Genomic DNA, 137,190 nt, shown 5'->3' on the forward strand with positions numbered 1-137,190 from the left:
GTTTTATCTAACTACTTAAAATGTCACAAAAACTAGTTGCGGTCCCTACTGACCAGCCACCAAAAAATAATTATTAGACTAACTTACACTGGTCTAAAGTCTATGAAATTTTACATGCAAATACTAGACACAGAGTACGATAATCTCACAAAATTTTGGAATTTTTGGAGTTGATTTTCTATTTAAATTAAATCGTACAAAAACAGTACAGAAACAGATTTTGAGTAGATCACAAGTTTGAGAAAAACGAGTTAGGGGAATTGTTATCCACCACCAAATAATCATGCAAACATGTTATGTTTCATTCAAATTCCTTTTATTTCCAGATGAAGATGCTCAAGTTGGCTCAATGTTAGAACACAACCTATTACTCTTTCTTAAGTAGTATGTTAAGAGAAAGGCGTTTTCAACTTAACGTAGTCCCTAGCATGCAATATAGAATGGCGTGTTCATAGATTTAACAAGTAGAAATCATTAAGAATGAAAAGAGTTTGAGTCATCACAAGGCATGGTAAGTACTGACATTGTCTTACTTATCCTAGAAATTGGTTCACATGTTAATCGCAATTAACAAGTACTACTCTAGAACATATGTAGGTCTTCATTCAACAAGGGCAGGCATACATATATTCATAGCATTTGAATCCTAAATATGCTTACTAAGTATGCATCCATAGAAAACATAAAAAGAATTCATCACTGACATAAGTAGTAAACCAATTTTCATCCATTCATAAAAGCAATTCAACGAAATGTCATAACAAACTTGCAATCATATTCGGGGCTTCAAAACAGCCCCTAACTACTTAAAATTTAGTTACACATAATTCTCAAATTAAACCAAAAGTAAAATATGGGTTTAAGAAGATAAAACCAAGAAAAATAGAGTGAAGCCTCTTCTTCTTTCCTTCCTTGCTCTCTGCTTCTGTGCTTCTGCTCCCGCCAGTCTCTGCTTCTCTGTCCTCTGCTTCTGTGTTTTTTCTTTCTCCGCACACTTCCCTGCGCCTGCTTCACTGCCCTCCACTTCTGTGCTTCTGCTGCGCCTCTTCCTGCGCACTGCCTTCTGTCCGTGTCTCTCTGCGCTGTTTTTGCTCTCTCTCTATTTTCTGTTTTTATTCTTCTTTTTTTCGTTTCCTTCAGTGCGTGTCCTATCCTCTTGTCAGTCTCCCCACTCCCCACTTATTTCTTTTCTTTTATTTTCTTTTCAGCCAGCGCACTCCACTTCCTTCCCACTCTTCTCTGTCTGCCGTGTCTCTCCCACTGTCTATTTTTTTTCTTTTGTTTTTTCACTCCGTGCTCTCCCCCACTTAAGCCTTAAGATGTAGTGGTATTGTAGTGGTCTGTAACTTTGGATAAAGATAATTGAAATATTCTGGACCCATCTACACATAATAACGGACTGGATTAGGTTCAATTATACAAAACACAAAGTGTCATGTCTCTTTCTTTTTATTTTTCTTCACTTTGCTTGAAATTAATCTTAAAGCAAATTTAATTGCACACTAACACAAGGTAAGGTAAAATGCCACCATTTTAACACAAAAACATCACAAAGACTTTAGAAATGGATGGTATAAATGCATGAAATATATGAGTGATCAGTATTCCAACTTGTCCTTTGTTGTCAACTTGTTGCATATCAAGAGTACTGGTACTATGAGCAACAAAGCTTTTGGTGCATTGCTAAAATTGTTGAATGATGCCTTTCCTTTCTGTGAAAAGTTACCTACAAGCAACGATGGTGCAAAGAAAATTGTTGCAGAATTAGGTCTTCATTATGAAAAGATCGATGCATGCAAGAATGATTGCATTATTTATTATATGGAGCATGCAAATGCAACGCAATGTCCTACATGTAAGCTTTCGAGGTGGAGAACACAAGAAAATGGTAACAAAAAGAAAGGTAAAAAGGTTCCCTGGAAGATTCTGAGATATTTTCCACTCACGTCAAGGCTTCAGAGATTGTATATGTCATCAAAGACAGCTGCAGATATGAGATGGCATTCTAAAGATCGTGTGAAAGATGGTGTATTGAGACATCCAGCAGATTCTGAGCAGTGGAAATCTTTCGATCAAATTCATGAGTCATTTGGTATTGAACCTCGAAATGTACGACTTGGTTTGGCAACAGATGGATTTAACCCTTTTGGGAAGATGATTCTTCGCCATAGTACTTGGCCAGTTGTCCTATTCCCATACAATCTTCCTCCGTGGATGTGTATGAAGGAGCCTTATACTTTCATGTCCTTACTTATACCTGGACTAACAAGTCCAGGTAATGACATAGATGTAAATTTGAGGCCATTGATTGATGAGTTGCAAACACTATGGGAAAATGGTGTGGAAACGTATAATATATCTACAAGGCAAAATTTTCAAATGAAAGCTGCACTTATGTGGACTATCAATGATTATCCGGCATATGCTTACATGTCAGGTTGGAGCACTCAAGGAAAATTGGCATGCCCATATTGTGCCTCTAAGACTTCACATCGCAGGTTATCTGATGGGTCAAAAATGTGTTATATGGGTCATAGACGATTTTTACCGTCTAACCACTCATGGCGCAAGCAAAAATGTAAGTTCGACAATACAAGAGAGAAAACGGTTGCACCCAGTAGACCATCTGGTGATGATGTTATACAAGAACTGGATGAATTAAGAAAAATAACTCATGGCAAGCAGAACAAGCAGACAATAACTGGGTTTGGAAGGAGGCATAATTGGAAAAAACATTCTATATTTTTTCAATTACCTTATTGGAAAACACTTTTGGTGCGTCATAACTTAGATGTTATGCACATCGAGAAAAATGTATTTGAAAGTGTGATTGGCACAATGATGAGCATTGATGGTAAGACAAAGGATTCTTTAAATGCTCACCTTGATCTTCGTGAAATGGGTATAAGGGAAAGATATCATCCAAAAGTAAGAGAAGATGGTAAGCTTGATTTTCTCCCAGGTGACTATACATTGTCAGACGATGATAATAAAGTTTTATGTAAATGGTTATCTGAATTACAAGTTCCAGATGGATATTCTGGAAATTTATCTCGATGTGTGGCTACTGGAGAACGTAGTATTTCTGGTATGAAGACCCATGATTGTCACATTTTCTTGGAAAGATTACTTCCCTTTATAGCTCGAGAGTTATTGCCTAAAGACGTTTGTGAGCCCCTTATTCAGCTTTCTTATTTTTTCAAGGAATTGTGTGCTAAAGTGTTGAGAGAAGAAGATTTGAATGTTCTTGAAAATCAAATTGCTATTACATTATGCAAGATGGAACAAATATTCCCTCCTGCCTTCTTTGACATCATGATTCATCTAACTTGCCATTTAGCATGGGAGGCAAAAACGGTAGGTCCAGTGCAATATAAGTGGATGTATCCTGTAGAAAGGTATTGTCAATTTTCAAATATTATTATTACATAACATTTTATTTGATATTAAGTTATATTCTGTAATTTCAATTTTTACTATTTGGTTAGGTATTTGCATAAACTAAAAGGTTATGTTCGTAATAAGGCTCGTCCAGAAGGATCTATTGCGGAAGGCTACTTGGGAGATGAATGCATAACATTTTGCTCTCTTTATTTGCATTGAGTTGAAACTAAGTTTAATCAAAGGGATAGAAATGATGATGGAGGTCAATCGTTATCTAATACATCTCGATTACCTATTTTTTCAACACCAGGTAAATCTTTTGGGAAAGGTGTACTTGAATCCTATGCATATCAAACTCCTTGAGGCTGCCAAGTTTTATGTCCTACAAAATTGTGATGAATGTTTACCTTTTGTTCAGTAAGAAATCTCTCATTACCATACGAACTTTCAACATTCGATCTTTTACTACTTATTTTTAGTATTACAATATTTTAATATATTAATTTAACTAACTCCTTGTTATATGTGCAGAGAACATAAGAATATTCTAATGCATTCTGGTGTTAGAAATGTGGAGGAGTCACATAGGCTTCAATTTTCAAATTGGTTTCATAAGAGGGAATGTATACTATATTATGTGAAAACTGTTGATTATTAGATATATTGTTTCTACAATATTTTTCTTTCTATATATGCAGATCAAACAACTATACTATGGTAACAAAGTTGATAAGCAAATGCTTTCATTGGCTCTCGGTCCGGAAAGGCGAGTAAAATATTACCCTGGTTACTATATGAGTGGGTTTCGATTTCATACATTGCAACGTGATGAGAATAAAAAAAACACAAAATTGTGGAGTTATAGTTAAGGGGGAGAATCAGATTGATAGTGTGCCTTGGTATGGAGTATTAAAAGACGTGGTTGAGCTTCGTTACACAGAAGGCAATAGAGTTGTATTGTTCAATTGTGAGTGGTATGACATTGTGTGAAAAGGAACAAGTTATAAGATAGATCGTTACAGAATAATTAGTATTAATACAACTCGCAAGTTGAATACTAAAGAGCCATTTGTGCTGGCAAACCAAGCAACCCAAGCTTTTTATGTGAGAGAGATTAAAACTAAGGCTTGGAGTTACGTGGTGGAAACGAAGCCTAGAAATGTTTATGAGATGCCTAATGTGGATGATGATGATGAGCCATACCAAGAAGAAGAGGCGCATGGGGGTACTCAAGCCAACCAAAATGATGACGAAGATGATGAAATTGTGGGATAAGCTCTCATTGTGATTGTGTTTTTTTTTTATCTAAAAATTTAGTTGCGGAAGTGATGTGGTTATACTTTATTCAATGTCAATGACAAATGTTATGATTTAACAAAGGCATGCAAATTATTTATTTATCATAGAATACTATATTAAGTTATACACTTTTTAGCTCAATGGTTTTATTTTTAATTTAATGGTCCAATTTTCTCCATATGTATTCTAAGTTATATGATCTATTTATTGTAGAATTTAAATTAAGCATCAAACTTATTTCAAGAATATTCAAATGACACATGTGACCTTTAGTAAATAATTGATTCCAACAAAACCATATGCCTTAAAATTTATTCTGACAAAGAAAAAATCTTGTCGAAAAAATATGATTACTTTCGACAACAACTAATTATCCTCGAAAATATAAAAACATTACCGAGAGGACCTTTTTTTTCCTCAAAATTACAAAAACATTACCAAGAGGTCTTTTTTTCCCTCGAAAATACTAAATCAATTTCGTCAACATGAGTAAACCTTCGGAAATAACCATTCTATTTCCGTTAAGAACTTTACTTGTCGTTAATACAACTGGTGCCAATTCTTCCCGCCAAACAAAAGTGCAATTCCGACAAAACTTGAGACTAGTTCCGAGGATATCATGTGCGTTGGTAATACAAATTTGTTTCATGCCATGTTACCGACGACTCATATTTTATGGTCGCAAAATGTGCTTTTTACGACGGTTTTTTTTGGCCCTCGAAAAATCTTCGTCGGTAATAACTACTTTTTTTGTAGTTACCAAATCATAATCCTCGGAACTAATGCATATTTTCAAAAGTCCAGTTGGAACTAACGCTAATCTTTACAGAACTCCAACTGAAACTAACACCTCTTTTCAGAATCTCCAATGACCAAATCTCTTTTTTTGCTTTTAATTTTTTAATTTTTTATTCTTCCTCTGGTTTTTTTCCTCAAACTTAAAAACAAGCACTACTAAATTAAACACTTTGCACGACAAGGGAGTCTTTGTCGCGCAAAGCATTTTTAAGTCGCACAAAACCTATGGTGACGCACAATCGTCGCGCAGAGTTTGTTGCGCAAAGGTCGTGAAAAAAGACCTCGCGCGACGAAGAAGTGCACATTCGTAGCGCGAAAGGTATACGGACAAAGGCTTTTGTCGCATGATATAAAAGGGTACAAGTGTGCTTTGTGACGAGAATTTCTGGAGACGTCTAAAATTCGTCTCAAAAATGTTTCCCGACAAAACGTGTAAGACGAGCGTGGTTTTGCGCAACGACATGTTTGCGTCGTGCAAGTGCAATTTTTAATAAAAATAATAATAATAAATAGAATAAATGGAATATTATTATAAAAATATATTTCTGTTGTAGGCCTATTTGATTGAACGATCTAGGATTTAGAGAGAGAGATGGGTTTGACAATATTGAGAGAAAATAGGGTTTAGGGTTTAGGGTTTAGAGAGAAGAGAGATTGATTTAATTGTGAGGTCTATCTGATAATGTGTTGTAGGCCTATTTGATTGAACGATCTAGGGTTTAGAGAGAGAGAGGGGTTCAGCAATATTGAGAGAGAAGAGATATTGATTTAATTGTGAGGTCTGTTTGATTCACCCCACTGTGCCTTTATTTATAGTAGTAGGAAGGGTAAAACCTTTCCCTTTAGGATTACGACATTTAATAGGTAATCTAATCCTAATGGGAATATAAGATACATTCCCAGATTCCCTAAGATTTACACAATCACATTCCTATTCTAAATATGACTGCAACAATTTCATACAATTGACACACAAAAAAAACAAATTAATGAATAAAAAAATTATTTATAATATAAATAAAAATGTACATACAAATACAAAGTTTAAAAAGAAAGAGGGAACAAAAACCAGGAAAAAAAATAAGGAATAATCTATAGGCAAGTTGTTTGGAGGTGCTTGGTAATCTTGCTGCTATAAGAGGGTGGGGTTGGGGACGGGGTCGGAGGTCAACGGGCCTGATTGCTGTGTATGCACAGTGTGGAGGGGCTCTGATGGTGGTGGTGCAGAAAAATTGGGGAGACGGATCCCGGAGGAACTGAGGGCTTGTACAAGCAATGACATTTGAGACTTGTACGATGCGAGCTCACTCCTCAGGCCAGCGACTTCATGCATCAAAGCCGTAACCTGGCCCTTCTATTGCGAGGATGAAAATGCTCTACTCTCCCGCCACCTGGCATTTCCCATCCCTCGACAATATGTCCCTAGCCTCCGACCGAAAGTGTGGTCAAACTTCTCTAAAAGGATATGAAACCCCGCATCTTCAGAGGTATCCATAGACTCGATCGGCGTGTCCAGGGGAAGCTGGGAGGCGGACTCCTGAAGCAACGACTAACCCTTCTCCACCATAGTCGCTTGTGAAAAAAACATATATTATTAATAGAAAACAATTTGAAATAATTAGTATAAATCTTTAATGCATAAGAAATTACTTACATGAAGGGACTCGGTCAACTCATCTTATGTCGAACATAAATGTCAGCAAAGACATCAATCTCCAGGAATTTTGAACCTTCCTGAAATAGAAAAAGATAAGGAAAATGTTAGTACAAAAACAACAACAAAAATTATTAGCGAAATTTTAAAATTGGAAATAAAAGCTATAATATATACCTTCCACCACGCCTCCATCCTATATGAGAAAGGCCTTGAACCTGAATGGTAGAGAAGAGTCTTCTTCTCCCGATTTCCCTTGCTCACCTTCGCCTTCTTCTGTTATACACAAAATAAACGTATTAGTTGTAATATTTAAAGAACATAAAAAAATCATAATAAACATTGGTAAAAATTTTAAAAAGTAACATGAAAGAAGTCCTAATTAAAAACGCACCACATAGCCCAACTCCTGAAAATGACTGCAAAGCCAAACCCAACTATCTTGTCAGTCTTTAAGCTCATTCGAGCAACCTTCCTCGAGAGCAACCGGTGGATCACCAAACATCTCGAAATGATGGTGCAGGTCACTCTTCCACTGCTTGTAGCATTTGGAGTAGAGCCGATTAAGGTACGCCAACATGTCCTCATTGATGTCATCCAAATTGTAGTTTGTCAACAATGTAAAAAATATTATGAAAGTATTAGCAATAAAAGACATTAATAAATATAAATATATAAATTTTACATGAAAAGCATTAAAAAGGTAAAATTACTTACCTACAAATGATTGTGCACCGTGTTCTTCAACTTCTCCAGCATCGCCTTCCAAGACTTCCACCGCATAGGGCAAAAGGTCCGCACAACATGCCCAATGTCATGGGCCAATGCGTTATGCTACTCCACTGTTGGTGATGCCTGATGTCGCTCATCATATCCGGTTGTGATACGACCGTTGGTCACCCGGAGACCTTCGCCGTCTTCAATTACCGACAAGGTCCCCAGGTGTTTTTCTTGGCTGCAAAGAAATGAAAAATTAACGTTAACCCAAAACTAATAACAAATCATACTAAAATTTCGGCATATCCTCCCTATAATTAAAACATTTCCCAAAACCCTGAAAACAACATAAACAATATACGTATCCAACACAATGATCACAACAGTTTAATAATAGGTTCAGAACTATGACAACAATAAACAATATATATATATGATAACTTTTTAATCCTTAAATGACATAACTTAATAAACTGAACCTAAAATCACAAAACTAAGTTAACATGGGAATGAGGGAGTAAATTAGGATAGTATACCTGGCTGTGTACCCGAGGCATCGGTTGTGGATCCCGATGGCGACATCTGGTCTGGAGTGCAGGGGCACCAATGAGCACGTCAAGCGCTAACAGGTAGCACCATCGAAGAAGTCTAAGATGTCGGCACCTGTGGGACTGGAGGACCAACTGGGTCAACTGGATTCACCAGCCTATGGTCCATCTCTGCAAAAGTAGCGGCGATAGTAGTAGTTGTAGTCGTCGAATGAGGTGTAGAAGTCATCACCTTCCGGGTTCTAAGGAGCTATGACATCTACAAAATTGGAAATAAATTTGTTAGATTACAAAGATTTAAATTACCGTACACATGCATAATAATTTCTACTTGAGTTTAAAACGAAATTTAAAAACCCTAATTCTAAACCCAATTCAAGTTTGGCAAAAATAAAACTTTAAATTGATCTACTATACACAAACTAATCAATGTTAGATAGGATATAGACCTAGCAATTATAACTTATAAGAATAAACTAGCACAAAGGAGTAGTTGGAGGCAAAATCATAGCTCAACAGCTTATCATGAAGAGTGTGCAGTTTAATACTAATTTGAGTACTATAGAAAATGCTGAACTGATACTCTTCAATACAATAGAATGTATGCATGTCATATACAATCATAAAATTGTTACAATCATAAAACTGCAATGTCGAGTTGAAAAACAAGCAAAGTTGCACATCTTGAACATTTGAAGACAATCTTCAATGATGGGGAATCTTATGAAGAAATATACAAATTTATGGAACTTACATAGTTCCATATGTCAGAAAATAAAATGCATATATGCAGGTATCTATATTAGTCCCCAACCAATAGTATAATCGATTGCTCTAAGGCAGCAGCAGCTACTACACTTTTACTTTGTTAAAGAAGTATCAAGTCTGAACCATTTAAAATCACAATAGATTTGTTCACTTGCAAAGATAAAATCACAATCTTCTTGGTGATATTATATGTGGATTTGATATATATATATATATATATGAATTTCATCTCATATTTGTTCTACCATCTAATATTTATATATATATATGAATTTCATGTATGCTAATTTTGTGTGCGTGTTGTGTATCCATGTACTCCACGTACTTTGAGTGATGAAATAAACGTACTCATCACGTAAGGGTCTGAAAATTCAATCTTCCCGCATAAAATTAAAACACTTGCGTAACCAAAAATTGTTGTGTGTCGCGCAATTATGTTTTAAAATGGCTTTTTTATTTTTTTATTTTGATTACAATTTATTATAAAATACGAATAAAACAATTTATTTACAAAGTAATTCACATATAACATGGGAATCATTCATACCATTTTTCTTTCATCACTGTATATAATGCATTAACCATTTAATGTGTTTTACAAAAAAAGTTACAAATAAATTGCATTAATCTTCGTCTGAACTATAATAAATTTCACTTTCGTCGCTATCATCATTTTTAGTGTCCCATTCCTCATCATCAATAGGTACGTCACCATTGTCGTTTGTACGCACTGGACCATCGTATCGTGGAAGATTACCGAGGTCAATTGTGATCGATTGAATTGGTATTTCGATTGAAGATACTCTTCCTATCTGAAATGGTTCTTGGATAAGATTAGTATCTCGAAGTGTTTCCACACCAATTTCCATCAAAGATTCTAGACGTTGGTCAGCAACATTGTCAATGTCGTCGTCGGTAGGGTTTTGTTCTGGTATAGCATACAAGTTCCTAAGATCCATCTTTTGAACAACTTTCCAACCCCTCCCGGCTTTAGGGTCATCTAGATACACAATTTGTTTTGCCATATTTGCTAAGATGTGAAGGTCGTCATCGTACCAAGTTTTGGTAGTGTTCACTGATAGTAATCCATGATCTCTTTTCACACTTCCCTACCTATTTGGGTTTGTATCAAACCATCGACACTTAAGTAGGATCACTTGGCACCGGTCTTCGTAACACAATTATCGACACTTGTTAGTTTGCCATAGAATTCAATGTATGTACTTTCGCCTCCACTTGGGACATGAACACTGCTATTTTGTGTACACAACTTTTCATCTCGTGCACCCGCTAAGAACTTGACGTCGTTGACATGGCAACCCCGAGTACAATTCAACATGAATTGGTCATATAATTCTTCACTGTACACTGGGGAATTCGATGCTTTCAATTGATTCACCTAATATTACATAAACATTTAAATTTGTTAGTTTGAGAAAAATAATTGGTACTATATATATGCCCAATACAAAACACTTGAAACTTACATATTCAAGAAACCACTGCGGAAACCATTCACGGTGTTTCATGGCATACAAATGTGAAGGATGTGTCTGCTTCATCATATCTTCATGCTTGTTTATGTATGACAGTGTCTCATCACAATTGTTGAGTACGAACCAATGTGATACCCCCATGTCTCGTCACAATTGTCGAGCGATTTGGACAAAAACTAAAAGTTTCTCCTTTCTCACACCCCCATCATTATTGCGAGGAGGATGATTGAAAGGTGTCCCAACATCCTAAAATACATTCCACGAAATGTAAGCGCCTCATATGCCACCCAAGCTTGTATAATTGATCCTTCGGGCTTCGCTTTGTTTCATACACTTTCCTTCAAGTCTCCGAGAAGTCTGCCAAAATAAAACAATACGATACAAATTTTACTAATCGTAAGATATTGATTAATAAATATGACGATGAATATATATCTTTCTATTGGATACATCTATCGAAAGTTGTCTAGTCCAGCAAGCAATGCCTCATCCAGTAAGTGAACCATCATGTGGATTATACTTGTGAAGAAAGCTGGAGGAAATATCATCTCAAACTTGCATAGAACTTGCACAATGTCATGGCACAATTGATTAACGTCCGTCTTTCACAAAGTTCTTGACATCAATTGTAAAAAAACAAACTAGACAACAATATGATTGGTTTCACTGCATCGGCTGGCAAGAGATGTCGAATACCAACAGGAAATAGGCGTTCCAGAACCACATGGCTAATTTACCCCCGTCAACATTCACGCAACGCGCGATATTTGAAGCATACCCATCGAGAAACTTTACAGACGATAAAAACTTTAAAATTTATTCTTTGTCATTCGGTTTCACGAAAAAAAAATGTGAGACCCCTTCTGGCTTTATCAATGTCCCTATTCATCCATAAACCCCGTCGTATTCCCATTCGTTCCAAATCAAGAAGAGCTTTGATGGTGTCCTTCATCCTGCCCTCAATATCTAGAATTATGCCGACCAATGTGTCAAATACATTTTTCTTAACATGCATAACATCAAGGTTGTGTCTCCATTTTAGTTTCGATCAATAGGGGAGCTTAAAAAACATAGACTTGTGCGTCCAGTTCATATGTGTAGAAGGTCTGATCCTACTGACATTGGTTTCGAACGGAGCAAAATCCAACCAATTAAGCTGTTCCAAAATCTGATCACCAGACCATTCTCTAAGTCTAAGGCGATGCTCTTTTTCCTCGTCAAACTTTTTATCCTTCTCTCGCCACTCGTGGTCCTATGGTAGCCATCTTCGATGTGCCATCTTCGATGACCAAAGTTGCAAACTTTTCTAGTGTACCAACTAGATGTTACGTCTTCCTTGCATACAGGGCATGCCATATAACCCCTAGTGCCTCACTCGAAAACCATTGCATATGCAAGGAAATCGTTCACAGTCCACATCACTGCTGCCCACAAAGTGAACACTTTGCCAGTACACTTATCGTATATGCACACATCGTGTGTCCATAAATCTTTTAGCTCATCCACCAACAACCGTAAGTATACATCAAGACTGACCTACCAAGATCCTCAGTTATCAATAGAGTCATCATCATGTATTCTTTTTTCATATATTTCCATGGCGGCAAATTATACGAAAATACAAAAATCGGCCAAGTACTGTGGTGTTGGTTTAGAACCCTGAACGGATTGAATCCGTCAGTGGCAAGTCCCAATCTAACATTCCGAGGATTAACACCAAAATCAGGGAATGTTCGATTGAACTCTTTCCATGCTTCTCCATCTGCAGAATGCCTCAGGACATCGTCATCTACCCGCTTTTCCTTATGCCATCTCATGTTGGTGGCAATATGCGTTGACATACACAACCGCTGCAACCTAGGCTTCAAAAGTAAATAACGCATGACTTTTTGTGGGATCTTCGTCGATCTATTCTGAGATGTCATTTTGAACCTCGACTCATTGCATATAAGGCATTTATCTAATGCTTCATTCTCCTTATAGAATAATACACAATTGTTTTTGCAAGCATGAATTTTTTCATAACCCAATCCGAGACCATTCAACACCTTTTGAGCATTTCTATGGTCTTTCAGCAAACAATTGTCTTTTAGTAGCATTCTCTTGAAAAACCCCCAAAAAATAATCAAAACACTTGTTCGACATACGATACTTTATTTTCCCGTGCATTAGTTCCACAATAGCTGTGAGAACGGAAAATCCCTCACACCCCAAGTATAACTCTTCGTTGGCATTTTTTTAATAATTTGTCATATCTTTGAATTCTCCCCTATCCATTGGTGTAGGCACGTCATCTTCCACTTCATGATTGGTATTTGTCAACGCAAATGGAAAAACGTCATTTAAGATTTCCATGACTTGTTCATTAAGATCCATAGTAGGTTTAACATTGCTCATTGTTGTCACATTTGAAGACGAAGCATTGTGTAATTGTTCCCCGTGATGGTTCCAAATATTATAGGTCTTCACCATTCCACTCCTTACTAAATGAAATCGAACATTTTTAAAAGTTTCCCTTAACGTGTTGTTACACCTCCTACAAGGATACCAGATTCTAGTTGCACCCGTGTTGTGTGTACGTGCAAAGAATAAAATCCTCAATTACGTTCAAGTATTTGTTGGCGCATCTGTTCGGGTTATGCATCCACGTTCTGTCCATCATTCCTGCAACCACAATAACAGTGCAACAATCACAACAACTTCTACAGGATTTTCTCACCTAATGCCTCCGGTAAGGGCCCTATCCTATTCAGGAATGCAAAATTATGTCATGTAATTTACAACTACTTCGGATTAGATTTCGACGTGGAGAAATTTCGGCAACATCTCCGTACAATTCTTCAAGTGCATGACATAGATATGAAATACCTATGTGCCACCTGAAGAACGTACGGAGATGACACCAAAATTCCCATGATCGAAACCTAACCATAAACTACGCAGCATAACTTTGCATTCCCAAACTGTCCAAATAATGGGACAATTCAAGAATCAATTGGACCGCAGTCATGCTTTCGCATCCATGCGCGACATCCAACTACTCCTCAAACGGGAAACTAAGTTTTACTAAAAAAACAAGTACGAAGTTAATTACAATTAACTTCGTACATCACAACACATATTTGTACGTCACGTACAAATTTGTACATATACAATTCAACATTATACATAATTATAACATAAAAAATAATATAATTTAACAACTTAATATAAACAAATTTCACAACATAATTTCAATATACTTTAACTAATTCGTTTTTTTTTTAATAAGACGAAGAAAATACCTTCCAAATTGTTATCCACCGAGCGCTAGTCACACACAATATCCCTATACACAATGAATTTTACAGTTTTAGTATGAAGTGATATTGATCATTTTAAATGAAAATAAGAAAAAATAAAACCCTTACCAAACACAACGAAATACGTCGATCAACCTAGAGATTTAGATGGACGAAGTTTTAGAAGAAGAAATTGAGAGAAAATGGGACTGAAGGATCCCAAATTGAAGAAAAACGAAGGGAAAATTGCAGGGGATAAATCTGCATAAAACTGCAGTTTTCTCCCTTTGCAACTAACGTCACGTTATCAAGATTACTTTTGGAAGAACCACTTTGCACAACGAACGCATAATTCGTCGCGCAAGTTTCCTTCTAGCGACGAAACATTATGTTCGTCACGCAAGTATCTTTTTTTTTCCAAAATTCTATTTTTCGTTTTCTTTATAATTTAATAATGTAATCTATTTGCGTGACGAACACTATATTCGTCACGCAAGTTTTTTTTTTCCGTTTTCTTTCTTAATGTAAATTTGTTTTTACCCATTTCAAATTATCAAACCAAATTATATATTACCAAAATATTTATTAAAACTAATTTATTAACTAAAATATATATTATAACTAATGTCAACTTGTGCGCCCTCTGCAACCCGTTATACATCGAACTTCCACTCCCAGGACTTCTTCTTGAAAAGCTCGTCCACATACTTCCGCTGCTTCTCATCGGTTTCATCAACATCCCAAACAACCTGTAATGGCAATAAAATAAAATTAAATGTCGCAAAAATATTATTTTTAAATAAAACAATTACACATTCTTTAATATAAACTTATCGATAACTGCTGCACCATTAAGTTCTTCACGTCCACAGGCACCATTTTCCAAGAGTTGAACTCAATACAACACTTCTCCCGCACCAATCCCCCTATATCGCAAATAAGTTCGGCGTAAGCTTCAGCCGATTTTTGTCAGCAAACGAGGGCAAACGCTTACGTCGGTACCTCTATAATGTCACCACAGCTTTCTTCATTTTTTTTCCTACCACAAAATTTTTAAATGTAATAGCCTATTAAAACAATAATTTCAACCATTTCAAATGTAAAACAATTAACTCAACAATAATTTTTTTTTTACCTTTCCCTTCACGAGAGCCTTCTCCCTCCCAACCTTTTGTTGACTCTAAAGCCGAATCGGCCATCATTTGATATAAAACATTTGCAAAATAAGGTTCTGAAACTGTGTTTATATAAAACTCGACACACTTTGCGCAACGAATCCTTGGTTGTACAAGGTTGTTACAACTGCCCGCTATAAATGCAAGCATTTAATGTGTGATTGACAGTCTGACCGTGTTAAGAACCCTTTTCGTGATGAATAGTAGTAGTCGTCGCACTAAGTGGTCTTGCGTGACGAAACCCTTAGTCGCTGTCTTGTGTGACGATTACAGTTGTTTGTCACGCAAACTAATTAAAACCTTAAGTAATTACAAACAAATATTCAGTTATAATATTTATTCTACAAATAATTAAAACCTTAAATAAATTGAATTAATCCATTCAGTTATTTAAAAACTCAAACAAGAATTAAAGCCAAATTAAGTCCAAATACATAACTTATAAAAAAATACCCTAAATTTAAATAGTGTCCTCAAAAACAGAAATCTAAAACTACTATTTCGATGGTGCTCCATTCTGCCCGATGTCATAACGCCACCAATTATAACCTCCCTCCAACGCTGCCTTCATCAACTTCATCAACTCTTCGTTCGTATCATCATCAAGAGTATACTTACACTGTTACACATATATGAAAATAATTAATTCCAACATATAACAAAAAAATTTCACAAAATTAATTATTGATCCATCAACAGCATACTTACTAATAATTCATTTATCACCACCTTCTTGACATTGTCGGGCACATATTTCCAAGAAAGCCACTCAGCAGTAAGACAATTATTCCCCATGGCTACAGCAATCGCATGCGCGAACTCCACATGTTGTCTCAAATCATATGGGTTGGCGGGCATGCTCACATCCCAGTTTTTATCCTCCATCACATCACGAACATAATTGTGAAGAATAAGGATAGCAAAAGTGCATATTTATAGGAAGGTTAGGGACTTTGCGCAACGAATGCTTTGTCGCGCAAACATCTACACTAAATACAGTATTGATTCCTCTTATTCACATGCACTGAATTGTCGAGGAAAACTGACAATGACTTGCATGACGAATCCTTCGTCATGTAAAGATTCACCCTTCGTCGAGCATGTTTTTCACACCAAAAAATTACCCGCGGTTTTTCTTACTGACTTTGCGCGACAAGTGTATTGTTTTCATCGAGCAAAGTTTGTTTGCGCAACAAAGTTATGCGTCGCGCAAAGCTGACCTTTCTTGTGCGACTAATATCCTCTTCCATCGCACAAAACTATCTTACGCAACGATTTTTTCATTGTCGCACAAACATTTGTCACGCAAGTAGTTTTTTCTACTAGCGAAGTATATTGATGTAGCCATTTCCATCATAACTGCTTACATATTTTGTAGCAAACTTTTCTCTCCGTTGTATGTCTCTACAGGTTTTTGATCTACATGCAATTGGCTTGCGACGAGCCTTTTCAACACCAGTCTTCAGAGGGAACTTAACCTCAAGGTAAAAAGCATGCTGAAAAATGCTTGGATTCGAAAGTTATTTGAACACTTTATATAACTGGTATAGCTTCCAAATCATTTCATTAATTTATGATCTATATGAGAGACTGCTGCTACCTACGATAGAGATTTGCATTATCATTATCGCTAATTTCTTTATAATTGATAGACTCACAAATTTATTACAATGGGATTCGTAATTCTCCGCGTACACTTCAGGTTGGCAAACTGTCTACTGGTGACTCTAATGTCCCCACAGGATAAAGCATCAATGGTTGCAACGATGCTAGGTAATCTTTTAACTAAACCACGCCGTTGCTTTCTTTGTAGCATATTAGATCTTGGTATCCCTACTTTTTCATGCGAAGGTTAATGGACTGTCACCTATTTGCACATTTGAAATCTAATCTATTGTGTAAATAACTTGGTAAATTGGTATGGTGATATGGATAATCATGACAGTGCTCTTGTATTTGGTAGTCGTCGTTACGTTGGAACATTAAAGAAGGGAGGGACATTGAATTAAGAGACCAATCACAACACAAAACGTGTCAATATCATAATAAAACTCCTAGAGTCCCATATCAACCGCGAAAGGGAGCTAAAGACTCTCCTCAACTATAAAAGGAGACTGTTCTCCTACAATTAATTCATAATGCCATTATTGTACTTAAACTCGTCATTAGAACTCACTCATAATGATTGTGCTTTGTGAAGCCTAGTTTTAGTGTTTGGCTTCCCTTGTTAAATGTAATCAATTGTACCACACATGTTCTCATTAGATTTAGGGTTATATTGCAACTTTTGGGATCATGTTGCTGGAAATATAACTTCAAGAGCTTAACTTCTCTCATCAAAGACTTGTTCATTCATATGTATTTCATGTCATTATTTACAGTTCATTCTGTCTAGTGGTTCTCTGTCATCAAAACTTCTTGTTGCTATCACGCAAGCTGGGCACATACTTTAAGACAACCCACATGAGTCATCTGACTGCTTTTTCCCGAAGGTTTTTCAGCCTTAAATCTTTCCAAATTGCCTTTACACATGACACGTGGTTATTCTTGTCCCCCGTCTTGTCTAAAACAAAGCCCACTATAAAAATTTAATCTAGGGTTCTTTTCAACTTGGCTAGGAGATTTATATTTTTTTTGCTTATCCAAATCATTGCATATTAGGGTAGCATTGTTTTTGTGATTTTGATCTTTGTTAAAGGTATGGAGGTAATCATTTAACTAAACCACGCCGTTGCTTTCTTCGTAGCATATTAGATCTTGGTATCCCTACTTTTTCATGCGAAGGTTAATGGACTGTCACCTATTTGCATATTTGAAATCTGATCTATTATGTAAATAAGCTGGTAAATTGGTATGGTGATATGGATAATCATGACAGTGCTCTTCTATTTTGCAGTCGTCGTTACGTGGAACATTCTTTACCATAACTTTGAAGGAAACAAAAATTGGATTTCAGGGCTTCGCTGTTGCCAAGTAGCAGATATGTTGAAATTGGCATCAATATTTGTTAAAGCTGTGACTGACATAAAAAATGCTGAAAAACAACTGCAGAAGAGTCCTTGCAACGTGTGACAGCCCTTGAACAGGCGGTCACCCAAGTTATCGACTTTGTTATTGGAAAGTGCCTCTCTGATCTTTTGACGATTTCATCCAACTCCAAGCCTTTTAGTTGCTAAATTTTATGGGGTAAAAATGTCCAGATCATTACATTTCTGCAGAGGTTAATAAGTTTTTTATATATTATTGGTGCTGATATAATTACAATTTATCTCTTTCGATCTTTCGCTCATATCCTTAGTGAATGCTACCTACTCCGAAAGCAATTTGAAGGTTTAATCCTTGTTTAGCTAGATCATTTCTCAGCCAGTGTGACATGCCAAGTCCATGGATTCAATTTTGTGATTACGTAACAAAAAATGGGGATCTCTGGACCAAAAATGCTGAGAGAATAAGTACATATTTGATTGCTTCTAGACATATTTGTTTGTAAGGTCCCTGCGCTTCAATGAAAATCCCACTTTGCCCCCTAAACTTGCAACTGTGTGACGTTTACCCCTACGCTTTTAATCAATTCCGCATCAAATAAGCAAAATAATTTTTCTGACCAAATTGACGAAATAAGGTAAAATAAAGACACGAAACGGAAGCATATGGGGCAAAGTCTCATAATTACAAGTTCATGGAGCAAAGTGAGATTTTCATCAAAGCACGGGGCGTGTAAACTAAAAAGCCTTGATTTTAGTGAAAACACCGTACCAGTGCAATGCCCAAACTCCAAACCAAAGTATTACCTACCACCTTTAAACATAACCTACATGAACACCTTGCTTCTCAACTAAACCACTCTATTTATAACAATTGCACCCTGCATGATATCTTACCACCCCAATTGAAAATGTTAATCCCAAAGTTCTCTTTGATTTTAATATAATGTAAAAAATTGGAGAGGAGCTGTATATATAGGGGGCAGCCCCAGTTCCTGCTTTACTGGTAATTTCAGAAGTTATATATATCAGCATCTCTTTAGAGAGAGAGAGAGAGAGATCAGAGAACTAGAAAATGGGGAGTGAACATGTTGTTCAAGGAGGTTTCCCAATGAAGGCGAACGCCGGAAATGCCACGATTCTCGCACTCGGCAAGGCTTTCCCTCACCAGCTTGTCATGCAGGATTTTCTGGTTGATGGGTATTTCAAAGATACCAACAGTGATGATCCACAGCTTAAGCAGAAGCTGGCTCGACTCTGTAAGTCCGTCAAACTTCTCTCCTCTTTTTTTCAAATATCAACATTGACACTAATAGTAATGCAAACCCTACACAAAAGACCCCAATTTGGGGATCATAAGAAGTTACTACGCGTATAGACTCTGCATGTGAACCATGCGAAAAGAAATGTTCTCTTGCCAGACTTTTCACTTGTACCATTAACTAATCAGGTGATTTTTTGGTTTAAATTTGTAAGTCCGAGTAACAATCTGACAACATAACATACCAAATATCTTGTAGGAAAATATGACAGTGTTTTGTTTAAAAGGATAGTGATATCGTATTGTTTTAGTAACTCTTCAATGGCATTTCACAGGCAAAACAACAACAGTCAAAACTAGGTATGTGGTCATGTCAGAAGAGATTCTGGAAAAGTATCCAGAGCTTACAACTGAGGGCACACCAACTATAAAGCAAAGGCTACACATTTGCAATGAAGCTGTAACAAAGATGGCAATTGAAGCTTCACAAGCTTGCATCACGAAATGGGGGAGACCTACTTCAGATATAACCCACTTAGTCTATGTCTCGTCCAGTGAAGCTCGCCTCCCGGGTGGTGACCTTTACCTAGCGAAAGGGCTTGGACTCAGTCCCCAGACTAAAAGGGTCATGCTCTACTTCTCGGGCTGCTCGGGCGGTGTGGCTGGCGTTCGTGTTGCCAAAGACATTGCCGAGAACAATCCAGGAAGTAGAGTCCTGCTCGCTACTTCTGAAACCACTATCATTGGGTACAAACCACCAAGTGCAAACAGACCATATGATCTTGTTGGTGTTGCACTTTTTGGGGATGGTGCTGGAGCCATGATGATTGGCTCAGACCCCGAATTGGTCTCTGAAAACCCGCTGTTCGAACTTCACACAGCCTTACAAGAGTTCCTGCCTGGTACTGAGAAGACCATTGATGGAAGGGTCACAGAAGAAGGGATCAGCTTCAAGCTGGAAAGAGAGCTGCCTCAAATAATTGAAGATCACATTGAAGGATTCTGTGGGAGGCTGATGGGAGTTGTTGGATACGATAACAAGGAGTACAACAAGATGTTTTGGGCTGTCCATCCAGGAGGTCCGGCAATCTTGAACCGAATGGAGAAGCGTCTTGATTTGTCGCCAGAGAAGCTGAACGCGAGCAGACGAGCTCTGGCGGATTATGGCAACGCTAGCAGTAACACCATAGTGTATGTTCTGGAGTACATCATTGAAGAGAGCAAGAAGATGAAGAAGGAAGGGGAAGGAGATGGCGGATGGGGAATGATCCTGGCTTTTGGACCTGGAGTTACTTTTGAGGGAATTTTAGCAAGGAACCTTGCTGTCTAATTTTTTTTTATATATATACTGTCATTAAATGGATGGCCAATGTTACTTAGTAACTGCCTTTCCACTGCTGTTTCAGTTGATTAATCAAAGTCTTATGTTCTTAGTTGATTAATCAAAGTCTTGATTTGTCATCAAAGTCTTATGTTCTTAATCAAAGACTTACCACCTGAGGATATGATAGGAGCACAACGGGAATACAACCCCGTGCCAGGCCAAAATTTTATTTGTAACCTAAGCTATATCTCACTTTTTATTTCTCCCGTCACATGTCAAACGATGAGAGAGAGGTGTTATACCCTCTTTGCACGATCTAATCTCTCCCTATTGAAACTGATGGGTGGCCATCACTTTGTGTTAAAGTGTTATTCTTTAATTTTAGGGTTTATGTCTTCTAGGAGATTTCTTGTGAGTTGTATCTAGGGCTAGCCTTTTATTACTTAATTTTAGGGTTTATATCTTCTAGGAGATTTCTTGTGAGTTGTATCTAGGGGTAGCCTTTTTCTCTCTAGCTACTACTTTGTAGCTGTTTGCATTTGTTTATTGGGTAGGTTTTTCCTTCCTTGCTTCGTCTCCTTTTTATGAGACCTCTCCCTTGTAATTCTTTTTCATGAATACATACACACTTTGTTGAACTTAAATCTCAACATGGTATCAGAGCAGGAACCATATGGTCGTCCTGCCTCTGTTGTTCAATCCATTCTATTCAAAAAAAATTCTTTCTTTCTTGGTGTCTTCTGCTCTTCGTTCATTGTCATAGCAGAAGACCAGACTTTAAGCCGAGAGGCAGCAAGCTCGTCAAACACTTTATCTTCCAATGTGATTCATGGTGAAATCAATCCAAATCTGCGCCTGTGCTCAGTGTTATTAAACGAGTTTAATTACCTACCATGGTCTCACATCATCTTTCTTGCCCTAGGTGGAAGATCGAAGCTAGGGTATGCCAATGGAAGCATTAAAGCACCTAAACCATCCTTTACATCGTATGTTGCATGGCATGCAAACGATCAGCTTGTTATGTCCTGGATACTTAACTCTATTGAACCTAAGCTGTTTGAACTATTCAGTTACTCAGAATTCTCTCATGTTTTGTGGGAATCTATCAAAGAGATGTATGGCAGCCAAAACAATGCTGCTCGTATATTTCAACTCAAGAATGATCTCACTGGGCTAAGGCAAGGTGATCAATCCTTCGTGCAACACCTTGGGAGCATGAAGTCCATGTGGAACGAACTTGACATGTATCGTCCACATACAACAGATTTCGCTGCACTCCTCAAAAAAGCCGATGAAGACAAAGTGTTTCAACTTCTGGCAAGTCTTGGAGCAGAATATGAAGATCTTCGAAGTCACTTGCTGATGACTGCAGATTTGCCCTCGTTTAATAGTGTTTGTCAAGCTGTCCAACAGGAGGAAACTCGAAGAAAAGTCATGCACATTGAACCCCAAGTCCAACTTTGAGGCAAGGGTTTTCACCAGCAATCATAAACACACTGGTGAAAAAAAAATTACTAGAAAGAAGGCAGATTGGAAATGTACCTACTGCAACATGAAAGGGCACATAAGGGAAAAATGTTGGATCCTACATCCGAAGTTAAAGCTAAAGTTTGATAAGGAAGGAAGAATGATCAAAGAAGGCAAGGGAATTTTTCCAAAGCCTCTCCATTCAACTAGCTCGTTGACTGATGGTTTACCAAACTTCACTACAAATCCCATAGATTTGATAAATGAATTTGCAAGCTTTTTTCAAAGGAGATGAGGCACCACTGAGGAAGAGGAAGTGATCTCTAAGAATCTTACTGCCATGCTTGGAAAATTTGCAGGCTTCTTGAATGAGACCACAACCCAAGACAATGTTTCATGTATTATCTCTGCCCTCTCCACTGCTCTCAATGAAATTACGCATGATTGTTGGATCATAGACTCAGGTGCCACATATCATATAACAAATAAGTCCTCTTACTTAGATAAGTTTCAAAATATGCATGAGTCTTCACTTGTGTCTGTAGCAAATGGGAAAGGAGAACCTATTATGGGAAAAGGTAAACTTAAACTGTTAAGTGATGAGATTGAGTCAACAGCCTTGTATGTGCTTTCATTTCCCTTCCAGCTTTTGTCCATAGGAAAACTCACAAACACACTAAATTGCCTTGCCATATTCTCTCCTCACAATGTTTTATTTCAGGATCGAGTCACCCAGAAGAAGATTGGTGAAGGGTTTCTATTGAATGGACTCTACTATCTTTCAAAGAAGCTCAAGCCTGTTAAGCATCCTTTTGCTAACCTAAGTCTTCCTCAAGAGTACCAACTTTGGCACCTTCGATTGGCCCATCCCTCAGAACCTGTGATGAACAAACTATTTCCAAATTTTTGTAAAGCCACACATGAATGTGAAGTCTGTCAAATATCAAAAGCTACTAGGCTTCCTTTTGTTTCTTCCAAGTCTAGAACCAGTAAACTGTTTGAGGTTGTTCATTCAGATATTTGGGGTCCTTCCCGTGTAGAATCATTTAATGGATATAAATATTATGCCACCTTTATTGATGACTATTCTTGTTGCACTTGGATTTTACAGTCAAATAATGGCACTGAGTATACATCCAACAATATGTCTAATTATTTGAGCAATCATGGGATTTTACATCACACCAGCTATGTTGGTACACCACAACAGAATGGTGTAGCCGAGAGAAAAAATCGTGACTTATTAGAGAAATCCAAATCTCTTATGCTTCAAATGCATGTTCCTAGAAAGTTTTGGTCTCAGGCTCTCCTCACTGCAGCCTACATCATCAACAGGTTACCTACACGTGTATTGAATTCAAAATCACCTGATGAAGTAATGAAGGGAAGAACTATTGACATCTCACACCTGAGAACTTTTGGATGCACATGTTATGTCCATATTCAAGCTGCACATCGAGACAAGCTCGATCCTAGAGCTGTCAAGAGTGCCTTCATGGGATACTCGAGCACTCAAAAAGGATACAAATATTACAATCCTTTTAATGGAAAGATTGGTATCTCAAGGGATGTTTGATTTGATGAGAATGCTCCATTCTTTCACAAAAATAACAGTGAAGACCTCAGGGGGAGAACCTACTGGACATTTTTCCTCTGCCCACTCCAGCAAATCTACATGAATTCAATGTTTATCTCGACCACCACTCAGAACAACACGATGATGAGGAAACATCTCCTGATCAAGGAAGCTCAGGCACTACTCATCAACCTGTCTTGGCACCATGAAGAAACCCTACTCGTGACAGGCATCCTCCTCTAAGGCTACAAGAGTATGTTACGTACACGACAAGACATCCCATCTCCAAAGCCTTAACCTATCAAAAACTGTCACCATCCCATGCAGCCTTTCTACATCAGTTGTCCACTAGTGATGAACCAAGAAATTTTAATGAAGCTGCTCACATTCCAGTATGGCAGAAAGCTATGAGCTTCAAGCACTGAACAACAACCAAACATGGAGTGTGGTTGATCTTCCAAAAGGAAAAAGGGCAGTAGGGAGTAGGTGGATATACAAGACCAAGTTTCATTCAAATGGCAATATTGAAAGACATAAGGCTCGTTTAGTAGCCCGTGGCTTTACTCAAACTTATGGCATTGACTACAAGGAGACATTTGCTCATGTAGCCAAAATGAGTATTGTACAAGTGTTGTTATCTGTGGCAGTCAATCTCGATTTGTCCGTATTTCAAATGGATGTGAAGAATGCATTTCTTCATGGTGACCTCAAAGAGGACATGTACATGAAGCTTCCTCCCGGACATCCACAAGATCATGAAACTAACAAAGTTTGCAAGCTCCATAAGGCCATATATGTACTGAAGCAATCTCCCCGAGCATGGTACTCGAAGTTAAGTTCAGTCCTTGAAGCTACAGGATTCACAAGGAGCCACTAATTCCTCATTATTTGTTTGCACTGGTATAAGTAGCAAACTAGTTGTTCTTATATATGTTGATGATCTTATTATAACAGGTGATAACATAGAAGAAATCAATGCCCTCAAATCCTCTCTTCATTAACAATTTGCCATTAAGGATTTGGGAATCTTAAAGTACTCTCTTGGCATTGAAATGGCTACTTCCTCCAAGGGTTTGTTCTTAAATCAAAGGAGGTATGTTCTTGATCTATTGGATGAAGCTGGCATGTTGAATTGCAAGCCCGCTTCTACTCCTCTGGTGAGTAGACTTCAAGTAGATGCACCCAATGAACCATTACCAAACCCTAGGGTTTATCAACGTGTGGTAGGAAAACTAATCTACCTCACTATCACCAGACCTGATATTGCTTATTCTGTAAGTTTTGTCAGTCAATTTATGCACTCTCCCTCGATGATTCACTGGGAGAGTGTCAAAAGGATACTCAGATACTTGAAGGGATCCATTGGCAAAGGCTTACTCATGCAAAAACATGGTTCAAATCATATCATGGCATACACTGATGCTGACTGGGTGGGTAATGCCCTCGATCGCAAGTCTACCACTGGTTTCTGTACTTTTGTTGGTGGCAATCTTGTGACATGGAAAAGTAAAAAACAAACCGTGGTTGCAAGATCAAGTGTTGAGGCTGAATATAGAGCCATGGCAGCCACGGCTTGTGAATTAATTTGGTTAAAAATTCTCCTAACGGATCTTGGTTGCGTCAACAATGAACATATGTCCTTGTTTTGTGACAACCAAGCTGCCATGCATATAGCTTCAAATCCGGTATTCCACGAAGAACAAAGCACATTGAAGTTGATTGCCATTACATCTGAGCACAAGTCCAATCCAAAGTCATCAACACCGTGTACACTCGAAGTTATGATCAACTTGCTGACTTGTTTACAAAAGCTCTCGACTCTACACATTTCCAAAGATTGTTGAGCAAGCTTGGATCAATCAACCCCCTTGATCCAGCTTGAGGGGGAATATTGAAACTGATGGGTGGCCATCACTTTGTGTTAAAGTGTTATTCCTTAATTTTAGGATTTATGTCTTCTAGGAGATTTCTTGTGAGTTGTTGTATCTAGGGCTAGCCTTTTATTCCTTAATTTTAGGGTTTATGTCTTGTAGGAAATTTCTTGTGAGTTGTATCTAAGGCTAGCCTTTTTCTCTCTAGCTACTACTTTGTAGCTGTTTGCATTTGTTTAGTGGGTAGGTTTTTCCTTCCTTGCTTCGTCTCCTTTTTATGAGACCTCTCCCTTGTAATTCTTTTTCATGAATACATACACACTTTGTTGAACTTAAATCTCAACACTCCCCAACCTGGTAAGTTTTCCACACGAGGATGGATTTGGTGATGTCAATATAAATTCCGTTTTATGCAACAACTTTTCTTTGGTCCGTGATAGAAACAATGTTTATTGGGATGATATTTGCTGAATTAGCACAGGACTAAAGTAGGACCAGGACCAAGAAGAAAGACCAAAAAGCCGTAGAAACCCAAATACCCGACGACTCGGGCAATTGGCAGAAATGGGATACCGTACAAGATAGTTTGTTTGCAAGCATCTAGCATCGGCACATATTTGACCCTTGAATTTAATCCAACACATTAATTGAATCACCAAGGACTGATTGGATTAAATTCAACCACCGCCAAACACTGGTTTGATAGCGGTGGCAAACGTGGCAGTCGTTTGGTCATCAGAAAATCAAAAAATAAGTAGGCAGCAATGAGAATCCACTCAAGTAAACTTTTGGCAAAATGTTAGCACAGACTAGAAAAAACACGAACGCATTTCTGAAAATTCATGTCAAAAGTCTTTTGAAACTACTTGGGAAGAATATAATCAACGACTTAATGAACTGAGCGAGTCGGAACAGAACATAGCTGCACGAGATAAGATATTTGATGGGATTGCAGATGAAGATGGTCATGGATATTGTCGCACCTATGGTACTGCAGTGCGCCGACGAGGCTCGTCCTGCTCCAATTCATCCATGCTCGAAGAAATAATCAACCGAAAGGTGTACGAGAGAGGGCATATATTTAAAGACAAGATGGGGGAGCTAGTGATTAAGCAATTGGCACTACAAGATGAAATTGCTGTTTTGAAGTCAAATAGGAGTAATTCAACTCATCTACCCAGGTATAGTGATACGAGGAAGTATAAAAAAGGGGAACTTAAACAACCATTCACCAGCCACATTGCCTAGCTAGGTTAAAAGTCTTTGACGGCAGTGCGCTCGCGGACCAAAGCAGAACCAGAGCTAACTCATACAACTCCAGAAGGGAGACGCAGGACAAGCTGCCCTCCGAAAACACTGCCAAAACAAAAATGTCCACAGTAAGTAAAGGTTGAATGAAAGAATCTACACTTGGGAAAAGAAAAGGAAAGGGTACTTGGAAATAACATAATGGATTGAGGCCAACCTTTTAATGTAGTAGTAACAGAAGTCTGCTAATATGAAAGTCTGGACAATTTCTGAAATAAGAACCATGGAAGGCCATAACCCATAGCCCAAGGCTACAAGCAACTGCCCACGTGTATCTAATACCTGTTAGAGCAATAGATTAAGTTTTATTAGTGGTAGAATCCAACAAGCTCATACCCTTTAGCGAAAAAACAAATTATAAAGTATGATTCTTCTAAGACTTTGATCAATGCGCTCATACATTTCTATATAACTGGCACAAGTGTCCAAGCACAGACGGGTGAACTACAACTTTGAAAAGCAACTTATGACGCAACAAGGGTTTCACTCATCAATAAAAAAAAATTACGGTAGGAAAAGTTTGTTAGATATTTATTGTTAGTTTATAATCAATATGCTACTTTAAAATATGAGACTAAAGCCACCCAACAAGGTGCCTATATGGGAATTGATACAAAGAGCATCAGAAACAGCATTTAGGAATAAATTCAGAAACTCATCTAACATCATGCAAAATAATCATTTTCCAAAATGCCGCAAACAAAACAAACTAATACAAAGAAAACATGCATAAAGATCGAACCTGGAGAACCCAATGGGCACAGCTGAGGAACCTTGCGACGCCCAGTGCAAACACATAGTGTGCTGTGAATGGCTCAACAATCTGAAAGTAAAAATATAAAATGAATTAGGTCAGCAAGCAGTCAAAGCTGTAAAATCATAAACATTCAAGTTTTCCATTCTATGAAATCTGACCTTTGTGTTTTGCATGACCCGCAACTGAGGCAGTACGGAAACAGCTTCCAGATACACACAAAATGCCCAGGAAATCCTGTTCAACAAATGATGAGAAGTTGATGGATGAATAAACAGAGCTAGTAGAGCACATGGAACCACCTGCATCAAACCAGAAATTATATCACCATAAGAAAGAAGGCAACATAAAAAAGAAAGAAATAGTAAGCAACGTATTGCTTTTATTAAAGAATAAACTTCAAAATGCATCAACACAGAAAGAGGTAGTCAATCAATTTTTCCCTGTAAACATGTTCCTAAAATAGTCCAAGATGTAACAATACAAATTAACATGACTGCACACATAAGCGAATTTTTAATTACCTCTTTGATCAGAAACTCAACCGATAAAGAAAATTAATGCTTTTGCTTAATTTTATAATGTGAGAATTCGCCATCACATATAAGTATGTAACACTTCATAGAAATACAAAAGAAGATAACAATGATTGAGAGAGAAACTTACAACATAATATATTGCGAAGTTGTCCTTGTCCTCCATGTAACTAGACTTTAAGTTGAACCGGATCATATAAATGACCCAGAGGGTCGTCACCAGCGTAGCTAAATCTAGCAGGGTGTGTATATCATATTCCATAACTACACTACAGTATAATCTCACAGCTAAAAACATAGCTGTCAGTTCCTGCGATTTGAGTGATAGCCCTGCAAACAATTCCAATTCCAATATTTTCCAATCAGACTTTCACGAGTTTCATAGCCTAAAAGGAAAAGAAACATTGGTCTTGTTCCTAATTTCTAAACGGATAGAATTATGAAATTATGTTCTAACAATTATATCACCAATCCAATAAAGCCCAGAACTTTTTTATTTTGTTAAGTAACAAAATCAGATTTTCCCTCCATTGATAACAATTTTCTCACAAACCCAATTCAGGAAACTTTGCATGCGAAATTCCAGTCATCCTTATATCGGAAAATACCGGATTCCCCACAACAGAAAAGCAAGTACCAAAATCGAATCAACCCAAAAAAAACATCATTTGCATCAACAATCCCTAAAATCCCAAATTTTGCACCCATTCAAACAAAACAAAACAAAAAAACCCTAAAAAGCTCGAAACTTTACCAGCGCAAGTCTTCTCCTTCATGAGCTTGTAGATAAGAACGGAGATTCCAATCGAGTGCACAGCCTCAGCTGCAACAAAGAGGTTGTCGTGATCGTGGACGATGAATCGGAGCAGAACCAGCGCCGCCATGCCCGAAACAACGGCCAGAAAGGCCTGAACTTTGGACGGCTGGCGTCGCGCCCATGTCCATACGGTGTGGATCGGCCTCTTCGGAGCCCTCATGAGGTTTGGTTTTGCTTTGATTTTTCCTTTTTTTCCCCCTTTTGTGATTCTCTCGGCCCCTTGATTTCCCCGGAAAGTTTGATGTGGTAGAGAGAAAGTGAGGTAAAACTAATTATTGTGAGTAGTTGTGGTGCGGAAACAGGATCCCTCAGAATTTAGAGAGAGAAAGAGGGGAGAGGGAGAGATTTCCTTTCTTAATTGGACTGTTCGGTTCTGGTGATCTTTTCGGGTTTTCGGTACCCGTACCCGGGTAACACAATCTGATCCGGTATTTTATCAAAGATATACGAGCCATTTTATATGTCGTTTCTTTCAATGTGGCTCCTTGTCAGTGGATTGGATGTCAAGGCACCGTCTTCAGAAACAACTCTGACGCTCGGTTGCTTACCAGAAACCGTAACGTAATCAAACTATAGGGAGTAATTAATTAAATTATAAGTCCAAATTTTCACGGTAAGTGAGATATATTTGATTTGATAATCGTCAAAGGTGAATTTGAATTACATTATTAATATTTGAGTTCAAGATTTTTAACTCAAAAATGGTTTCTCAATTCACAACTTAAAAACCTGTTTTTTGTTTTGAAAAACATCGTATTTATTTTGTTCTTTTTATCATCTTATTTCTAATAGATTTGTATATTACATAACATTTGTATTTGAAAGTGATAAGATATCAACCAAGGCAAAATTAGTAATCCAATTTGTTAGTGTCCATGATCATCTGGTTTCAAAGATATCCAATTTTCACTTTGTTAAACAAAGTCATGAATTAAGATCTCTTAAAAGTCAGTTGACTGAATTAAAGTATTTAATCAGCTCAATGGTGGTAGAAGTAGCCTAGAGACGGACGCATGATTTGAAACCTCATCCGTAACGAAATTAAAAATTATGGTCTAAGTAAAATCCAATCCAATCCATAAATCTTAATTACTTAATTGGTTTCTTTTTAAAAATTTTGATAAGTTATGTCCTTTTTAAATCACTAAGTTGACAACAAGAATTACCAAATAAGCAACAAACATATGTGATTCACCAATCACAACATGCCACCTTGACATTGTGATGGTGTTCACCCGTTATATTCAATGCTGTACAAAATTTGGTGAACCAAATTCCTACTTCAATTTATGCTCAAAGACTTCCAAATGAAAACTCAAAAGCAGGCTGCAAATTGCTCGATAGTGCTTGTGCTAAAAGTGCTTATGTGGCTTAAGCATTTGTTTGGGAAAAGTCCTTGGCATCAAATCTCATCTCTTCAAGGAAGTAATGACAAAATATGGGAAGGAATTAGTTAATTAGAATAGAAGGTTTTGCACTAGGAAAAGACATATTACAAGCATACTACATACAAGTAGCTTATTTAAATAAGCAAGAAGCCACTACTTCATCAAGTTGTTGGTCCTCCATCTACTCCCCTAACCCCTGAACCAAACCCTTGTGCCGATTAGGTCATCCTTAGGTCATAGGTTGACCGCGGTTGAATTAGCAAGTCCACGAATTTGATCTCCTCATTGCTGGCTTCATCTGTTTGTCATCCTCGAGCGCTATCATCCCCAAATGAGATGGGTCTTCCAACATCATCTTCGCTACCAAGTACCCCGCAACTGACCAGGTCTGGAATTTACGGGCTTGCTTCCCAACATAACGACCAAGTTTCCCATCGTAGTACTCAGGCCAGTTGTCTTTCAGCAACCTGCTCTCGGCAAGTTCAATGGCGCGTCTAGCTATCTGGGGCCTCCCAGTCTTGATGGATGCAGCAGTGAGAAGCCATAAGAGCACTGTACCGAACACAATGGCATGTTACTTGGCAGGAAAATTAAGATGGCACCAAATATAACTTATCATTACCGCATCATTTAATTATGGGGGTGATAAGTATAGCAGGTGTGTCTGTATATAGAGTAATCACCCTTTAAGCACAGAAAACAACTACCCTTTTTATCTTAATCCATCGCTAATAACTCATAATCAAAGGAAGGGGGAAGGACGATGGGGAGGAGGGTAGGCGTTTTTCATTACCACTCTATTATTAAGACCTATTGGAGGGTTTTTGATAAAAAAATCAGCATTAACGCTATGACTTTGTGCAAGGGAGAGTATAGTGTGAAAGCATACCTGGCCAAGATCCCCCATTGTGGTAGCTCCATCTAGTATTTTTCGGGTCGCAGCCTGTTACAATCTTCCATTCATGATTTTCTATTGCTGGATAACAGACCTTTAGTGGCATTTCTCCTGCCAATTCCTCCCATCGTGATTCTATTAGATCCATTATTGCCATAGATTGTTCAGGGGTTGCCAAGGACGAAAGAATCGCTACACAATTACCCAAGCAAAACCAACGGAAATCCATTCTGGCAGGACTGACATTCCCTATAAAGTAACCACCACGAGTTGGCATAAAGTCAAAAACCCAGTCCGGAAGAGAATCTGGTATCACATTGAACTTGTTGACTGCTGTATGCGAATATTCTTCAGTTTTATAACGATATATGTCATTTAACTGCTTAAAGTCTAGCCAAAAGTAACTTCTCATGTGATAGCTCAAGGCATGAAGGCGTTTTGATATGCGCTCAATAAACTCCTTCCCCTCATCATCGTGCTTAAGAAGAAGCAAAGCACATCTTAAAGCCATGAAGAAGAGAGCCTGAATTTCGATGGGATACCCGTAAACACCCTTGAAACACATAACCAATACAGAAGTGAGTTGAAAGACTTGAAAAGATAGGCAACACATTATCTAAATCTAAATGGAAAAAAAATATGTGCCTCAGAACATAAACGGCAAACAACTCGTAGTGATAAATGATAAAGATCAAGAAAGATCAAGAAATACCCCTTTATACAAGAAATTGTAAACCAAATAGATTTTATTTATTAAATTTCTGTAGCAATTTCGTTGAGATTTATGCTCAAAATCTGATGGGCAGATAAATGATTCTCAAAGGCTAAGTGCACCAAGAATTGCTAGGGTATTAGTTGCGTGAATATGCGGGGGCTAGCATGAGCTGCATGGCAACTAAGTTACTTAGCTGACAACCCTTTACAAGACACCTAATAGACAATATAAAATGCTGCAGTCAGCTCATGAGCAAGAAAGCAATAACTGGTAGTTTTTTATTTGTTTTGGAAGGCAAGAGAACATAAACTCGGGTTAGAAAGAGAATTACTCATGAAAGGATGATTTGAATTTACTTTAAAGAATGTTATCAACTTTACTTACAAACTCCGAAACTATTAACTTATGCATTTGCTAATATTTCAAGGGCTTGACTTACCATTCATGATATCAGACATATATGGCATATTCTATATATACCAGATGATAAATACAGGACTCAACACGATTATGAAAAACATACCATTCTACGATCAATCATGCAGCATCCATCAGCACAAAGAAGGGTTGGAAATGTATCAAACCCCTCCGATAGGCATAAACTTAGAATAAGCCGCATACCCTTCTGGCATTCAGGCAGTTCAGCCAATGAAGAGTCTCCAGTGGATTTTGTGTATGCTCGAAGCAATATGATCCACCAAAATCCAGAATCAACAGGAGCAACTCTTCCTATCGCACTCTCACCAAAATCTGCTATTAAAGTCTCACTATTCCGGACAGGATCATGGAGTACTTTGAAACTAGCTGGCATTACTCCTTCTCCTAGATGAAACCTATCAATCTTTTTCTCCCACGACTGAAGACGAAGAGTCTTCAAGATAAAATTTTTAACTATTTCTGGTTCACCATTCATGAGAAAAGCCAATCCGCTGGGGACGAAGTCTCGAACAAACACCTTCACAGATCGATAAGAAGATCAAATAAGAACAAAATTTGTGCTCACCAACTTCATGTATTGGAAAGTCTGCCTAGAACTAGCCTGAGTTGAAGAAAAGCACAAAGGGATAGCTGAATCTATACCCTTTAGTTCAACAAAAATAAAAGTATGTCCTGCATAAAGCATCTCAAGGGCAACACATAGACAGCACACATCCACAGTTTGAAACATATTATTGAAACCGTAAAATCAGAATGTTAATATGGAGGTTTAGGATTCAGATTAACAAACGGAAATATGCTAATAATAAAGTTTTGGTTCCCTCTACTATTAGATTCATTACAGAGTCAATGTTCCAACCATTATGATGCAGTTAATGAATAATTGAATGTAGCTACTAATTTAACAAAAACCAATAATAGCCATATCTAATCGGAAGAACAAGGATTAAGGGTCTCTACCTGGTCATAGTTAAGATTTTCTTCTGTGGTATCTGAGGCAGCAATTGTCCCAACTGGCTGACCACGGAAAAACACCAATGAACGCCTCAAAGTAGCCCAAGCTTCACCAATCATTGGATGTGGCTCAAAGCCCATCTGGGACCTAGGGGTACCCATGAGTGACATTCTACTACACGGCGAAAATACGTACTCAGGAGGTTCAAAAAATCTGGAAGTGTTCTCAGCATTTCTCGATGAGGGATGTGGGGACACCGCAACAGATAGTTCACTGAGTGACCTCTCATCAAATGATCTTTTTCTCTCCATATTCAGAAGGCTTGGTTTGTCTAGTAACTTTGAAAAATCAATTTCATCAATTTCTGCCACAGTACATAGTGAATCAACATGTCTCATATCTCCATTGTGGGACAAATCCGCATTGGGCGCTGACATTTTGACACTTTAGCAGTGGACAGTAACCCAGTGGCTAGTTTTGTGCTCAACAGTCAACACCCTGCAATTCAACCACCAGAATTCAGCATTTATTGTATGCAAAATCGCAGTGATCAGCTACTTTCACCCCTCCCAGGTGTGATCTATGTTACACAGACATGACACGCGACAAGGCAACACGGCAAATCTCAAACAACAAGGACACCGACACGGCTAGGACACGGCAATTAAAATATAATAAATTTATGATACTTATATCACAAACAATTCCAGAATGTAATCAAAACATGCTTCCTGCGTATCCATAAAAAATAATTAACAAAACAAGAAAATGTTTTACATGCATACTCACTCAAGCAATTGGGCAATTATCAAATTCGCAGAGACGACGTACCTGTCTGCCTGATTGGTTGGTTGGATCAAGATACTCACTGATGATTTGAGGTTATCTGTTAGGGCAAATTTTAGGTATTACAAGTTTCTAAATTTACAAACTGCCCCAAAATGATCAACAAACCATGCAACAGGAAATTTCACACAACAGATTACAATCAGTAATACATTTCTTTACAACAATGCTAAAATATAATGTGGTAATCAAATATATCATTATCTTCTCAATCCATCAAATTTCAGCAACTGGGTCTCTACCAGAAAACTGGGTTTTCGATTTCTAAAAAAAAAAAACAAAATAAGAAGCAATAGTCAATTCATCAATCTGATCATTCACAAGAAAAATACTCAAAAATTCATTCGCCAGACAGAACATCAATCACCGAAAACCAAAATCCAAAAAATGATTCAAGATCCAATCAAGTCGAAATCAACAATGATCCAAACCCATATAAGCATGCATGCAATGCGGAAATCCTAATTAATTAATCAATTAGGTTTTCAAGAACAGAGAGAAGAACTAACCTCGATGGAGATTTGAAAGGCCGCCAGAGCTTTCAGTTTCAGATGCATAAAAAATGAAATGAAACGAAAGAAGAAAAGCTCGGTAGTGAGAGTATTCTTATAGAATTAGTTGGGTGCTGCTGCCATGAGGCGGTGGTGGGGGCCATGAAGCGGCGGTCGACCGGACGAGCCGGTGAAGGCTTTCGTGTAAATTGGTAGAGGTGACTGGCAGATGAGCTATTGGGGCTCGAGTTTTTGTCTACACATCTCTCCCTGAATGAAATGAAATGATAGACCTGTCTCTGCCCCTCTCTGTCTATATATATCTCTTGCTTTTGGTATACGGGGCCCTGCGATGTACGGAAATATTTGGTAACGTGGGTGAGTCTGATTGACTGCGATGGGTAACTCCGTTATGTCCGTCAAATTGGAGATTATTGAATAATGAGTAATACTAATAATGTTATCCCAGTGTGTTACGTGATGTTACGGTCACAGTTAAAAGGCTTAATCGGATAAATGGTCCTTATGGTGACAAGGTAATCGGAAGATAGCCCTCGTGGTAAAAAAATTAGGATTTAAACCCTCGTGGTGCTAGTCCGTTAGCAAATTTAGTCCGAAAGTAATTTTTCCGTTAAGTGTCTGTTAATTAAAGGGTAAACATGTAATTCAACTTGTGCACCTTCTTCTTCCTCCGCAATTGCATCCAATTTCAATGTCTCGACTTTCTGTCGACGATTACAACGAGATTTTCGAAGGCGTCTTCCTAAATCAAACCGTCACGAACCCATCTTCCTCATCTCTTTGCTCCACAGCAAATGCCATTTCCATGTCCGTCGCCAAAACATTCATGTTCATATGTTGCTCTGCGTGCAGCGGCCAAGCAATCATCGAAACCCCCGCAACCACTGCTTCCAGGACCAAGTTCCATCCGCAAAGCGTCACGAACCCACCAACCAATTCATTCTTCAACACCACCACCTGCGGTGCCCATGACTTCACTACCATCCCCCTGTCTTTGGTCCTCTCCAAGAACCCTTCTGGCAAAACACCCTCCAAAATCAAAGTCGTCTACTCCAAGGACCTGTTTTGTTAGAACACACCTCACAAATAGTGGTACAAATGGTTGGTATAGCATTTTAAAAAATAAATGGAGAGGGAGGGGTCACTTGCGCAGAGTCCCATGTCGGCAGAAGGGGAGAAAAACTAGGATTGGCACTGGCCTGCTCCTTCCCAACGCCCCCAAATCGAACCCACTCGTGTCGAAGAAGATCCATCGACATAGCCATCACCGGCCATGGCTGCGATCTTAGCTCGGAACCCACTCCAAGGACCTGCTTTGTTCGAAAATCTCGCTGTAATCGTCGACAGAAAGTCGAGACATTGAACTTGGATGCAGCTGCGGAGGAAGAAGAAGGTGCACAAGTTAAAGTACATGTTTACCCTTTAATTAACAGACATTTAACGGAAAAATTACTTTTAGACTAAATTTGCTAACGGACTAGTACCACGAGGGTTTAAATCCTAATTTTTTAACCACAAGGGCTATCTTCCGATTACCTTGTCACCACAAGGACCATTTATCCGATTAGGCCCAGTTAAAATTGTTTTGGGTATTTGTAACTAGTTATATGCTGATTATACGTGTGTAATTAAATTTGTCTATTATTTGTTATAAAATATTTAAATCACTTCTTAAAAATAAAACATTTGCGAGTGGAACTTCGAGGAAGGGCTTAAGGGGTGGTTATGAAGTGGAGATACGGATTAAAAAAATATATATATCCTTCATTTTTTATTTTTTAAATAGGATATGCTATGTTTACTTAGCTGTGAGGTTCATGTAAAAGATTAAAAATTTGAGTGGTATGTAATTACTAAATTGCCATGTCTTTTAATTTTGTTTAGCTTTAATAAGAGGGTTAGAATAGGGTTCCACTAATAAGTAGCTTAGATAAGTAATGATGAACTATGAATGTGCACTATGATTTGTGTCAAATTATGCATTAAATATCATCTATAGGATAATTATAATTTGTTGAAACTCATTAATGCCATGTTGTTGGCATTATATTATGATCGAAGCAAAAATTGTTGTCAAATGTGTAGATGAGAAATTGACATAAAAAACAAAAATGTGTAGATGAGAAGTGATGTTGGTATCATGATTTGGGTAGATTTTTTTTGGTACAACGATATATTTTACACTAAGAGATAAGAGAGTTCGATTCAATCACTCAATGAGCAATCTAATTTAATATCAAATTCGTAATCCACAAGATTTAAATCTAAAACCTCCCACTTACAAGTGAAGAGGAATATCACCCTATTGTAGAATTGAGTGACGATTTGCGTAAATTTTTGTATTTATATACATAAAAATATCAGTTATTTTCTGATCTAGTAATATTTTTATACATTTTTATCATATATTTCTTTAGAATTTTGTACATTCGAACGAGTTATATGCACTAAATCATATTATTTTCATTTCGAGCCATTTAATATCGGAACTACATGATACGTTTGGTGTGGGAGCTGCTTAATGGGCTTACGGAGAATTTAATTATTAGTCTTATGATTCATCATTTTTTTTTAATAAGGGATATGTCCATTAGGGTTAGTACACGCTAATTTGATATTGTTGTACTTAAAGAAAAAAAAAAAACTGTTTATATATTTACTATGAGAATAAACAGTCGTAAATAAATTTGTTAAGTGTTTAGTAAATATATTTTTTATAAAAGTACTTTTAACGAAAAATAGTGTATGAGTGTTTGGTAAACTTTTATATAAATTGCTATGGATTACATGTCTAAAAAAAATATGGTATTTAATGTAATATAATAATTGTCAAAGAGAATAATGTAAGGGCAATAATTGTAATTTTGTAAAATATGTGATGGTATACTGGCCCTTTGAAGATTCATTAGATGAGCATTGATTACCATGCTTTGAAAAAAAAAACATTTTTTTTAGAAGAATGGTAGACTCTGGTTCTGCTTTTATATGCTTTTCTACTATCATTGATAGCAGTTTTTTTTTTTTTTTTTTTTTATCAAACACATTTGATGTTCAAGATTTTTTTTAATAAGCTTTTTTTTTTTTCAAAGCACCACAACTCAAACCAGCCCTGCATATGTTAGTGGGTATTTTTTTAGTTAGCTAAGTCTTATAATGAACTAGATATAATAATTTGGTTTGAATTCACCTTTGGCGAGAATCGGATCTAAGACCTTTCACTTACAAGTGAAAAAAAAATATCACTAAACCCTAGTAACTTTTATCAGCCTTTTGAGGCTTAGTTGTCGTGAGTTTGTAGACATCGAAATTTCGGTAAATAAATGTTGACCGATAAATCAAAGTTTCAACGCTCATGTATTACATAAATTTTACACGTAGCATGCAACTCAACGAAAATTGAAATGAGTTGGAAAAGTCGTCAAATAGGACACGTGTCAACACCTGGCAGAAACAACTTATTTCATCTGGAATATTATATTCAAAACTAGGCCTTGGAAAATTCTATAAATAGAAGGCTAATTCATTCATTTAAGGGGGGACCAATTCATATTACACCTTGAAGCTCTGAAGCTCTGAAACTCCGAAGCTCTCAAGCATCCAGGTTCCCCGAAGAATCAAGAAAGCTCTCTTCGTTCTTCGTTCTTCGTCCATCGCTCTTTCAAGATCAAGCCCCGACGGCCCTTGAAGAAAGCACCATCATTCATCATCTGTTCATCCAAGATCAAGCCCCAACAGCCCTTTGGATCAACAATCATCCACCTTCAAGATCAAGCCCCGACGGCCCTTGAAGAAAGTGTTCTTCGTCCATCGTTCTTCCAAGATCAAGCCCCAACGGCCCTTTGGATCAACAAACGTCGACAAATCCACACATCCAACCGTTCTTCAAGATTAAGCCCAAAAGCCCTTGAAGATCTGTTCATCACTGTTTCTTCAAGATCAAGCCCAAAAGCCCTTGAAGATCCGCTCAAATCCACCTTCAAAGATCAAGCCCACGACCCTTTGAAGAAACTTCCAACTGTTCATCCAAGATCAAGCCTCGACGGCTCTTGGATCAACGAAACACCCACCAATCAACACCTTACGGAGATCGAATCAGATGATAAATTTGAGAGAGATTGTAACCCAAAAAAACCATCAAAATACAAATATTTGTTTGTGCACGTCGTTCTTGTCTCTTTCGTTTCAGGAATTTTCCGTGTTCACAAATTGGCACGCCCAGTGGGACAATCTCTACCTCTCATCTCTTTCTCCGTTCAAGAAATTCGAGCACACTTCCAAAATTAATGGCTTCAAGGAAGGCTCAAACTGTTCCCGCAACTGGCGCAAAGAACAAGAGTGCCCTCGTCGCAAGAGGTGTCACTTTAGGCATCACGACTCGAAGCATGGCAAGAGCTACTTCTGCCGCCTCTTTCACCTCTGCATCAACTCTGTCAAGGGAACAAAAGCACCCAAGGCACAAGCCTTTGATCACCTTAGCCTCACTAAAGGCACCAAGGGGGGAAAGCCCAAGGAAATACTCTGAATCCATGCTCTCCGATGCCGATTCAAGCGACAGTTCAGCCATGCAAGTCATGACCATTGGAGCAACTTCAATCGATGAGCAGCTGGCTCAAATGAATGAAGCAATCGCAAGGCTAACCCGAACTGTGGAAGAAAAAGACTTGCAAATTGCAGCACTAGTCAACCGACTGGAGGCGCAGGACGGCGATAAACCCGACCCAGAGGATGATCCACTAAAGGGAGGAGCTGGCGGAGACGAAGAACCCCCGGTGAAGAAAATCGATGGGAAGCCGGAGCCAGACCAAGCAGCGGCACTCATGGGATCTCTTTCTATCCAGCAGCTGCAGGAGATGATCACCAACACCATCAAGGCACAGTACGAAGGGAGCTCACATACCTCTTTGTTCTACTCGAAGCCCTATTCCAAGAAGATTGATGCCCTAAGGATGCCAAGGGGTTATCAACCACCAAAGTTCATGCAGTTTGATGGAAAAGGAAACCCAAAGCAGCACGTTGCACATTTCGTCGAAACTTGCAACAACGCAGGGACAGAGAGAGACTACCTCGCCAAGCAGTTTGTGCGCTCGCTGAAAGGAAATGCCTTTGAGTGGTACACGGACCTAGAGCCTGAGTCCATCAACAGCTGGGAGCAATTAGAGCGGGAATTCCTCAACCGCTTCTATAGCACCCGCCGCACTGTGAGCATGCTAGAGCTGACGAGCACGAAGCAATGGAAGGAAGAACCAGTCATGGACTACATCAACCGATGGCGTAATCTAAGCCTCGACTGTAAGGACAGACTCTCCGAGATTTCTTCAATCGAGATGTGTATTCAAGGCATGCAATGGGGTTTGCAATACATCCTTCAAGGCATTAAACCGCGGACCTTCGAGGAATTGGCTACTCGCGCCCATGACATGGAGTTGAGCATCGCCCATCATGGGAAGAAAGAACTGATCGCCGACTACAAGAACGACAAAGTTCTTGGGACAAAGGGGGAAAAGGCTGCATGGAAACCCACCAAGGAAGCGATGGCGGTCAACACAGCTCCCGTCAAAATATCCACACGAGGCAAGGCGATTCAAACCGAAGCTTTTCGTGATCAAGAGATGCGTAGACGCACTTTGAAGGAGCTTGAGGAGAAGACTTATCCATTCCCCGACTCTGATGTGGTTGCCATGCTAGATGACCTGTTGGACAAGAAGGTGATCAGTTTGCCTGAGTGCAGACGGCCGGAAGAGATGAATCGTACCGACAGTCCAAGATACTGTAAATTCCACCGCTTCATCAGTCATCCGACAGAAAAATGTTTCGTGCTGAAAGATCTCATCATGAAGCTGGCTCAGAAAGGAATCATCGAGCTAGATCTTGACGAAGTGGCGAAGTCAAACTATACCACCTTCACTTCTGGCTCTTCCGACTCAAAGTTTTCACCTCAACCGTTGGGGGCATCCTCCAAGACAAGCAAAATTGAAGGATGGACTCAAGTCACTCCTAAGAAATTGCACAAGAAGCATACGTCTCCTCCACAAGTCCGCCAATCGGAAAGGGGGCAAAGCAGCTCTTGTCAACCTTCAAAGCAACGTGAACGTGTTGAAGATGATGAAATTGCGACACAAAAATCGTCTGTTGCCATCACGATGCGCGACTTCTTGCCCGAAGACTTCTTCAATAACGCGGTCAAAGCTCCTTGCTATGAAAATTGTGAGGAACGCCTCTCCCGGATTGCTTGACAAAATTCACAAATTCTCCTCGCCCGCACGAGTCTAAACTGCATGGCACAAAGCTCATGGTCTGCACGAGCATAAAAGGCAACACCAACGCTCCTGGTCTGCACGAGCATAAAAGGCAACACCAACGCTCGTGGTCTGCACGAGCATAAAAGGCGACACCAACGCTCCTTGCCTGCACGAGCTAAAACTGCAACACGGCACCAACGCTCCTTGCCTGCACGAGTTAAAACTGCAAACGGCACAAAAATGAAAATACCAAGAAAAAAATGTATTTGAACTACGTTACGACTTGATCTCTTCTTTGGAGGGGTACGTAGGCAGCTCGAATATTCAAAATTTGAGTTCAGTCACACCAAAATAAGGAATAAAGATTTTATTAAAAGTTTTAATGCTATTACAATATTTGTTTGTCCAAAAAAAAAAATGAGATGTATGTTTTATGTATTTACAAAAAAAAAAAAGAAAAAAAAAAAAGAAAAAATAACATAAAAAAAAATAAAAAATTTGGGCCGCCCCAACCTTGTCCCCATCAAAGGGAATCACAGCCCATGCCTCCCTTCATTTCACAGGCCCATATTGACAACAAGCCCGTAAAAGGAACATCAGAAATGGAGCTGTGAGAAAGCATCATCAACCAAAACAACTTCATGTTGGGGCTGACAAAGCAACTGCATCAAAACGAAGGTAAACAATCAAAGCCGCGTGTACCCGCCGTTGTCCATCCACGTGGTGCTGAGCTTGATCGCGCCCGAGTCAAAAGGTCCGACCCAGGACCAGCTGCTCTCGCTCTATCTGTAGCTCCGGAGTACCACCCCACCTGGGCTGAGTTCCAAGATCCGATTGCCTACATTTTCAAGATCGAGAAGGAGGCTTCCCAGTTTGGAATCTGCAAAATCGTGCCGCCGGTGTCGCCTTCCGCGAAGAAGACCGCAATTGGGAACTTCAACCGGTCTCTGGCTGCTCGGGCGGGGGTTTCGGGTTCTTTGTGCCCGACATCTGAGCCCACATTCACTACCCGGCAGCAGCAGATCGGGTTCTGCCCTCGGAGGCCACTGCCGGAGCCCTCAGCCACGCGTTATACGACGCCGTTTGGGGACATCAATGTACGGTCTCCGTCGTTGACTCCACTATCTTCACCGGAGAAAGCTGCTGACGAATACCCATCTGCATCGGACCAAAATGGAGGGTCTCCGTCGATGTCCTCGTTATCTTCGTCGCCGGAGAAAGGATTAGAGAAGAACCCACATGCATCATCGAAAGTTTCGGTGGTTTCGGGTCAGAGTTCTCCTATTTCTTCACCGGAATTAAAATTCGGAAACAACACAGATGGGTTAACAAAAGTTACGGCCTTTCCGGATCGAAATGATCAGTCCCCTTCCCCATTATCACATTGTTCATCGTCACCGGAGAGAGAATCAGACGGTTCTGATTCAAAAGCCAAGTCGTTTTCACCTTCTATGTCACCACTGAGAGGTTTGGAGAACTCAGCTACCTCGCCAAGAATTTCAAATGCTTCGGATCGAGCATCTATTCATTTGGATCCCAAAATGCAGTCTCTTTCATCATCTTCATCGTCTTCGTTGTCAAACTCGCCGGAGAGAGGGTTTAGTGTTGATTTAAAGCAGCCTCTTTCGGTTCCGCCGCCACCGCCTTCACCTCATTCCCCACCAACCAAACAGAGAGAAAGCGGTGCAGGAGAGACCAGACCAGATCGGATGGCGGACGGAACTGCGCACTCGCGGTATGTGAAGCTGACAAAGGATCAAGCGCCGGCCGAGGACATTAAGCCCGGCGAGCTCAATCAGCTCATCGAAGTTCCCCAGTTGAATGTTCACAGGTGTCATGAATGCGGACAGCCTTTACCCGAGAGCTATCAGCCCCCTGGAGATGAGCCTTGGACAACCGGAATTTTTGGTTGTGCTGAAGATAGAGAAAGTTGCTTGATAGGGTTATTTTGTCCATGTGTTCTGTTTGGGCGCAATGTTGAGAGCCTAAGAGACGATACCCCTTGGAACAGACCATGCATTTGTCATGCCGTTTGTATTGAAGGTGGTATGGCTCTGGCAGCATTAACTACAATCTTCCATGACATTGACCCAAGGACTTCATTTCTTATTTGCGAGGGTCTGTTATTTTCTTGGTGGATGTGTGGGGTATATACAGGTCTTGTCCGGCAATCCTTGCAGAAGAAGTATCATCTACAGAACTCGTCGTGTGACCCATGCTTGACACACTGCTGCTTGCACTGGTGCGCCTTGTGCCAAGAGCACAGGGAGATGAAGGGACGCCTCTCGGACAATGTTGTGATGCCAATGACCGTCGTCAACCCACCCCAAGTTCAACAGATGAAGTCTGCTGACGACAACCAGGACTCCGCTTCACCACCGACAAACACCATCCAAGCTTACCTACCGCTCTTCCGCCCTACGACACGTCGCTCAAGCGACTCGAGCACCTCGAAATCGCACCATAGCTGTCTCCCTGCGACTCAAAGCTGCTCCTTTCCTTCTATCCACCAGCACAACGGCAGCAGCAATTTGAGAGCAGCCCGGACGAGAAGCCGCAGATTCTGAACCCGCAGCTTTTCATGAGCAACCAGACTCAGCAATCCTTGTTCTCCGCCGTCATCTTCACCGGTCTTTGTGCCGCTCTCTGCTGCCTCACTCCACCAAACCTGGCCTGCTGCACATGGTGTGCACACCCAGAGCAAGTGGACCTTCACGTCAGCCCTTATCCTCCGCTCCTCCTCTGTGCAAACCTGCGTCTCCAAACTTACGACCTCGTCGTCGTTCTGAACCATGGTAGAGCAGCAGCATCCGAGATAGAACATCTTCAACGTGGCACTCATCTGCTCTCTCGTCGCCGGCATTGGAGGACAGGCTCTGTCTCCGCCACCTCTGACTCTCTCTACTTGCAGCAATGACTTGGCGACTAGATCTCTAGGTGGGTCTTCTGATGGCTGCAGGTTCTCATGTTCTCCTTCCATAGATTTGCAGTCTTGTGGAGTCTGCTCAAAGCTTTTAACAGAGAGATCTTCATGGTGCAAGCGGTGGTGATGCAGTACATCATCTACATCATCTAGGCACCCTCTCCGTTGCGCAACACCTAAGCCCAGCAAAGAACCCAGCTCCAAAGCATTGGCACCGTCTGTCCACACCTACCTCCTCCGTGCACCTCCATCTCCTCCGCCTCTTGCCTCGCAGCTGCCACCAACTTCAAAGACCGCTGTCAAACGACTAGCCGGCCGAGAAGCTCTTCCTCAAACTCCAGCTCTCCGTCCGTCTTCGTCCGCTCCCTGCAAATTCCTCTACCCACCACCCAAATTTATACACCAAAAAAAAAAAAAAAAAAAAAAAAAAAAAGGATGGTGGTGCATCTGGCACCACGTGAAAAAAGGGAATGGTGCATGGGCACCAACTAAAGAAGCAGAAAATAATACAAAAAAAAAAAAAAAAGGGGGTATGGTGCATCAGGCACCAGAAAAAGAAAAAAAATATATATATAAAACATAAAGGAAAATTTGGGGATAGTGGACGGCAAAGAGGTGTGGTGACATGTGTACATAATATATATATAGCAAAAAAAAATTTGCATTGAGAGAAATAAAGTCCATTTTTTATTTATTTTTCTGGAAATTTTGCATAAATTTGCATTATACATACCTTAAAAAAAAAAAAAAAAAAAAAAAAAATTCAAATCAAATTTACAAGAGGGGATCTTCAAGGACGATCAGGTGCCGCCTCACCACTCGGCAGAGCTCCAGAAATGAGAGGCGCTGGAGGTTGACTGTTTGAAGCCTCACCACTCGGCGGAACTCCAGGAAGTAGAGGAGCCAAAGGTTGATCATTCGGAGCTTCACTACGCGGTACAACCCCAGAAGACGAAGGTAAATGTTGTTGGAACAAACCCACAAACCTCCGATGATCAAGTAAAATCTGACCATCAGATTCCTGCATCTGGTCAATTTTCCTCTTCATGTTTGTGGCATAGTTGTGTGCGAGCTTGTGCAACTGTTTATTCTCATGCTTGAGCCCCCTAATATCCTGTTTGAGACTCATCACTTCAGCCGCCAACGATTCAACTTGACGGGTTCGAGCAAATAGGCGTTTGGCCATGTTGGACACAGAACCCGCACACTGCACACTAAGAGCCAAAGACTCCTTAACAGCCAACTCATCAGACCGCCTGGAAAGTAGTCTGTTATCTTTGGGAGTGACAAGGTTCCGGGCCACCACCGCAGCAGTCATATCATTCTTCATCACCGAATCCCCAACAGTAAGAGGACCAGTAGGGGATATGAAGGATGGGCGCCATATGTTATCTGGAGAAGACGGGACTACCTCTTCATCAAAGTTCAAATCAAAACGACGGTCAGAGGGTCCAGACATTTTCAAAGGTGTTGAAGAAAGAAGAGGTCGGACAAATCAAGATCTTAGAAGTGCAAGAAGGGAGTTTTCACAAGCGAAAATTCAAGTGTGCTTTGAAACGAACAGCGTGCCTCTATAAAAAAAATCAGCACTCGATGGGATTTCAGAGATCGAAGAGGCGAGCTCAGAATTCGAAGAGGCCATTCAAAAATCGAAGAGGCAAGCTCAGAAATCGGAGAAGCATCTTGCTTTTCCAGACGCGTCGGCACCCGTCACACGCAAACTCAGCTTTGCGAAAATCACGGGCAATTTGTCGAAGCACCGATCCCAGATATCGAAGAGGCGCCAATCTTTTTCAACCACGTCATCACCCATCACACGCAAACTCAGCTTTGCGGAAATCACGGGTAATTTGTCGAAGCGCCGATCCCAGTTATCGAAGAGGCGCAATCCTTTTTCAGCCGCGTCAACACCTGTCACATGCACACTCAGCTTGGCAAAAATCACGGGCAATTTGTCGAAGATTTTCGGTGAAGGAGAAAGCACGTGAAGTATACTGTTCAATCATCCAACGGTTGTCGACACGAGTGAAAGAATAGTACATCTACAGGTGTTAAAGAACTTCCTATAACTGTCCATCTTCACCCTCCATAGCAAGGCAGACATACAGAACCTTTCTTCATCTCTGAGAATGCCTTCCCAACGAAGCCTCTTGAGTTACCCAGTGTTCCTTATTCCTTGGGGTACCTCTGCAAGCCAATAACTCCAAAGCAAAAGTATCTCATATCACCAGGGTAGAAAGCAAGAGTATCTCATATCATGCGTTCTCCCTGTCCTTTCCTTTGTCCTTGTTCTTACCTACGAAGACAAGGATAAAGAAAACAATATGCCGGAACTTCCACTCAAACTCGGGTAAGGAACCGACTGCTTGGAACCCTTCCCTGATTGCCTACCTAGCACTGCTCTCGAGTACTCGCCTTCCACTGCTGCTGTACTTTCAAAGAAGCTGCCACATCTGCCTGAAGAACAGATAAGGCAAGTGAAAATGATACCTTGCAGCATGTGGAGACAAGGTGCAGAAGGAACAAGCAGAGAAGAATGCGGTCTCCACGGTCAACTCAGCAGAAAGAGTCTGAGATGAAGAACTCGAGAAGATGTCGCATCTGCCTGAGGACAGTGAACTTGTTTTGACCCTCAAATTCTTGGGTCGACTTACTAGGCATTGTGGGCTGCACGTGCCGATTCACCACCCTTAAATCAAATCCTTAAAGATCAAGTCACCAACTGGAAGAAGAACCCATCAATCTTGAAGATCATACCGTTGACCAAACTATTCAGGTGTGAATTAGAAAGATTGAACAAAGCAACAAGTCGTCACCTTCACCGCGTGCCTGCTTGCCATATGTTCGAGTCAACCTTCAAGAATCAAGCCTCAACGGCCCTTGAAGAAGCTTCCAGCCAAATTCAAAATCAAGCCTCGACGGCCCTGGAAGGAATCACAAGTCTGATTCAAGATCAAGTGTCTACCATCCTTGAATCAAAACCTAGTTCAAGAATAAGCTGTGGAAAATCAACAATTGGAGGAATTCAGAAAATCCTCCAACCCAGTTCAAGATCAAAGCTGTGGAAAGTCAACAAGCGCAACAAAATACGTGCCGATTCATCCACTACCAAAGCCAAAGATCATCTACCACATGAAGCTCCTTGTGGCCCAATTTCAACCTTCAAGATCAAGTCTCGACGACCCTTGAAGAAATTTCAAACAAAAGTTCAAGATCAAGCCTCGACGGCCCTTGAAGAAATTTCAAACAAAGTTCAAGATCAAGCCTCAAACGGCCCTTGAAGAAATCTCCAGCCCAATTCAAGATCAAGCCTCGACGGCCCTTGGATCGACATCTACAGTAAGGGACTTCAAAACGCATCTCTTACACGTGACAAGCACATGTATACGACGCGCCTTGAAGTGGGGGCATTTGTAGACATCGAAATTTCGGTAAATAAATGTTGACCGATAAATCAAAGTTTCAACGCTCATGTATTACATAAATTTTACACGTAGCATGCAACTCAACGAAAATTGAAATGAGTTGGAAAAGTCGTCAAATAGGACACGTGTCAACACCTGGCAGAAACAACTTATTTCATCTGGAATATTATATTCAAAACTAGGCCTTGGAAAATTCTATAAATAGAAGGCTAATTCATTCATTTAAGGGGGGACCAATTCATATTACACCTTGAAGCTCTGAAGCTCTGAAACTCCGAAGCTCTCAAGCATCCAGGTTCCCCGAAGAATCAAGAAAGCTCTCTTCGTTCTTCGTTCTTCGTCCATCGCTCTTTCAAGATCAAGCCCCGACGGCCCTTGAAGAAAGCACCATCATTCATCATCCGTTCATCCAAGATCAAGCCCCAACAGCCCTTTGGATCAACAATCATCCACCTTCAAGATCAAGCCCCGACGGCCCTTGAAGAAAGTGTTCTTCGTCCATCGTTCTTCCAAGATCAAGCCCCAACGGCCCTTTGGATCAACAAACGTCGACAAATCCACACATCCAACCGTTCTTCAAGATTAAGCCCAAAAGCCCTTGAAGATCTGTTCATCACTGTTTCTTCAAGATCAAGCCCAAAAGCCCTTGAAGATCCGCTCAAATCCACCTTCAAAGATCAAGCCCACGACCCTTTGAAGAAACTTCCAACTGTTCATCCAAGATCAAGCCTCGACGGCCCTTGGATCAACGAAACACCCACCAATCAACACCTTACGGAGATCGAATCAGAGGATAAATTTGAGAGAGATTGTAACCCAAAAAAACCATCAAAATACAAATATTTGTTTGTGCACGTCGTTCTTGTCTCTTTCGTTTCAGGAATTTTCCGTGTTCACAGAGTTATATAAGGAGATTATTGCTACTTATTTCTTGATTCAGACCAAACATATACACGAAGGTTGCGGCAGAGGGCAAGGAGGAAGAGTAGTTTAGAGTTTCTCTTTGATAGAGCTATGTTGTAGCCTAATTACAAATATTTAATTTTCTTTTGCCATTTATTATCGAGTTTTTATTTTTCATTGAGTATCTTTTGTTATTTATAATGCGCTTGATTTTTATTTAAATGCTTGATAACCATCTAGGTTTTAATTAAGTTGATTTGATGTAAGTTATAGTAGATGCCACACTTAACTTGAGTATAGTTTCTTACAATTGATACTGTAAACTCCTATTTGTAGATGCCATGTTAGGATTTGTGTGATTTCCAACAATTTCCATATAGCTTAATTAGTTCTCGTTTAAATTAGCCTAGATGTCATAGAGAGTTAATATGTAGAGAAAAATGAATTATTTAGAGAAATGTGATCTTTAATATTGGAGAATTACTTGTTCATAACATAGTAAGGAGATTATGTAGAATTGGCTATGGTGAATTCGATGCTCTAAGTCTTGTTTTTTTGTGTTTTCAAACTATTATTCCATGCGTTTAATTTCATGCTTAATTTAATTTCCAGTTTAATTCACATTTACTGTGCTCAAAATCTAAAATCAATAACACACTTTCATATTAGAAAGTTGAAGCAAGTAAAAGTACACAACTGGTTAAGAATGCACTACAGTACGAGATGTATGTAAGTACTCAAAATCTAAAATCAAGAACACATTTTCATATTAAAAAGTTAAAGCAAGTAAAAAATATACAACTGGTTAAAAATACCTCTACAATATGAGATGTATGTAAGTCATTCTCCATCAAATGTGTGTATTTGAAGGTGATGTTTGAGAGGCATGATTGCATGACATGAAAACGTATGACAATGTGGGAGCTTTGGGACTGGGACCTTAAAAAACAACATAGAAGAAGGCCAACTGGGTCTATCCTTGCCCTTTGCAATAATTGAAAACAATGAGTAAGGATAGTTGGATTCTTTTTGTGAAGATTTGAAAGATTTTTAAATTTTATGTGTTCATCATACATTATGTGGTCATAAATTATTGTAAATCTTTTTATTTAAAATTGAATATAAACAATACTTGATGAAAACTGACCGTACAATATACAATAAACAAATGTAATTGAAGGATTCTCAATATCCTCGCAAATAAAATCCGGAGGAGATCCTCTCTCGAAAATAATGCAATTTGCAAAAATGCAGAGAGAGATGTCTTTCAATCTTTGTCTTTGTGCAAAACAAGGAGTCAGCAGAAACAAAGTGGTTGGTGACCCTAAAACGCCTAAACGGTGCCGTTTGTTGACTCTCTCTCTCTTTTTGGCATCAAGTTAAAAAGTGGAAGCACTCACATGATCAATCAACCCTTGAAAATCTTGTGAATAATAAAAACAAAGAAACTTTAACGAAAAGCACCCGGTACTGTTCACTTTAACGAAAAACCACATTTTTACACTAAAAAGTCAATCCTGGTACTATTCACTTTACCCTTTATTTTGTCCTTATCATTAAAACTCAAAGTTTTCAAGCCCTTTTCATTAGTTTTCCTTAAAAACAATGGTAAATTACACTTTACTATCTCAAATTTGAAATCTATTGCAACCTTATACAATATTTTTTTTTAAATTCACTTTCATATCACACATACTATTTTATTTTAATATTATATTTCCGTTACATTTTTCATCTATTGATCCGTTAAAAATTGACGTGGCTGCCACGTTTAATAAAAATAAAAAAACAGAACCCCTCCGTCTTCCACCTCCATCTCCTCCAATCTCCATAACCACCAGCGCACCACCCCCTTCCAATCTCTAAAACCCATCTTCCCAATCCCACCTTCTCCCCTCTCCTCCACTCTCTTCACCACCCCTGCCATCCAAAAAACCCACCCGCAACCAACCCATTCCCCGCAACCCCAGGGCGATGGATTCTGGGACAGGGGGGTCGGCTTCCTCGTCAAAACGCTGGAAGTCGAACTCCCAGGTGCCGCCGACATCACCACTTTCGTCGAATGGGTTTTAGGGATTGGGTGATGGGAGAAGGGGTGGGTGATGGAGGGTGGGAGGGTGGGCACGGGTGGGGATTTCTGGGTTTTTTAATATTTTTTATTTTTATAACTTTTCCTTAAATAATTATTTTAATATTTTAAATTTTTTATTAAGTGGCAGCCGCGTTAACACTTAACTAACAAATAGATGGAAAATGTAACTGATGTATTATATTGAAATAAAATAATACTTGGGATATGAAAATGAAATATTTTAAAGATATTATAAGGAATTAAAATTGATCCAAAATATGATGTGGTAAAGTGCGATTTACCCTAAAATAAAGTTGCAAAATTCAGCCAAATTTAACTTTATTTAAAAAAAAAAAAAAAAGAGGTTTAAAATCCGAAAAATTGGTGTCGAAATTCTTATGTGAATTGTTGACCTAGTTGTCATACGTGCGTGGGTTGATGACCACGTGCAAGCTACTTGACAAGGTTAAGTAGTACACGCCTACCTCATGCCCGGCATGCTTTATGTGTGAATACACGACTTGAGGCCATGTTTACTTGTTCAGAACGAAATTTAGAAAGGAATCGATGTAAACTTGAATAAGAACAAGATAGAATTAGAATGACCAAGAATAGTAGTTAGATATTTAAATCAAAGTTTTTATCGCCTGTCATGAGTTATAGTGAAAATGAAGTTGATTCCTCATTTTCCTTCGGAGTCTAATTATTGATTTGAAGTGAGCTGCACGTATTCTTTTAATCCTCTATTTTTTTTGGTCGGACTCTTGAGTAGCGTAGCTGAGGAGGGGTAAATAAAATTTGGGACCTCATTGCTTGAATAGATGTTTTAAACTAACTAAGCTACAAACTCTTGCTAATGTTGATAAACAAGGCTCTCAATAATTATCCCCTTTTCATGAAAATTAATATGCCTTAACTGAATCCCTAATGAGTTCATATTTATAGGTAGGTTCATGTTCATTCTAGAATATTTATACATTGAGCAAGGTTCATCATATTAATTCAGAATCCTAACATTTGGCTTTGCCAAATAAGGGGATATTGAGATGTTATGGAATTTTTGTAGAATGTGATGAGTAAAAAGTTTAAAGACAGTGCTCACACGTTAGTCGTAAATCTAAGTAAATTCTACAAATTTGCATTAATGATTCACACTCACTGACTCTCACAAGAGAAAGATGGGAAATTGGATACATAATTAGAGGTGAAAGACAATACTACACCTAATAAACTAAGTTACAAGTCCCTCCCAGAAGTACTATTATATTTACTAAATGTTTTTGGCGATATATTTACATTAAGAGGAGGAAGATTTCGGCTAAGCAACGTAACTGGTCAACCATAACAATTTATCATCAAAGTCGCCGTGATGCTGTCCACATAAGTTGAACTTAAAACATCACACTTATAATAAATAGAATTCTATTAGACCGTAGTATGGTGTGAAATACTTTCGAACTAGCAAGTAGTGAATTGTGCTAGTAGATAGAGTCTTCATCTTTACTCCACTGGGTTTCGGTTTCAAATCCTCTCCCTAGAATAGTATTGTCGTTTGTAGTTAAAGTTACTATTTTACCCTTTGTCATATTTCACGGATGCACTAAATCAGGGAAAATTTTGATAACTAGCCATATTTTGCACCACAAAATGATCTTTAGTCTACCTTTTATTATTCTTACAAATTTAACCAAAAACTCATGCAAAAGTACTAAATTACCCTCCTCATTTCTTCTTTTGTCTCTTCCCCCTCTCCCCCCAATCCACCATACCCCACCCCAACCCAACTCACCCTAGCTTTTCTCCCAAATCCACCACCACCATTGCCACACCCACTACGACCGACACCGCCGCCGACATATCTTGCTCTGTTACTCAATTTGGAAATCAAATTAAAGTTTAATCTTTCTACACTTGCATTTTGATGGTTGGATGTTGTGTTCATTTTTAACTCTGTTACTCTTTTGTGGTAGAGTAAACTCTATGAATATCATTTTTCCTCTTCATGTTTGTCATTCTTCTCCGTTTTGTGAATACGCTGTTAGTTTTGTTGGTGATGATGACAATTATGATGTTTCTTGCCACTGCTTCTATGGCTTTTGTTGGAATGGTTTACAAAAAATGAGAACTCAAAATATGCATAAATGCTTTAATGGAGGCAAATTAGAACAACTTATGATTCTTATTTGATCCGTATATTATATAAAATGATAAGATAAAAAATTGCAGATTTAGATGCATTTTTGAAAAATTTCTATCATACGAAGAGAGCGAGATGTGGTGACAGCGTCGGTCGTAGCGGGTGCGGCGATGGTGGTGATGGATTTGGAAGAAGGGATGGGATTAGGGGTGGGTTCGGTTTAAATCGGTTCGGTTTTTTGCCAAAACCGAAACCAAACCGAAATTTCGGTTCGGTTCAAATTTTTTTCGGTTTTTTTCGGTTCGGTTTTTTTTCGGTTCGGTTTTTTCCGGTTCGGTTTCGGTTTTTTGTTTTTATTTTTTTTCAAAAAATGAAAAACATTGAAATTTTAAATTTTAACATATCCAACACAATCATAACATAAACATTCTAACTAGAATCAAAGACAATGAAAATAAATATTTAAAGTTGAACTAAAATCATCAATCAAGTCTTTCAAAGTCCAAACTAACAACCTCACAACACAAAAATCACACAAAAATCGTACAAATGACTTAGAAAAGTTAAATTGTATGATGTTGTTCAAAGATCAGTGTTGTTTGCTTGTAACTGCATGTTGACAACTTGATTAGTAAAGGTAATGCGCGGGTGGATTTATTTAGTGTGTGTTGGATTCTTTTCCATCACAAATTACCCAAGTAATCTACCCGAAATAAATGTTTATGGATTATGTTACATGTTATATGAGAGTAGATTTGGAAAAGAAAGCTGGCGCAAAAGTAGATAGTGCTATGGAGATGGATGTAGGTACTTCGGGAAGAGGTTTGGTTCCGGAACCTTATATGGGGGAGAAATAATAGGTTAGAGTTTAGAGTTTTTATAGGCCTTTTTTTAATATTTTGAGCTTAAAGTTTGGCAACACATTGGGTTAGCACATTTTAACTTACAAATTGGGTTTAGAAAATAATACCCAAAACAAATAATTAAATAAAAAAAATTAATTTAATTAATTCGGTTCGGTTCGGTTTGGTTCGGTTTCTAGATCACTAAAACCGAACCGAACCAAAAGAATTCGGTTCGGTTCGGTTTTTTCAATTCGGTTCGGTTTTTTCGTTCGGTTCGGTTTTTTCGATTTCGGTTCGGTTTGGTTTTCGGTTTTTTTCGGTTTTCGATTTTTTGAACCCACCCCTGGATGGGATGGGGTGGGGTGGGGTGGGGTGGACACGTGGAGTCGATGAGGAAGGGGAAGAGACAAGGGAGAAGGGGGGGGCATTTTAGAATTTTCGCATGGATTTTTTGTTAAATTTGTAAACAATGCGAAGAGTAGGCTAAAAATCATTTCGTGCTACAAAATACGGTTATTTGTCAAAATTTCAACTAAATCAGCACGCTGCCGTTTCATCCTTTCCTCAACCCTCCAGCCCGCCCTGACCGAGTCCATTAAACCCTACAAGTTCAACTTGTTGTATATCCGTTAAACCCTAAAAAACCATAGTGACTGACAGGAGTTCAACAATGGCCGGCTCCGAAGCCACCCCTAAAGCTCAACGATCGAAGAACAAAAAGAGAAAGCAGAGGAGTCTCGGAGCATCCGAAAGACCTTCCAAAACGCAGCGTATTAATGTCTCAGAGAAGGAGAGTGAACCGCAAGAAATGATTGAAGTTGGCGCAGATGAAAAGCACGAGGCGAGAGAACCCAGTCACGAGCTCGAAGAAGGCGGTCCATGGCGGAACCTGGAGTTGGTTTTGTCAATCCAGAACAAAGAAATTGATCTTGAGAAGTGAGTATGGTTATATTTTCTACCTTTTCGTTGTTTTTATTCGCTTTAATGTGTTTAGATTGCGAAAAAGTTCGAATTCAATCAATTGATAGTTTCGGAAGTGCAGAAATTTGATTACGTTGAGTTTGATGGATGTGATTTATGTTCCTACAAGTTTCTCAGCTGACAAAATGGAAAATTTGATTTTGATTTTAATGAGTGAAGTAAACTTAATTTAAAATTTTATGATCAAAGGTTGGTTCTTGGCTAAAATATTTCGATATTTGAGCGTTTTTGTTTATTTATTTTACGAGTAGGTACCAAGATAAATGAAATGTAAAGTCGATGAAGCTTTGTCTTAGAAGGGGAATCAAGGAACTTATAATCCCATTTGAACCAAATTGGTTGAATTAGACTTAATCCATCTGATTTCCTTCTGCAATTGAGAGTAGAAACCAAGATTCAAGTTTCATGTTGTCTTCGTTTCCTCATTAAGTGATCAAAAGGAGGGTTTAGATTTAATTCTGATGAATGTACTTTCTAATCTGAACGAAGATTTAATTCTGATAACTGAGGAATGAAAATGCAGGAAGGTGGAACTAGCTTATGGTTTTGTGATATCTAGAGTGAAAGAAGAAGGCGGCAAGAGTAACCAGGATACTCAAGCAGTCAGTATGTCACGTTTAATAATTTTTGTCAATGATTGGATCCAGTCATTGTTGATTTCTTCAGGAAAGAAAATTCAGAGTGGTGGAGAGAAGCATCAAGCCGAAGTTATTGACACATATTTGGATGTTAGATGCTGGGAAATTTTCAAATTCTGTTTGGAGGAGTCTTTGAAAGTGAATGTTTCTCTAAATTTCTCACGGAACCTTTTACGTTCTATTGATTTGATCGCAAGAAATGCACTGTCCTTATTGAACAAAACATCTTCACGCCCAACTTTGTTTTCCAGCAGTGAAGGGTTACAATTGTACAATACTGTGCTTGATTGCATAGCTTTGGTGTTTTCATCCCATGGAGGCTTATCAAATGAAAATTTAGATCTGTGGGTTTCAACTGTAGGTGCAGTGCTTGATCTAGTCCACAAATTTTACAGTGAAAATCTTGCCTATGGCAACGGAGGTCACTTTGTTTTCCGATTTGTGAGCTTGGTGTTTGAGCCATTTGCCAAGTTTTTGAGGGCCCACCCAGCTCGGAAGAAGGGATTTCGTGATTTTATCGATAAACTCCTTGAGCCTCTGTTGCATCTCTTGGGTCTCTTGCATCTTCAGATTGAGGGAATTAATCCTGATTGGACAAGAAACTTATTGAAGCTAGTTGAAGAAGTATTATCTCATGGGCTATATCACCCAATCCACATTGATGGATTTTTGAGCTTGTGCAGTAGTGAAAAATATGCCACATCCAATTCTGGGAAGTCAAAGGACTCCAAAACAACGCTCAAGAGTTATCACAGACATTTATTTGATAAACTGGAAAGAATTTTAGCTGGAAAGAATGCTTTGGCAGTGGAAAGCATAGGAGAACTATTTCGCTTGCTCATCGATCAAGTTAAAAAGCTAAAAAGGGCTTCAGTGCTGACTGAAAATACCAAAATGATGGGGAAGACTGAAGGTTCAACTAGTACTACACTAGCTGAAAAGAATTACTGCTCAACTAGCTTCAATGCGGAAACACGAAAGTCACTTCTTGATTTTTTTGTACTGATTATGGAGCCTCTTCTGCTTGAGATTAACGGCTATCTTGAAGCTAAGCTGGAAATGGGACCTGTATTGTTGGATGTTCATTGCACACTTAAATCTGTTAATAATTTAGTTTTTGGCTTTATGCATGAAAAGGTTTATGTGAGAACGGAGGATACATCTGCTGGAGCTTGCCTTAATTTCTTGAAGAAGGTTTATAATATGATTATATCATTGTCCTCCAATTTAATTCAGTCATCGAAATCTGATGTAGTTAACGGGACACACGTGGATGCTCTAACTTTAATAGCCAATGAGGTGCTTTCTGCTGTGGGGTATCTATTGGAAATTGAATATGAGGTTATAGAGAATGATTTGGTAAGCTTGTGGCTTCTGATGCTATCTCACTTAGCCATTGGGCTTTCACTGATGGATGTTCCGGATCGGTGCTCATTATCTTTCAAGATAAACGATATTGGATGCCAATTAATTGTTCTCTATAGTCAACTTCGCCAGGTTAGTAGAATGCTCTTTGATTAAGCATTGGCTGCTTTTTAACTTCTGCATGCATATACATATACCTGATTATATATGTATTGCCGTTTCCGAAATCAACTATTTTACCAGTTCCACTCACGAATTTTAGGGGGCGGGTCGTGAATTGTCAATTTGTCCCAGATCATTTCTAGAACTGAGAGTCTGTTTTGTTCCCTTGAGGTTTTCTGTTGTTTAACCCCATCGTTCTACTATTGTACTGCAGGTGAATAATACTATTTTTGCATTGTGTAAAGCAATAAGGCTTCTAAGTTCACATAATGGTGATGGTGAACGAAACTATACTAGATTTGTGATTTCTTTACATGGTGAAGCTTATGCAAAATCAGTGGAAATGTTATTATGCTCGCAAGAGTTTAAGATTGCAATCCAACAAGCTATAAATTCCATACCAGAAGGCCAAGCAAGTGGGTGTATTGGGCAGTTAACTGTCGATATATCAGAAACTCTAGAGTGGATGAAAATTAGTTGTTCAAAATCTGATGAAAAGGAAGTTGACAAATGGGATGTGCAAAGTAGCTCGCATGGTTTTAATCTGGAAGCTGAGCTTTTGGGGAGAGGGTTGTCTGAAATGTATGCACTAGTGCTAGACTCACTATTTGCCACACCTGGAAACTGTAATCTCCTTGGAGTTTCTATAAAGGACCTTATAGCAGTACTTTTTCCTTGCATGGGCCGTCTGGTTTCACAAAAGCCAGATTCTTTAAACAAGTTCCTTTTTTCTGTCACAGGAAAAGGTTTTGATAATGAGACAGCTGAGAACAAAACTAATTTGCTGATATTTGGATTGTCCACTCATTGGGTTTTTGTGTTCTTCTTTCGATTGTATATGTCCTGCCAAAGCTTATATAGGTCAGCAACGAGCCTTATGCCTCCAGATTTATCAAGAAAGATGTCAGCAGCAATGGGAGATTCATTCACATCATACTCTGGTAATGATTGGATGGAGATGACTGACTGGACCAGTGGGGGATATTTTTCTTGGATCAAGCAACCTTCAGCTCCTCTTCTTGTTGTTATTCAATCCATTTCAAACATCTATTGTAAGAACTGTGCGACAGATTCTTGGTCTTTGACTTATGTAATGCATGCTATGGCTTTTAGAAGGCTTGTTGATTTGAATAGGCATATAAAGTCTTCTGAATATGTGATGCAACATAACAAAAATCTGGTGCAAGTCAGGTTGTCTGAAGATGCTGGCTTGTCAAGGTGTCGTAAAAGAATCAAAAAGTTGGAAAGGCACATCTCTGCCTTGAAGGAAGAGGCGGCAGGTCTTGCTGGTTTTCTGATGGAGCACCTATCATTAGTGTCTGAAGATCAACGGCCAATCTTCACTTCTGATGATACAAGTTGTACTAAAATGGTTGCCCATGAAACTGATGAATGGGATTTCAGTGTTTCTGCTTTGAACAAGAAGTCACTGCCAACTGCAATTTGGTGGATTCTTTGCCACAATATTGATACCTGGTGCACTCATGCGACTAAAAAGAATTTGAAGACATTCCTTTCTCTTTTAATCCAAACTTCCCTTCCCTGTGTAAGAAGCAGCTTTGGGGTGGTTAGAGAGCACAATAACCATGTAGCTGACAGGATGAAGAAAGTAACCTTGCATCAAATCTCATCACATTGCTTCATTGACTCCATTCTGTATGAGCAAAGAGTAAGCTTCTATCAAACATCACATGGTGCTTCATTGACTCCATTTTGTGTTAATTCTTGTTTGTTACACTTTTTTATTCTCTTATTGGGACATACACTATTCTGTGCCTTTATATAAACACTTTTCTACCCAGGTATTTATTCTATCGCCTCTATTAGTTTGTCTGCAGGCATTTTGCATCAAGTTTTTGCCGTGCATTGGAGAAATCGACAGTACAATTCATCAGTGACTTTTCATCTGGCGATATTGATTTCAAATCATCACCAAATTGGCCGAAAGTTTTAAATGACCTGGAGAACTCATCAGTGGTTGTTTCCTCTAATAAACATAACATATTTGACCGTTCCTCTGTAGCAAATCCGGTCACTCGTGCTTCTGATAAGCTGCTTACAGGAAGTTGCAAGGAACAAAATGCCCTACCATTGACCATCATGAAATTTACAACTTGCCAGAGTTTACTTAATCTTTTGTGCCATATGCCAAAAGGTCATTTGAGTTCAAGATCAATTTCACTTTATGTGACTTCTATTCTCAACCTTGAAAGGTACAAACATTATCCCATCATCATTTTTTATGGTGTGATGCGGCACCAATGGTCCCCCATAATAGCTCTTGTTGCTTTTTTTCAATAAAAAATAAAATATAAAAATCTTCTGGTGAGCAATTATTTCACAAATTTGTATACTCGTTAAGACAGAAATATCCACTAAATTGAGTTAAGTTTTAAGATGGAAACCTATCACAGATAGTATGATATGGTGGTTATTCATTTTTCCTTGCAGATAATACAATTGAATACATGTAATAAAAAGTAAAAGAGGCTAAAATGTTTTTTGTTGTAAAACTGTTTCAGAAAGCGTTTTGCGCAGAACTGCTTGTTACTGACAAACTCTATCAACTTCTGAGCTTTCTTTCTTTAGTCTCATGTGCACCTTTTTTCCCAGCAGCCTAAAGAATTCATTTCTCATGGAAAACATTTATGTGCTTAACAATTGAAGCTCTCTGATAAGTGTAGTCTTTGTAGTTCAATGAAGATTTTTGTTAATATTATCTGTTCTGTGTTTTTCAGGCTTCTTGTTGGTGGCTTATTAGATTGTCAGAATGCATTGAACTCACATCATTATCACGAGCTCTTCAGATTGTTTGTGTCTTGCCGGAAGGCCTTAAAATGCGTAATTCTGGCTTGTGAAGAGAAGATGGCAGCTTGTCAAACCTCACATGCTTCAGTGTTACTTGAGGATGCATTTCCTGTGTCATGGCTTTACAAGTCAGTTTATGCGGTTCTTGGGATTCAAGAGTCATTTTCAAAAGATAATCAACTCCCATTTAATGACATGATCTTGTCGCTGATGGATCACACATTTTATGTGTTTCTGACATCAAGTAAGTATCAACTTAATCATGTCGATCATCGTCCTAAAGCTGCCAAACTGAATGCTGAAATTGTCCATGAACATAGTAATTCAAGTGAATCTGATCAGTGCTTGGATCCTTCCAACTCTATTGATGCTAGGAAAAGTGTAGCCATTATTGCTAAGAGTTTGACGGAACAGATGCAAAGCTTACTATTGACTTTGAAGAATGGCCCTTATAACAGAAAAGTGGGGATTGATGTTGATGCTCTGAATTTGAACAAGTTTTCATCCTTAGTTTCTTGCTTTAGTGGGTATTTATGGGGCCTAGTATGTGTTGTGAACCATACAAATGTGAGAAATAGTGATCATGAAGCAAACTCATCAAGGCGGAAACTTGAATCCATCACCGAACTCAACCTCTGTATAAATGTTTTTGCAGAGTTTTCTAGTCTTCTCTTACAAATGTTGCTTTTCGACGATAAACAACAGTCCAGAACTTTATGTGATGCTCAAAATATTCAAAAGACAAAGGTAGAGTCCAGTGCAGAGGATTTTATACCACAAGGCACTGGTGTTGAGACTAATATTGCTTGTGGTGGACTGCATAATGAATCTGGAGTTGCAATGACCTGCTCAGCATCACCTGACATCCATGATGACTCAGGATCTGGTAGTGTCCGTAGAAGAAAGTTGCACTTGAAAGGTGCTGTTTTGGCTGCCAGTGCACTGAGTGATGTTGATTCATTTGAATTGCAATCTTTAAATAAGCCTTTGTTGAGACGCCTGCTAAAAGGTGATTACCCAGACGCAGCATTTTTGCTCAGGCAGTTGTTTATTGCATCTTCAGCTATTTTGAGGTTGAGTTTGCATATGAATAGTGCTCCCCTGTCCTCAAGCTTGGTGCATACTTTTACTGGCATCACACAAGTCCTGTTATTGGAATCAGTGGACATGAATCATGTGCCACACTTTTTTTATTTTGTGTGTTTAGACGGTGTTCTGAAGTATCTGGAAGAATTGGCCAAGCATTTTCCTCTGACTAATCCTACGCTATCCAGAAATTTGTATGACAAGATGATTCGGCTACAGTTAAGGGCTTTGGGGAAATGCATAACTTTACAGGGAAAAAGAGCCACCCTAGTATCTCATGAGACAGAGTCAAGCACCAAAATGCTCCATTCTCCTATGGGATTTTCTGAGGCATCTCTGTCTGGCTGGCCATACTTATTAGATGAACTTAAAGCTAGGTTGAGGTCATCGTTCACAGTGTTCATAGAGAGACCATCAGAGTTGCATCTTTTATCAGCTTTACAAGCTATAGAGAGAGCACTAGTTGGTGTGCGGGAAGGGTGCACCATGAGTTATGACATACATACTGGAAGTGCAGATGGGGGAAAGGTTTCTTCAGTTGTTGCAGCTGGCATTGATTGCTTGGATTTGGTTCTGGAATTTGTTTCAGGTAATCAACACATCTGTGGATGGAATATTTCGGTAATTTTGGATCAAACGGTTCTACTATATTCTCAAAGGTGTCTATGGTGACTGTTTGTTCCACATAGCAGTTGCAAGTTGCAACTGAATTCTAACTTATATTTTAGTTCTGGGTGTTCTACTATCAGTAAAGTTTTTACTCGACCTTTGATTTTAAAAGGAAATGTCGTAATATATATGGGGTTATTTTCTAAACGTTACTGAACATCTTTCCTTTTGCACGCATATCATGAATGTAATTTGAAAACATTGTACTTCCCAATGAATATGGGTAGTACAGAAATGAAAAAAATCTTACTAATTTTGAAGACACGCTGGATATAACTACAAACCTTGCTGAAAAGAACTTTAGTATTTTGGAACCTATATTGGAACGTGGAAGACACTTGCCCAGTGTTGCAGAATAGGGGGCATGAACTAAATCTTTGCTTTTACATGTCTTCTACTAGTCATAGTGTTTGTGAAAAAAATAAGAACGTTAGAGTTGCTACGTATATTTCATAATAGTTATCCTTCTAGGTTCTAGGTAATTGATGTCGCTGTATGAAATCACAGTTTATCACCGCTCTGTTATGTATAATAGTCATGTCGGCTATTAGTACGTATTTTATTTAGATTTCAAGTGCATATGATTACAGTTTGTTGGGACTTGCTTGACTGAACATTTATTTTTCTTTCAGGACACAAACGTTTGAAGGTTGTTAAAAAATACATCCAGAGCTTCATTGCTAGTGTGTTCAATGTTATTCTACACTTGCAGAGTCCACTAATCTTTTATGAGCGAGTGGTCCAGAGTAAAGGTGATACTGATACTGATACTGATCCAGATCCAGGAACAGTTATTCTTATGTGTGTTGATGTACTGGTTAGAATTTCTGGCAAACATGCTCTGTACCAAATGGAGCCCTGGCATGTAGCACAATCTTTACGTATACCTTCAGCACTTTTTCAAGACTTCCATCTCTTAAAACTTTCTGAAGCTCCCATTCCTGATGATTCTTCAACAATTCCAAATAACCAATTCTCTAATCCAGTAGCAAGTTTACATTTCTCTGGCATAGATAGGCAATACTCGGTTGACCTATTTTCTGCTTGCTGCCGATTGTTACATAATGTTCTGAAGCATCACAAAAGGTAAGTGTACTCCTTTTGTATGAAAAACCTCACGACTATTAACCTTGGGAATAAGCTGGAAAACATAAAAGTAAAGGGCTGAATATGAAGAAGAATAGCTTTAAGCTTTTGATATTCATTTTCTGCAAAATGATTATTGAAGAGGGTTGATATGTGCGCTGAATTTATTTTCATTTTTGGTTTTCGTCCTCATCAAGTAGACTCCGAATATAATTGAATTGTTGTTTCGTAATTTCTAGTGAATGCGAACGGTGCGTTGCTATACTTGAAGCTTCTGTTCGTGTACTTCTTCATTGTTTGGAGACAGTGGATGCTGATGCAGTCGTCAAGAAAGGTTTCTTTTCATGGGAAGTGGCTGCTGGAGTCAAATGTGCTGGTAGTCTCCGAAGGATTTACGAAGAGGTAGGTGACTTTTCTTATACATGCCTACATGCCTCACAAAAGTTATCTTTATTGTCTTACATTTTGGGTATATGTTCCATTATGTCGAAAGGGAGAAAACACAATGAGATCTTTCTCACCAGATTTTGTCATATCTATTTTGCAGATAAGACATCAAAAAGATGTCTTTGGTCCGCACTGTGCCCAATTTTTATCTAATTACATATGGGTTTATTCAGGATATGGCCCCCATAAAACAGGCATCAAAAGGTAATTTCTGGTACCTTGGAATATTTGTTGTAATGTTCATGAGATTCTTGATGAGCTCAAAAGGCATAACCGATAAGATAATTATACACTTGTGTTTCTCAATTGTTTTTGTTATGAATTAGTACCTTCAAAATTAGTACGTTATATCAACTCCCACTGGCCTCGGGTTAAGGTGGAAGAGGGGTGAGGGTGTAGATCCTATGTTTATAAGTCACTTTCTTCCCATTTTCCTCCCTCTTAAAACTTTTCCAGAAACTTGAGTTTGAAGCGATGTTATTGCCTTCCAATTTTTGTACAATGGGAGGATAAAAAAAAAAAATAGGTGTACGTTCAAGTGACCTATTACTATCTCCAAAAGCATTAACCTTTGGAGCGGACAATCTTGGATTGACCGGCATACATTCATGTCATTCAGACTACCTGAACTATCTTATGTTTAATTTTCAGGGAAATAGATGAAGCTCTAAGACCAGGTGTATACGCGCTAATAGATACTTGCTCACCAGACGATCTTCAACGTCTTCATACCATTTTCGGAGGTAAAACAATTTTTAACTTTATCAAGGCTAAAATGTATGACTTGAAGGGCATTTAAATAGTCTCACATTTTCTTCTTGTTCGTGCAGAGGGTCCTTGCAGAAACACTTTGGCAACCTTAAAACATGATTACGAACTCAATTTCCAATACCAGGGAAAAGTCTAACCGAAGCTCTTTCCTACGGTGGGCTATACAGGCATCGTCATTTTGACATGACTACACAACTCTCCTAACATGTAAGTTGTAACAAATAGGGTAAAATGTAATGTATGATTATAAATTTGTAGTCATATCTTTCTCATTCTTTAAGCTACAAATGGTAGCAAATCCTCATTGAAGTTACAAAGCTCTGTTCATAATACTGACTTGGGCCTAACTTATCTATGTTAATGGGCTGTCATCCCTTTTTGGGTCAGAATTTTATTGCTTGTTTGAGCATAAGTTTAAGCGTAAACAGTGCAACTTTAAACGTTTCCACATTATTCGTTATCATAATATGTGGAAAATCTTGTCTTATCCAATTGTTTGATTCATGTGGTCGTGGTATTAGAGCCTATTTACGAGTGTAAAAAGCACTTTTGCTCAAAAGCGTTTTTGTTAGAACCGCACTACGTACGACCTCTAACGATAAGGATCATGATCATGATGTGTTTCTCACCTAAAATGTACTCTCCACCCACCCTCCTTGTTCAGCTGGTCCCCTTTCATTTGGGATATTTAGTGATTCTATATTCCTAAATGGTATGATTAGGCAGCTGGTATGAAAACGATTGATTGAGCAACCACCAAACCAAATGCTTAGTCCAAAAGAAAGCACCAGAAACTTGTGCGGTTGAGATTATGGGACCTATAAGATATACACACAAGTCCTTGTTTATATTTGTCAATTGGGTTTCAAATTTCAATTTCCATCTGCTTTTTTTCTCTCTGCAGAACATCAACTTCCATTGACAGAGGCCATTGAATCTTGATGGGACATCACTGTTGCAGAAGAGAGGCCCCCTCCTCATACCCAGTTCTGGTTTTCTTGGCGGTGGCCACTGTGCTTCTTCTTCTGTCGTCTTTGATCTCCTTCAATGTTGAAACCCCCACGTTTGAGATCAATTGGGGGCTCATAGCCATGCCGTTGCTGTTGCTAGCGGTTGTGCATTGGTTGTCGTCGGAAACTCCCAAGAAGCCGTATTGTATGCCTCCACCGTGTTGGAAGTGTGGGCGCCCTTGCAAGTGTGGCTACTTCTGAAAAAGTGCTGCTGTAGTTTCAAGAGAGCTGGTTTGTCTAGTTCTCATCTTAGACTAAGAGGGTTGATTTCCTTGTTGGTTTAATTATTGTATTTGTATGTAATGAGTTAAAGCTGTTGGTACTCGATCAAGTTTGGGTAAAATATGGTTGTAACATGATTCTGAATTCGTGAATATGACTGTAAATTTCGCATGTGTTTTTCTTGTATTATTCACTATCCTCAGCTGGTGACGCCATAGCACAAGCGAATCGAAATACCAAATTTTCGTCGATTAGCTCTTAGTCCAATGATACTTCTGTTATTATAAAACCCTCCCAATCACCCCAAGAACGAAAGGGGAGATATCGTAGTTCATGGTCTCTGTAAAAGAAACGTTTTTAGGTGCTCTGTTTCATGTCCCCATTGAGCCTAAACTCGTACACTGATAAAAGATGTATGGATTTTGAAGAAGAGTGGACCCATCAGAAAATAAAATTAACCCAAGCTAAACATTTGATTGAATGAAATTCATATTTGTTTTGTGTATTCGAAGTGAGTTTTTGTTTTTCTTTCTCAAATCAAATGTTTAACTTGATTGTGTTGAGTGAATCCACGATAAGAAACGTTAAAGTTTTCTTTGTTACCCTGATTGAGTGATTTTCCCATATCTATCCCCCGTTCTTTCCATCCACCCTTGTTTCGTCCTGCAACATATTCCCTAGTCATCTGATGACCAAGAATATTCACCGGTCACCTGCTCAACTGTTTATCTGCGATCGCATCCGTAATGTTTTTCTATTATTAAATTTGCATGTCCGGTGCAGGAATGGGGTTGTAATTATTATCGGGCCCAGTGGGTTGATATTTTAAGTTTAAAGTGCCTCCACCGACTTTTTGTTAGTGCACACAGAGGGGATGGATGCATGCCACGGATTGAAAGCCTCCACCGACTTTTTGTTAGGCCACGCAGAGGGGATGGATGCATGCCACGGATTGGAAGCCTCCACCGACGTTTTGTTGGGGCACACATAGTGGATGCATGCAACGCATTGGAAATATGAAAAGTAACGTAATTATTTATAATTTGCTATCCGAATAACATAAATTATGTGACGTAAAGCATGTATATCAGTTAAGTTTTATATATAAAATAATCTATTCTGATATTATAAAAAAATATGAAATTTCTACATAAAATCAATTAGTAATATAAAAAATAGCTCGATTATTTATAAGTACATGCAACATTCTCTTTTTTCTGCTATGAGATCAATACTCTCAAGTTGATGACCTAATTGAAGGGAAGCTTAGCAATAGCTCTTAAGTAACAGTGTAGGTACTATTTTTCTTTTCAATTTCAAAGCATGTTAAAGTTCAATTTCCTCCTTTCAATAATAAAAAAAAAAATTGTCGATCAATAGATTTTTATTTTAATTTAAACAAAATTAATATTGGGAAAACATATATTTATTGTAGGGATCTTTTTAATCAAACCCATATTATAAGATTAATTTGCGGAGAAATTTTTAATTGTAACAGGAATGCGGATGGTACATCACATGTTTTTATGCAAGTGGTGAAAATTTTTAATTTTTAAATTATTAACCTTTTAACACACATAACCCACCATTTATATAGAGACACGTGATGTATCATCTCGTGTGACGGTCAAATTGAAAAATATCTCCATTTGCGGATCTCCTTATAGAAAATCAATCCCAACAAATTCCCTTGTGACATAGGCAACAATTAAAATCGTTAAACCTTCTTTTCCTTTTTCTTGCACAAAAAATGGTAGAAGCTTAAAATATGTAAAATAAACCATATATATGTCTTTATCAATCACTGGATTTTTATCTTTAGAATATTTACTAGAATCTCTTTCTTTTTGGCCGGTGTAGGTATCTTTTGAGAGTTCATGTGCTTGAAAGCAAACACATATGTATAAGTTAAAGAACTCTTCTTATCTTATTGGTCTTCTTTTCCTTGTCGGCCAATGCATCGCCGTCCACTTCACCCATCAAAACCCCATAACTTTATTAAGCAATATAAACAAAGAAATCTAAAACCAAATATCTAAGCATATACTCCTAACAAAGAAACAATAATGTCATTTAGATACGCAAAGCTAACTACATAGATGGGTGAATTTTTTTAATTATGGTTTGTATTAGATAATGCGTCAATAATGTGAACAATTTTGTCTTATCAAAAGCATTACTCAAAGAAATACTTGATCCTTCATTTTTATTTTTTTTAAAAACAAATCAGAGTTTAATAATGTGTGCAGAATTTTTGTTTTTCATAAATTACTTGTTTATGCGTGTGAGTATGTAGTTTACAATAAAAGAGAAAATGACTTTTTATGCAGAAAACCCAAGTATTATTCTCTACTTAATTCAATAATTGAATACCTCCAAAACATTTACTCCCCACCCCACCATCTTTTGTCTATAAAGCCACAAGTCCTTCAATCCATATCAACCTCTTGAATAATCTACTCTCCTTCCAACAACAAAAAACCTTCCCTTCAAATCACATGGCTTACCATGGAAGAAGCCAAACCAGCTCCTTCTTAGAAGGGTTTTCTCTAAGCCCCCTGCCCTACCCAGTTCTCCTAATCCTGGCAGTAATCTCCATCTTCCTGGGCATCTCATGGTACTCCTCCTATGAGTCAGCTGTGGAAGAAGCTGAAGAGCAATTCAATTGGGTTCTTTTGCTCATACCAATAGTTCTCATCCTCATTGTGAAGGGCCTCTCATCTATGGATCCTGATTGGCTCTTCTCCATGTCGCCGTGGGACCGCCGCCGGAGGACTCACCATATACCTTCAGAGGGAAGCTCACCTTGGGGTGTTGCTGCTTTCATTATTCTCTTGCTTGTTTTGCTGCAATACCGGTCTTCTTTTCGTGATAGCTGGCTCATTTAATTAGTATGTGGATGTAGTAGGATTGTTTTTTTTATGCTCTGAGTTCTAAGTTTTGTACGTGTATATTGGAGTTGTATATAGTGAAATTTGATCGTCTACTTCAAATTTCTGTGTAGCTTTTTACTTTCATACTAATCGCGATAAAAATTTCATGAAAGAAAGAGATGCAAATGTTTATATTGTCTGATTTTGAATTTTAGACTCACAGTTCAAGAAAAAATGTAACATAATCAGTGATTTGAAATGAACGTATCTTATGTTGTCATACAGTTTGTCAAAAAAAAAAAAAAAAAAAAACGTTTCCTTCTTTATTCCATCTATATGTAATACGATCATTGTGGGTTTATAATTCTTCCATTATATGTTTTTCTAATTGTTTCATTACCCTAATTTGCTTGCTTGGGAGTAATAAGTAACTGTCCAAAGTACCTATTATAGACAAACTTTATACTTAAGCTAGAGTAGTTGTAATTTGTAAGTGATCATATTTATTGAAACATGAAATAGGTAACATATTTGAGTATGTGAAAAAAAATTATCCCACATCAGAAAAATAACTTAAAAGGAATTTGGCAGTTCCGGTCGCGTTGCCAATTGATTTTGGGATGAAACCTTCAAATATTCATAAAGTTGTGTTGAGGCACCATGAGACTTGAGTACAATCAAATAACTCAATTGCTTGATCCATTTGCTCTTCATGTGAAGTTTGTCCTATTAATAATTAATAAGAATGTTACTTGTTACACTCAAATGCATATGACTAAAATAATTTGATCTTATTGATAAGAAGAAATATATGAAGTAAGTACATGAAAGTGATAAAAAATAATTAGATAAGCAACTTATGTCCTTGAAAGTTAGGAGATAATTGTCAAGCCGGCCAGCCAATAGACAATGAATTTAGCCTGGAAATCTCCTCATATTGTTTGTGTATTTCATTTTCAGCTATTTGTTTATGTCTGGCTTCTTTCACATCTGTAATCAAACTCTGAAAACAACCCTCCCTCCCCCATTTAATTATATAAATTAACCCAAACCAACCCTACCAACACCTGTCTTTGTGGTCCCCTGCTCTAAGCAAACCGACCTTTGAATAATCATGGATTTTTTTTTCTTTTTTAGAAGCGATATTAAGGGAAAAAAAAAGGGTATGATATCCACTCCTTTTTACTTCTCCTACACCTTTTTGGTTTTCGGCCGTCGGATTAGATGAATTAAAGAAGATCAACGGACAAAAATTAACAAATGGTGTGTGAGAAGTAAAAAGGGGTGTGTGGATAGCACATCCCAAAAAAAATGCCTTCAGAATCTCAAGTGCAGAGATAAATATTTTTAGATACTTTAATTACAAACCTCTTATGGATAATCATAATCTTTACCTCAAATAATATATATCGGGCCAAATTAGTAAGTGCATATTTTATATTCAGGTTTTTATCACAAATGGTCCAAAAAATTGATCCTCACCATCAAGGTAGTTCTTGAAATTGAAAATCAATCAATGTAGTCCCTGAAAATGGATGTTGCAAATCAATGTGGTCATTCCGTCACAGTTCTATTAAGTGTTGATGTGACACATAAATGGGTCCCATAAGTCAATTTTCTCATAAATGGTTTTTGAAATTGACCTGCGACATGAAAATGGTCTCTGAAATTGACCTACGACATCAAAATGGTCCATAAAATTGAAAATCAATCAATGTAGTACCGCAAATAAATATCCCAAATCAATGTAGCATCTCCATCATAATTTTATCAAAAATTTTGTTATGTGCTAATGTGACACGTAAATGAACACAAGTCTAATTAAATTAAAAAAAATTACAAATAAGTTTAATAATTTAATAGTTAATAAAAAATTGTAAACCCAAAAATCCAAAAAACGTGTGGTTATCCTCATAATGACTTTATCATGAAATATGAATGGATTATAAACGTCATGAAAGTATCTTATTACTTTTCAAGAAAATGGAAAACAAATGACGGACAAATGGTGGGATTCCATTGATCAAGTGTAGCTGTTGATGAAATGAAAAGGGCAAGAATAGTCAACTTTGTCTTGGTTGAAGCAGTCCATATGGAATAATGGATGTCATGGATAAACCACTAATCATAACAATGGGAGAAGATATTCGTCAGGGCTATCTTATTAGGAGAGCTCTTTTATTGAGTAGGGATCACATGAAATTGGATTGATAAAATACAATAAGGTCTTGTGAGAGGTGAGGGCATTCTTACACAAATTTTCTCTAACAATGCGAGCAGATATTCGTTAGAACTGTCTGATTAGGGAAATTTTTTCTTTGAGTAGGGATTGTAGGAGATTGGATGAGACCAAATACAACAAAGTATCATGTTCTTGTAAGAGATGTTGTATGAAAGACGTGGTAATAAAAGGTATCCGTACACAAGTTTGCTTTCTACCTTTGGAAATATCCATATATTACTTTGGAGAGCCAAACAAGTGGACCAATCAAGGAAAAAAACAAAAACGAATACAAGTGGATCAAAACAAGTGAAGAATCGATTATAACTCTCCACCAATAGCTCAATCAATGGAAAACTTTCCAAGACCTAAAAAACAACACATTTGAAGATAATAATATATCAACAAGATTTCTGCACAAAAGAAAATAATCAGTTTCTACTACAAATCAATAACTTATACTCTAATAAAAATTATTCTCTCTAAACGTTACAATGCTTCCTTTTATATCCCATAGTCTTAATATTTCTCTGCTCAGCCTAATCCATAACTTTCATCCAAAGAACAAGAAGAAGAGGAAGAGCATAACGTTAACTCTTCTTCTTCTTCTTCTTCTTGATCTTTAATTCTTATTAACAATGGGTTCCTGCTTCCCTAAACAGCTCGAACGCCGGAAGGCGATCTCAACGGAGCGGAAAGCACTACGTGATCTCCACCAAAGCGTTGGTGAGGACTTCCCAGCATGTGCCTACAGGCCTCCGGACAGGAAAAATTGGATGGCGGGAATCAACCCGAAAAAAGTTCACGTAAACACAATCGTATGGCCGGGAACTCATGACTCTGCAACCGACAAGATTGGAATTCCATGCATCACTAGGCCTTTTGGACAATGCCAAACAATGTCTATATACAAACAGCTTGTCACAGGCACCAGAGTGCTTGACATTCGGGTTCAAAAAGATCGCCGGGTGTGCCACGGAATTCTTATCACATACCACATTGATGTTGTGATCAAGGACATCAAAAAATTTCTGTCCGAAACGAAGTCTGAGATCATACTCCTTGAAATCAGGACGGAATATGGGCACCAAGACCCTCCTGATTTCGATAAGTATTTGGTGGATGAGCTCGGAGAGGTCCTTATCAACCAGGACGACAATGTGTTCAACAAGACTATTTCAGAGTTGTTGCCAAAGCGAATAATATGCGTGTGGAAGCCGAGGAATTCACCTTCCCCTGAGGCAGGGGCGCCTCTGTGGAATTCTGTCTACTTGAATGACGATTGGATTGACACGGATTTGCCATCAACGAAATTCGAGAACAATTTGAAGTGTTTGAGTGAACAACCTCCAATTTCATCAAGGAGATTTTTTTACAGGGTGGAGAACACAGTGACACCTCAGGCTGATAACCCTGTTGTGTGTGTTAGGCCTGTGACCGAACGGATTCACGAGTTTGCGAGGTTGTTTATAACGGAGTGCTTCTCGAGGGGTATTGCAGATAGGTTGCAAATCTTCTCTACTGATTTTATAGATGAGGATTTTGTTGATGCATGTGTTGCTGTTACATACTCAAGAATTGATCACGGGAAAGCCTGATTCTTCATCTTAACTTGTGTCATGTGTAGCTTGTCTTTGTTGATGGCAACCTTCTGCAAATATTCAACGTGTAAAGTTGTGAATCCATACCGTTGACACTTTTGGATAGACACAATTGTTGACACTTTCGGATAGACACATTTGTTGACACTTTCGGATAGACACATTTGTTGATACTTTGCCTATCCATACCGTTGTGTATTTACTTTAAAAGGAAAAATAAAACAAAAAAGTAATGATGCTAAAATGCACAGGCATTCGTTTATCCAATTCCAATCCATTACATCTTTTAGTTAACAAACGATTCAATCAATCCGACCTCCCACCAAACCACTTGGAATGAACCGATGATTGGTAAGACACCAACACCAGAAGCAGCACCAACAAGATGGCAACACCCCACGGCGAGCTTGAGCTGCCACCCCTGCCTGCTCGTTGAACTGCCTCGCGCTGTGAAGGCCGGTACCCGGAGTTGAACCATCCGGTAGAAGAAATCGAAGAGTACGAAGCTACCAAAAATATCAAGAAAATAGGAAAGGATATTAGGAAAAGGTGGGCGTTGATGGTTGTGTGTTGCATTTGGGACTTGTAGTCGGTGTACTGAGAAAGACATAAGAAAGCAATAACAATGGCAAAGATGGTGAGCAAATGTAGGGGAGGTGCAGAGATTGAGGTTAGGGTTTGGCCAGTCCAACCTTGCTTCCACTGTGGGCCCCTCCTCTTAGGGTAGAACCACTCCATCCTTGTCTTCCTCCTTCAGTCTCCTTGCAGCTAGGTTTTCTCTGTGTGTGTGTATATATAAGAGGTAAAAAGAGAGGGTGTGGGTTTTTTGGCTTGAGTTTTACACTAGGTTGTGGCTTTGGCATATATGCTTTGAGTGTAGGCTTTGCTTCTCACAAAGTTTTACTTTGAACAAATGCTCTCCCTAGATATGCAAGTAATGGTTGGTGACTAATCACGTGATTGATGCCTAATTGGCATTGATGTCTTTGATTAGTTGCTCCTAAATTCTGGAGAAACTTTTCAATGTGACTCTCACATAGGGTTTACCGATCCAAGCCTTGTTATAACACACGTATCTAATTACTAGGACTAGACCCAACATCCATTAAATACCGACCCTATCATCTAGCTATATTATAACACCGTGGATTAGTAACGCTATGTGTGAGGTAACACACCAAAAAAGTTTCTTGTTTTACAAAATTGATTCACCAAATTCAGTAGGCCAGAATTCAATTGAGATTTAGGGCAGGAAAGAGAGGACCCCTCAGGACCCCTTTTGTTCAAAATGTTTATGCCACATAATATGACTTGTATTGCTCTCTAATGTCCACCATACAATAAGTGACCCATGGAAAATGGATAGAAGATATATTTTACTATCTTTATGGAGGGGGAAACACTTCAAAAACGACCCAGGAAAAAAAATTCCTTATGATAAACTGGCTCATACATTTGTTACAATATGCTTCAATCTCAAGGTACCTTCGCATCGGCCCTTTATTTGATCTCGGAACCACCATAATCAAGCAGCAACTTTCTTGGCTGTCACAGCGTTGACGATAGTAGCAAATTCAGGGCCCTGGAGGAAGAAAACTCTAACTTGTTAGTGTCATTTATGTAAAAGTTACAACCAAAAAAAGATGGTTCTAAACCACGTAATGCTTTTCGCCTTCGTGTTTGAAATCTCAAGGCAAATAATTGCAGGGGTATACCTTTAGGGAAGCACCGCCAACAAGAAAACCATCAATATCTTCCTTCTTTGCGAGCTCAGCAGAATTGCCTCCATTTACAGATCCTGAAATCATATCCAAATTCAGTTAAATCTACTACCAGCACTCAGATATTTGTCCAGATCTAAGACTAGAATATCCTGACCAGCTGACAGCTGAGCGGAATCATTATGTTCAAATGATATTTACGACAACGACAAGTTTGAATGTCTCCTAAAGTTCTTTAGATCTTACAGTTAAAGCATCGATGATGCCATTATTGCCAAGCCAAACACCAAACTCACACAAAATTTCAAGGTGAAGTTAAATCCATATATCAACTGGCCCCTCTTGAACCACCTTCGGAAAGTGTATGACTAATTTAGGTTGCTCAACCGCAGTGGTGCAATTTTTAACAAATGGACCCTCAATCAGAAAGTTGCAGGAAAAAAGTTACCTCCATAAATAATTCTTGTTTTAGATGCAACTTCTGCTGACACATTCTGTTTCAGCCAATCACGAACAGCTACATGTACTTCCTGAGCTTGTTCTGGACTGGCTACCTTACCAGTCCCAATGGCCCATACAGGCTCATAAGCAACAACTATCTTATCCCAGCTGGGTACTGCGTCTGTGCATAGTAGACATATTAGGGTTATACAAAGGATAAGCTGAATACCTTGACTACACAATCGTTAAAAAGAAGGGTGAAGTTACCTGCAAAAGCCTTCAGCTGCTGAAAGCAGACGTCAAAAGTTTTCCCTGCTTCCCTTTCTTCTAGCTTCTCGCCAATGCAAGCAATTACTCCGAGACCCTCATTCAACGCATAGGCAGCTTTCTTTCCTATAAACTGTAATAAAAAACTTCAGTTACATTTTGAATACTTACAATAGATCAGAAAGTTCATAAATATTTTTATTCAGGACACCTCCGTTAAAATTTAAACAATAGATTTTCAAAGCATTCACCTGATCATCTTCACCAATCACATGTCTCCGTTCTGAGTGCCCAAGAATAACCCATGTGGCTCCAATATCCTTCAATTGTTCCACACTGCAAAATGAAAATGGTACTAGCAATTATGTAAATTCATCAAACTGAAAACACAGACAGAAGTGTGCTAATGCATTCATAAGAGAATCATCAGAGACCCATGTCACCTCAGAGCTTAATACACTACTGTTATAAGATATGGATGTTTGAGTTGCAATCTTGAAACAGACCACTCACTTTCCTTGAAGTACAAGGACTTAATAACCTTTTGGAATTGATTCCAAATTCAAACAGGACTTGAATAATGTTTAAATTCATTTATATTGAAAGAAAGAAAAAAGTCTTCCATACATAATTGTAGAAGAGCTTCGAAAGGGGGAAAAGCAGAAACTATGAAACCGCTACCCAGCAAGTTTAAAATGTCATAATGAGAATAGTCTCCAATCAACACAACCAAAGATCATACATCCATTGCAAAATGAAAGTACATGTATATGTGAAAAAAACTACTAGTAATTTAACAAGGAAGAGAAACTGACCTGATTTCTCCTGTGAAAGCCCCACCTTTTCCAACCCAGGAATTTTGACCAGATAACTCAATACGATCTGTTAACGAGCTCTTCACCTGATCTAAGTAAAGAAATGGTGGTGCTACAACAACATCTGTACATGTTATAAGAAAACCAAAAGTTAACAACACTAAACTTACACTCCTAAATGATATCAATACAAACTTGATTTTACACATATGAAACCATTATGTACATGCAAAGTAACATGTTGGACTTGCCACCCTTGAACATCTATGACCAACACCTTTTTGGCCATTGTATATAGTTCCAAGTTTCTTACCTAGCTACAATTCTATCGCTGCCTTATTTTCTGAAGTCATATCACCCTAACTTATTTTTCACTTCCATTCATGCAGAGTTATCTTTCTACCCGATATTGATCATTTTTCATGTATATGTAAAGACAGGATAAAAGCAATATTTTAAATCAACTGCAAACTGAAAGAGGTATATAATGAAGATTAAACATAGCATTATCTCACCGACATCCGGTTCCAGTTTTGCGCTGTTCAAGTCAGCAACTAGCTTGCTGATGGAGTCTTTTGTGCCATTCTAAAACACAGAAAAAAAAAAGGATAAAAACATCAAAAGAAGAACAGAACCATACTAAAAGGGTTTCAAATTTGACTTCATATGTACATCTTCAACATCCAACAAAAGAGGCTAAGAATATAGATTAAACAAAACAGGTTATACAAATTTTGAAAAACTTATTAATTATGTATCACTGAAATTAACAACTAAAATTAAAATACCAGGGCAGCATTGTGCCGGCTTTATATTTAAAATCCATTGAAAAATGGTAGTTTTTACAGATGCTCTATCAAGGAACCGCGCAAATTCGTTGAACAAAAAACAAAGCAAATAGACAATGCAGCAAAAGTACTTACACACTTCCAGTTTCCACCAACAAAGAACTGCAAGAAAAATAAAAGATACAATCAATTAGTAAACTCCGGAAAGGAGAACCCATAAATATGAATAACTATGAATACATCGTGTGAAAATTTCCAGAAATTTATAGTGAAGGACAACTGCATTCTGAGAATAAGTACTAAAATGTTCAAAATTTCTAGGAAAATCCAATAGCAAATAAGAAATTTTAATCGGTTAAGATCGAAGGTCCCTCCTTTCAATTTTCTCGGAAACCAAACAAAAGACGAGGACGCGATAACAACAAGGAAGCTGGAGTAATAGAACTAATAATCTACCTTTCCAGTGCCGGCCATGGCGACGACGCCTCTGGAGGCCTTGCGGGAGGAGGAGGAGAGGCGGAGGTGGGAGTGGAGGTGCTGGAAGAGGGATTGCGTAGCGGAGAGAGAGTGAGAGGATTCGAGCTTGGAGCACGACAGCCGGAGGCCGGAGTAAGAGGAGAGGGATTTAGGGCCTGAGAGTTGGGAGGCTAGAGATGTGGAGGCCACCGCCATGGCTGCTAACTCAGCGAGTTGGGAGCTTCCGAGTTGGGGGTGTTTTACTTGTTTGGTGCGAGTGAGGTAGTGAGTCAGTGAGCGAGAGAAGCTTCGCCACTTGTGGTGGTTAGGTTTTATGGTAACCAGAAAGGGTTGTTAGGATAGGAGCCTTCACGCGGTTGCTAGACACGTCAATTGCACGCGACTTCATTTTTTTATTTTTTTATTTTATTTTATTTTTTGACCAGCTAACAATCTAGCTTTGGTTTTTTAACCGGTGGTTTGTCAGGTACCAACCAACGGTCGCCTAGCTTATTCCCCTAAAAAAAAATAAGAAAAAAATAAATACAACTGTTTGAACCGTACTTGACTAATCCCGAAATTACCAAGTATCGATCAACTTCATATTATCAAGGACCCATTGAGGGATTCATGCTAAGACACCCTTGTCGAAGCACTTTCCTTTCATCCAAAAGGCCAATCACAGCACGACATGTGTCAATGTCAGAATAAAGCTTCTAAAGTTCTATATTGTTGAGTTTTGGTCTCAATATTTGTTGTATATTTCATTATGAAGATTATAAGAGAGTTAAGGCAACTCTTATAGAGAGCCAAAAGAAAGCTACAATAGATTGTAGGATAACTACACAAACACAATCCCTAAAATCTGCCCTAACAAGTGGAAAAACAAAAACCAAATTACAAGTAAAGAAGCTTTTACAAGCAACTAAGAAAGGTTGATGTAAGGTGAATGACAAGCTATGAAAAGTGATTGGTGAATGACAAGCTATGAAGAAAGGTTGATGTAAGGTGAATGACAAGCTATGAAAAGTGATTGGTGAATAACAAGCTATGGAGAAAGGTTGATGTAAGGTGATTGACAAGCTATGGTAAGGATAACAACTTATACATACAACCCATCCATACAAACCAGTTTCAATACACCCCCTCAAGCTGGATCAAGGGGATTGATTGATCCAAGCTTGCACAACAAACGCTGAAACTAAGTAAAGTCTAGTGCTTTTGTGAATAAATCAGCACGTTGATCGTGGCTGCGTGTGAACACAGTGTCTATCACCTTGGATTGAATTTGAGCACGAATATAGTGGCAGTCAACTTCAATATGTTTAGTCATTTCATGGAATACTGGATTAGAGGCAATGTGCATGGCAGCTTGGTTATCACAATACAAGGACATAGGTGTCATACTTGTGAATCCGAGCTCGGAAAGAAGACCTTTCAACCATATGAGTTCACAGGTTATTGCTGCCATAGCCCTATACTTAGCTTCGACACTAGATCAAGCAATAACAGTTTGTTTCTTGCTCTTCCAAGTGACAAGGTTCCCTCTAACAAATGTGCAAAAACCTGTTGAGGATTTTCGATCAAGGGCATTTCCAGCTCAGTCAGCATTTATGTAGGCCAAGATGTGATTTAATCCATTGTTCTTCATAATTATCCCCCTTCCTACTGAGCCCTTGTGATATCGAAGTATTCTCTTGACGATTTCCCAGTGAACTAGAGTAGGAGAGTGCATGAACTGACTGGCTAGGCTAACTGAATATGAGATAAATATGAGATATCAGGCCTAGTAATGGTGAGATAAATAAGTTTCCCAACCATTTGCTGATAAACACTAGGGTCCGAGAGAGGTTCACATTTTTCATGCCACTGAAGTTTGCTAGCTAGGGGTGTCCAAGCTGGTTTACATTCCATCATGTTAGCTTCATCTAGAAGATCGAGAACATACTTTCTTTGATTCAAGAACAATCCCTTTAAAGAGGTAGCCACCTCAATTCCGAGAAAGTATTTCAAGGGCCCCAAGTCTTTAATGGCAAATTTTTGGTGAAGTGACTGCTTAAGCGTCTTGATTTCACTTATATTGTCACCTATAATAATTAGGTCGTCAACATATATAAGCACAACCAATTTGCCAGCAATACTACTTTGAACAAATAAAGAAGAGTCAACATGACTCCTTTTGAACCCTGCAGCTTCAAGGACTGAACTAAGCTTTGAATAACAAGCTCGAGGAGACTGTTTGAGACCATATATGGCTTTGTGAAGTCTGCAGACCTTGTTGGGTTCATTTTCTCTTGGATGACTAGAAGGCAACTTCATGTACACTTCTTCTTCAAGATCCCCATGAAGAAATGCATTATTCACATCCATTTGGAATAAGGGCCATGCATTATTGATTGCCACAGACAACAATACCCTCATTGTGTTCATTTTGGCAACAGGAGCAAAGGTCTCTTTATAGTCAATGTCATAGGTTTGAGTAAACCCTTGAACTACTAGCCGTGCTTTGTGTCTTTCAATGCTTCCATTGGAGTTGAATTTGGTCTTATATATCCACCTACTTCCCACGACCTTCTTGTCATTTGGAAGATCCACCACACTCTATGTCTGGTTATCATTCAGAGCTTGAAGCTCTTTAGTCATAGCATCTTGCCACTCAGGCATGCATGTGGCTTAATGAAAATTCCTTGGTTCGAAAGTGTGGGACAATTTGTTAAGGAAAGAAGTATGAGAAGATGAGAATATGTGATAAGAAATGGCTGCAGAGATAGGATGCCTTGCAGTGTAAGTAACATACTCTTGTAACCTCACTGGTGGATGTCTATCTCGTGTAGGATTTCTTCTTGGTGCACGTATAGCTTGCTGATTTGGTTGAGCTTCTGATGGTCCAGAGGAGCTTGGCACTGCATCAATTACGCTCTTAGTGAGTTGAGAATTATTAGTGCTGATATGAGCATGAGTGACTTCATGAATTTATGTTGGAATATGTAGTGGAAATAGGTCCATAAGATCTTCCATATTAGCATTAGTCTCCAACCCTTTGTGGAAATAAGGTGAATATTCATCAAATCGCATATCTCTAGAGACTGCCAGCTTCCCCGTATTAGGGTTGTACACTTTGTAACCCTTTTGAGAACTGGCGTATTCCATAAACACACATTTGGCAGCTTGAGGGTCGAGTTTGTCACGATGGAGAGCTTGAATGTGCACATAACAAGTACAACCAAATGTCCTGAGGTGAGACAAGTTTATGGGCTTGCCCTTCATGACTTCAAAAGGAGATTTAGTATTCAACACTCGAGTTGGTAGTCTATTAATGATGTACGTGGCAGTGAGTAGGGCTTGAGACCAAAATTTCTTAGGAACATTCATTTGGATCATAAGTGATCGAGTCTTTTCCAATAAGTCTCGATTATTTCTCTCTGCCACACCATTTTGTTGTGGTGTACCAACACAGCTAGTTTGATGCAAAATGCCATGATTGCTCAAGTAATTACTCATGTTATTGGAAGTGTACTCGATACCATTATCTGATCTTAACATATATAACTTAGATGAAAATTGATTGGTTATTAGGTTGTGAAAGTCCTTAAAAGCATCAAACAAATCACTTTTAAGTTTTAAAAGATACAACCAGGTTACTCTAGAATAGTTATCAATAAATGTAACATAATATCTATACCCATCAAAGGATTCTACACGAGAAGGACCCCAAATATCAGAGTGAACAAGCTCAAAAAGTTTACTAGTTCTAGAATTAAAGGAAACAAAAGGAAGTCTAGTGGCTTTTGACATTTGACAAGTTTCACACTCCAGTGTGTTTTTACAAAAAAAGGGAAACAACTTGGTCATCACATGTTCTGAGGGATAGGCAAGGCGTTGATGCCAGAATTGGTGTTCCTGAACTTGACTTAAGTTGACACTGAGCTTTTTGACAAAATTGGACTCCTTTGAGAGATAGTAGAGTCCATTCAAGAAGTACCCTTCACTAATCTTCTTCTGAGTAACTCGGTCTTGAAACACAACACTGTGAGGGGAAAATATGGCAAGACAATCTAAGGTTTTTGTGATTTTTCCTATTGACAAGAGCTGAAAAGGAAAAGAAGGTACATAGAGAGCAGTGGAATTAGTATGCTCACTTAGCAATCTAATCTTTCCTTTCCCTATAATAGGTTCCCTTTTCCCATTTGCAACAGATACATGAATTGGATCAATAGTTCTTTGAAAATCGTGGGGACTAGAGGGTTTATTAGTTATATGATCAGTGGTACCAGAGTCAATAATCCAAAAATCATATGTAACATTTGCATTAAGAGCAGTGGAAATGGCACTGATAATACTTGGAATATTGCTTTTCGATGTGTTCTTCGAGTCAGCCAAGAATCCAGCAAATTTCCCTAGCATTGCAGTAGGGTTTTCAGGTGTCATTTCATCAGGTTCAGTGCTTCCTTGCTTCTTTTGAAGAAAAATAGCAAACTTGTTGATCAATGACACATGATTTGTTGAGAAATTGGTCATCTCATCAGTTGAGGAACAAGCTGAATGAAATGCTTTTGGAGTGACTCCACCCTTCCCATCTTTGATCATCCTGCCTTCCCTATCAAACTTAAGCTTTAACTTCGGATGAAGAATCCAACATTTTTCTCTCAAATGTCCCTTCATGTTGCAATAAGAACATTTCCAGTCTGCCTTCTTGCCAAGCACCCTATCACCAGTTGCTTTGTGATTTTTCGTGAAAACCCTAGCTTCAGAGTTGGATTTGGGCTCAACGTTCATCACTCTTCATCGAGTTTCCTCTCTCTGGACTGCATGACACACACTGGTAAAAGAGGGCAGCTATTGAGTCATTACCAAGTGACTACGCAGGTCTTCATACTCCGCTCCCAAGCTTTCTAAGAGTTGAAACACCTTGTCTTCATCAGCCCTCTTCAGTAGCACAGCGGAATCAGTCGTGTGTGGACGATACATATCGAGTTCATTCCACATGGATTTCATATTTCCAAGGTGTTGAACAAATGAGTGATCACCTTGCTTTAAACTAGCCACACTCTTCTTCAGTTGAAAGATGCAAACTGAGTTATTTTGGCTGCCATACATATCTTTGACAGACTCCCATAGGAGAAGGGAAGACTCTGAGTAACTGAAAAGCTCAGATAGTTTTGGCTTCATGGAGTTAAGTAACTAGGACATGACTAGTTGATCAGTAGCATGCCATGCATCGTAAGTTGGTGAAGTGAATTCTAGGGGCTCAGAGCTTCCATTGATAAACCTTAGCTTCGATCTTCCTCCTAGAGCAAGTGACACAGCTCTTGACCAAGGAAGGCAGTTGAACTCGTTCAGTAGCATCGAGCAGAGTCGTTGATTTTGATTGTTCTCAACCCCTTGGGTTAAGTTTGGGGAAGAGGATGAGGCATTGTCGGCACTAGACACATTTTCTTCTGCCATCTCTATCGATGATGAGCAAATGAAGAAGTAAAAAAAATGAACAAAGTCAGGACCTTATGGTTCCTGCTCTGATACCATGTTGAGTTTTGATTTCAATATTTGTTGTATATTTCATTATGAAGATTACAAGAGAGTGAAGGCAACTCTTATAGAGAGCCAAAAGAAAGCTACAATAGATTATAGGATAACTACACAAACATAATCCCTAAAATATGCCCTAACAAGTAGAAAAACAAAAACCAAATTACAAGTAAAGAAGCTTTTACAAGCAACTAAGAAAGGTTGATGTAAGGTGAATGACAAGCTATGGAAAGTGATTGGTGAATGACAAGCTATGGAGAAAGGTTGATGTAAGGTGAATGACAAACTATGGTGAGGATGACAACTCATACATACAACTCATCCATACAAACCGGTTTCAATATATATCAACCGAGGACGAAACGAAGACCCTCCTCAACCATAAAAGAAGACCATTCTTCTACAATTAATCCTTAATGTCATTATTGTACTTAAACTAATCATTAGAACCCACTAGTGATGAGAACTCCTCTACTTTGTGGACGTAGCCAAACTTAGGATGAATCACATACATCTTGTATTTACTTTTCTATCTCTATATATTTACATATTATCTTCACTAAGTGATCGAATCAATTGAGCAAATGTTACAAACTTAATACTTTACGTTGTTCCAAAATCTCGCTGACGTTATTCTAAAATCTCACTGATTTTGTGCATCAATAAAAACAAAGAGTAAATCGAAGAGTAAAAATGTAAAGAATTTGTAACTCAGTGAGTCGATTAAACGTATTTACACGTACATTTCGCGTGTTTGACTTGATTCTCTTTCCTAATGTGGTTTATCAACCTAGGTGTCATCTCAAAACAACTTTAGGCTCATCCACTATGATTGTTGGTAGAGCAGCTGTTGCCTATTCATTCTTCTGTGTTCATCTAAGAACGACGTCAAAAACAATGTCATTTGATGGATTCAACTATAATTTATGATAAATATTATATTAAGGATGAATGATATCATTTTGAACCTTCAAACACGTAGAATGTGAGATATTGAGAAATTTAGTTGAGAGAAGTTAAAAGTATTTTTTTAGCACTCGAAATTCTATGTTCGGTTCTCTCATTCTGAAAATTGATTGTTGACAAAAATTAAACAAAGAAGTTTGAGCAATATGCATCTTGAATTGAAGTTTGAGTAGAAACCAAGAAACAGTTGGAAAAACAGTTGAGATAAAGAGGTCAAGTTGGCCGCTTTATTTTGTCTTTTCATTGAAGTTAAGCAAAGCGTACTAAAGCGACAAAGAAGCATATTCAATTTGGATATATTTCGGTATTCTTGCATGCATTGCAATTGCATCATCAAATTCTGCACTCAAATTACAAATACACTGGCACCCAAGACGTACGCCTTCCACTCTCTCGGAGTATATTCTGAGTTCAAAACTCATAAAAAGTTCCGTCAGAGCATCTCATGCGCTCAAATTTCATGAACGAGTGTTGTCTCTATTGAGTTGCCTGCGTCGGAGTACGTTTTTCTCCTCTCCGACCAAATTTCGCCGTTCACTCAAAGTGTTTGGGTTGGATGCAAAACTCATTTCATCCGTTTATCGAATTTGTGGCATTCATTGGACATTTCTTTGTATTCATGCAATGCAAGCACCCCACTCTCGTATCCCTTTCAGCATTTAAGGTCCTCCAAATGGTTTCACCAATCACAGCCCCCGTGCCATCACGTATTTTGCCCCTTTTGGACCTCAACCTCACAAGATTCACGATTACGACACGCTTCCTTTTAAATTTATCCCAAAATATCTACAGATCAGATTCTTCTGGGAAAACAACGTAAAACTTTCAACCACAGCCGCTCATCTGCCTAAGAATTAAGAAATGATAAGTTTTGGTCTCTTTTGTATTATACAGGCTACAATTTCATGCTTAAAAATCACATCCAAATGTATTTGGACGTAAATTATACTCCGACCAACTTTGATCGAAGAATTATGTACATTATGATAGTTCATCTCGGTCGTCTCCACGGCGCTCATGTAGCCGAAATTCACCTTCTCCCTCATGATGAAATGCAAAAACCATAACAAACCAGAACCAGAACCAGATACCATTGATCAATGTGACCTTGATCAAAAACTCGACCATCGCATTAGAACATTGAAACATTATTTGCATCCAACGCGTTCTCCCACTACTTCATGCATTATGTTCCATGCTAATATGCCAATACATGAACTTAACCAGGAATGATGTAAATCCTTCCTATTTTCCACGGGATATGCATATTAGAGAGTTTGGGGATGTCGTTAGTGCATTTTATAACCAACCTGATGCAATTGATACCATAAAATAATAACAAACTCTATTCTCTTTAAATGAAAACAACAGTTGGTTATATTCTTTGAGGGCTAGGTTTACACGTAACACGTTCTTGAAGTGAGATGACTCGCGCATTTTTCATAGATATTTTCCAAATCATAAGACAATGGCTTTAAAGAGAATAAATAAAAATAGAACCTGCCTTGTTCTGTTCTTTGTTAACCCTTTTTCTCCTTTTCAGTCGTCAGCCTTTTTGCCACCAACTACACTATTAGATGAGCTATCCTGTACACTACGAGAAGAAGAACATCTACTTGACGAACTGCCTTCTCTGTTTTCCAGCCTCGCTGACTTTTTAGATTTTCTTCGTACTGATGACAAATCCTACAAAACAATGAAGTTAGGTAAACGAGGACTGCCATTCCCAAAAAATGTAAAATGAAACCAACAAGGTCCATCGTAATTGCGTTAAAATGATTGTATAGCTTTATATCTTTCACAAAACAACTTAACATTAAAAGGCTACAGCTAACCTGATCCGAAGTAGATCCAGGAGTCTTCAACTCTAGTTCTGTCGTGACATCGATTGAATCCTCACTTTTGTGAACCTGGCTCTCCCCGGGTGATTTGTTTATAGCATCTTGTTTGCCTGAAACTTGAGACTGGCTTCCTGGATGCACTACTGGAGATACATATTGGGTGGACTGCTGCTCAACCAGAGTATTAGGAGTAATATATGGAAGATAAGTTGAGCAGGGGTTCGGAATGACCCCAGGATTCTGGTTTCCGAAATAATGGTATGGCTGCATATGTGGATGCATGGGCATTGGTCGTGGAGGCATTTGCATGGGCATTGGCATTGGCATTGTCATCGGCATTGGATATGGATATGAAGGTGGGGCCATTACAACTGAGTGATCCATAGCACCCCAAGGGAACATAGTCCTGAGTCTCTGCTGATACTGAGCATTAAGGTCCTCGATGTCAGATTTAAGAGATGCCTTCTCTTCTCTAAGGTCATTTTTCTCATGTGTCAACTGTTATTAAAATAAAATAGTGATTAGGTTCCAATAAATGAATCCAACATATCTGGACATAATTCACCAGAGTATAGAGATAATTACTAAATCACCTCACGAGACTCTTCGGTTAGAGAAACACACTCAGATTTAAGTTTGTCTACTTCTAATGTCAAATCCTTCAGCGCTTGAATTGTGTCCGCTATAATGGTTGCTTTGTCATTTTTGGGTCTGTCCGGATCTGCATTTTACACACGTAAATCAACACAAAAGTATGCGCTACTCATGTCTCCAGCAAGGAAAGAAAAAATGAAAATCCATAAGTGTGCATCATACTAAAAGTTATGGTAGTTATGCAGGAAGCATAAAGAAGTTCATCGGTAAGATATAGTCCCCCATCAATCTGGCCCAAGTTTCCAACTTCTAGATCATGCTCCCCAAACTAGAGTTCAGAGCATAGTTAACTTGACTCAGGTTTCTCATTAGAAACTTTATCTTAGAAAGATACTAGTTATCCAAAAGGGTCAGATGAAAATTTCAATGACAAATACTTCTCCGCATAGCACTGACTCCAAAAAAAAAAATGCGATACAAATGTACTAAGAAAATGAAGCATTTCTTAGAACTTAGAAGGCTGTTCGCATAACCAGAAGAAGGAAATTGATCAGACATGCAGTGAACTGCAGAACACAAAACTTTCATATGCAAGTCTATAAAGAGTAGGGGGTTAATAAATGTGTGCCACAATTCGTATATGGCACTCAGCTCTGTAAGGAAACTCAAATATAAGTAGTCTATCTGTACATACTTCACTATCACAAAATAATACAAAAACAGAATTTGACGATAGGCTATAGCAATACTCATCTGGACTGAGTTACAGATATCAAAGTATCAAAATCTCTATCTATGGTTATCTATGTCATAGCTGAACTTCATCACATTATGAGGCATTCGGAAAAGAACCGGTTATTAGTCGATTATTGATAGATTCACAACAATTAAATAGTTATTTTTATATAGTGCTTAGCTCACCTAGGACATTTCCCAACTCAAGAAACTGCTCATTTAGTCGATCCCTCCTCAACTTCTCCCGGTCAGCCTTCTGAATCTTTCTAGCAGTTAGACAATCATTAACTTCCCCCTCAGGCCTTTGGCTGCAAACAGTAATCAATCATGATACTTTAACATACATTGATCACAAGATAACCCACCAATAATCTCACTGTACCCCGAAAGTCAACTCATGAAAAGGCTTTTTTTTGCACACATTCATTTGCCAAGTGGGTTCACAACAGAGAATTGCACACAGCAAAACACACAATAATCCGTTAAACTAGCAAGCGAGGGGCTTGTAGCTCAGTTTGTTAGAGCATTCTCCCTCGCAACCGAGGTCCCAAGTTTGAATCCCCATTACAACCAAAATCTTAAAAAATGTGTTTAGCACAGTAATTAAGCAGAATGTAAGCAAACCCTTTTTTTTTTTTTTTTTTTTAAAACACCATTTGGACTGGAAAGCAAAAGTTATTGAAAATTAGCTCAGCTAGAAACAAACCCAGAAAAAGATAACTATATATTTCTAATTTTCAACATTTAATCTGATGCTGCTGCGATAAAAGGGCAACAAACATAAATTTTCATAAACATAATATATATATATATATATATATATATATATATATATATAGGATCTGGAATCGTAAAGAGCAGGACGAACCTTGAATTGGGTTGGGAGCGAGTAGGGGGCAAGCGGCGATCGGAAGCGGGCTGCGGAAATTCGGCGGCGAATGAGAACGGAGGCTGCGCGGATTGGTTGAAGTTTTCGTGTTTGAGCTGATCCATGAGAGAGAGAGAGAGTCTGTCTACATGGTGGAGGAAGTAGATGAAGAGAATTGAAGGCAGCACATTGTTTTCAGGTGTCGTGTCCAAATGCAATTTGTAACGAGCGAATCTTATCTGCCAGAACGTCGTTTTTTTGCTTCTCTGGTGACAGACTCGCAGTCGCCCGGTGCCACCGGGCATTTGACTTCCTTTTCTTCTTCTTTTTTCGCATAATTTTTGCTTTTTTTTTTTTAACAAATGCATTTTGGTAATTTTGTTACAAAGCTAAATAAATATAAAATCATACAGAGGAAACTGATAAAATTATATTAACTTATATAGTTATTGTACCGAGATTTTCTGTAATAAAACTCTGAAACTTGACTTGGTATGCGTGATAAAGTTCAAGTTTTAGAATAATAATATTGTAGTTAAAGTTTTTCACAATAGTTTGAGTGAGTGTGATACATATATATGGAAATGAGGTAATTTAATACTTATATGCTATTGTTACACTAGCGTAAATTCAAGTTACTGGTATACCAGTCATGAGTTTAATACAATGGTATTAATTCAAGAGTTTAATATATCATTATCATACTTAAATTATTTGGCCCGCTATAGAAATGTAGCTTCTATATGAGTTCAATACAATGGTGTTGTACTCACTTTTTTTCTCCTACTGTGGAAGGCCTAATAGTGTGTATTTCAAACAATACTTTTTACCAATTTACTATAAGATGATTCTATTATAAGAATCAAGAATTCAAGGGTGAATTTCATAGAGTTTTTTAATTTTCTAAAATTCTCATAAAAATTATCTATTTCTAAAATCTATTTATTATTAAAGAATGTATTAAACTAACAATCAATGAACTCGCTCATGAAATTAAAAAAAAAAAAACTTCTTATTTAAATATTTCAATGAGGTTATGAGTTCAAATGCATAGACAACTTTTTTTTTTAGGGCAAAAGACTGTTTACTACCCTCAAGTTTCATAGTTTTCAACATTTAGTACATCAATTTTTTTTCATCCCAAAGTCATACCTAAAGTGTTAATTTTAGGACAGGCTCATACATCCGTTAGTCAAACTGTTAACTTTGCTATTAAATGATGATGTGGCACCCACGTGGACAATGACTGGGCACCATGTGTCATTAAAAAAATTGAAAAATAATTAAACTATTAAAATAATTAATAAAATGAAAGTAAAAAAAATAAAATATCCCCAGATCCACATTGTCTTCCCCACCCCGACCCCCCATCCCTTCTCCCTCTACACATCCATCCTTCCCCTCCCCCTTCTCCCCAGATTCCCTTTCGTTTTTTCTCCCGTTCCCTCTGCATAGGCCTAATCCTTCGTCAACTCTGAGAACTCAATGTCGTCCACTCCCTCTGCACATCCAAGAACTCAGCTGTCCACTCCGTCGAGGTCCAAGAACCCGACAAGTCCCTTGTCCTCGGATGGAAGCACGGCGACCCTCTCTTCCACAGAAATCTCGCCTAGCTGCAGAAATTCAAGAACAACAACTAACCAACCAAATCTCAATCAAACAACCAATCAGTCAATCAATCAATCCAAATCAAAAAATTCAAATTGTAGAGAGAGAGAAAAAGAGAAGGGGTGTACAGAGATGGCTATGGGGGTGGCGTAGGAAGGGCGGAGCTCCGGTGAGGAAATCAGAGAGAGGACGGGAGGGAGGGAGGGTGGTTGGTGCGGGTTGTAGAGGAGAGAAGAGAGGGAGAGAGAGTGGGTGGTTGCAGAGGAGAGAAGAGAGGGTGGGGGTTGCAGCAAGTGCCAGAGGGAGGAGTGGATGGAGAAAGGGTGGCTCGGGTAGACAAGGGGTGGGTAATGGGGGTGCTCGGATGGAGAAGATGAAGGGGGTGGATGTGATGAAGGGGGCGGAGGGGATGGGGGAAGGATGGATGTGCAGAGGGAGAAGGGAGGGGGGTCAGGGTGGGGAAGACAAAGGGATATGGGATTTTTTTTTTTTAAACTTTTAATTAATTAATTATTTTAATAGTTTATTATATTTTTAATGACACGTGGCGCCCAGTCATTGTCCACATAGGCGCCACATCATAGTTAACGGGAGATTTAACAGTTTGACTAACGGATGTATGAGACTGTCCCAAAATTTACACTTTAGGTATGACTCTGGAATGAAAAAAAATTTATGTACTAAATATTGAAAACCATGAAACTTGAGGGTAGTAAATAGTCTTTTGTATAACAAAAAGGATCTTTTAGTTTAAATATTAATTTTAAGATTATTTTAAATTAAAGTATTATTATTTTAGTTTAGGTAATGGGTCCACGAATGTCCCTACTGATTGGGCTGGGGTGGAGAAGGATTTTTGAGTTATGGGGGATCTAATTGCCCACTTGCTTAGGCAATTGGGATAGGGTGGAATTGCTCTAATGGAATACTCAATCAAAATAACTTATACATACTATTATAACTTAATATAATTACATAATTGTCACTTAATTCTACCAAGGTTTATGACCGGCCAACTTTTTCGCGACCGATCAATCCAATTTTTTGGCCCGCGGCCAATCCAATTTTCCGATCTCAATATCATTGTTCAAAAATGACTTTCAAAAAACTAAAGGTTAAGTGATGAATTTTCTTATACGTAGCTAATTTATGTTGTGCATACATGTAAACAAAACAAAAAACTTACACAACAAAACATAATTCAAGATGTTTAAAGTTGAACATGTTACTATTTTTTAAGTCACCGTTGAACATTGATATGAAATTTTCCAACAACCCAAAAATTGGTATCGGTGCCGGTGGCATATAAGTTATGTTATTAGAACAAAAATGTAAGGGCCATTTTGGTATCTTACTTGAGAACTGAACTCAAAATTTTTATTTTCTCTAAAAACTTATGTTTTGATTTAAAAAATTTTAATCCAAAACCTTGTTTGGTATGCAACTTCTGCCTCTCAAACTAATCAAAATTTCTACCATGCTCTTTCAAAAAAGAAACAAATTTGAACACCTAGGTCCAACATTGATGAACTCATTGTTATCATCTCTCTCACTCCAACCTTCATGCATATATGAAATTTTGATCTGAAAGCTGGGTTATTTCGTACTGAAATTGATTGATTGAGAAGAAAAATGGGACTTGCTGCTTTTGAGCGAAAGCTTCCAAGTGGGTTCGGAAAGTGGTAAGATGCTCCTTCATGAGATCGGTTCTGATCTTGGCAACATTCTCGCCCAACAGACGATATTGGTCCTGCAAATAAAGGATGGCTTTGGGTTGGATTCCAGGACTTGGTAGTCGAAATCAATGATTCTTTGTGCAGGTTCCGACGTTCGATGTTGTTGCGCCACTGGTGATTGGTATGGGGGATCCAATTGAGACGACAGATCAGAGAGAGGATCTAAGAGGCAAGAAGGAAGATAGGGGATTAGGAGAGAGACGTGAGAGAAGATCCAAAAAGTCTAAAAACACACTTTTTGTGTTTTCAACAAAAAGGCTTTGTTTTGAAAAAAAATTGAGTTGTGGTTTTGAGAATTGGATCCAAATCAAATACCAAACAAGAACTTTAAAATTGTGACTCAAAACTTGTTTTTGAGTTAAAAAATTGGATCCAAGTTAAATACCAAACAGACCCTAAATATTCCTATACTTATAAATGCACTGGCCACAAATTATAGCTTTATCCAAATTAAACAGGATGAGGATGGTATAGTTTTCCTTAAAATCTGTCTTTAAATTTGAATTTGCCTAATAAGAAGTATATATGTCCAGTCTCAACATAAAATGTGACGCCCCATATTCGTGGTGGGTGCAAAACTTAACTCCGTCCTTGGTGCGCGAATAAAAAAGGTCGTACCCAGTGCACAAGGCTCCCGCTTTACGCAGGGTCCGGGAGAGGTGAATGTCGGCTAGCCTTACCCCCATTTATGGAGAGGCTGCTCCCAAGTCTTGAACCCGAGACCTACCGCTCATGGGCGAAGGCACTTGCCATCGCACCAAGTCCGTCCTTGGTGCGCGAATAAATAAATAAAAACGAAAATAGACGAAGGAAACGGTTGAAAATAAACTTCTCTTATATAAATAGCTTCAAAAACTTTACAATTGTACAAAATAAATAACAAAACTCCATCTCTCGTCTTACACAACCTCAACTTGTCTAGCCCGTCATACATATATATTCCTATGAAAAATTAAAGGGTGAGGGGTCACAAAGGTTTTTATTTTACTTTTGTTTTTCTTTTTGGGTTCTTTTATTACCTTTTATTTTTATGGTATCTACTTGTGTAAATATTTTAAATTGACGATTGAATTAATTTATTGTATTCATATAGGGTTAGAGAGTGTAGATGTAAAAAATCATCAAAATCGGAGTTAAAATAACCCTTAAATCGTGATTTTTTGTTAATTGTCGTCGAGAAGGTTTGTCTCGTTACTTGAGCTCTGAATGTTTGTTTTTTGCGATTTTTTGCGTATGCGATCTCGAAGCATATACAAACAAGTTTGACGGTTGGATCGTTGAAACTAGTTTTGTACAATGCGTATCCCATTAAAACGATAAATTCCCTAACACTTGGATTTTATTTATACTTTCATCAAGTATAACATAAAATTTTGTGGTATCCACTTGTGTAAATGTTTTAAATTGACGATCGAATTAATTCATTATATTCATATACGGTTAAAGAGTGTAGATGTAAAAAATCATCAAAATTAGAGTTAAAATAACCGTTAAATCGTGATTTTCCCTTATTGCCGTCGAAAAGGTTTGTCTCATTACTTGATCTCTGAATGTTTGTTTTTTGCGATTTTTGGCGTATGCGATCTCGAAGCATATACAAACAAGTTTGACGGTTGGATCGTTGAAACTAGTTTCGTACAATGCGTATCCCATTAAAATGATAGAGTCCCTAACACTTAGATTTTATTTATACTTTCATCAAGTATAACATAAGATTTTGTGGTATCCACTTGTGTAAATGTTTTAAATTGGCGATCGAATTAATTCATTGTATTCATATAGGGTTAAAGAGTGTAGATGTAAAAAATTATCAAAATCGGAGTTAAAATAACCGTTAAATCATGATTTTTCATTTATTGCCGTCGAAAAGGTTTGTCCCGTTACTTGATCTCTGAATGTTTGTTTTTTGCGATTTTTGGTGTATGCGATCTTGAAGCATATTAAAATAAGTTTGACGGTTGGATTGTTGAAACTAGTTTCGTACAATGTGTATCCCATTAAAACGATAGATTCCCTAATACTTAGATTTTATTTATACTTTCATCAAGTATAACATAAGATTTTATTGTATCCACTTGTGTAAATGTTTCAAATTGACGATCGAATTAATTCATTATATTCATATAGGGTTAAAGAGTGTAGATGTAAAAAATCATCAAAATCGGAGTTAAAATAACCGTTATATCGTGATTTTTTGTTTATTACCGTAAAAAAGGTATGTCTCGTTACTTGATCTCTGAATGTTTGTTTTTTTCGATTTTTGATGTATGCGATCTCGAAGTATATACAAACAAATTTAATAGTTGGATCGTTGAAACTAGTTTCGTACAATGCGTTTCCCATCAAGTTCAATGATATATATATTTACTAAGTAGATTTTAATTTATTTATTTTGTACTTATAACACTTAAGAAATTGAATAATATATATGTAAAAAAAATTATTGTGGGTTTTTGTTAGAAAAATATATTATTGTGGGGTTTATGTAAAAAAAATTTGAATTTGAAAAGAGTAAAATCATATTTTCAGTAACTTTTAATAATAATTTAAGAAAAAAAAAACCTTGCGCGACGCCTTAATATGGTCGTCGTGCAAAATCACTTTACGCGATGTCAAATTGTATACCTATATTGCACAAGTTATGATAATTTTGGCAGTGCAATAGTGAAAAATAGGCGCTGTTTTTCAATTTTTCAAGTTTGGACCTCTTTCCCGTAGACATCTCTCTTCCCTCTTTCCCTCTTTCCCGTATAGACCACTCTCTTCCCTCTCATCTCTCCTTCTCTCTTTCCCGTAGACATCTCTCTTCCCTCTCGCTCATCTCTCCTTCTCTCTTTCCCGTAGACATCTCTCTCTTCTTCGTAAGCTTTCCTCTTCACAATCTCGAATCCAACCACCACCACTACCCTCTCGTTCTAAACGATGGGCAGCCACGCGAATCTCGAAGCCGACGCGAATCAAGTCCCAAAATCAAGGTGAGGGTTTCTGATTTTCGATGGTTTTTGTTATTTAGGGTTTAGGCTCAAATTGCATGTTGGATTTTTGTCAAATTACTTTTTTCGTGATGTGATTCGAGTTGATTGTCTGAAGTTTTTGCAATTTTGTTGATTTGTATGTGTGTTTTGTGTATGATCTGTGCAAGTCTCCAACTCCAGCTCTCGTCATGCCGTCTCCAACTCCGTATAACTCTCATCTGATTGTACAATCTGTGCAAGTTCTCTGGCAAATACAAACTCGCATCGCCAGTTTGGCAGGTTTGCATTCAATTTGAGTACATTTCTTATTAGCGTTTTTGTTTGATAAAGTTAAAGTTCTCTGGCATATACAAACTCGCATCTCCAATTTGGCAGGTTTGCTCCACAGTCTCCAGGTACTTCTGCATCTACAATGGAAACATCTGATTTGATATTACAGAAGGATAAAGTTAATGGGTTAATTAATTGGTATCTCTGCATCTAGATAATAGATATCAAAGTTTTAATTTCCATTTCTTATTTTGTTTTAACTTTTATAATAGTTTGATTAGTTTAACCATATCAGTAATTTAAGTTCTGCTTTTTAAATGGATTAATGGGTTTCCTACTTTGCTTGATATCAAAGTTCTTAACTACATAACTAGATCACCGAAAATATGACTTGAATTTAAGTCTTCATCCCACGTACCGAAAAATGACTTAAATTTGAGTCTCAGTTTAAATTAGTTCATCATTTGTACTATTTAATTTTCTTATTTTTTTTAAGCTGTTGTGTTCTTGAAAGCTTTAAGTGTACCCGTACCCCATTTTCCACTTTATGAGAATGGTACTCATATTGGTTTGGTTAAAATTTTCTCTTTGAATAGTTGCATATTTGCTGGGCCTTCCTATTCTGGGATACTCTCTAGATATTGGGAAAGAGCATGTCAACCTTACTGACGAAAGGCTTGAGAATTTAGGTGTTATTTCAACATAAGGTTTGGTTTATACTTGTGTAAATTTGGCAAACGGATCCTTCAACATATAACGAAACAGATTGAGCTAGGAAAATCACAACTAGGTTTTGGAATTTGATAATTTAGTTGTTTTTTTCTTTTTATTTGAATGAAAATCCCTTTACTGTTTCCACGGAAACATGAGCTAAGAATGTCGCAAGAAGGTAGTCGGATTTGAAGAATTAGGTGTTCTTGATAGTTTTTATTTAGGAAACTACTATCCTTTAAGCTTGTAGAAACTGAAAGAAAAGGGATAGGAGTAGTCATATCTATGTAAAGTTTCACTCTTGGTTAAGCTTATGCTATAAGGATATCGTATTTTGTTAGGTCTGGCTTATATTAACAAGGCTGTGAACGAACTTGCATATGATATTTTGTGTGTTCCTTCGATTTCTGAGTTTAATTAATTAGTGCACTTTTCTGAGTTTAATATCATCAATATAGTGCTTCTTAATATATATCGTCAAATATGTAATATTGAAATATGATGCTATGAAATGCTTAAGATATTGACAGTATAGTACATTAATATAATCTCTTTATCACACCCTTCAATTCATGAAGTGTAAGCTTGAGATATGTATCCTTACAGTTTTTACAAGAAAGTTAACTTTATCCTTTCTAGGAACATTCCTATCCTGGTGACATTTTCGCTGTATTTCTGATGGATTCCAGATTTCTAGTGGATTTAGCTTAGGGTTTTCCAAAGAGTGTGGGGAAAGCGCGAGTTCGTGAGACCACCTATTCATAGTAGGGTTTTCCAAAAAGTTAACTTTATTTGATTTTCTGATGGATTCCAGATTTCTAGTGGATTTAGCTTAGGATTTCCCTGTTTAATATCTCACGCTGCGTCAATTTCAGTATGAATAGGTGGTCTTAAGGCCATGGTAATTAAGAACCCTTTTTGTCCTTCCCTCGTTACCGATGGTACCCACTTGGTGTGATATCAGGTGGTACAACGGCTAAAATCATGATTGCCGCAAAAGATAACTTTCTGGGGAAATATATATACAAAGATACACTTGCTAGAAATCTTGCTGCAGTTATTTACAGAGTGAGTTTTATTCTTTGTTATTGAATTTATGATCTAGTTGCATATAATTTGTTACTTGCTCAATCTAAATATACATTGTCCGTACTTGTAGCGCCTTATTAAACAAGCTGTTTTTGTGTTCATGTCAAGAGAGTCCAACATTTCTGTGTTCATACAGATTATAGACAAGCTCGGATGCTTCTCTGTAATCGGTATGGACACAAAAATGTTAATTAATCGCTGCTTACGTATATGTTGATTAGTCCGGTAACACCATGGCGTCAAGAGCACCGTGGCGTCAAGACCACCATCAGCAACATAAAAGTAGAACACCATGGCATCAAGAGCACCGTAACACTATTTTCTGAAAACCTTAATATTTAACATTAGGAAAAAAATCATATGGTCAGTGGAGTTGCTAACAGCAGATTCTATGCATGTGCATATTTAGTGCAACCATTCTATCGAATATTCACCGAATCAATTGATTACTTAGATTTTTTCTCTTCAATTAACTGCTACCTACCACATATTGTTTCCGTCAGATAACAACATCTGGAGTTGCTTCTCTTACCTTCCTACCTTATTTACTACTAGTTAGTCTTTATGGTCATGTGTTTGGTTGAATGGCTTGTACGAAGTAAACTGTTTTTGTACAGTACTTTGATCATATCAATTAGTCTAATGAAGTTTTGGTACCTTTGATTGATTACAACGTTTGGTAATCCCAGTATCGGATTACCCATTCTTTTTTGTTTCACTTGATGTGCTTTTTTTATGTTGGCTATGAAAATAGATAGGTAGTTCCTCTTTTTTGGTTGGTGAGCAGATGAGGGAGCAGATGAAGGCCCAAGGCGAGGAGCTGAAGGCCTATGCCGGGCTACGAGCCATACAGATGTCTAGCCTCCAAATCTCGCTACCAGTACCTGATCTTGCTACACCTTCGACCTCCGAGCCACTTCACCTAGAAGACTATTTGTAGTTTTTTTATTTTTTGTTTGGACATCTTGTATGTATGTACATTTTCATATATTTTATAATTAAATATGTTTTTTGGTTAGTTAATTATTGTTTAGAATTTAATTACAATATTATTAAAAATTAAAAAAAAATATATTTTTGACCAAAACCAAAAGGCGATCTAATCCATTTTGAGCGACGCAAGCTCTTTGCGCGACTTTGTGTGAAGCAGCTTGCGTTGCGCAAAGTAACTTTGGGCGCGACGCATCCTATGTCTTGCAAAGTGACTTTGTGCGACGCATATTTCTTCTTCGTCACGCAAACCCTTTTGTCACTGCCTTGCCGTGACGGTTAGCGAGCGATGAAGGTTCGTTGCGCTAAGTTTTGCGCGATGTTTTTTAGACTTTGGGCGACGAAGGATCTGTGTCGTGCAAAGTGTTTTTTGTACTAGTGACTACTAGCAAAGAGCACACACTTTGTGTGTGTAAACAATATCTCTTAATAAGTGTATATTTTTTTAATATTACATAATTACTATTTTGTTTTCTTTATGTAAATATTGTGTATCAAAAGTGAGGGTAAAATAGGAAAAATAAGTATAAAAAAAAGGTAAAATAGGGAAAATATGGATATGATTATCATTTTGTCAAAAGGTACAAAATTACTATTTTACCCTCCTTTTGTCAATAGTGTCAGTGTGTATCTAAAGTGAGGGCAAAATAGAAAAAAAGGGGGGAAAAAGTTGACAATGAGAGTTCTCTTAATAATAGTACTAGCATTTGGCTACACACTTTGTGTGTATGAACAAATATTTTTAGAAAATGAGAAGGGGAGAGAGAGAGAGAGAGAGAGAGAGAGAGAGAGAGAGAGAGAGAGAGAGAGGAGGGAGTGGTAGGTTTTTGTTTTTGTTTTTTTTTAAATTTTTTTTTATAAATATTAGAGATATTTTAACATCACCTGTAAGTGAGGTTTCAATAAAAAACAGTAAAATTTGGACCTGTGAAATTACATTGTTGCCCATCATTTTTTTTTTTTGTGTATAGAAGACTAAGCTGTCTTTTCATCATCTTTTAATTAACAAAGAGGGTTTCATTAATTTTTAGAGATTATATGACCGACCAACTTTTTCGTGATCGATCAAATCCAATTTGTTGGCCCTTGGCCAATCCAATTTTTTGATCTCAATATCATTGTTCAACAATGATTTTAAAGAAAAAAAGTTAAGTGGTGAATTTTCTCATAAGTTATCTAATTTATATATATTGTGCATACATGTAAACAATACAAAAAACTTACCTAACAAAACATAATTGAATGTTTAAAGTTGAACCTATTGCTATTTTTTATGTCATTGTTGAACATTGACATGAAATTTTCCAGCGACCGCAAAATTTTCTGGTATTGGCGCTGGTTGGCATATGAGTTGATTGGAGCAAAAATGTAAATATTCCTATGCTTATAAATGTACTGGCCACCAATTATGGCTCTGTCCAAACAAAATCGGATGAGAATGTTAGTTTTCCTTAAAACCTGTTTTAATATGAATTTGCTTAATAAAAAATATATATATGTCCGGTCTTAACATGAAATGTCACGCCCCAGATTCGTGATCGATGTAAAAATTAAACTCATCCACGATGTGTGAATAAATAATTAAAAACGAAAATAGAAGAAATATGCGGTTGAAAATAAACTTCTCTTATACAAATTGCTCCAAAAACTTTACAATTGTAAATAAATAACAAAACTTTGTCTCTCTCGTCTTACATAACCTCAGCTCGTCTAGCCTGTTTTATAGATATATTCCTCAGCTCGTTTAGAAAATAGTATAAGTATATCAAAAGCTTTATGACATATCAGGCCACATAATTCCACATCACATTATCACTTCACGTGTTGGTTATCCTTCAAAATATGTAGCTCACTACATGACCCCTATATTGGCCATTCTGCCCTATTATCCCTGTGCCCTATACATATATCTCTCGGATGACCTAACACTAAAGTTCTCATGCTCCATGAACAATCTCAACAATCCACATAGTATATTTATATATACACATCAAAATGATACACGAAATCACACATGCTTGGCATGAAGGGTGTAAGCATTGTAGTGAAGTCTAATAAGAATGTAACGCAAATGGAGGAGGATTCTCTCTCTTACTAATCTCTTTTTCCTTTCTTCTCTTCTTACTTAAACGGTTACAATTCAGCCAGGTCAATATCTTATATTGATTTTTTTATAAAGACAAAAAAGACAAAAAACAAAGTGAAATGAGGGGAGGGAAAGAGATGGAAATAGGAAGGGATAGAATCTTACTCCAATGCAAATATGACAACTAAGCTAGGTGATATTGTTGCTAGGTTGGCAGCAAAGTGAAGGTAGAGTGCTCAATCGCTCAATCTGTTTCAAGATATGAATGAAATGGATTGCTGAATGAAATGGATTGCTAAATGAAATACGTAGAATTATTTTTTCTAGCACAAAGGCATAACGGGGAAACCTAAGCCAAAGCTAGGAGCATTGTCTAAAATATCGATGATATCAGAATTATCGATATCGATAAAAATTGAATAAAAACCACGGAAATTGTAAGAAAAACTTGGAAATTTTTATTGAAACTTTGCAGGATGTTTATTTAGTCAATTATCTATTAGTTTATCACAAAAAATTCGAAGGAAATGCATTGCATGATGGATTTAACTGATTTAAGTTGATTATATAGCGAGCTGACAAACATTGTGAGTGTAGAAAATATGTAGTAATTAATGAAAGAAGTTTAAACACACCATAATTATTTATATATAATGAATTAGTACAATATTTTACACTTTATACATTGCATGGTAAGATACATGAGTGACTTAGTACCATATAGAGTTTCTATCAATGTCTAAAATATCGATGATATCGGAAATATCGGTAGTCCAAAAACACGGAAATTTCGATGAAAATATCAGGATAATATCGATATTTTAGACTATGACTAGGAGATAATATGTATATGTATATATAAGAAAACCTAATAAAAACCCTTTTTAAACGTTAACTAGCAATTGTACACATGTTATGCATGTGCTTATTAAAAGTTTGAAAATAAAATTTACAAAGAAAAAAAAATATAAAATGGTCGCTAAAACTTTTTAGTGGCGATCTTCAAACGGCTTTTTTGTCGTTGAAGAGTTGTTCATATTTATTGACTGTTTTTGGATAACTATTTGTCACTAAAATTTTATCTTATCTGGGAGAAAAATGTGAAAGAAAAGATATAGGGACAAATGATATTATCTAGGACAAAAAACTGTTTACTACCCTCATGTTTCGTGGTTTTAAACATTTAGTACATCAAGTTTTTTTCGTCCCAGAGTTATACCTAAAGTGTTGATTTTGGGACAGTCTCATACATCCGTTAGTCAAACTGTTAAGTCTGCCGTTAACTAATGATGTGGCGCCTATGTGGACAATGACTGGACGCCACGTGTTATTAAAAATATTAAAATAATAAAAGTATTTATTAAAAAAAAATTGTTCTTCCTCAAAACCCCGACTGTCCTTCCTTCTCCCTCCCTTCTCGGCCTCTACTGCAAATCCAACCTTTTCCCTCCCTCAACCCCTGACCTCAACCCCCAACCCTTTCCCTCCCTCAACCCCCAACCCTCTCCCTCCCTCAATCCCCGATCTCAACCCCCAACCCTTTCCCTCCCTCAACCCCCAACCCCCAACCCTCTTCCTCCCTCAACCCCCGACCCACTCATTTTTAAAATTAAAAAAACAAAATGTTTCTGGGCACCCTTTTCTCCTCTGCACCCACCATCCCCCTCCATCTCCCTCTTTGATTCCACCTACCCTCCCCCTCCCTCTTCGAATGGAGCCCTTCTGTGTCTCCCTTTTTTCGATTTCTGGGTCTCTCCGACCACAATTTGCCCTTGAAGGGCAGAACCCTTTTCGCCTTGCATATTTGCGAATTCAAATTCGGGTTTAATTTTCTGTAACTCTCTCTCTACCTACTCTCTCCTGTTTTCTGTGTTGTCTGTTTGATTAGAATTGCATGAATCAATGAATGTGTGTTGGTTTGTATTATTGTTAATTGTGTTTTCTTATGGATAGTTTTTGAGATCTGTTGCAGCTGGGTTTCTTGGGTTTATTTGGAATTTGGCAGCTATTGGAAAAATTGGGGGAAAATGTTACAGAATTTGTAAAAATTGGGAATTATTATTTTTCTATTGTGATTGAAGGTTTTACTGATTGGTTTGTGTGAAATTGGTTTTTCGTTTCCAATTTGAAAGTGGGGGTGCTGATGACAGAGCGGAGGCGGTGGTGGGGAGGGACATAGACGGAGTCGTACGATGAAGGAGGCCGATCCTTCATCGCCAGGAGTGAGGGTTTGGAGGAGGAGGCAATGGGTTTTGGATGTGAAGGCGACGACGTACGATTTCAAAGTGCAACATCATTTCGTCCTTCGTCTTTATCACCATGACCTGAACCGGAGCAATCGGTTTGACGCCGCTAACCGCGAGGTCTGGAACTTCCTCAGCTCGCAGTGCAGCTGTCGCCATGGATTCAGGGAAGAGAAGGGATGTAGGGTGCCCATAAACATTTTTTTTTATTTTTAAAATTGAGTGGGTCGGGGGTTGAGGGAGGGAGATGGTTGGGGGTTGAGGGAGGGAAAAGGTTGGGGGTTGAGGGAGAGAGAGGGTTGGATTTGCAGTAGAGGCTGAGAAGGAAGGGAGAAGGGAGGAAGAATAGTTTTTTTTTTTTTTTTTTTTTTAATAAGTACTTTTATTATTTTAATATTTTTAATGACACGTGGCGTCTAATCATTGTCCACATAGGCACCACATCATCAGTTAACGACAGAGTTAATAGTTTGACTAACAGATGTATGAGACTGTCTCAAAATTAACACTTTAGGTATGACTCTGGGACGAAAAAAACTTGATGTACTAAATGTTGAAAACCATGAAACATGAGGGTAGTAAACAGTCTTTTACCCTATTATCTATATACTAAAACCTAAACTAAACGTTATTGTCCATTAACACTAAAGTGGTGAAAATGCCCCTCATTTATTGGGACAAGGATTGTCTGCCCTCTCATTTTCCATGTCCTTCTATTTTGTGTAGTCACAGTTAAGCCACGTTAACATTTTATATATATATATTTTTATAAAGATAATAACACAAAAATAAATAGTAATATAAAATATTGACGTGGTTTAATCGTGACCACACAAACAGAAAGGCATTGAAAGACATGAAAAAAAGGAGGGCAAACAATCCTTGTCCCATTTGCTGCCCAATTCTCAGCCTTCTTCCTTTGTTGCACAGTGAAATTACGTATTTTGGTCATCGTGGGAAGGAAATAAGGCTGGATGTACGCATGTAAGTCATCTGGGAAAAGGAGGCTGGAAGTACCGGTGTTGGCCATCTGGGAGGGGAAGGAAGTGTTGGTGATGGTGCAACCCTCTCTGATCTCTCGACCTCTCTCAAATGTTCCAGTAACTTTTCCACTTGCTCCCCCTTAATCTCAACCTGAAACCAACAAATCCCAAAAACCCTCAAGCCTTCCAACAAATCGAAAACAACACCATCTTTGCCGAAAATTTTAAATTTTCTCAGGAATTCTCGACTATTCCTGAGATTTTTTGGTGGGCTTTGGTTCTCCGGTCCCGTATGTTAAAGGGTTTTGGCTTTGGTAGCAAATGAATATTGGTGATTTCTAGGGTTTTGTGGTGCTTAATGTTTAGGGATTTGGTTTGGGTTTCTGGGTAAGCAATTTTCAACTTAAATTCAGTACATTTTTTTTCTCAAATTTGTTTGATGGCATGATTTTTTGATCCTTTATTGAGTGGTTGTTAAGAAATGTTAGAATTTTAGTTGTTTTGATTTCTTTTGAATTTCTTTTTTATTTTATTTTCAAGCCTTGAATTTTGTAAGGACTATTTCATTATTTAGAGATGTAGTTTCATCTGGGAAGGAGGCATGTTAGTCATTTGGGAAAGGAATTTTTCTTCCTTTCCTACTTGGGTTAAAGATATTTTTCTGGTTTACACATTTAGCTATTGAATTGCATGAAATCAGTATTTAAAGAATTTTTTGTAATAGAATGCATTGATGGAAATTTTTTGCCCAACAAATTTACTCACAGAGCTTCCTGTGAATTAAGTCTTGAACTTTTGATTGAAACTTTCTTAGAGTTTTTAACATTTTTGTTATTACTGCTTTTGTTTTAGATTTTTCTTTTGTATGATTTTTATAGGATGTTTATTTGTGTAGGCACTTGGGTGATCACAACATTCCCACTCAGATGAACACAGGAGAGTTCAAAAAGAGCTTTCAAGTGCTACTCAGAAGGTAAAGTAGAATATGCATTCCTTTTTCCTTATTGCTTTCATGTTGGCAGGTATGGAGTTTCCCTACAAATATTTTAATCTGAACTATTGTATACCACTGTCAATATCTTTATTATTATCCCAATTCTCATCATATGATAATCAAGTTAAAAGTAATGCATGCTCAAAGCACTGGTTGTGGCATAACTGGTAAAATGAGGGTTTATTTATTTATTTATTTAATTTTTTTTTTTATGGCAAGAAATGGGGTGATTGGTCCTAAGAGAACCAAAGAGGATGTTAACATTATTATGTGATGATATTTAGGGATATATGATTATGTAACTTAAAATTGAACATAAAGCATCTGCCCATGTCCAAGGTAATAATTGTTATGTGCTGTTGAGAAGGATTAGTTAATGTTTTCACTTTTTATTATAGTGGAGCTTTCTTTTTCATTGTTATAAAGCTGTGGTACAGAACTTTGTGACTTTTTTTGCATAGGTTGATATAATTCATCTGTAATTTATTATTATAATAGTGGCTGTCAGTGTAGGGGATTATCATTTTAAGCAATGCTTAACTAAAACTGCGATATCGTATTGTATCAATTTTGGAATTAAATGATAATTAGAGATCACAAAGAGCGATGAAACCATCTTTAATGGTGGTTAAGAATTTTGTTATAACATGATTCTTTCCTCTCTGATCTTGGCTTCCAGTTTCTCAGAAAAAGTTCATACTTTTTTTCCTTCAACAAAACAGCTCAAATTCCAAATTTATCGAACAATTTACTGATTTTGTATGGTTTTTTTTTTGTTTAGACTTATTTTCTTAAAACATATGACCTAAATTTTTATCCTGGAGAGAAGAGCTTATGCATTGACTTCGTTGAGTGTTGTCTGCAAGAAAAAGTTACAGACTACATCATTTCATTAGTATTTAATTTTACCTTCAACCTCCCAAATTTTTATTATTTAGTGAAATGACACAAACTTTCTTTTTATGCAGAAACCTTTAGTTAACTTGGAAATTTTCTATTTCACCCACTGATCAATGCAACTCCGCCTATGTCTTACATGGCCGGTCCCAAGCCCGGATAAAGGAGGAGGGGGAGGGCGTCAGGTAGTCGACAGCCGGCACTCCATGATCACGTCGAATCCTTATGAAAATGAATCCAGAACAAAATCGCGCTAAAGCTAGGGCGTCACCCGTAAGTGGCGCGCTGTGTGGCCTGAGCACAGTGATAAGTGAGCAAGGGTCGCTGTATCTCCATCGGCACCCGGATGCAGTGTTAAATGAGCAAGGGGGCCATAGAAACTTCTTTTCGAACGACTCCACTCAAAGTTGTTTGGGAGCATATGCTCCTATCAACTTTACCCGGGACACACAAAAGAAGTACTTTGATCCTATTAGACGGGGGAGGGTGAAGAAGCTAGGACAGAAGGGTAGAGTTCAAGAGAGCAAAATGCGTTTAGGAACGTGGAATATAGGAACCTTAACGGGAAAATCTATGGAAGTAGTGGAAGTTATGGTGAGGAGAAGGATAAATATTATGTGCCTACAAGAAACTAAGTGGGTTGGTAGTAAGGCAAAGGATCTAGAAAACTCAGGGTTTAAACTTTGGTATTCGGGCACAAATAGAACGAGAAACGGTGTTGGCATCATCGTGGACAAGACCTTGGTACAAGATGTTGTAGATGTCAAGAGGGTAGGAGATAGAATCATGGCAATCAAGATTGTAATAGGACAAGAACTTATCAATGTGATTAGTGCGTACGCACCTCAAGTAGGGTTGGATACGAGTTCGAAGGAGAAATTTTGGGAAGATCTTGGAGACTTGGTGCAAGGAATTGCTCAGATGGAGAAGTTATTTATAGGAGGAGATTTAAATGGACACGTGGGCAGGGAGACAGGCAACTATGGAGGTTTTCATGGTGGCCATGGTTTTGGGGAGAGAAACGAGGATGGGGAAGCTATCTTGGATTTTGCAATGGCATATGATCTCTTCTTAGCCAACACCTTCTTTAAGAAGAGAGAAGAACATGTGATCACCTACAAGAGTGGGTCGTCCAAAACACAAATAGATTTTCTTCTAATGAGGAAAGGGGATCGTATAACTTGTAAGGATTGCAAAGTTATACCAGGAGAGAGCGTGGCTAATCAACATCGCTTGTTGGTGATGGATGTACATATCAAAAGAGTAAGACAAAAGAACAAGACTTGGAAGTGCCCAAGGACTAGATGGTGGAATCTAAAAGAAGAAAAACAAGCCATTTTCAAAGAGAAGGTAATCACCCAATGTGTGTGGGATAGAGAGGGGGAAGCTAGCCAAATGTGGGATTCCATGGCTAGTTGTATCCGAAAAGTAGCAAAAGAGGTATTAGGAGAGTCCAAGGGCTTTGCCCCACACCAAAAGGAATCTTGGTGGTGGAATGAGGAGGTACAAACAAAGGTGAAGGCTAAGAAGGAATGTTGTAAAGCCTTATACAAGGAGAGGACTGATGAAAATGGTGAAAGGTATAGAAAAGCGAAGCAAGAGGCGAAGAAAGCTGTCAGAGAAGCTAAGTTAGCGGCTTACGACGATATGTATAAACGACTAGATACCAAAGAAGGAGAGTTGGATATCTATAAACTATCTAGAGCAAGGGAAAAGAAGACAAGGGACCTAAACCAAGTGAGGTGCATCAAGGATGAGGATGGAAAGGTTCTTGCTACAGAGAACGCGGTTAAAGACAAATGGAGAGGTTATTTTCATAATCTTTTCAATGAAGGACATGAAATGAGTGCTTCTTTAGGGGAGTTGAGTAACTCAGAAGAGTGTAGAAACTACTCTTTTTATCGTCGAATCCGGAAGGAAGAAGTAGTTGTAGCTTTGAAGAAGATGAAGCATAAAAAAGCAATAGGCCCAGACGATATACCAATCGAAGTTTGGAAACTTTTGGGAGAGACAGGTATAACATGGCTCACTGACCTTTTCAATATGATTTTGAAAACGAAGAAGATGCCAAATGAGTGGCGAATGAGCACTTTGGTGCCTATCTACAAGAATAAGGGCGACGTACAAAATTGCATGAACTATAGGGGTATTAAGCTAATGAGTCATACAATGAAGCTCTGGGAGAGAGTCATTGAGCATAGATTGAGGCAAGAGACACGGGTTTCGGACAACCAATTCGGGTTCATGCCAGGGCGCTCAACCATGGAGGCAATCTATCTCTTACGAAGATTGATGGAAAGATATAGAGATGGGAAAAAGGATTTACACATGGTCTTTATAGATTTGGAAAAAGCGTATGATAGGGTCCCAAGAGACATTCTTTGGAGGATTTTAGAGAAGAAAGGAGTACGAGTAGCATATATCCAAGCTATAAAGGATATGTATGAAGGAGCAAAGACTGCCGTAAGAACTCATGAAGGACAAACCGAAAGCTTTCCCATAACTGTAGGATTACATCAAGGCTCATCCTTAAGTCCTTACCTTTTTGCGTTGGTAATGGATGAGTTAACACGACATATTCAAGATGATATTCCTTGGTGTATGCTTTTCGCAGACGATATAGTGTTGATAGATGAAACTCAGGAAGGGGTAAATGCAAAGCTTAACCTTTGGAGAGAAGTGTTGGAATCTAAAGGTCTTCGCCTAAGCCGATCAAAGACAGAATATATGGAGTGCAAGTTCAGTGCAAATGGAGGCCAAAACGAGTTAGGGGTGAGGATCGGAGATCAAGAAATACCAAAGAGCGACCGTTTTCGTTACCTAGGATCTATCTTGCAAAAGAACGGAGAATTAGATGGAGATCTCAACCACAGAATACAAGCTGGATGGATGAAGTGGAAGAGTGCATCCGGCGTGTTGTGTGACCGCCGTATGCCACTGAAGCTCAAGGGAAAATTTTATAGGACGGCAATAAGGCCGGCGATGCTGTATGGCACAGAATGTTGGGCGGTGAAACATCAACACGTACACAAAATGGGTGTAGCGGAGATGAGGATGCTTCGTTGGATGTGTGGGCACACGAGAAAGGATAAGATTAGGAATGAGGATATCCGAGGTAAAGTAGGAGTAGCCGAAATTGAAGGAAAGATGAGAGAAAATCGGTTACGGTGGTTTGGACATGTGCAAAGAAGGCCTACTGACGTTCCGATTAGAAGATGCGACTATGGGACAGAGGTTCAGGGCCGAAGGGGTAGAGGAAGACCTAGGAAAACTTTGGAAGAGACTCTAAGAAAAGACTTAGAGTACTTGGATCTAACGAAGGACATGACACAGGATCGAGCACAATGGCGTTCTAAGATTCATATAGCCGATCCCACTCAGTGACTTGGATTTTCCAAGTCTCCAACCGAGAAGTTTTCCTCATTCGGGAAATTAAGAGAACACTACCCCAACCTACATGCTCCACTCAGAAAGCTTCAACATACAAGCTTTAACAAAAGAAAATTCAAAGAACTTAGCGAAGAAGGCTTTGGTGTATTTAACACAATACGTTGAAATGAAGGAAAGCTTATTTATTGATATCCCCGATAAGCTACAAATATGTACATATACATGAGTCAAAATAAGCACACAAGAGGGAGCCTTCACAAAGGTTGCTTAGGAGAAGTCTCAGCAGTCGGTAGAGCCCCAGAAAGAGAAGGCACCGGAGGGGGATCATTTGGAGCCTCAATACTGGACAGAACCCTAGAAGGAGGAGGCATCAGAGGTTGATCATTTGGAGCTTCATTACGCGGTACAGCCCCAGAAGACGAAGGCAATAAATGCCTTTGGAACAAACCCACAAATCTCTGATGATCAAGTAAAACCTGACCATCAGTTTCCTTCATCTGGTCAAGCTTCCTCTTCATGTTTGTAGCATAGTCATGTGCGAGCCGGTGCAACTGTTTATTCTCATGCTTGAGCCCTCTAATCTCCTGTTTGAGACTCATCACTTCAGCCGCCAATGATTCAACTTGGCGGGTTCGAGCAAATAGGCGTTGGGCCATATTAGACACAGAACCTGCACACTGAACACTGAGAGCCAGCGAATCCTTAACAGCTAACTCATCAGACCGTTTGGAAAGTAGTCTGTTATCTTTGGGAGTGAGAAGGTTCCTGGCCACCACCGCAGCGGTCATATCATTCTTCATCACGGAATCCCCAACGGTAAGAGGACCAGTAGGGGAGACGAAGGATGGGCGCCATATGTTGTCTGGAGAAGGCGGGGCTGCCTCTTCAACAAGGTTCAAGTCAAAACGACGGTCGGAGGGGCCAGACATTTTCAAAGGTGTTGAAGAGAGAAGAGGTCGGACAAATCAAGATCTTAGAAGTGCAAGAATGAAGCTTCTACTGGTGGAGATTCAAGTGTGCTTTGGAACTTAATGCCAGCCCCTATAAAAATCTGCACTCGATGAAGCTTCAGAAATCGAAGAGGCGCCTGCTCAGAAATCGAAGAGGCGTTTGCTTTCTCAAAAGCTGGGCTGCTTAGAGATCACGATGGTTGATCTCAGAAATCGAAGAGGCGTTTGCTTTCTCAAAAGTTGGGCTGCTCAAAGACCACGAAGGCCGATCTCAAAAATCGAAGAGGCGCTCGCTTTCTCAAAAGCTGGGCTCCCCAGAGACCACGAGGGCCGATATCAGAAATCGAAGAGGCACCTACTTTTCCAGCCTTTTCCAGCCTTGTCAGCACCTGTCACACGCACACTCAGTTTTGCGGAAATTATGGGCATTCTGTCAAAGACTTCTGGGGAAGTAGAAAACACATGAATCTTACTATTCAATCACCCACTTCCCACACGCAACAATAGCTCATGGGTACCACAGATAACTTTGCCAAAGTTCTCTGCCAAAGTTGAGCACGTGAAGCTTGCAGCTCCCACTACATCGCTCTGACCAAGAAGGGTAAAAGAATAGCAAAGAAACAGCACTAACAAAGTTTAGACCCATAAATTTTGAAGGTCTAGCTACCATATTATTACCCACAAGGGTAAAGGAACAGTACCACTGCTGGATAATTGGAAAGTCCCTGTGTGTCAACCTCTGTGCTTCGTGGCAAGGTAGACTAGCAAACATGCCCAACCTTTACTCACATTCGAGAAAACACTCCCAATAAGATTGCTTGCTCCAAAATCGAAGAGGCACCGTCCTCCGAATCTCGAGAGCCAGACTCCCAACATGACTACTTTCTTAAAAATCGAAGAGAGGGTAAAGGAACAGTACCATTGCTGGATAATTGGAAAGTCCCTGTGTGTCAACCTCTGTGCTTCGTGGCAAGGTAGACTAGCAAACATGCCCAACCTTTACTCACATTCGAGAAAACACTCCCAACAAGATTGCTTGCTCCAAAATCGAAGAGGCACCGCCCTCCGAATCTCGAGAGCCAGACTCCCAACATGATTACTTTCTCAAAAATCGAAGAGACACTGCTCCCCGAATCTCGAGAGCCAGACCCCCAGCATGATTGCTTTCTCAAAAATCGATGAGGCATCGTTCTCCGAATCAATCGAAGAGGCGCTCGCTTTCTCAAAAGCTGGGCTGCTCAGAGACCACGAGGGCCGATCTCAGAAATCGAAGAGGCACCTACTTTTCTAGCCTTGTCAACACCTGTCACACGCACACTCAGCTTTGCAGAAATTATGGGCATTCTGTCGAAGACTTCTGGTGAAGTAGAAAGCACATGAATCTTACTGTTCAATCACCCACTTCCCACACGCAACAATAGCTCATGGGTACCACAAATAACTTTGCCAAAGTTCTCTGCCAAAGTTGAGCACGTGAAGCTTGCAGCTCCCACTACATCGCTCTGACCAAGAAAGGTAAAAGAATAGCAAAGAAACAGCACTAACAAAAGTTTAGACACATAAATTTTGAAGGTCTAGCTACCATATTATTACCCACAACTGTAAAGGAACAGTACCACTGCTGGATAATTGGAAAGTCCCTGTGTGTCAACCTCTGTGCTTCGTGGCAAGGTAGACTAGCAAACATGCCCAACCTTTACTCACATTCGAGAAAACACTCCCAATAAGATTGCTTGCTCCAAAATCGAAGAGGCACCGTCCTCCGAATCTCGAGAGCCAGACTCCCAACATGACTACTTTCTCAAAATCGAAGAGAGGGTAAAGGAACAGTACCATTGCTGGATAATTGGAAAGTCCCTGTGTGTCAACCTTTGTGCTTCGTGGCAAGGTAGACTAGCAAACATGCCCAACCTTTACTCACATTCGAGACAACACTCCCAACAAGATTGCTTGCTCCAAAATCGAAGAGGCACCACCCTCCGAATCTCGAGAGCCAGACTCCCAACATGATTACTTCCTCAAAAATCGAAGAGACACTGCTCTCCGAATCTCGAGAGTCATACCCCCAGCATGATTGCTTTCTCAAAAATCGAAGAGGCATCGTTCTCCGAATCTCGAGAGCCAAATACCACAGACCACTTTTTCAAAGTGCTCTGACAGAGTTAAAACATGTGAAACTGGCAGCTCCCACTACCGTGCTATGACCAAGCAGGGTAAAGGAATAGCATTACTACTTGTTGTTAGGGAGACTCCTATATATGTCGACCTCCATCCCCAACGGACAGGCAGACCTGCAAAAATGCTCAACCCTTCATCATATCTGAGAGGGCACTCCCAACGAAGCCTTTCGAAATATTCAGCTTTCTTTCCCCCCGATAATACCTCTGCAAACAAGCTATACTAGAGCAAGAATATCTCATATCATCAGGGTTAAAAGCAAGAGTATCCCATATCATGCTTTTTCCCTGTCTTTTCTTTTGGCCTTGTTTTTACCTGCAAGACAAGGAGAAAGAGAGCAATCAGTCAGCACTTGGAATCAAGCTTCCAGCCAGGAACTGACTGCCTGGAACCCCTTACCTGATTACTTACCTGGCATTGCTCTCGAGTACTCATCTTCAACATCTTATGTTTCCAGGGAAGATTCCGCATCTGCTTGAGGAACAGATAGGGCAAGTGCGAAGGATACAAGGAAGCATGTGGAGACAAGCGTAACAGCACACGTGCCGATACATTCATTACTCTGTCAAAAGCAAAAGTATCCCATATCAGCAGGGTGGAACGTACTCTAGATTTGATGGACTTGTTTTGACCCTCAAATTCTTCAGTCGGCCTTATACTCTGGAGGAAACCAGAAAACCCTCCAGCTCAGTTCAAGAATAAGCCTGTGGAAAGTTACTTCTTCAAAAGCAAAAGTATCTCATATCATCTCTTCTCATTTTTCTTCTCTTTATCCTTCATGCTGCTGCAAGATGGGGAGAAGGTGAACAATCAGTCGGAGCTCTGATTGCTTACCTTGTCTGTCACCTCTTTCAGCAGACCCCCTAGCTCGGCGACTTGGGGGACTCCTACTACATGGTTTGTATCGCGCTTGACCAAGCCTGAAACTACAAGTAAGCTTCAAGTGAAATTGATACATTACCTTGTGCATCTCCACCAGTTAAAGATACCACCCCTGGATGGAGGAAGAGTACTTCCAGAGAAGATGCCACATCTACCTATGAGACAGATAAGGCAAGTCAAGACGACACCACACTCCGATACTTAGAAGTTTCGTGATTACGAGATCATTCTCCCACAATATTTCCTAATGTCATTTGTACTAAATCATTCACTTGTACTCACTAAATGAGAGCTTGAACCTATGTACTTGTGTAAACCCTTCACAATTAATGAGAACTCTTCTATTCCGTGGACGTAGCCAATCTGGGTGAACCACGTACATCTTGTGTCTGCTTTCCTATCTCTATCCATTTATATACTTATCCACACTAATGACCGGAGCAATCTAGCGAAGATCACAAAAAGCGATCGTTTTCGCTACCTAGGATCTATCTTGCAAGAGAACGGAGAATTAGATGGAGATCTCAACCATAGAATACGAGCTGGATGGAAAGAGTGCATCCGGCGTGTTGTGTGACCGTCGTAGGCCACTGAAGCTCAAGGGAAAATTTTATAGGACGGCAATAAGGCTAGCGATGTTGTATGGCACAGAATGTTGGGTGGTGAAGCATCAACACGTACACAAAATGGGTGTAGCGGAGATGAGGATGCTTCGTGGGATGTGTGGGCACACGAGAAAGGATAAGATTGGGAATGAGGATATCCGAGGTAAAGTAGGAGTAGCCGAAATTGTAGGAAAGATGAGAGAAAATCGGCTCCGGTGATTTTGAACATGTGCAAAGAAGGCCGACTGACGCTCCGGTTCGAAGATGTGACTACGGGACAGAGGTTCAGGGCCGAAGGGGTAGAGGAAGACCTAGGACAACTTTGGAAGAGACTCTAAGAAAAGACTTAGAGTACTTGGATCTAACGGAGGACATGACACAAAACCGAGCGCAATGGCGTTTTAGGATTCATATAGCCGACCCCACTTAGTGGGAAAAGGCTTTGTTGTTGTTGTTGTTGTTACCCACTGATCAATGCCAATGCCAACAGGTAAAGGTGTAGTTAATTGTAAAAACTTCTACAATATTCTTAGACATATCCTGATAATACTAAACATAATTAGAAAAATTTAATTTATATTCAGAATATATGTTTACAAAATAGCTCCCATATATGTATACATTATTTGTCATTCTTTACTGGTGATTTATATTTTTTAAACAATTATCTGTTTGTAAATAGTGATTGGGTGTTTACAGTTTTACTTATACATTTTAAGGTCTTGGAAAAAATCTGTACACTTATTAAATTTATTAGAAGTTTTAAATGAATTGTGGTTTTCTTCTGACTAAGGTTCATATTCATTGTTACTTTTGGTTTTTGAAGTGTTTCCCAATTGGGAATTGGCTACTCTTTATTTGGTTCTCAGTGAAAAAAAATTTAGGTGTTCTAGGTGATTAGTCAGCTAGCTACATCACAGTATTTACTCTCAATGTTGGTTTATCTGCAGTATAATGAGTGGACACAATTAGACATCAAGATCGAGAAAATTGGGTGCTAAACATTTTCATCCTACTACAGCTTTTCTAAAGATTTTATGCAGTAGCACATTTACAAAATAGTATTTTCAAATTAATTAACAATCTCCTTACAAATACATTAACAAACATCTATACACATATGCATTTAGGTTGAAGCACAGTTGAGAATCTTGAAACAAGGGAATTCAATCATTTTAGAGGATCAGGTTAACCTGTGATTATATAGTTACAAGTTTTCTATTAAGGTTTAAATAAGATTGTTAAATTAGTTATGTTGCTTTGAAGCATAGTTTATTTGCATTTTTAATGAACGAATTTCAGTTTGTAACGCTTCGGTTCTTTTATTTGCAGGTATTCTAAATTTTTTACTCCAATGATTAAAAAGAGGCTTTTGTAAACTGGGAAAAACTCCTGCATGTATTGTTTCTATCACATAAAACTATACCTTCTCAGCCATATTGTTTCTATGAAATAAAATTATTGCCACACAATCAAAGTATAGAGTAGACACATAGGCACAAGCCACCTTGGAAATAAAGTATGTTAATTAATATTTAATTAATTAATTGATAAAAGTTGGTGATCCTGATTTAAGGCTGCACAAACTAAATTTGTTGAGGGTAGACTCAAATTTGGGTAAAAACCACAAATCTCGAATTCTTTTTAATTTTTGTTCATTGCAGCGTCAGTTTATTCTAAAGCCATGTTTATGGAAGAAAAAACGAACTCCCAACTACGAAATCCAAGAAAGGTAGTAATCTTCTCTTTCTTTGTCAACTTATTAAAAAATGATTTCCTAACCATTGTTGTTTACACTTTTTCGCTTACAGTGTGAAGAAGTTGTTCATTATCTGATTGACCCTAGCCTTTGTTGCCACCACAACTGATACACATTTCAATTCATTTTCTGTAAGTAATGTCTCGGTCTTTCTCCATATTTCGGGAATTCAATCTGCTGGGCTTTCTACACCCACAAAACTGTTCTATACATAATATCTCATTAACACGGCCAGGATCCAGTTTTAGTTTCTTTGGACCACATTTTTCTATTAGCTAAACCTCAAACTCCGGCTAAGAGTTGAAATTTGTCTCTAAATTGTTCAAACTATTGTTCTGATGTTCCGGATCTTTAATTTTTTTGTGTGCTCTTAAGGCCAAATACATAAACATCCATCTACTCTTATATTTTTTAGGTATTTTAAGAATAACCCTTTCTTGCTTTTCTTTTACGATTTTGTATCATATGGTATGAATCAACATTTCCCCTGCTATGTTGCAAATGATTTTACATTTCTTGGTAAAAAAGTTGTTAAACAATGTGGTCAGCTTTTTGACATTTTGTTATACAGTTTCATATGTAGAATTTGCAAGTTTGAATCATGTTTTTCTTTTCAGTTATATGTTTGAGATGCTGCATTCTCCAACTAAGCTGTTGTAAAGCTTTTGTATAAAACTTTTAGTTGCTGAAAGTGTTTGATCCATTCTAGCAATTACTCTACTAAATTATGTCTAATTTTTGAATGCCCTACCAAAATAAACAAATCATTTTAGTTAGTTTAGGCGAAATCATATAAATTTTAACATTATAGTATTTTAGCTGTTGTGCATATATCTCAAAATGACACTTATCTTTTGTCTTTTATAAATTTGTATTATTGTGTCTTTCATATATAACACTCTTATACTCTCTTACTAATTTTTGTTACACAATCGATCACTCACAGGTCATACTATTCATAAAGTGGTTCAAAGAATTTCAAGCGCTTCATTCACCCAATTTTTGCTCTTCATGTAAAAATTCTTTCAAAAAGCTGAAACATCATTCAATGTAAATAACATTAACCTTCTTTGACAATCCCTTATAGCTTTGAAACTGATTTTTTCATATAGTTTCTAATCATGCAGCAACGCGCGGGCAATGTTTCTAGTGGTTACCTAGTTGTGAGGCTTTAAAAAAAATAGTAAAATTGTTTTGTATTTAATTACTATATTGCCTGCAATTCTTATCTTGGTTGTTTTTCTTTAGTTTTGTTAATGTTAATTTTGTCTTTTCACCATCTTTTAGTTGATAAAGAGAATTTTATTAATAAGTAGTTTAGATAATGAATATAAATTTTGAAAATACAGAGTCTCATATAAAATTAATGAATACTAGAGTATATGAATCTACATATACAAAGAGGGAAAAAACAAAAATGATGAACTTTCATAATACCGAAATTGACCTTCTCTCATTAGAAATTTAAAAAACAAATAAATAAATATTCACAAAAACAACCCAAGGTAGTGAGACTGGGTGATTAGTAAGTTCATTATTTTTTGAAATATATTTTTTATAAAAAATAAATATTAAATAAAAAAGAGTTCAATGCTGCACGTGTATGACAAGAGGTTAGTGATAAGAAAGAGAGATAAAAATAAAGTTGTAAGAAAATAAATTGCGGTTTGTAAAAAAAAGATGAATAAGTTTGGGGTGTTGTGACCCACGACTAGGGATGGGCAAATACCCAGTGGTTATGCATAACCGCGGTTATTTGTATATTTAAATTTGACGGTTACGGTTATGGGTAACTGTTTAGAGGGTAACCGCGGTTATCAGTCCATTTAAATTTAACGGTTACGGTTATGGGTATAACTATTTACCCGTGAAATTTAAATGGGCGGTTATGGGTATTACTCGCTGTTATAAACGGGTACCTATTTAACCATTTATTTTAATATATGTAAAACTAAAAAAAAAAAAAATTAGTTTCTAACTAGGTTTAGTATCCCCAGATATATTTGGTAATAAAGGCCCATATAATATATATAGATGCCTCACTTGAGAGAAAAATATAGTTGATAGAATGGGCTAATGTTTAATATATGTGATTGAATGTGCTAAAGTATTAAAGTGTTCGATAGTTTTGTTTTAGAGTCTTTTGGAGTTTTGACCAATTCAAGATAATGATTAGCTTGAGCATTTAGAAACATGTTATTATCAGATGATACATACCTATATATATATATATATATATATTTAATTGGCCTCGAGTTTTCAATAAATATTTGACCCCAAAATTAGAAATCGATTAAATGGCTTGGATCGATGAACATATGTTTCTAAATAAAAATCCAAATATTTATCAAATTAGCTTATTAGCAGATTGATGCGTACTTACATAATATATATATACACAGAGAGCTTAAGGGGAGGGATCCCCATTTTTTGAAAAAAATGGGGATTAGGTGTGGGGCCCACTTCACATCAAATTTCAACGATCCGAACCGTCTATTTTGTTAGTCTTGATTCATAGATCATCCTTACAAAAATTCAATTCAATCCGAAACCATTTGCCTATTTAATTATCAATATCAAATTTCATATTTTCTTATATAACAAAGTATTCGTTCATTTCCTTGAACCCAATTAGATGTCTTAAACATTTCCAATTTAGCTAATATTTTGCAAGGATGATCTATGAATCGAGACTAACAAAATAGACGGTTCGGATCGTTAAAATTAGATTGAAGTGGGCCCCACACCTAATCCCCATTTTTTTCAAAAAATGGGGATCCCTCCCCTTAAGCTCTCTGTATATATATATATATGTATGTATATGTATACAAGAATATTAATTAACCTACAACCATGCATGATTCTTGTAATAGATTGACCGTCAAATAATTGGGAGACATCGCATATATTCATAAATAATATTGCCGTTAATATAAAAATACATGTTAAATGTACTTACAACGGTATTTAATAGTTAGAAAAAAGAAAATTATGACAAATTTCTTTTTAATTTTCAAGTTGTTAAAAAAATAGGTAGACGGGTAAAAAAAAAAGGTAAACGGGTACGCGGTTATGGGTAAATGGGTATGCGGTTATGGGTATGGTTAACCGTTTATAAACAGTTATGGGTATGGGTATACCCGTTTATGTAAATACACAACGGGTAAACGGTTATGCGGGTAAAAGCTTAAACGGTTATGAGAAAATAACCGCGGTTATCCGCCTGCCATAACCGTTGCCCATCCCTACCCACGACCTCTCGCACCTGGAACGAGAACCATACCATTAGACCAAACATCCACTATTTTTACGCTTGACCTATATTCTTATCTTAAACAAGAATAGTTTTAGCTTCTTAATCCATAATTGTACACTGCCTGAGCTACTTTCCGTTTTTCAAAGATGCAGTTCATACACGAAGACGTTGATGTTTGTCTTCGACGTTTTGTCGGTGTGTGTCTGGGCCTAAGTTTGATGACATTGTCGGTTGGATTTTAGAAAAGGAATGAAAGGAATAGTGGCTTTGCTAATAATGCAGAGAGTGAAGGATATAAATGAAATAATACACATTTTTGCATTAATGCTGCACAAGTAGTTACGAAATATTTAAAAAGCTTCGGGTTTGATGCTTTGAGCTGGTTAGTCTGTTTAACTGTGGTTACAGGTAGGGTGAAATTTCTAATGTAATCTTCAACTGTGCTTCAATATAATTAACAGGAGTAAGCGTTATTGCTTGTTTCCAATACTCGGCGGCTTGATCGAACCAAGCCTGCGCAATTTCGGAATCTCCTTGTTGAACGGCCTGTTCTCCCTAGTCGGAATAGGGGGGGCGGTAAATTCCTTCCCTTAGAACCGTACTTGACAGTTTCCGACCTCATATGGCTCAACAGTCAAATTCTTTTGGTGTCCTATTTTTTTAATACCCTATCTAATTGAATGAGATTTCTCAAACACATATCCTATTCTTTTTTCTCGAGTTAACCAAAAGAAAGAGGTCTCTTCGGACTCGGAAGGGGTGAATAATTGTGGCATGCCATCCGTTGTTACTCTTTTAAAAGAAAAGAAATACTCAAAAAGCTTTACTTCAGTTTGCCGTACATTTTGTAGCTAGGTTCGAACTTATGAGAAAAGCATATTTACTTAAACATAAACGAGAGAAGGAAAGAATCAGAAAACTTAAAATGGGAGGAAGTGAGGAAGTGAATAAGATCATCTAGCTCCATTAATTGATATGATTCTTGATTTTTTGTTTTTATTACAGATTTTAAGGTAAAATTCACATTTTTGCGATTTTATATGTGTTAGTTGTTAGGATGCCAAATGGCATCTCTGCATTGGATATTAATTTGTACAGTTGTCATGTTCATTGGTTATTGGGTAACTAATAATTATAAATTTGTTTTAGGAGAGCCTTTGAAAGGAGCATTTTTACTCACCACTATAAACTATGGTGTATGCTCACCATACACCTAATCAATTAGCACGTGTTCTTTCACTTAATCTTAGTTAATTTTTTTCAAAATTGAAAAACTAACATTTAATGTGAAAGTTAACTAGAGCTAGGTGAAAGAACACGTGTCAATTGATTAGGTGTATGGTGAGCATACACCATAGTTTATGGTGGTGAGCAAAAATGCTCCCGCCTTTGAATTGCTTGTATACTAGCAAATTAGCAATTGTACCCAAAGCTCCATGTTGAAGATATTGATTGGTGTTTTGGTTCTTGAGCAATGACAATTATTATTCTTGTATATACGAGTCAAGATTCGTTGTCTAGCATTGGTAAACAAGTTATGTAGAATGATTCTCGTGCCTACGTTTTAGTAAATATTTGAAGCTGAATTGATTCATGTTTTTATTCGCTGCACATAAACATGTTCTTACTTGATATGCATAGTTTACAAATAAAATCCGTTGCAGATGATTCCACATATGATTTAACCTTGAATCCAAGCGTGCTAAAGAAATGAATAATAAATAAAACACTGTCACAACTGTTAGTATACGAAATTTTAAGATTTTTTTCTCTCTTCCTTACATGGTCGTATCAATGACTTAATACTATAGGTACACTTAGAGCACTTCCACCGTGCTCTTTTGCCCTATGGACAAGCCCCATTTGCAATCCAATCCCCTCCAAAGTGGTGCCAGCCCATTCGAGCAATTAAGCTGAGGGGGAGCCCATAGGAGAGCTTAGGCACAAGTCCAAGGCTTGAGCGCCTGAGGGGGAATGATGCAAGGCTGACGTCAGCCATGTTATAAAATATTTTGCGTCAGGCACGTGCATAACACACGAGCATGGAGAGTGCGTTACCGACAAGATTTTAGGCGGTGGGGCCGACATTGTAGCCCACTAAGTAGCATTGCATCTGGACCGTTTGATTTCCAGATCAACGACCTAGATTTTTTCCGTTTTAAAAATTAAAAAATAAGAAAAAAATATAAATGTTTCGGAAGGGACACGTGTCACAATCTGGACTGTTGGATTTCAAATTTTTTTGTAATCCGACAGCTCAACTTAATTAAGTTAATAAAAATAAATAAAAAAAATCCGAAAAAATTAAAAAAAAATTAAAAATTATAATTTTTTTTTCTATAAATACCTTACCATTTTCTTTCAGATAATGACACATGGACGTGACGAGATCAGTTAAAAATCCAACCCGAAATTAAAAATAAAATTATTTTTTATTATTTTAGAACAAATGAAATACTAATATTTTATTGCCTATTGTCATGGCTATTCAGTTTAAGGGTGAAGATGCAAAAGACAATTACTGTTTATTAAAGACAATTACTATTCATTTGAGGGGATTGAATTGCCTATTGCCAATGGGAGCCTTTACACATTAAAAGTGCTCTTAGGAGCAATTCCACCCATAATCAAGGGCAAGTGCTTCTGGATTGCCCGTTAAACTAAAAAATGTCCTCCAGCAAGTGGTGAGCCAAGCCAAACCCGACCCAATGTTCGTGCAAGAATTGCTTAGCCTTTCGTTCCGCCCACATTCCTTTATTTTGTACAAAATACCTACAGTTGTCCCCTGTATCTACAACTTGATACAGGACTCAAGCCCACACGTGGAATGATGTCTAACCCCATATTGGGAGAAATTTTTCATTGTAACGGGAACACGGGTGGTACACCACGTCTTTTTATGTAAGTGGTGGGAAATTTTATTTTTTAAGTTATTAACTTTTTAACACATACAAATCCTACCATTTGTATAATAACATGTGGTGTACCCCCTCGTGTGCAGGTCACACTGAAAAATTTCTCCCATGTTGGCAAGTTTCTTGTTAGGGGGTGTTTGTTTGCCTTCTTTAGCTCTCACTGGACTGGCTTAGATTAAAAATTAGTGCAATCCGTGTTTGTTCATTGGCGGGACTAAGTTTAATGGGACAAGGGATGACTCGCCTCGACTAAATCCCTCACCATGAGGTCTTAGCAAGGCCCCCCAAAAACAATGGGATTGCTAGTCCCGTCTCCCTCATCTGCAAGCAGCGTCCCACGAACCCACATAAGCAGCATCAACCCCCTTCTCCTGTGACCAAACCAAAAACGGTTGTCGCTGATCTCCGTCATCCCGCAAACCCAGCGCCCTTTTAGCATCTGGGTCGGTGATTTGGGGGCTTTTGCCATATAGGTTGACCTGAACGACGGCAAAGACGGGTCTTTTGCTACCTCTGCTTCGCTTTGCCCCTCCCATCTCCTTCTTCCCTGCTTCCCACAACCAGAAAACCCAAAAAAATTGAACCCATAAAAGCCAGAAGACCGAACCCAGAAAGCCCAAAAAGAGATGGAGACACGGAGAGGGAGGAGAGAGTAACTTTGGGGACGATTTTGCAGGAAAATGGTTTTGAAGTGTTTTGCAGAAAAAAAAAATGGAATTGAACTTTGAAGCATTTTGAAGGAAAAAATATGGGAGGAAAGGAAATAATGGGCGATGAAACCAAAGAGGAAGAAGGTACTCTCTAGAGAGAGGTAGAAGCGTAGAGAGTGTTTAGAATTTTTAGAAGGAAAAGGTTGAATTCATAATAAAATATTATTAGATATATATTAAATATTAAATATTATAATTTATTAATTATTTTATTTTTTAGTTCGATACTGCATCAAATACTTCACTAACTTAATCTAGTTTAGTCTAATCCAAGCCAATCTAACTTAGTCCCTGAAGCTAGTCCAGTTAGAAATAGTCCGGTACAACAAACACACCCTTAGGAGCTTGAGTTAATATTTTGTACGAAATACCAATAAATTTGCCTTTGCCACTATGCTCTCTGACTGCTCTCATTCGAGCAACTTAACTTTTTCCATGTGCTCTATAATTCCACAATTTTAGAACCCACCCCACCATACCCATACGAATAATCAATTTCATAAAATTATAGCAGTTTTTGAATTTTGATCCAGTTGGAGTTTAATCATTGAAATAAAAATTTGTGAGCATTAGTTTTTGTATTTTTACTGTGTGTGAAGTGATGGTAGTAGGGAAAAGAATCCTATACTCCCTCTGTTATAACTTCCGTCCCTAATTTTCCTCTTAAAATCCATTAATCTGACTAAAAGTTCTAATAGTGTTATTAGGAGTATTGCTCCATATTGTGACGAGTTTCGAAACCAATACTCACATATTTTTAATTTAGGAACCAAAATTTCAATTGAACGAAAGCTTCAGTTAGACCAAATACAAATACATTACAAATTCAATTTTCTCTAGCTAATTTCAAATTTGACAAAGAAAAGAGATGATGAGGTTTCAATTTGAACTTCCAACTCCATTAGCCTCCTATTGTAATTGAACAGGCACAAGATGAGTGTGTGTCCACATTTAATACATAAATTGGACTATTGATGAGAGGTTGTTATGAAAAATTGGTTGATAGTTTAGTTGATATGATGATCACGTGAATTAGGTATTTGCCTGCAAATGCCACCATTCGTTTCCTCTTTTAGTCTCCCAACTGTGACAAATTAAACCACCAAGCCCCAATAAAAGAAAATAAATGGGGGCTCATGAGGAAAGGGCGCGCTCTATTGAAGATTGCAATTCGAAAATTTGACAGAATAAATTATAATTTATATTGAATAGTTTCACTTGTAATTACAGTTGTCTTTTTTGATAAAAATCAACATTTGTCGAGCTGTGCAAATAATTAAGTTGAGATAATATTGGTGCAAGTAATTAAGTTGAGTCAATATTAGTGTAATTACATTGAATGGTTCACCTCTCATTCTTGACCGAGTTTGATTCTCGTTTACATTCCAAGAGTTGATGTATTCCAATACGTGCATAAATAATCATGCATGTGTTAGATGGTGTAGGCTTGATATACATTTTATATGTTTGTCACTCTTATTTCACAAGTTGGGCTATTCTTGCATGTGCATAAATAATCTCACACATGTCAAACAGTGTAAGTTTGATATACATTGTTGACTCATTCCCTTACAGTTTAAGTATTTAGGGACATGAGTTGATCATATAACATAAATTACTTGGGTAAATTAAACGTGGGTTTGTGTAAAAAGCATGGTATTAATGGGATCCGTGTAAGTAGGTTTAGACAGATAAGATATGCAGTTGGGAGTTCTTGAATGAATGGCATTGTGATATGGAGGATGAAGTCGGTATGCACGTTACGGTCCTTTTCTTCTCCCCTAAACGCAAGGTCACCCCTAAAGAAAGGGTCCCTAAGGGACCCTAACCTCATGTGAAGCCCTTAAATTTCAGTGTCGATGTGCTTTTAGATCAAAGTGCTTATAAACCCTATATAATAAGCTTTGTAAAGATGGGTAATACCAACAGCTTATAGAATAAGCCGTTTTCTTCTTGATCTTTTCTCTCCCCCGTACGTCTGTGTTGGGGGTGCGGTTCCCAATGAAGATTCTCCAGAAGTGCTTCTGGCTGTGTCTGCTTTTTGTGAGCTTTAGCCATGCTGAGCAGACAGTTGAGGTAGTAGGGGTTGGAGAATGTACTGACTGTGCTCGGAATAACATTAAGACTAGCCATGCCTTTTCTGGTAACAAAATTTCTGTTTGCATTTTCTGTCATAAGTTGCTAATATTTTAGGTATTTTTGCATTGCCATGCACATTACTATGTTGCAATATTGCATGAACTTCAAAAGTGGACAGCAAAGTGACTATATTTGGAATAGTAATGCTAGTGAGACTAAATTTGTACATAAAATTTTGTAAACTAAATGACATGAAAGTTGATGATTGGATTATTACTTAAGTATTGAGAAATATGCTCATAAACTTAACAGTTTCACTGAAGTTTCCGCTTTCTATGTATGGAACTTATATATAGCTTAGAGCACTTGCTCATACACTTAACTCTTGCTTTCTTCCTCTTGTGAACTAAGAAACCAATTAGGGTTTATTCTTGACCTAAATTGTTATTAAACTTAGCTACAATTTTACAGGTCTTCGTGTAACAATTGACTGCAAGCCCGAAAATGGGCACTTCAAAACAAGAGGAGTTGGGGAGCTCAATGAACAGGGAGAGTTCAAAGTCTCACTTCCTAAAGAGATTGTGAAAGAAGAAAACCAATTAAAAGAGGAATGTTATGCCCAACTCCACAGTGCATTAGCTGCCCCTTGTGCTGCCCATGACGGCCTAAAATCCACGAAAATAGTCTTCAAGTCCAAGGCAAGTGATGGGACACAAACCTTTGGAGTGACTGGTGGAAATCTCAAATTTTCCCCTGTGACTTGCACTTCTGCCTTCTTTTGGCCTCACAAGAAGCACCCACTTTTTTCCAAATTGCCACCTTTGCCTAAGTTGCCACCTTTCCCTAAATCTCACCCAATTTTTGGACACCCATTCCCATTCCCTCCTAAGGTGTTACCTCCATTCCCACCTAAGGTCTTCCCTCCAAAAATTCCAATCTTCAAGAAGCCTCTTCCTCCACCAGTGCCAATCTACAAGAAGCCTCTCCCTCCACCAGTGCCGGTATACAAGAAGCCGGTCCCTCCCCCCGTCCCGGTCTACAAGAAGCCTCACCCTCCGCCCGTCCCAATCTACAAGAAACCTCTCCCTCCACCCGTTCCAGTCTATAAGAAGCCTAACCCTCCACCAGTCCCAGTATACAAGAAACCTTACCCTCCACCAACACCAATCTACAAGAAACCTCTCCCTCCTCCCGTCCCAGTCTATAAAAAGCCTAACCCTCCACCAGTCCCAGTATACAAGAAGCCTTGCCCTCCACCAAAACCAATCTACAAGAAACCTCTCCCTCCACCAGTCCCAATCTATAAAAAGCCTCTTCCACCACCAGTTCCAGTATACAAGAAGCCACTTCCACCACCAGTCCCCATATACAAGAAGCCACTTCCACCACCAGTCCCAATATACACAAAGCCACTTCCACCACCAATCCCAATATACAAGAAGCCACTTCCACCACTAGTCCCCATATACAAGAAGCCATTTCCACCACCAGTCCCAATATACACAAAGCCACTTCCACCACCAATCCCAATATACACAAAGCCACTTCCACCTCCCATCCCATTCTACAAGCCAAAGCCACATCCATTCTTTAAGCCTCTCCCTCCATTGCCAAAGATTCCTCATCCATTCTTTAAGAAACCACCACTCCCACCACTCCACCCAAAATATTACTTCCCCCACCCAAAGCCCAAGCTTCCTCTCATCCCCAAAATCCCATAAATACTTCCCCCACCCAAAGATTGGCAAGTTCCCACCCCTGCCACCTTTGGTTCCTCAATATCCCTAGGCTATTGAAGTACTATATATTCTTTCCAGCTGTAAGTAGAAGCTAGCATCAACGTTGTGCGGTGAAGTGAAAGCATGAAGCAATTTAAGATCACAATAAATTAAGCCTTCAAAAGTTCAACTGTTCAAACCTTGAAGAGAAGCAAATATCAGAGAGATAGCTGACAGAGTGGAAGACTGTTTATTTATAAGTTATTATTTGACTTGTTTGGATTGTGTTTCTTTACATTGTAATATCACAATTATTTATGAAAAATTTCAGGTGGATATTACTTATGTTACAGTGTTACTTTTCATGTTTTTCGTGGTAAATATTTACTATTCTGTTGTCATTCCCCTTGAATTTACAGTGGTGGAAATTCAAGTTTCATGTATTTTATGTGGGTGTTATATCGCATACAAGTTAACCATGACTCATCAGAAAAGTAAAACCTTATGAATCCGATTCTTTAGCTACTAAATCTTTCGTTTCATTAGACATTAGTTGTAAGCATTTATCATTTATAACACATCCAATTTTTTGATACACGCGATATTAGGAGGACGAGTGGTTTGAAAGTATGGGCAATGCTATATTGCTTGTGACATACAGATTCAATGCGTTTTCTTCTCAGCACAAGATCTAATGTAAATAGAGTTAGTATTATCGGTTTCGAAGGGGCCTATCTAGTTCACATGTCGACGTCTCAACCAAATATAAAAGGGTATGCATGCATGCAATTGATGCATGGATTGATCCTTGGCTTAGGTCGTTTTCCCAGCAGAAGATTTTTCATGCTGCTTTCAAGTTTGTACAAGACACTTTGAAAAGTATGTGGCCAATAAAATTAGTAGGTCTGTACTGGTTTGACACTAAAGTGTTTTGAATAAAAGTTGCTTATTTTATAATTTTTTATGTTCAAGGTGTTTTGTAAATTAAAGAAAAAAGAATTATTTTGAAAGTTGTGATGATTGACAGCAGAAATCACCAGAAAAGTTGAAGCTGCTAAATGCTGTTTTGAAAAACTAGTTTTTTTTCAAAACATACGGAGTTACGTTGCATCTTTAATGAAACTTTCTAAAGTCCAAAAACACCCTCGTCATTTTTATAAAATGACAATCGTTGTCCCTCTTCATGCGTCGCCCACTCTCCCGATCATCCCTCTCCTCCCTTCTTTTTCCTAAGACTTCCTCCCTTTCCCAAATCAGCTCAATTTGAGCAGCACCACCAGCAACCCTTGTCAATGGGGCTGAAACACCTCACCCCCTCCCAGATCCACCAGATCCAGTCCCAACCCCAACTCCAAATCTTTTGGGATAATTACCACCAACAAGTTTCTCAGCTGTCGTCTGGGATTTGTCGATCTGAGCGGGAGGTTCAAGCATGTGCAGGTTCATTACTGCAGGTGCAGGTGAGGGAGAGGAGAAAGGGTGGAGAAAATGAGGGAGAAAGAGCGGAGAGAGGAAGGTTCATTTCTGCAAACCCATAAGAGAGAGGACGGTGAGAATGGAGAGGAGAGAGAAAGGTTAGTTTCTGCAAAATTCAAAGGATAGATGACTGAGAAAATGAGGAGGGGAGAGACGGGTGTGTCCATAGAATATTTTTTTTGTTATCTTAAAATAAATCATAAAGTCATATTTAACATCAGGGCCGGCCTGAGTATTTAGGGGTCTTTGCAAGACATAGATGGAGGCCATGAGTATTTTTTTTAATGTTATTTTCTTTTTTTTTGAATTTTTTTAATCTATAAAACTAATATATTACAAGTTACTACAATGAAAATAAGTTGTTTGATTGGCCCTTTTTTTTTATCCTTACCTTTAAAGGTCCTGAGTTCAATACATGTTGGATACATTTTTGTTATCTCATTTTTAAGTTTGCAAATTTGCAAAAGCTTAAAAAAATAGCAAAGCAATGTCATTGGGATTCGAACCCAGCATATGGGCTACAAGGTATAAAAACTAAACCAATAGCACTAGAACAACATACATGAATTTCCTTTGCCTCTAATTTATTTTATATGCATTTGTATACATGTAATGAAAATTTGGGGCCCTTCCGAATCGAGGACCCTGTGTGGTGGCACCTTTTGCACACCCTCAGGCCCGACTCTGTTTAACATCATACTCTTTTTAGTCATTTAACACAATCCAAGCAATTTTACCAAAAGTTTGTCAAATACTTAAACATTGTTTTTTTTTTTGTTAAAAATACTTTTGGAATAAAAGTTTACCAAATATTCAACTGCTTTATTTTACAGTTGTTTATTTTCATAGCATAACATAAGCATTTTTTTTAAACACAGCAACACCAATGATAATTTATGAGCCAGTATGGGCGCCTTTGAAGTTATGAAAGAAAACTTATTCATCGCAACCATTACCATATTAATACATAATTATTAGGCCTGGGTTCGGTTGGTAAACCGTGCTAAATTTCATGTGCCACCTGCTAGCCACATATACATAATTACCAAAAATAAGTTACCGCTAGCCAACCGTCTTCTTGCGATTTCCAAAAATTTGTTTAGCCAAAATTATTGGTTGGTTCAGTTGATAAATGGCACAACCGATGGTTTACAAATAAGCTACAAAAACAACAGCTCAAGACCATACACCGACCCATAAACAACAAACCAAAAAAGAGAAACCAAAATTATTGGCTGGTTCGGTTGGTAAATGGCACAACCGATGGTTTGCAAATAAGCTACAAAAACAACAGTACAAGACCATGCACCGACCCGTAAATAACAAATCAGAAAGAGAAAAATAAGTTGTTGCTGCAATTTTGCAATTGATGATAAGCCAACATAATCATGACTTAACAAATTAAAATGGAAATCAAATCAAAACTTAATAAGCCAACAACAATGTCAGCAAACATAATCATTGAACTGAAGTACTATAATTAGAAATAGAAAAAATATAGCAATACTTACATTTTTCTAGTTCTTCACATGTCAATCATGTAAAAATACCTAAGATATCTAAATAGAAAAAGAAAAAATATATATAGATATATAGATATATATATAGATATATAGATCTATAGATATATAGATCTATAGATATATAGATCTATAGATCTATATATATATGTATATATGTATATATATATAGATATAGATCTATATATAGATCTATAGATCTATATATCTATATATATATTGGTAGGTATGCATACCGCCGTTATACAAAATCCAATATTAAAGCCATACCATTAATTGTCGGTTCAGTATAATGCCAATCGATTATGAAAAAATGCCAAAACTATACCATACCATTACGAACTGATCGGTATGGTTCGGTCGGTAAATCGGTTTATGATAAAATTTCTCAGCCCTAATAATTATACATATATGATGCTAAGGAAGAAGAGATTCGAAGACATGACTTTAAATTATAGGGTGAATTGCCAATTTAGTTTTTGAATTATTGCATGAGTGAAAATTAGGTCCCTAAACTATTTTTTTTTCAGAAAAATCAATCATTGTTATAAAAATTTGCCAATTACAGGGTGAACTGCCAATAATTATACATATATGATGCTAAGGAAGAAGAGGTTCGAAGACATGACTTTAAATTACATGGTGAACTGTCAATTTAGTCTCTGAATTATCGCATGAGTGAAAATTAGGTCACTAAACTATTTTTTTTCCTCAGAAAAATCAATTATTGAATTATAAAAATCTGCCATTACATCCCTAATATTATATTCGAAGTTACTATATTCAATTTTCCATCAATTTAAATCACCATACTTGCATGTGATACACATTGGAGGGTAAATTGATCATTTTTCATAAAGAAATAATGTATGAAGTTAACTTTGGAGGGTAAATTAGACGTTAGATTAGCAACCTATATGAAATGTTAAGGGCTTATAGGCGATAAAATGACAGTATTACATTCTATAGTGTGTCAAGTGACTTAAGTTGACAAAAAAATTAGATAAAATAGCTTTGAATATAATAGAAGGGATGAAATTAGCAATTCTTAATGAATTTAGGGACTTATTTTACTGAAAAAAATAATTTAAGGATCTAATTTTCACTAAGGTGATAATTCAGGGACTAAATCGACACTTTACCCTAAATTATATATGCTAAAACTCATTTTTGCCTAAAACACTATTTATTGAATTTGAGTTTTGTGTTATCGTTATAAATAAATAAACATGTCGGATGTTATTATTGAAATTCTAATATTCATATTCATTGTGACATCCCGTCCCAAAATTTATTGTTTTTTATTCTTAGTCGTAGTGAAATTATCATAATGCCACTGAGATGCCACGTAGGCCTTCCACGTGGACCTCAATTTTCCTTTCACTTTTCCAGTCTTATTTTACTATTTTTGAATAGTACTCATTTTTACGAACACGGGACTGTAGACGGAACTCAATTCGAAGTTATAACAAACAAGTTATGTTTGAAACTATGTAAAAATACCCTGAGGCAATTTCAAATTCGAAATTCTTGTATAGCGTGCCACTTCTTTGGTCTGATTTTCTGATTAGCGTTGTGGGTTGTGTGCGTTGGTAACTAAGAAAGTTGGTTTAAGTGTGCAGCAAGTGGACAATTTAATATTGTTTTATGGGTAAACTACCAATTAGTTCCTAGATTATCACCTTAGTGAAAATTAGGTCCCTAAACTATTTTTCAGAAAAATTAGTCATTGAATTATAAAAATCTACCAATTACATCCCTAATGTTATATTCGAAGCTACTATATTCAATTTTCCGTCAATTTAAGTCACATTACTTGCATGTGATACACATTGAAGGGTAGATTGGTAGTTTTTCATAAATAAATAGTGTATGGAGTTAACTTTGGAGGATAAATTGGTAGTTTTTCATAAATAAGTAGTGTAAGTTAACTTTTGAGGGTAAATTGGACATAAATTAGCAACCTATATGAAATGTTAAGGGCTTATAGACAAGAAAATGATGGTATTACACTCTAATGTGTGTTAAGTGACTTAAGTTGACAAAAAATTGGATAAAATAGCTTTGAATATAATAGTAGAGATGAAATTAGCAATTTCTAATGAATTTAGGGAGTTATTTTACCGAAAAAATAATTCAGGGACCTAATTTTCACCGAGATGATAGTTCAGGGACTAAATTGACACTTCGCCCATGTTTTATTAGGTTTTGAAAACTCACACTTTTGTGCCATCATCCATTAGACATAATTTCTTTTCCATTTTTTAAAAATAGATTTTCTTTCTCTCCCACTATCGCACGTTTTTTTCTCTCTCTCTCTCTCTCTCTCACCCACACACACGGGCGCGCGCGCCATATCCTATCAATTTTCCCTCACATCTCTCTTTTCCTCACACATCCCACTTTTCCCCCTTTTTTCCCCATATCAGCCGACTCTCTCTCTCTTTTCATCTTTTTCACTCATTCACATCTTTCTTTCTCTCTACCCACTCAACTCTTCATCACCTTTCAAATTCTCTCTCGTAGCTCTCCTCACTCTCTCCTTCTCGGTGCAAGCCAAACAACCACCACACCATCTCCAAACGCCGCCAAAAAATTCCCCAAAATTCACTCAAAATTTTCTAAAAGTCTCTACAACGTACTCTTAATCCTTGATCGTGAGAAAGCCCAAAGGAAAACGAAGATCCGGTTGCGTAGCTTGATGAACGTTGGCAAAACTTTCACTTCTTCGACCACGGTAGGCCTAGATTTCTCACTCTCAAACTCTCCCTTGAAATTTTGGTAAATATTCTTACCATGCATACAGGTTTCTATGTGTTTAAAGGATATCTAACCCACCATGTTGTCCGGCAAGTTGTAGGATTTTTCATGCCAAACCTGGCCAAACCTTGTTGATTTGATCAAGTTTGAAGGTGTAGGACGACTTCCCACAATCTCTAGGCCACAAATTTGAGCTTGTATGCTCGAATCCCCTCTGCTTAGAAGGTTCCATGTCGGGCAGTAGCTTTTAGGCTGTTTTTCGAGCAACTCTAGCCAACTTTTGGCTTTAAAATGGGTATAATCTTATTCCTCTCATTCTAAGCTTCGTTTTGACATATTATGCGTTAAATTTGGTTGTGTAACGGCTTTGAACGAGCCGTTTGAATTTCTTCCCAAATTTCCAACGAAAATGTCATTCTTATCCAAACTAAGGGAAATTAAGTTTATTGCATTAATTATTATTACTTTAGTGAATAGTGTAGTAATTTTTCATTTAGGAGAGGACCATCCGAAGGTGTACTGCGAGCAGAATAGTTGGAAGGATACGACATGGATGTACCTGTGAGAGGGTCTTTTCGGTTTTACTTATATATATGTATATGTGATTTTTCTCAACAACTGCTTTTATATACTATGATGTGACATGCCGTGTTTATCTTTACAAATAGACTCTTCGTACACTTTATGTTTTAATATTATTTGTGAGCATAAACTTGTGGCATAACATTCTTGGATTTTATCTGCTCATTATTACATGTTTGCACGGTGTCTCTTAGTTATTTGTACTGTCCTGGGCCAAGGCCCAGCTTCACATGTAGTTCACATACATCGTTTACATTCGCTTTGGATCCAGAGTTAGGTGCTAGTCTGTCCTTTTGTGTGATGTTTTGGACTCGTATGTGATGCGACTAGTGTAACTCACGTGATATAGTACTAGAATGTAAAACCTACACTCAGCGTGTTCCATTGTCTAAATATCTCTGTAATGGACTTGTGTGCCTACATAAATTAATGAGCATTGATTTCTTGTAATAACGATTTGAGATTTAATGGGCTAATTATATTAACACCCCACAAATTGTTGAAGAAACCTCACAAACTTAATACACCCTACATTTGCTTTTTCACTTAAAAATTATCTTAATACACCCCACTTACTTTCCCATAATACCCCCACGGCCCACATTCTCAATATACATCTTATATTTTGTACATACACCCCACATTTTCTTTACACCCTACATTTCTCAAATCTTAAAACACTCATTTTTAATTTTCAGGGATTGAATCTAACCATATGAACACTAAAAGATGAATATGAATATAGAAATTTAAATAATGCAGCAAACGCAAGATTAAATAATTATCGATGTCATCGAAATCACTAAAACAATGAAAACTATGAAGTCTTATCTCATGTGAAGCTCCTGAAATATCGATTTCGTATTCCATTCGTCAAAAACAATTTTTCTTAATCAACATGTTTCATAGTTGAGAAGATAAATAATACGCTAAAAGTGATTTGGAGTGTATTTATAAATCTTTATTTTTTGGGTAAATTACATAGTAGCCCCTCAGGTTTGAGCTCTATTACAATCTCATACAACATCTTTAAAACATTTCACTTTCATACCTCACGTTCTATTTTATTTCAAAATAATACATCCGTTACATTTTCCATCCATTGATCCGTTAAGTGATGACGTGGCTGCCACATTTGTGCCACGTGGCTGCCAAATGTGTGCCACGTGGCAATTTTTTTTTTAAAAAACCTTAATCTTCTAAATTTAAAAAAAAAAAAATACTTGATTATCCCCTCCTCCCCTCCCCCCCCTGCGCTCCCTGCAAAACCCATATCCCATTATCCCCCCCAACCTATTATTCCCCAGATCCAATTATCCACCCCCATCCCATAAGACCCTCGTACCTGCAACGCATCCCATTTCCCCGCAACCCCCTCCCCGGATCTTCATCTTCTTCCGCAACCCAGAAAAAAAAAAAATAAAACCCCTTTCAGTTCGTCTTCTCCCCCCTCTCTTCTTCCCCTGACCCCTATCTGCAACCTAGAAAAAAATAAAAAAATAAAAACCCAAATCCCGACCGCCATCGTTGGGTTCGTGAGGTGAAAATGGGAGAAATGAGTGTGGATTTAAGGAGTGGGGTGTGTAGATGAGGGAAGAGGGTGGGATGGGGGCTTATGGGATCTGGGTTGTGGGCTCCAGGTACGAGGGGCTTATGGGATTTGGATTCGCGCGGGCGCGGGGATGGGGTGGTTGGGGGTGGATAATGGGATCTGGGGAATAATGGGTTGAGGGGATAATGGGTTGAGGGGATAATGGGATATGGGTTTCGCAGGGGGGGGGATAATCAAGTTTTTTGGTTTTTTTTTTTTTTTTCCTTCTTCCAAGGTTCAGGGTTGGGGGGATTCGCAAGGTTCAGGGGTTGGGGGATAATGGGTTTCAAGTTTTCTGGTTTTTTTTTTTTTTAATTTAGAAGATTAAGGTTTTTTTTTTTAAAAAAAATTAAAAAAAAAAAAGATTTGCCACGTGGCACACATTTGGCAGCCACGTGGCACAAATGTGGCAGTCACGTCAGCACTTAACGGATCAATGGATGGAAAATGTAACGGAGGTATTATTTTGAAATAAAATAGAACGTGACGTATGAAAGTGAAATGTTTTAAAGATGTTGTATGCGGTTGTAATTGAGCTCAAACCTGAGGGGCTACTATGTAATTTACCCTTATTTTTTTTAAACCTAATAAGGTCAAAATTGTCATTGCATAGTGGAGTAAATAAGTCATTTAATATTAAATTTTGATGTGGGGTGCATTCAACATTTTGTGGGGTGTTAATATAAAAACCCATTTAATGTTGAGATACCTTCTTGTTGTATCTTACATCTTTTGACTCACTTTTGTTGCAGAGTACCGTATTACATACTAGTATTATAATATTTTCAGGAAACTTTATACTTGTTTTACAGCGAGGGGTTACACATTTTCGAAAACGGTTTATAAAACTTTATTTTTAGGTTCACTCATCGTTGTTTTTCGCCCCTCTAGGATTTTAGTGGCAAAGGTTTCGTGACAACAAGGATTGCTGGTAAAAGTTGTCATGTAAGAGACTTCTCCTTTCGGTATAAATTTCCTTACTCCTTTTTTACTAGAATTTATCTATGCTCTGACATCACTTGTGTGATATGAGTTCAATCTCACTCACATAAGCACTATAAATTAGTCACTTTTAGGTTTTAATTTTTTCACATTTTTCACATCACTACACGTTATGGCTTCATCACCTTCCAGGTGTCGACCAACACATCGTGATTCTAGTGTCCAGGTGAACATTTCGGGTCTGGGTGTGTCATTCATAATTGAGTTTTGTGTTATCGTTATAAAAACATATTCGCATGTTATTATTGAAATTTAAAAACACCGATTTTAAGCTTCATCCCATAACCCAACCACGTATTCAGTATCTGCTAATGCTTCTAAATCCATAGACAAACTGACTCAGGTTAAATTCGTTTGTGCCATATGGATTCACCAAAGATTTTCAAACTTACGATCATTAAGCAGGGGATCATCTGGAAGAGGAATGAGCAGTTGTCATTCCTTCTTAGTCTCATATGATGTGCCCACTACAACATGTGTCCCTAGTAGCAGAGCCATGATTTCAGATTAGGAGGGGCCTTTAAAAAATGTTAAAAAAAATGCTACAACACTGCTAACAACACCAGCCCTAAAACAACGTTGCAGCACGCTTGCAAATCCATCTCTCACGCTTACTAATCCATCTCTTATGGTTATCGTCTCATCCAATGTTTGGTCATCGTCTCAGCCACTACTTTCCTACTCTAGATTTTTGGTCTAATTATGATGTTTGTTTGCTCAGTGACAATGGTGTTGATTTTTCAATTTCTTTCCATTTCATCAATACGTTCTAACCAGTTGGGAGTCATGTTAATTGGCAAAGAAAACAATCTAATAGAAAGGGCTAATGAGAACACGGAAATCACATATGGATGAAGGCATACTTCAAGTTTGTCAACAACCACCAATACCATGTAAAAAGATTAAACTCTAGGAAAACCAGCTCTCTCGCCTACTCTTTCTCTCTTTTTGGTTAGGGCTCTAGCCCTTTAAAAAAATCTTAGAAAATCAGAAGGATAATCTAATTTTTTTCTCTGTAAAAAAAATGTCAAGGTAAGTCGGAGACCATTATGGTCCCTTCATGGCTCCGCCCTAGGGTGTCCCTGAAGCAGCATATGCAGTACCTGTTCCTGTTTTAGCATCATCAAGAGCATCTCCAAAAGTCTCACTTTGTCATTTGGCTTACCTTAACAAGCCAGAGATCCCCGAGGTATTATTAGGTACCATATTTATGAAAGGGTAATGCTAGGTAGACCAAATTTTTAAGCCAAATTTGTAAAATCAAACGATATGTCACTAATACGAAATAAGCACATTAATCAACACTTAAGTAATAACCTAATCATCAACACCCAGATAATTTGATTTACAAAATTTGGTCTTTCTAGCAATACCCTTTATGGAATACTTATGCCCAGGGCAATCAAGACCTTCTTTGTGCCACCTCATCAACTCTGCAAGGATTTGGATTGATGGGCATTAAGGCCATCTCCAACTGAAGGAGCTATGTTTAGCCCTTGTCCAGATTATAGCTCTGTAATAAATTATTTTTTAATGAACAATGTTAGGCCATATTATATACTATCTCCAACCGAATGACGCTATTTTTATCACTCTTAATAATTTATTATTTTAAATTTGTTCTTTAATTTTATTGGTTAATTGAATTAAACTACCATATTAAAATTATGTTTGAATATGTTTTGAGTGTCACTTGTTGCTAAATAAATAAGCCTCTGGATTTCTTATCCATTGGTTGAAGATGTGACATATGAAAAAAAAATATCGAAAAATTTAAATTTAGATTATTGGAAGAGATAAGGGAGGGTGTTTATAAAAAGGATGTGAGAAATGATGTAGAAATGGGCCTAAAAAAAGGGGCTACCCATTTCGCTAAGAATGCTGAGCCCGATGGCCAAAGGATAAAGCTTGGCCTGGTGGATCCCCTTTTTCTTTGGCCCAACTGTGACGACTTGTCCCTAATTTTCTATGTAATTTCTCCTCGAATAAGTAAATTACCGTTTATGCCCTTGTTCGCAAGTGACGTGGACGTATTTATTCGCTCTTAAATTATTATTCTCGCTATCATAATTAATTTGTACTCGTTACGAGTGTACGTTAATTTTATCAGTGTTAGAACACACTATTTCAAATGGATTTTCTTATTTGCTTTTACTGTGGGAAATCTGTAAAAGCCTATCTTGTTACTTCTTTAAAATTTGGTCTGTGCCTTATATTTTTCACCAATCAATCCTCTTCCCTCTTTCTGGCACCTAATCAGACTTTCCATCTTTCTGCTCAATCAGAAACCATCACTTATCTTTCTCATCTCCTTCTCTTTCTTAAACCTGTACCTCGCTATTCTCTGCAACAAAGAAGACCACCACCATCTCTTCACAGATCGAACCTAAAAACCACATATTTGGACTCCTCTCGTCACCACGAACTTAACCATACCCTCATATCGCATGTTGGTTAAGTTTTGAGTGGTTAGCGCGGAGTAACTCGGAAGCTCTAACTCGGTGGTTTTTGTGTCGATGTGATCGCAGCTGAGTTACCAAGTTTTGAAGGTTGTGGAAGCATCCACACAACTCCTTAAGGTTCCTAGACTAGTTTTGGTGGAGCGTTGATGTCAAAATAAGCACGTTCAACAAGTTAACTTTTTGACCGAGACATTCGAGCCATTTTCAAGCCATTTTCTGTCCACTTTTGGCTTTTGGAAGGTATAATGTTTTTCTACTCTTCATAAGCTTCAAATCCATATAAATTTCGTGAAAAATGGTTAAGAATTGAGCAAGTTATAAAGGTTTGAAATTTTCCCAGAAACCGGTGAATTCAGACGGCGATCGGCAAGGCGTCAACCCTGACGGAATATTCTAACGGCATTAGGTAATGCTGTTAGCTTCTGTTAAGGTTTTAACGGAATATTCCTAACACCGTTAGTCACATGGATTGCACGTGCTACGCGTGGCCGACGTGTGAGGACGCGTCTGGTGTCCAAAAATATTTCTGAAAATTTATGTAGGTCCGTGACGTCGAGTAGATCGATTTCATATATTCAAACCCTATGTTTGATAAAATTATGGGAAGTTATTCTTAGTTTTTAGCATATGTCCTTATTAATTAATTATAAATAGTTGTTTCGCATATAGGCGAAACCTACCCTGAGGATGTGCGTGGACAAGCAAGACTAGGGGGCTACGACCCTACGACATACCGGTGGGTGAGCATTTTGTTTTTGTATATTATGTATATATTTTATAGTTTCCATAAATGTTTTTAAATGGTTTTATGCATTTATGCCATGAATTATATATTTTTCTAAATGCTATGAAATGGTTGAGTTTTATATTGCATCATGGCATATCCATATGCATATTACCTGCATGTAATTGATGTGAATGGTTTGAAATGCTAATGTGAACGTGGGATGCTCAGGTAAGTCCAAGTAAAGTTATGTTGTGAATTGAAATGGTTGAATCACTATGGCATGTTTTTGCATATAAAGTGCTCATCATTTCTACGTCTCGGTGTTAGTGCTCCCACCCAGGGCTAGGGCTAGTCCTTCAAGTGTATGTTCACCTCCCGCACTGCACGCTCGCCTTGAATCCAAGTAGGTGCTAGTCCTATCGTACATATCACATTAGGTGACTCCAGCTCGTAGGTGACCCGGGCATAGCGTTAGTCTTCACGTGATCGTAGCACTAGAGTGATTATTATTACACCTAGTCCTGTCGTACAGGTCACATTAGGTGACTCCAACTGACATGTTATGTCACATCCCGACCTGGGGTGGACCACTTCCCGGGCTCGCTCCACCACCGTAGCACGATATTGTCCGTTTTGGACCCCGATCATGCCCTTACGGTTTTGTTTTTGGGAACTCACGAGCAACTTCCCAGTGGGTCACCCATCATGGGAATGCTCTGGCCACCTTTTCGCTTAAATTCAGAGTTCCGACGGAACCCGAAGCTAGTGAGCTCCCAAAATGCCTCGTGCTAGGTAAGGATGAGAATATACATTTAAGGATCACTCCCCTGGGTGATGTGGGATGTTACAATCCACCCTCCTTAGGGGCCTAACGTCTTCGTCGGCACACTTTCGGCAGGGATTGGCTCTGATACCATTTGTCACATCTCGGCTCGGGGCGGATCACTTCTCGGGCCCGCTCCGCCACCGTAGCACGATATTGTCCGTTTTGGGCTTACCATTCCCTCACGGTTTTATTTTTGGGAACTCACAAGCAACTTCCCAGTGGGTCACCCATCGTGGGAGTGCTCTCGCGCGAACTCGCTTAACTTCGAAGTTCCTGCAGAACCCGAAACCAGTGAGCTCCCAAAAAGCCTCGTGCTAGGTAAGGATGATAATATACATTTAAGGATCACTCCCCTGGGCGATGTGGGATGTTACATGTTAGTATAGATTACATCACATAATCATATCTATACTGTTGTTGAGAATATCTGTGGTGGCATACTTCTGGACTTACATTCAGCATGGACTTATTTTCATACTTATAAGTAGTATGATATTTTTGGAAACTATACATGTTTTACAGTGAGGAGTTAGTATGATTGAAAAATATATGTATTTTATAAACCTTTATTTTTGTGCTTACTCACCCTTCTGTTTTTCGCCCCTCTAGGTCCTAGTTAGCTGATTTATCTCTGTGGCGTACAAGGAATAGCTGGTGGATTTCGACATATCTCCATCTTAAGAACTTATCTCTAGTTGTGTAATAAGTACTTCTCTCGTTCGATTGCTTTACCCTTATGTTATCTATGCTTTGAATACTTGTAGTTATGGGTTGTAACCACTATTGCGCACTCACGTTATTAGTTAGTTAAATTCTAGTTTTGGTTTTAATTTATTCACAATTTTCTTACATCACTTGCACTTTTGGTTACGTCACCTTCACGTGACGGCTATCACGCCTTGATTCCGGTTGGGGTGTGTCACCAACCCTCCATTGGAGTTGGATTTTAGAG

At 38.0% G+C, this 137,190-nt stretch overlaps 14 protein-coding genes and 2 long non-coding RNA genes across 20 annotated transcripts; 11 read left to right on the forward strand and 5 right to left on the reverse strand.

The window, feature by feature from the left end:
* The first annotated feature begins 1,590 nt into the window (after window positions 1-1,590).
* Window positions 1,591-3,603, forward strand: LOC114825108 (uncharacterized). The gene is made up of 2 exons (XM_070821807.1): window positions 1,591-3,398; window positions 3,489-3,603. Exons 1-2 carry the CDS (start codon window positions 1,591-1,593, stop codon window positions 3,601-3,603), a joined length of 1,923 nt encoding a protein of 640 aa, XP_070677908.1.
* A 15,456-nt stretch (window positions 3,604-19,059) lies between these two features.
* On the forward strand, window positions 19,060-20,831 carry LOC103436228 (type III polyketide synthase B). Its single transcript, XM_008374649.3, has 2 exons — window positions 19,060-19,363; window positions 19,701-20,831. Exons 1-2 carry the CDS (start codon window positions 19,180-19,182, stop codon window positions 20,693-20,695), a joined length of 1,179 nt encoding a protein of 392 aa, XP_008372871.1. The 5' UTR covers window positions 19,060-19,179; the 3' UTR covers window positions 20,696-20,831.
* Window positions 20,832-21,340: 509 nt separating this feature from the next.
* LOC139196149 (uncharacterized) lies at window positions 21,341-22,153 on the forward strand. The gene has a single exon (XM_070821808.1). The coding sequence runs from the start codon at window positions 21,341-21,343 to the stop codon at window positions 22,151-22,153; it is 813 nt and encodes a 270-aa protein (XP_070677909.1).
* Window positions 22,154-24,784: 2,631 nt separating this feature from the next.
* Window positions 24,785-25,576, forward strand: LOC139196150 (uncharacterized mitochondrial protein AtMg00810-like). Its single transcript, XM_070821809.1, has one exon. The coding sequence runs from the start codon at window positions 24,785-24,787 to the stop codon at window positions 25,574-25,576; it is 792 nt and encodes a 263-aa protein (XP_070677910.1).
* Window positions 25,577-26,705: 1,129 nt separating this feature from the next.
* On the reverse strand, window positions 26,706-29,492 carry LOC103436230 (uncharacterized). Its single transcript, XM_008374653.4, has 6 exons — window positions 28,956-29,492; window positions 28,332-28,531; window positions 27,827-27,967; window positions 27,654-27,734; window positions 27,069-27,193; window positions 26,706-26,959 (listed from the first exon to the last, which is right to left on the reverse strand). The coding sequence occupies exons 1-6, from the start codon at window positions 29,176-29,178 to the stop codon at window positions 26,911-26,913; spliced, it is 819 nt and encodes a 272-aa protein (XP_008372875.1). The 5' UTR covers window positions 29,179-29,492; the 3' UTR covers window positions 26,706-26,910.
* Window positions 29,493-30,455: 963 nt separating this feature from the next.
* LOC103436229 (probable alkaline/neutral invertase B) lies at window positions 30,456-35,049 on the reverse strand. 3 transcript variants are annotated; one of them, XM_008374652.4, is made up of 6 exons: window positions 34,765-35,033; window positions 34,241-34,295; window positions 33,415-33,907; window positions 32,540-32,971; window positions 31,296-31,854; window positions 30,456-30,958 (listed from the first exon to the last, which is right to left on the reverse strand). In XM_008374652.4, the coding sequence occupies exons 3-6, from the start codon at window positions 33,844-33,846 to the stop codon at window positions 30,663-30,665; spliced, it is 1,719 nt and encodes a 572-aa protein (XP_008372874.3). In that variant the 5' UTR covers window positions 33,847-33,907; window positions 34,241-34,295; window positions 34,765-35,033; the 3' UTR covers window positions 30,456-30,662. The 3 variants fall into 3 exon arrangements, with proteins under 3 accessions (XP_008372874.3, XP_017187987.3, XP_008372873.3); XM_017332498.3 differs by having other exon boundaries at window positions 34,241-34,277; window positions 34,765-35,032; XM_008374651.4 differs by lacking the exon at window positions 34,241-34,295 and having other exon boundaries at window positions 34,765-35,049.
* Window positions 35,050-42,240: 7,191 nt separating this feature from the next.
* Window positions 42,241-44,290, forward strand: LOC103407266 (cell number regulator 6-like). The gene has a single exon (XM_029104875.2). The coding sequence runs from the start codon at window positions 42,458-42,460 to the stop codon at window positions 43,571-43,573; it is 1,116 nt and encodes a 371-aa protein (XP_028960708.2). The 5' UTR covers window positions 42,241-42,457; the 3' UTR covers window positions 43,574-44,290.
* A 9,567-nt stretch (window positions 44,291-53,857) lies between these two features.
* LOC103436231 (uncharacterized) lies at window positions 53,858-64,726 on the forward strand. The gene is made up of 11 exons (XM_008374654.4): window positions 53,858-54,246; window positions 54,815-56,426; window positions 56,671-58,125; window positions 58,284-58,669; window positions 59,195-60,939; window positions 61,652-62,105; window positions 62,345-62,507; window positions 62,653-62,756; window positions 63,204-63,295; window positions 63,383-63,530; window positions 64,228-64,726. The coding sequence occupies exons 1-10, from the start codon at window positions 53,981-53,983 to the stop codon at window positions 63,457-63,459; spliced, it is 6,354 nt and encodes a 2,117-aa protein (XP_008372876.3). The 5' UTR covers window positions 53,858-53,980; the 3' UTR covers window positions 63,460-63,530; window positions 64,228-64,726.
* Window positions 64,727-66,931: 2,205 nt separating this feature from the next.
* Window positions 66,932-67,548, forward strand: LOC103436232 (uncharacterized). Its single transcript, XM_008374655.4, has one exon. It carries the CDS (start codon window positions 67,054-67,056, stop codon window positions 67,441-67,443), a length of 390 nt encoding a protein of 129 aa, XP_008372877.3. The 5' UTR covers window positions 66,932-67,053; the 3' UTR covers window positions 67,444-67,548.
* Window positions 67,549-69,861: 2,313 nt separating this feature from the next.
* LOC114824838 (uncharacterized) lies at window positions 69,862-72,016 on the forward strand. The gene has a single exon (XM_029102180.2). The coding sequence runs from the start codon at window positions 70,288-70,290 to the stop codon at window positions 71,245-71,247; it is 960 nt and encodes a 319-aa protein (XP_028958013.2). The 5' UTR covers window positions 69,862-70,287; the 3' UTR covers window positions 71,248-72,016.
* On the reverse strand, window positions 71,481-71,988 carry LOC114824839 (uncharacterized). Its single transcript, XM_029102181.2, has one exon. The coding sequence runs from the start codon at window positions 71,986-71,988 to the stop codon at window positions 71,557-71,559; it is 432 nt and encodes a 143-aa protein (XP_028958014.1). The 3' UTR covers window positions 71,481-71,556.
* A 511-nt stretch (window positions 72,017-72,527) lies between the features above and the next one.
* Window positions 72,528-76,273, reverse strand: LOC114824837 (triosephosphate isomerase, chloroplastic). The gene is made up of 9 exons (XM_029102179.2): window positions 75,739-76,273; window positions 75,418-75,444; window positions 75,010-75,079; window positions 74,495-74,618; window positions 73,931-74,015; window positions 73,680-73,812; window positions 73,420-73,593; window positions 72,966-73,048; window positions 72,528-72,832 (listed from the first exon to the last, which is right to left on the reverse strand). The coding sequence occupies exons 1-9, from the start codon at window positions 75,952-75,954 to the stop codon at window positions 72,776-72,778; spliced, it is 969 nt and encodes a 322-aa protein (XP_028958012.2). The 5' UTR covers window positions 75,955-76,273; the 3' UTR covers window positions 72,528-72,775.
* Window positions 76,274-83,766: 7,493 nt separating this feature from the next.
* Window positions 83,767-86,618, reverse strand: LOC114824840 (transcription factor bHLH121). The gene is made up of 5 exons (XM_029102182.2): window positions 86,269-86,618; window positions 85,587-85,708; window positions 84,665-84,792; window positions 84,066-84,569; window positions 83,767-83,916 (listed from the first exon to the last, which is right to left on the reverse strand). Exons 1-5 carry the CDS (start codon window positions 86,571-86,573, stop codon window positions 83,770-83,772), a joined length of 1,206 nt encoding a protein of 401 aa, XP_028958015.2. The 5' UTR covers window positions 86,574-86,618; the 3' UTR covers window positions 83,767-83,769.
* A 5,676-nt stretch (window positions 86,619-92,294) lies between these two features.
* Window positions 92,295-95,675, forward strand: LOC114825110 (uncharacterized). 2 transcript variants are annotated; one of them, XR_011580535.1, is made up of 4 exons: window positions 92,295-92,587; window positions 92,755-92,866; window positions 92,963-92,982; window positions 94,258-95,675. It is a non-coding gene; the product is annotated as an uncharacterized lncRNA (long non-coding RNA). The 2 variants fall into 2 exon arrangements; XR_011580534.1 differs by having other exon boundaries at window positions 92,755-92,982.
* A 5,167-nt stretch (window positions 95,676-100,842) lies between these two features.
* LOC103420050 (uncharacterized) lies at window positions 100,843-113,709 on the forward strand. 2 transcript variants are annotated; one of them, XR_011580537.1, is made up of 6 exons: window positions 100,843-101,346; window positions 101,855-101,932; window positions 112,188-112,253; window positions 112,520-112,587; window positions 112,667-112,745; window positions 113,561-113,709. It is a non-coding gene; the product is annotated as an uncharacterized lncRNA (long non-coding RNA). The 2 variants fall into 2 exon arrangements; XR_011580536.1 differs by lacking the exon at window positions 112,188-112,253.
* A 7,548-nt stretch (window positions 113,710-121,257) lies between these two features.
* On the forward strand, window positions 121,258-123,637 carry LOC103436235 (proline-rich protein 4). The gene is made up of 2 exons (XM_008374657.4): window positions 121,258-121,638; window positions 122,046-123,637. Exons 1-2 carry the CDS (start codon window positions 121,497-121,499, stop codon window positions 123,293-123,295), a joined length of 1,392 nt encoding a protein of 463 aa, XP_008372879.3. The 5' UTR covers window positions 121,258-121,496; the 3' UTR covers window positions 123,296-123,637.
* The last annotated feature ends 13,553 nt before the right edge of the window (window positions 123,638-137,190 follow it).

The sequence above is a fragment of the Malus domestica genome, chromosome 05 (assembly GCF_042453785.1).
Source record: "Malus domestica chromosome 05, GDT2T_hap1".
NCBI classification, from domain to species: domain Eukaryota; kingdom Viridiplantae; phylum Streptophyta; class Magnoliopsida; order Rosales; family Rosaceae; genus Malus; species Malus domestica.

Excerpts from the sequence above, each read along its gene's own strand:
- LOC103436229 (XM_008374651.4), bottom strand. The coding sequence starts at position 33,846 with ATGTCAGCGCCCAATGCGGATTTGTCCCACAATGGAGATATGAGACAT. Across the intron at positions 32,972-33,414 it reads AAAATCTTAACTATGACCAG|GTGTTTGTTCGAGACTTCGT; the intron begins GTAGAGACCCTT and ends CGATCTGTGAAG. Across the intron at positions 31,855-32,539 it reads GCATGATTGATCGTAGAATG|GGTGTTTACGGGTATCCCAT; the intron begins GTATGTTTTTCA and ends ATGTGTTTCAAG.
- LOC103436230 (XM_008374653.4), bottom strand. The coding sequence starts at position 29,178 with ATGAGGGCTCCGAAGAGGCCGATCCACACCGTATGGACATGGGCGCGA. Across the intron at positions 28,532-28,955 it reads GAAGGAGAAGACTTGCGCTG|GGCTATCACTCAAATCGCAG; the intron begins GTAAAGTTTCGA and ends AATTGTTTGCAG. Across the intron at positions 27,194-27,653 it reads GTGCCCATTGGGTTCTCCAG|GTATTAGATACACGTGGGCA; the intron begins GTTCGATCTTTA and ends TTGCTCTAACAG.
- LOC103436235 (XM_008374657.4), top strand. The coding sequence starts at position 121,497 with ATGAAGATTCTCCAGAAGTGCTTCTGGCTGTGTCTGCTTTTTGTGAGC. Across the intron at positions 121,639-122,045 it reads GACTAGCCATGCCTTTTCTG|GTCTTCGTGTAACAATTGAC; the intron begins GTAACAAAATTT and ends ACAATTTTACAG.
- LOC103436232 (XM_008374655.4), top strand. The coding sequence starts at position 67,054 with ATGGCTTACCATGGAAGAAGCCAAACCAGCTCCTTCTTAGAAGGGTTT.
- LOC114824838 (XM_029102180.2), top strand. The coding sequence starts at position 70,288 with ATGGGTTCCTGCTTCCCTAAACAGCTCGAACGCCGGAAGGCGATCTCA.
- LOC103436231 (XM_008374654.4), top strand. The coding sequence starts at position 53,981 with ATGGCCGGCTCCGAAGCCACCCCTAAAGCTCAACGATCGAAGAACAAA. Across the intron at positions 62,106-62,344 it reads GTTCTGAAGCATCACAAAAG|TGAATGCGAACGGTGCGTTG; the intron begins GTAAGTGTACTC and ends CGTAATTTCTAG. Across the intron at positions 62,757-63,203 it reads CATAAAACAGGCATCAAAAG|GGAAATAGATGAAGCTCTAA; the intron begins GTAATTTCTGGT and ends TTTAATTTTCAG.
- LOC114824839 (XM_029102181.2), bottom strand. The coding sequence starts at position 71,988 with ATGGAGTGGTTCTACCCTAAGAGGAGGGGCCCACAGTGGAAGCAAGGT.
- LOC114824837 (XM_029102179.2), bottom strand. The coding sequence starts at position 75,954 with ATGGCGGTGGCCTCCACATCTCTAGCCTCCCAACTCTCAGGCCCTAAA. Across the intron at positions 75,080-75,417 it reads TTGGTGGAAACTGGAAGTGT|AATGGCACAAAAGACTCCAT; the intron begins GTAAGTACTTTT and ends TCTGTGTTTTAG. Across the intron at positions 73,049-73,419 it reads AACAAGAATTATTTATGGAG|GATCTGTAAATGGAGGCAAT; the intron begins GTAACTTTTTTC and ends ATATGATTTCAG.
- LOC103436228 (XM_008374649.3), top strand. The coding sequence starts at position 19,180 with ATGGGGAGTGAACATGTTGTTCAAGGAGGTTTCCCAATGAAGGCGAAC. Across the intron at positions 19,364-19,700 it reads GCAGAAGCTGGCTCGACTCT|GCAAAACAACAACAGTCAAA; the intron begins GTAAGTCCGTCA and ends GGCATTTCACAG.
- LOC103407266 (XM_029104875.2), top strand. The coding sequence starts at position 42,458 with ATGTCACCACTGAGAGGTTTGGAGAACTCAGCTACCTCGCCAAGAATT.
- LOC139196149 (XM_070821808.1), top strand. The coding sequence starts at position 21,341 with ATGGTATCAGAGCAGGAACCATATGGTCGTCCTGCCTCTGTTGTTCAA.
- LOC114824840 (XM_029102182.2), bottom strand. The coding sequence starts at position 86,573 with ATGCCCGGTGGCACCGGGCGACTGCGAGTCTGTCACCAGAGAAGCAAA. Across the intron at positions 85,709-86,268 it reads CGCTCCCAACCCAATTCAAG|CCAAAGGCCTGAGGGGGAAG; the intron begins GTTCGTCCTGCT and ends TACTGTTTGCAG. Across the intron at positions 84,570-84,664 it reads TAACCGAAGAGTCTCGTGAG|TTGACACATGAGAAAAATGA; the intron begins GTGATTTAGTAA and ends TTTTAATAACAG.
- LOC139196150 (XM_070821809.1), top strand. The coding sequence starts at position 24,785 with ATGGCTACTTCCTCCAAGGGTTTGTTCTTAAATCAAAGGAGGTATGTT.
- LOC114825108 (XM_070821807.1), top strand. The coding sequence starts at position 1,591 with ATGAGTGATCAGTATTCCAACTTGTCCTTTGTTGTCAACTTGTTGCAT. Across the intron at positions 3,399-3,488 it reads TGGATGTATCCTGTAGAAAG|GTATTTGCATAAACTAAAAG; the intron begins GTATTGTCAATT and ends CTATTTGGTTAG.